At 42.4% G+C, this 144,179-nt stretch overlaps 2 protein-coding genes across 2 annotated transcripts; one reads left to right on the plus strand and one right to left on the minus strand.

Moving 5' to 3' along the window:
- Positions 1 to 9,607: 9,607 nt before the first annotated feature.
- reck (reversion-inducing-cysteine-rich protein with kazal motifs) lies at positions 9,608 to 84,369 on the minus strand. The gene is made up of 21 exons (XM_075452297.1): positions 84,173 to 84,369; positions 63,604 to 63,662; positions 55,727 to 55,801; positions 49,627 to 49,663; positions 48,598 to 48,683; positions 48,392 to 48,439; positions 48,000 to 48,033; positions 47,240 to 47,437; positions 46,403 to 46,667; positions 46,104 to 46,277; positions 38,252 to 38,464; positions 38,011 to 38,147; positions 36,950 to 37,093; positions 36,685 to 36,873; positions 35,033 to 35,158; positions 33,081 to 33,252; positions 26,525 to 26,714; positions 25,264 to 25,474; positions 25,110 to 25,183; positions 19,860 to 20,015; positions 9,608 to 12,250 (listed from the first exon to the last, which is right to left on the minus strand). The coding sequence occupies exons 1-21, from the start codon at positions 84,243 to 84,245 to the stop codon at positions 12,029 to 12,031; spliced, it is 2,883 nt and encodes a 960-aa protein (XP_075308412.1). The 5' UTR covers positions 84,246 to 84,369; the 3' UTR covers positions 9,608 to 12,028.
- A 38,705-nt stretch (positions 84,370 to 123,074) lies between these two features.
- On the plus strand, positions 123,075 to 131,479 carry hccsb (holocytochrome c synthase b). Its single transcript, XM_075452277.1, has 8 exons — positions 123,075 to 123,182; positions 125,855 to 125,973; positions 126,079 to 126,126; positions 126,201 to 126,334; positions 126,889 to 127,037; positions 127,470 to 127,589; positions 127,699 to 127,785; positions 129,212 to 131,479. Exons 2-8 carry the CDS (start codon positions 125,865 to 125,867, stop codon positions 129,408 to 129,410), a joined length of 846 nt encoding a protein of 281 aa, XP_075308392.1. The 5' UTR covers positions 123,075 to 123,182; positions 125,855 to 125,864; the 3' UTR covers positions 129,411 to 131,479.
- The last annotated feature ends 12,700 nt before the right edge of the window (positions 131,480 to 144,179 follow it).

A 144,179-nucleotide genomic window follows, 5' to 3' on the forward strand; every position in this document is an offset into this window, starting at 1 on the left:
GTGATGATTTCATGAGCTTCTTTATTAATAAAATTGTTTCTATTAGAGAGAAGATTGATGGAGTCCTTCCCACTATTATCAGTGATGTATCATCAAGTACAGCAGCTTTAGAAGTATCTTTAGAACCTGATTTGTATTTAGACGGCTTCTGCCCAGTTGATCTCTCTGAACTAACAACAGCAATAGTCTCTTCTAAACTATCAACTTGTGTTTTAGACCCAATCCCAACCAGACTGTTCAAGGAGGTTTTCCCATTAATTGACACTTCAATTCAATTCAATTCATTTTTATTTATATAGCGCCAAATACAACAAATGTCATCTCAAGGCACTTAGATAGTAAGTCCAATTCAAGCCAATTGGAATTCAATTAATTAATAATAATCATAATTCATAAAATAATCCAATTCGTTCATATAGAGCCAATTCAAAAACAATTTCCTAGCTAAGAAAACCAACAGATTGCACTGAAAACTTTTTGTTTTTCGGTCCAATCTCCCGGCCTGAGCGTGCCTGAGGCGACTGTGGAGAGAAACGACTCCCTTTTAACAGGAAGAAACCTCTGGCAGAACCAGACTCAGGAAGGGTGGCCATCCGCCTCGACCAGCTGGGGTTTGAGAAGACAGAAAAAGGGGGGGGGGAAGGGGGCAGGGGGCCACCGCGACGGCGGCACTGTAACACCATTCAAAGGATATCTGTTGGAACAGGGAAACACGAGTTAATGACCACAATAATATCACATATACATAAAGAGAGTAAAGTGAGGAAAGGTGTGTCAGATGAGGCCCCCCAGCAGTCTAGGCCTATAGCAGCTTAACTATGGGATGTTTCAGGATCACCTGAGCCATCCCTAACTATAAGCTTTATCAAAAAGGAAAGTTTTAAGCCTGGTCTTAAAAGTGGAAAGGGTGTCTGCTTCCCGGACATTTACTGGCAGCTTATTCCACAATTGAGGGGCCTGATAACTGAAGGCTCTGCCTCCCATTCTACTTTTAGAAACTCTGGGAACCTCAAGTAAACCTGCAGTTTGGGAACGAAGTGCTCTGTTAGGAAAATATCTTACAATGAGATCTTTAAGATATGATGGAGCTCGGTCATTAAGAGCTTTATATGTGAGGAGAAGAATCTTAAATTCTATTCTGAATTTAACAGGGAGCCAATGAAGAGAAGCTAAAACTGGAGAAATATGATCTCTCCTGTTAGTTCTCATCAAAACTCTGGCTGCAGCATTTTGGATCAACTGAAGGCTTTTCAGAGAATATGTAGGACAGCCCAATAATAAAGAATTACAGTAGTCCAATCTTGAAGTAACAAATGCATGAATTAGTTTTTCTGCATCACTCTGAGACAAGATGTTCCTGATTTTAACAATATTACGAAGGTGAAAGAAGGCAGTCCTAGAAACCTGTTTTATATGCGAGTCAAATGATAAGTTCTGGTCAAAAATAACTCCAAGGTTCCTCACTGTAGAACTAGAAGCCAAGGAAATACCATCTAGAGTAACTATATAGCTAGACAATTTCTCCCTGAAACGCTCAGGTCCAAAGATAACGACTTCAGTTTTGTCTGAATTTAGCAGCAGACAGTTCTGAGTCATCCAGGTCTTTATGTCTTTAAGACATGCTTGTAGTCTGACCAACCTATTGGTTTCATCTGGTTTTATAGATAAGTACAGCTGAGTATCATCAGCATAGCAATGGAAATTTATGCCATGCTGTCTAATAATGTTACCTAATGGAAGCATGTATAAAGTAAAAAGAATCGGTCCAAGCACAGAACCCTGGGGAACTCCATGACTTACTCTGGTGTGTGAGGAAGATTCTTCATTTACAAGAACAAACTGAAATCTATCAGATAAATATGATTTAAACCAGCCTAATGCAGTTCCTTTAATCCCAATAACATGTTCAAGTCTCTGTAGTAAGATACTGTGATCGACCGTAACAAATGCAGCACTGAGATCCAACAGGACAAGCACAGACACAAGTCCGCTATCAGAGGCTAAGAGGAGATCATTGGTAACTTTCACCAGTGCTGTTTCTGTGCTATGATGCACTCCTGACTGAAACTCTTCAAACAAATTATTTCTGTGTAAATGATCACAAAGCTGAGCTGCAACTATTTTTTCAAGAACTTTAGACATAAAAGGGAGATTGGATATAGGTCTATAATGAGCCAACACTTCTGAATCAAGAGTAGGTTTTTTAAGTAAAGGTTTAATTACAGCAACCTTAAAAGTCTGAGGTACATATCCTGTCAACAAAGACAGATTGATCAAATCCAATATGGAAGTGTCAATTAATGGGAAAACCTCCTTGAACAGTCTGGTTGGGATTGGGTCTAAAACACAAGTTGATGGTTTAGAAGAGACTATTGCTGTTGTTAGCTCAGAGAGATCAACTGGGCAGAAGCCGTCTAAATACAAATCAGGTTCTAAAGATACTTCTAAAGCTGCTGTACTTGATGATACATCACTAATAATAGTGGGAAGGACTCCATCAATCTTCTCTCTGATAGAAACAATTTTATTAATAAAGAAGCTCATGAAATCATCACTGCTGAGAGTTAAAGGAATAACTGGCTCAGCAGAGCTCGGACTCTTAGTCAGACTGGCTACAGTGCTGAAAAGAAACCTGGGATTATTCTTATTCTCTTCTATCAATGATGAATAATAAGCAGTTCTAGCTTTACGAAGGGCTTTCTTATACATTGTTAAACTATCTTTCCAGACTAACTGAGACTCTTCTAAATTAGAGGAACGCCACTGTCTCTCCAGCTTTCTTGCAGTCTGCTTTAAAGCACGCAGCTGTGAATTATACCAAGGAGCCAACCTCTTCTGACTGATTACCTTCCTTTTCAGAGGGGCAACATTGTCCAGTGCTGTACGCATTGAAACTATAGTGCTGTCAACAAGAGAGTCAAATGCTGCTGGAGTAAAGTTTATGTAGTCGTCCTCTGTCATATCTGCACATGGCAGTGAAGAAAAGGATGATGGAATTAATTCTTTAAATCTGGTTACAGCATCCTCTGATAGACACCTTCTATATGTAAATTTCTTCTCAGAAACTGTATAGTCAAGTAATGTAAACTCAAAGGTTATCAGAAAATGGTCAGATAAGACAGGGTTATGAGCGAACACTGTTAACTGTTCACTCTCAATGCCATAAGTCAGCACAAGATCAAGGGTGTGATTAAGGCAGTGAGTCGGTCTGTGAACACTCTGAGAAAATCCAATAGAGTCTAATATAGAATTAAAGTTCATATTCAGGCAGTCATTTTCAACATCTACATGAATATTAAAGTCACCCACTACAATGACTTTATCTGTACTCAGCACTAACTGGGATAAAAACTCTGAGAATTCAGACAGAAACTCAGAATAAGGGCCAGGTGGACGATACACAACAACAAACACAAGAGGTTTCTGGGATTTCCACTTTGCGTGGGAAAAACTGAGAATCAGATATTCAAAAGAGCTCAAACTAATCTTGGGTCTGGGACTGATGAGTAACCCTGATCTGAAAATAGCTGCCACTCCTCCTCCTCTGCCTGTGGTTCGAGGAATGTGAACATTTAAACAGTCAGAGGGAGTTGCTTCATTAATGCTAACATGATCCTCCTGCTGTAGCCGGGTTTCTGTAAGACTAAATATATCAATATGATGATCACAAATCAACTCATTCACTAACAGAGACTTCGAAAGGAGAGATCTGATATTCAGCAAACCACATTTAATAGTTTGATGTTTTTGTTCAGTTAAAGTTTTTGTTTTATTAATTTCTTTTTGCACAAAAGGATTTGCTCCTTTTGTGTTAATTGATTGGGTGGGTAGCAGCAGGTGGGAAGCTGCAGAGAAGGGTGTAAGACTACAACTCTGCATCCTGGTCTGAACCCTGGGTTGTTATGTTTTAGGGTGGCAAATAAATTCATCCATATTTCTAGAAATGAGAGCTGCTCCTTCCAAAGTGGGATGGATGCCATCTCTCCTCATCAGACCAGGTTTTCTCCAGAAAGATTGCCAATTATCTCTGTAGCCCACGTTGTTTGCTGGACACCATCTAGACAACCAGCGATTGTAGGACGACATGCGGCTAAACATGTCATCACTGGTCAGATTTGGCAGGGGTCCAGAGAAAACTACGGAGTCCGACATTGTTTTGGCAAAATCACACACCGATGCAACATTAATTTTAGTGACCTCCGATTGGCGTAACCGGGTGTCATTAACGCCGACGTGAATAACTATTTTACCATATTTACGTTTATCCTTAGCCAGCAGTTTTAAATAGGATTCTATGTCGCCCGCTCTGGCCCCTGGAATGCATTTGACTATGGCCGCTGGTGTCTCTAATGCCACGTTTCTGACTATAGAGCTGCCAATTACCAGGGTTTTTTCCTCTGCGGGTGTGTCGCTGAGTGGGGAAAATCTGTTAGAAGCGTGGACAGGTCGATGGTGAACAACGGGCTTGACTTTAGAGCTATGCCTCTTCCTGACAGTCACCCAGCCACAATGTAATCCTGGCTGCTCAGGTTCTGCTAGGGGGAGGCTAATTGAGCTAGCTACGCTAGGTGGCTCCACACTGGCAAAAGGGGCCTGGCTCGCTATCGGTTGATTTTCAACAGTGCAGAGCCGAGCTTCCAATTCAGATAACCTCGCCTCCAAAACTACAAAAAGACTACATTTGTTACATGTACCATTATCGCTAAAGGAGGCAGAGGAGTAACTAAACATCTGACACACGGAGCAGGTGAAAGCAGGAGAAGGAGGAAGAGAACCGGTAGCCATGCTACGCTAGAGAACCAGACACACCGCTAAAAAGTGAGAATAAAGATTAAAGATCTGTAGGAGTGTGTTAGAACAGAACGGTAAGCTATAGAGTTTAACTATGCAAAATTGTGTAAGTTATAGATCGAAATAAAGTGATTATCAGTACTCCAAGCGGAGCAAGAAATTCCACAGTGCACGAGCAAGGTAACAGGAAGTGATGCAACACGTCTTACCGCAAAGCGTCACAGCGTCAGCAAAGCCTCTTCCATATTGGATTTGATCAATCTGTCTTTGTTGACAGGATATGTACCTCAGACTTTTAAGGTTGCTGTAATTAAACCTTTACTTAAAAAACCTACTCTTGATTCAGAAGTGTTAGCTAATTATAGACCTATATCCAATCTCCCTTTTATGTCTAAAGTTCTTGAAAAAAATAGTTGCAGCTCAGCTTTGTGATCACTTACACAGAAATACTCTGTTTGAAGAGTTTCAGTCAGGATTCAGAGTGCATCATAGCACAGAAACTGCACTGGTGAAAATTTCTGCCAAATGCACACGAACATTCTGTATGCTTGGAATGCATTGTAAAGTCAGAAATAAGTCATTTGCACAAAAACCTTAATATTTTAAAAACTATAAAAGTTAGAAACACCAAAAGATATAGCCATCATGTGTCACAGCTCCTGACGAGCTGTAACCACATTCACCTGTTCCTCATCCCATCAATCACCAGCTGCTACACATAAGGGCCGGTTCCATCTGCACATCGTCAGATTGTTGTGAAACCCAATGTGGTAACACCTTCAGGCCTCCCGTAAGCACTTTGATATCGTAACCTTGTCGCTAACCTGTCTGTTCCCCCCTCTCGACCAGTTCTACCCTCTCCTCCAGCCGGTTCATCCCTGCTTGACTCCTACCCCCCTTGGACTCGGATTCCCGGATCTTGGACCTGTCTGCTGCCTGACCCTGTTAACTGGACCACGGCTTCTGGATCTGTTCGCCCGGCTCTGTTCCCCAGTCTGTCCGACCCCGAGCACCCCGAACCTTGCAGTTCTAAAATAAAGACCTTTTCATTTTGAACTTGTCGCTCAGTCCAGTGTCCTTCTGTTCCTGAACCGTGACATCATGTCCAGAAAGAGATTAACATTTTGTGCAAAAATGGTTTAATTTGCTTAAAGTATGTGGAAGTACTTAAACGGGGAAAAAAACGTATGGAATAATAATGAAACAGGAAAACGATAGTGAGAAGAGTCCGACACAACGCCTTTGGCATTGGCACCCATAATAAGCTTTGACTGAACCTTAAGGAGTGTTGTCTTTTCCTATGCAAGAAAATCTATCGTGACTGAAAAAAGAATTAGAAAGAAGCTATTCATTTGTGGTCACATGCTTACCGCAGTGAATAACCGCACAGGGCAATGCATGGGACATCATCTGTATAAAGTGGACCACAAGGCTTTGAAGCTTTGATCATTATTTAATCTCCCAAAGGGTGACTCGAATTGCTCCTGTGATATCTGAATGGACCTATAGGCAAATAAAACCAGTAACATACCAGTAATATCGTGCCCATCCCCGTGAATCTTAGCAGTGTGGACATTAGACATGAGGGTCCTTCTAAGAGTGAAGGACTTCTGAACATATCGGTCATCTTGTTTGCTGCTGTTACGGTGGGACTGCGACTCACAAATGAACATAAATGTACGTTTTAAATAAACCAACAGTGAAATATTAAAGAAAAGCTAATTAGGCACACACATATGAACACTATGTTACACAGTGTCCAGCAGGGGCGATTTTAGGATCTGGTCTCTAGGGGTGCCCAGCCCCCAGTGCTCACAGAGGCACATTATTTCTCACTAATTGAGGCAAACTAGTAGTCTGGGAATTCCCATGCTGCTTTGCGCGCGATTTCATTCACACTGCAAAGACAGCCTGGAAACCACCGCCCTTATTTTGCCTGAGTTAGGGAACCAATCACAGAAGGGGGGGGGGGCAGCAAGACGATGACGACGTCTATGCGCGACACCGAAGCTTGTAGAGTGTTAGTCCAACATGGCAGCGGACACAACGTTACCGTTCGAGCTTAGAACGCAAGTTCACTTTTAAAAAAGAGCAACTTAATGACTGTAAAAGACATGTGGAGGTAGGCTAAGTTAAACTCACCACCATCTGCATTTTATTTCTGTAGGTTAAATGCTGTTATAAACTAAAGCAAAACGTATCAAAGACTTATTCAAAGGATCAATACACATTTAGTTACTAAATTGTGTAGGCCTATAACAGATCAGTGTGTGGATGCAAAACAATTTCCTCCAGCTAAACTCAGACAAAACTGAAATCATTGTCTGTGGCCCACAGAAACAAAGAGAAAGTGTTATCAGTCACCTTGAGACTCTCTCTCTAAAACCTAACTATCAAGTTAGAAATCTCGGGGTAATATTGGATTCAGACCTGAACTTTAACAGCCACATTAAATCTGTAACATCAGGAGCTTTTTACCATTTAAAAAACATTGCCAGAATCAAAGGAATAGTGTCTAAACCAGACTTAGAGAGACTGATCCATGCGTTTGTCTCCAGCAGGTTAGACTGCTGTAACGGCCTGCTCACTGGGCTCTCTAAACAGGCTGTAAGACAGCTGCAGTACATCCAGAACGCTGCTGCTGGAGTCCTGACTAGAACCAGGAAATACGACCACATTAGTCCAGTGCTCAGGTCTCTGCACTGGCTTCCTGTCGCTCAGAGAATAGACTTTAAAACAGCTCTGCTTGTGTACAAGTCTCTTCATGGTCTAGCGCCAAAGTACATGTCTGACATGTTAGAGCCATATGAACCAACTCAGACTCTGAGAACCTCAGGGAGGGGTCTCCTGCTGGTGCCCAGAGTCAGGACTAAACAAGGTGAGGCTGCGTTTCAGTTTCATGCCCCTAAAAATCTGGAACAGTCTTCCAGAAGATGTGAGACAGGCCTCAACTCTGACAATGTTTAAATCCAGGCTGAAAACAGTTCTATTTAGCTGTGCATATGACACCTGAAAGTATTTTATCTGCACTCTTCACTTTTTAATTACTTAATGATTATTTTAATGGGTTTTAAATTTCTTTCTTTTTTAAATTTCTTTCTTTTATTTTTTTTATTCCTTTTTAATGGTTTTATTGCCTTCTTGTGATTTTATGTAGCTGTAAAGCACTTTGAATTGCCCTGTGTATGAATTGTGCTCTATAAATAAAATTGCCTTGCCTTGCCTTGCCTATATCTAACTAGCCAGCTACAGTATCTAACTATCTATATCCAGCCTGTCTAAGCCTTTTAAAAAATCCCCAATTTAATATGTTGATAAATAGGCAAAATTAGAGACCCCCAAAATTAAATGGTCCAGTCCAGAGTCCAGACTAAACATGGAGAAGCAGCATTTAGCTGTTATGCTGCAAACAAGTGGAACAAACTGCCAGTGGAGATTAAACTTTAAATTCATTTGAATTATTTTATTTGTTTCTCTTTATATTCTTTTATGTATTTTTAATGCTTCTTACACTCCCTGCTGCAATGCTTTTATTTTATGTAAAGCACTTTTTTTTTTTATTATTAATATTTTTATTACGTTTTTCAACATGAATACAAACAAACAAAGTAAAATAACATGGCCACGAGAAACAAACAAACAACATGTCTTGTGATGAACTCATACATCAGCATACCGTGAGAGTATCACTGGGAGGATGTGGGAACAAAGTACACACACTCAGTCCTATTACAAATGACAGCGATGTAGCAAATACACGTAGGGCAATAATGAAAATAACAGCCTATTTAGAGAGGAAATACTATTTTAACGAATCAATAAATCATAAAATTAATCATAACTAAACTTATATCCAGTCACATCACCCAAAAACATCAGTTATCCAGTTTTCCTCATTACCATCTATCATCCCTTTTAATACAATGGTTGTAAGCCTTTTACCTACATATTTAAAGAAAGGGGTCCAAATCCTACCAAAGTCATCAATCTTACATTTGTATCTGTACGGCAGGTATTCCATTGGTAGTAAGTCAAATTTAATTTTGTGCCATCCTTTAATTGTAGGTGGGGCATTATCAATCCATTTAAGCAATATATTTTTACGTGCAGCAAATGTGAGAATACTGAACAGTCTTTTGTGATGAGACCCTTTAATATGACGACTAGGCAAGCCAAGAAGCAGAATGTAAAGCACTTTGAATTGTTTGTACATGGAATGTGCTATACAAATAAATTTGATTTGATTTGAAATAGGGAGGGGGGTCGCTAAGCATCTCCCTGAAATGAGTTTTTGGAACTTGGGACGTCTGCATGATCCCACACACTCACGTTCCATTTGAGAGCAGAATTATTTTCTTTATTTTAATGTTATAGCAGAAATCTTTCTCTGTCCTGCAAAATAAGAATATTATGTCTCTGTTTTAACAAAAAGTGACAACACCGACTTTTTGTCAGACATGTAGCATTAGCCTTTTCTTTCCAATCTTTACCGCCACGCCATATGTACCAGTATTTACAGAAGGCAGAATTAAATTCCCAACCAGTAACTGTAGGTCAATGTAAAAAAAGAAAAGAAGATGCTCCATGGTGTGGTTCTGTATGAGGCAGGCTAGCAGTTTCCCCAGATGCTAGACTAGTGTTTAAGCTAGGCTAAAAATATGCTAACTATGTCCAGCTAGCTCCAAGCTCTTCAGGCTACTGCAGAGGATTGTTAATTATCCAGTGAGAGAAAGCGAATAAGTGTACTTTCATAAGTGTACTTACTTCTCAGTTGAGGAATAATTGATCAGGAGCAGATGTTTCTGTAAAGCAGTGCAAGTGAAGTCTCAGTTTCATTTAGTTTTTTGTTGATTTAAGATGAATTTTATTGACCTCATACAAAATCTTGAAATATAATTAAAATCCATTTAAGCTCAAGAGACAATACAAACAATAATAACCATATTCACATTAATAATAATAATAATGATAATAATAATAATACAAATAGTAATAGATGGGAGAAGCTGTGGGGGTTCCCTGCTACAGAGCTGCCTAGCACAGTAATACTGTTAGAGATGGGGACATGTTGTGCTCTACAGGCAGACAGACAAACACACACACAACAGAACAACACACACCGTACTACATTCTGGAATAAAGACACTTCATAATTGTCATCATGCAATAAAGAATAACAATTATTTGTTTAAAAAAAACATGGCACATAGGTGATCAGTATTTAAATTTCATTATTAGATCAATATCAAACATAGACATTTAACAAGTTATTGCTTTTCATTAATACTTCATATAAGACACTATATGCAAGGCATACTGTGGTAAAAAAAATCTTCTCTACCTCAAGTGGACTGGAGGCAGCGATTAAATGATTGTCTTTGTTGTTTAATGGCTTCTTTCTCACATGAACTGAGAGAACACATCCCTTTTAATGCTTTTCAGTACTACTGGCCTCATACAAAAGGACTGATGATCCAGGCTTCACCACGTCCTTAAATCAGAATGGACCTTTCACTTGCTGATGGGAAACGTCTGTGTAGCGCTTTGTTAGAAGTGGTGCTCGTAAAATACCTCATTTCAGTGCCTCATTTACACTCTGAACACGAACTAAGGAAGGCACTAACACATATCACTATATATTATCTGTCTTGCAGATTGTAATCCTGTAAACAAAGGCAGTAAAATACATAAAAAAATATATAAACAATAACACCTACTGAAGAGTGTCCAATCATGGCCATTGTTTAGCTCAATAAAGTAGCACTTTCTAAATTTCAATCATCTAGGTCCGATTATTCATTAAAAGTGGAGATATGTCCATCTTAATTCATCGTGACATTTCCAGGTATTTAGCTCTAACCACTGATCTCACAGACATTCTGACATTTGAGCTTTGGCTGCTAAACAAGACTCCATGAGCAAGCCTTCATGAACTGATACGTTAGTTAGTTGACGTATAACAAATTTTCATCAGGACAAAAGCAAGTTCCCAACTTGAAGGGAAAACATACATTTTTATCCACTATTAAGTGACATAATCTTCACCAAGATGGTTGAAGAGGATAATCTTACCATTGATTCACCATAGATGTGTAAGAATCAGAAAGAATGACCTTGTGCTCATTTTGGAAATCTTATGTTCTAAAGTGAATCACCTTAAATCTCACTCTGCCAAAAATGAAGTTTTAAACCCTTTTCTAACACGTCCTGAGGGATTTTTTTGTTTGTGTAAAAAGACACATCATGAGCAAAACCAACCGTCGCGGTTGGTATTCTTTCATGCACTCAGAGTGTACTTGTGTTAATGCTGCGATAGGAGCACCACATCAGATGAAGTGCTATCACAGCTGCTTTGGCAAAAAAACTTCCATGTCCTCAGGGAAAACCTGATCAAAGTCACAGTTTGACCTGCTTCACTGCACTGCTGCGTGAAACAAAGCAGAACCGGAATGTTTGTCAGTATTTCAAACGTGTGTTAGAGTTTTGATTGGTCCAGATTTGGGGCACTTTGGTGAGTAGTGAGAGCTGACTTTGGACGCTGGATTAATTCCACCGGAACTGGCTCAGTCCACGAGCATGGCACTAACACTGATGAGGTTTGAGGTTCACACCTTTTGGTTCGTATACACCTCACATGTATATCCACCAAACACTGCAGTACAGACTGTGTGTGTTCATGTACAGGAGGCTGAATCACTTAAATGCTAATCTGGCTCAAACTGAACGGAGACATGTTGACGTAGTGACACCAGTTGTGTGTGTCTGTGCAGCAAAGAGAATTCCAAGTAATTTATCACCCACCCGTGCTGCCAATTGAGGATATTTTGCCCTCGTCTGTCTTGGACCTCCTACTGGACACACACATCCACAGCCTGGGCGCCAGACAGAATGAGTCATCAAATTTACATTCCCACTCAAGTTTTCAGAGGAGAGTTTGCTGCTGGCACTGCTCAATAAAAACTGTTGGTATGAAGCCAAATGCTTCTTAAAGGTCAAACACACACATGTACACTCACACACTTCACTGGAGGGGAACCCAGTGAGTAAATCATCACTAATTAATACTGTTCATACAAAAGCTTTCCATAATAATAGCTTTTCCGCCAGCTTGATTGTTTAAAACGCGGGTGATTCAGAGGGAATGATTGTCAACATGGCTGCCTCCTCCGGCTCCATGGCAGCGCAGACACGCTGCCTGGATGGCGCTGAGGAGAACCTGGGTCCGAATAGTAGGCACTTAAAGCTGGTGGAGTCCCGGCACTGCTGAAATCAGGAGAGCCAGCAGGAAGCACAGGCCAGGGGGCAGAGGTGAGGGCAGCGAGCCCCCGGAGGACTGGATGGAGGAAGTTTTGATGTCGGAGGTGAGGAAGGCAGACAGGGGCACATGGGAGACCAAAGTGGGGCTGGCATAGTTGATGAGGGAATCGATTTTCTCAGCCTCCTTACTGCAGGCTTCAATCTGGAAAACACAAGAAGAAAGATCTGAATTTCACTGCAGCACTTCCTCAGTTTCTTTGTCTTTTTTTCAAAATTCGTTTGAGAATTTGAGTTTTAATCAATTCATATTACACATTTGGATCCAAGCAAAATGGTTGGTTACGTGTTTTGGATGCGTCATGCGTCACAAACAGAGCTTTCCAGCACAGATAATCTAATCTAATTAAGGCTTCGGTCCTGTATGTTGCCCACATTTGGCTGCGTGTGATGTAGCCTACCTCCTTTTCAACAGATAACAGGGTTTATTTAGGACGATCGCTCTGCTGTCGTTGCTGGAAGCCATGTTGAACTGACTGACATTCCCATGCATATAGCGCAGTTTGAATGGCTTAATGTGATTGGCTTATGAGTAAATCGTCTCTCACGTTGGATGCGTTCTTATGATTGACTGAAACAAGGAAGATATCTGATTGGTTGCAGATCGTTCCGTGTTAAAAAAAAGACATTTGAGGGTTGACTCAAGTCAGGGGAGTCTCAGAAATCACACACAAATGCAGCGAATTCCACAGATCAGAAACCGTTTGTAAATCAAGTTATATTTGTGTGTGCATCAGAAATACATTTGTGAATCTTATCCTGCACATTTGTGAATCTTATCCTGCACATTTGTGAATCTTATCCTGCACATTTGTGAATCTTATCCTGCGCATTTGTGAATCTTGTCCTGTGCATTTGTGAATCTTATCCTGCGCATTTGTGAATCTTATCCTGCGCATTTGTGAATCTTATCCTGCGCATTTGTGAATCTTATCCTGCGCATTTGTGAATCTTATCCTGCGCATTTGTGAATCTTATCCTGTGCATTTGTGAATCTTATCCTGTGCATTTGTGAAAGATGGATCTGTAGGATTACACTAAAGTTGGCAACTGCATTACAAATGTTCTAAACTTTAGTGCAATCCCACTGATCCATGTTTGCTATTCGTTCTGCACCTGACCCCCCTCCCCTCAAAAAAAATTGTCTGCTGACTAAAAAAAATCATGTTGTTGCACTGATGCACAACTTTGGCTCATGACCGCTCAATAGTGAGTTGGCCAAGAGACATGGAGAGGAGGTAGTCGTATACATTTAAAGGAATGTACTTGGTAATGACCACATTATAATGTAGTTCTTTTTATGACGGCAGCCTGGCACGATAAAGCATATGTGTGCAGTGGAAGCAAAAACTGTGAAGAAGATAAATCACAAAAAAAGGGTTTTAAACTCACCCTCAGTCAACTCTTCTTTTTCAGACAGTCCTCTCTGAGTGTTTGACAGTCCTTCACTTTACTAATAAGCTACCTTTTGTCGTAATTCCTTTAAACTGTACTCAGAATTCGCGGAGAGCAGGCGAAATCCCGCTCTGTGCTTTAGGATGAAGTTTATCGGCTGTGCTTTTGAATTATCATCATCATTATTATTTCTATTTACAAATCAAACTATAAGTGCAAAATGAACAACATTCAGACATGGTTAGGGATATATAAAGTACCTCAGTCCATGTCAGTGTCTGTTAATTAGGAGCTGAGAGGCTGTTGCTAAGTAACAGTCCAAACTAATAGCCTTGCAGAGGAAGCTTGTCTCAACTGCTAAGACTGCTTATTGTTGTGGGTTTTTAAAGGTTTTGATTGAGATTTTGATTTGATACATGTGCTTAAAAACAAAAAAAAAAATCACATGCATTGTTCTCATCTTGAGTGTGATATCGCTTTTATTCAACTGTTCTACAAAGAGCATTTATCAATGAACAGTAACATAGGACATATCCAGATTTTAAGATTGCCACCTTTCATGTAGGTGAAAATCCCCTGCATGAAAGGTACTACCTCCAGTAGGGGTCCTTAGGCAAGATCCCCTTACCCTACCTGCCTCCCTGTAAGTCGCTTTGGATAAAAGTGTCTGCCAAATGCATAAACATAAACATAAGCTGCATTCAGGATCATTATCTCATTATCTATATCTTCGTTCCCATTTTTTTCACTGTTGACAGCATTAATGATAAACTCAGTTCCTCAGGTTTTGGCGCATTATAGTTCTCAAAAGACGCCTGGCAAGAGCAACTGATTGAAATGGGTCTGAATCAACCTTGAGTAGGTAGACAAGATGGCTGGAATGGAATGCTGAAATGCGTTTCTTTTCATTCTGACTGATCAATTTTAATAAAGCTTTTGTTGTCAGACTATTTCAAAAGCTTCACACAATGGCAGCATTCACATACTCTGAGGCGGAAGCCTGCAGAGGCACAATCATTCCTGGCACAATGAAATACTGAGTGTAAACTATGCTACATGACTCCCTTTCTCCCTCTAATATAGCTGACAACATAAAAAAAACAGAGTGCAAATGATGCTTTCAGACAAGGTGAAATTTGAATCATATTCTTTAAGTCAACTCATTGAAACCATCAACTTTTTTTTGTTTTTTGCTATTTGACCCAGCTGTGACCACAATGTTAATACTGGCCTGAGCCCTCAAGTTACATGAGGCATGCAGACACTGTGCTCAGACTACCTGTTAGGTTATAGGTGTGTGTGTGTGTGTGTGGGCGGGGGGTCGGGGGGTGGTAGCACTGAGTGGTATCTGGTGGGCGGGGCTCTTAGGGTATGTTGGCTGCCCGGAGGGCCACGCTCCCAGTTCCACAAGGTTGCCTGCCCCTTAATTTTAAATGCTCACTATTAGAAAATATGGAAGAGCCAGAGGGGCGAGGGGAGGGGTCTTCCCACACCCTTGTTACCTGGTTGCTGCCTGGGGCGGGAGGGGCCAGGAGTAGGAGTTGTCCTGTTGGTTTGGGGTCTGTGGTGGCTGCGCCACAGCCCAGCGGAGTTGGGGGATGGATGCTATTCATTTATTTATTTTTTATTATTATTAGTTTTTTATTTTTGAGTTTTCTTATCTGATTTATGGGGTGACTGGGTCTGGGTCTGGGTCTTGCTGTCCTCTGGCCTGCTTGTGCTGTTCCTGATCGCGGCTTCACCCACCTGTGGGCAGGTCTTGTCTCCCGGGGCGCTTGGCCAGAGGTGGATTGTGGCCCTATACACTTATACACTCATAATTAAGCATGGTTATTATGTGGGACCTGTGTGGGACCATCTATGTGTATTGCATGTTCATGCACACACACACACACTCTATGATTGTTTCTTCCTATTTCTGTTCCTTTCTTTTTCTTTGCTCTCCCTCTTTCCCTGTCCCCTGGTCCGGTTCGGCACTATCACATGTTAAGTATTGTAACAAAAATAAATAAATAAATAAATAAATAAATGAGCAGTTGAAGGGTATCAAGGGGAGCTTTACATTCATAAAGCTTCCCTTGGCATGGGACAGGGAGAACCTCACAGCTGGTCCTCTCATGTTGATCATGTTAAATGGTTTATTCAGAATGCTTCTTACTTCAGCTGTAAGAATACTTTAGAGATAACGTCTTTTCTCTGTGTTTCTGTTGTCGAGTGAAGTGGTGCTGCTCAGGCTTTGAGGAGATTTCGCACTGGATGCTTGTTGGACTGAGCATAAGATTTTTTAAGGTAAAGCTTATCTAACACAACTGATTGAGGGGTTTGGTGATTTATTCATTTCCTTCCTCGGTTCAGGTAAATACGTGCATATTCAAAGTAAACAGAAGAAAATTGAGCTACAAAAGAAAATGGACCAGACTCAGTGAATAATTCCCTAAATTCAACAATTAACCTTCTAATACTGGGTCAGTACCCAGTAAAGAACCTTCTGATCCCTATAATCCCTACATAGATCAGTGAGCAGTGCTGACCAACATGTCACCTGAGGTTCCCATCAGGTGGGAACCTCCTTTCATCGGTGTTTCGTCTAGTTAGGCCCACGACACCTCCAGGAGGCTAGACAGTGATCACTGGCGTCCCAGAGTCACTCCCTTAATGCCAGCCCTCACTGCTCCTCACACCACAACAGCCATATTTTCTTCCACAACCACAAGCTACCCCAGCCTCTCACCAACTGCAAACCTGTCATAGCGGGGCAGGGATGCAAACCCTGGTTCGGGTAGGGGGTAGAAATAGAAGAGGTAAAGATAAGTAGGAATGGGATTCAAACCCTGGTTCGGGTAATGAAAGTATGGAGGGTGCCAGAGGTGGAGGCAGGACACACTAGCAGATTCAGCAGAAAAACTCACCAAACAGTCCTACAATCACTAAAAATGCCAGCAAAAACAAGGCCATTTTTTGTAGCCTGAGATTGACCATTTATGGCCTCTTTTAAATCAGATGTTGGTTTTTCACTGTCCTCTTTGTGTCTTTATTTTTTATTCTCGTTCTTTTCAACCTTCGTCCTTTCACAGCACTGAACTGATTTTGGTGTCGAAATTAAATCAGACTGCGACCAGAAATCAGCCAGAAAACACCTGTATGGAGCACAGCCGTGATTTGGTGTTTTTTAACCCATTCTTCTGGATGCTTTTCAGACATTCTTACTTGAACTAGGACAAACTCGGGCGCATCAACAAGAGCACGTGCATGCTGGTTAGCTGCAGAAAAGAGCCTCCTCCACGTGGAAAGCACCCGTCATTAATACAGTACATCTGTCCTGCTAATATCTGCTGTGAAAAAGTTCAGTTTAATAACTTCTTGAAAGTCAAACCTACTGCCAGTGGAGGTAGTGCATAGGTCAGTGCATTGTTGCTTGTTATTACATTACATTACGGTAATTTTGCAGATGCTTTTATCCAAAGCGACTTACAATAAGTGTGTTCCACATCGGTAGGCAAAAGAACTCACAAGAAATCACAAGTGCATTTCCTTTCAAAACCAAACAACTAAGAGCATAACTAGTGCTAGAGTAAGTGCGGTAAGTTAGGTACCTAAACAAATGGGAAGAGAATTTAGAAAACAAAGACAATTTAGGAAACAAATAAGTGCGTAAGGAGCTAGGACGAAACAGGTGATGTCCTAAGAGGGCGGATCTGGGTAGTGTTTCCTGAAGAGATGGGTTTTCAGCCTGCAGCGAAAGATGGGCAGCGACTCAGATGTCCTGACATCAGTCGGGAGATCGTTCCACCATGTTATCTTGTAATTGCAATGGGAATTCTTTGGGAATACTATTGATTTGTGACATTTCCAAACTAAACCAGTTGTAGGCCAAGTAAATGAGTGAAGAAATGAGTAAATAAAAACTTTGCTAGGTTAAGGACAAAATATCACCTGAAAACCACGAAAAGTACTACATTTCTTCTCCCCCCTGAATGAGTGGAATGAACACCAAAATTAGAAATGCTATCCAAAAAGAAGACTGAAAAGAACACGTTAGTGTTGTTGGTGACTCAGATGGGACATCCCTGACCCGAGTCCTGCCTGAAGTGAATGCCAGAGAAAAGGCTGGTAATAATTTGTATAATCCTTGTCTGCACGGGGATCCTTGCAGGGTTTTTATACCGTTAGTCTCATTCACAAAACTGACTGCTTTTATTGCATGTGCTCCTCCAGCCAGGGATAAGAGAAAACCATGAACTGACAACACTTGGTGAAACTGCGATGGCCTTAGCAAACTCTGCTGGATTTTGCTAAACAAAGGTGAGTTTCTGGCTCAGCTTGCATAGAACATTCATTCATCACTCTCTTCACGAAGGTCCGTGTCTGTGATTCCTAAAAACATGTTCTTTGTGGTTTTTCATTAGCTAGCTCCTCCAGTATGGCAAGCTATTCTGCTTTGTATGATTTTCCATCTGCAAAATTTGTCTGAATCATATGAGATGTATAAACTTTATTTGATACCAACAATGATGCTGTTTGGACAGTGTGTGGAGTGTGTGTGTTTTTACTCTCTCAAGGTTCATGCTGTTTATTCTCATTGGCTCGCAATAGTAAAATAAATAAATAAAAACAACTTAAACTTAAAGATTTCATTCTTCCATGTACCAAAGAGGCTCCAGGGTCCCAGGTTCGATTCCCAGCTGGGGCCTTTCTGTGGGGAGTTTATGTGTTCTCCCTGTGTATTAGTGGGTTGTCTCTGGGTACTCTGACTTCCTCCCACTGTCAAAAAGCATGCATGTTAGGTTAATTGGTCTCTCTCTGGCCATTTGTCTCTGTGTGGCCCTGTGATGGACTGCCCACCTGTTCAGGATGTACCCCGCCTCTCGCCCAATGACAGCTGGGATAGGCTCCAGCCACCCCTGAGACCCTACAGTTGGATTAAGCAGGTATAGGAAATGGATGGATGTACCAAAGATTAGAAGCATAGTTTAAATTTTTTTTAAATGGATGTTAGGTTGATTGGCCCTAAGAGTGAGTGAGTGAGTCTCGTTTGTCTCTGTGATGGACTGCTGACCCAGTGTACCCAGGGTGTACCGTGCCTCCCGCCCAATGACAGCTGGGATAGGCTCCATGCCAAATGCGGCAAACCTCCCTGAACTGAAGCCACGTTGACAGAAAGAACGGTCCAAGATAATGATCCCTTTGAACTTGTTCAAACGAATGGCGGTTCTCCAAACTGCTGAATCATAGAGCGCATTTAGTTTTTCCATTTTGAGTTCATTCAAATGAGTGAGTCATTTTTTATGCATTACTGTATTTTTCAGTTTTTAAAGAAAAAAATCTAAATTTAAAACCTGGGGGGGACAAGATGTTTTATTATGTCCTGATGGGTGAAACTGTGAGAGCGACTTTACCGTTATGTATCAGTTTTAAATAGAAGGTGTTGCGAGTGCCTCTGCATTCAGTCTCTTTGTACCTGCAGAGCTATTAATTACAAAGAAAACAGATAACAAATATTTTGAATGAAAATATAATTTTGCGGCCTCAAAGCCAAAAGCACCAATACGCCAATCGGGTGCCTCGTCTCAGTGCAAGCCACCAGGCGTGAAAAAGCTTCTTATGTCAGTATTTCATGTCCAACGGGGGTCCCAACCGCGTCCCATGAGGCAGCGACCTGCTGTTGCTGCTTTATAAACATATCTGTGGCCACACAAACAGCAGAATATCATGACAACAAACTACTGGCATAATCCCAGTGAGACTCAGTAAAGGAGACAGATGAATCGCCCCCCCCCCCATCACTCCAATCATGAATATTTATGTTCAGAAACATAATTAGCAGAGCTAAACACAGATTTGTTTGCACTCGTGTGTAGAAAGTGTTTGTATACTTGAGTGAGAAAAGAAATCAACTTTATTGGCTTTATTGTCATGTTTAACAAAATGCGTCTCCAATCTTAAAAATGGATAAAAAAAAAGTTTCTTGTGCTCTAATACCAGAAAGAGGGAGTGATCCCACATAATTCCACTGTCACATGATCTCTGATATGGAAACTGTCTTATAATTGTCCAAATCGCCAAGCCTGTGTTGCCTACGATGCCTGCGCTGCTTTAGCCTCTGTTAGATTTGATAGTTTATGGAATGTATTCAGAAACAGCACTCTTTTTCAATAGAATGTGAACTTAAATGCTTCTATGCAACAGAAAAAATGAGCTTTTCACAGCATGACCGTGAACAAAATGTTCACACACACTTAGGATACTAACAACTGAGACGTAACACACTGCAGGGAAGCGCAAAAGTTATAAGAGAACAAAAAAACCCCAAAACGATCCATCTATTTGTGTGGGCTTTTAAAACCACAAGTGTGTGTTACCTGCAATGGTGTCGGCTGGTGGTCCACTGGGACGATGAGGACCACCAGCTGGTGGTCGATACTTAGGTAGCCAAAGACGTCACACTGTGGTACAGAGACATGAAGCCGCAGGATCTGAAGGATGTTGTGGATGGTCACCGGCTGGTTCTTATTCAACTGCACACAGAAGACCACAGACAGGAAGAGTTACATAAATGATGCTGTCTTACTCTCAAGCAAAACTTAAGTGCCATTTGAAAATATCAACTAAGAAGTACTGAATGTCAAGTACGCTGAAAAAAAACAGCCCTTTCATGCTCAAAGTGTCGGCTTTTGTTACACCAAGGTGATGTTTTTTAAACCTAAGAATCAAGAAGTATATTTTACATGCATTCTGAATAAGGCATGCCTCCAGCAACCTCAGTATCAATATGAGCGAGAGACATAGAAGTGAAGCCTCGGATTAACAAGGTCCGCGTCAGGTGTCAGGACGTGCTGATGGTGAGTGGGCTACTGGAACATTCATGGAATAGAGTGAACAATCTCACATTGCTGGAATTCTACTACTCCAGCAATCCCAGTGAGAGGGGATATGTGCAGAGGATGTGGGACCAATGGATACTTCAAAACCCAACATCTAAACTATCTAAGAAACAACTTCTGACCCTGTGTTCTAATGTTCGGAAAAACGGAATCTGCTATCACAATTAGAGATCAATGAGGTACAACAAAGATGCTACGGCAAGGGGGAGCCAGGACGGCAGGTCAGGGGGGGATACATCGTCATCGTCCCCACCCAAGAATGGGTACCAGGCCCCATTGGAAAGCCCCGATAGCCTTAACACAAGGGCAGCTGACCCGGATACTTGGAGCCTGCGTGGCCATTTGCCCAGGCTAAGAGACGACATACCTTCTGAACAACGTACTATACCTACTGGGACCATCACAGAGGTCGATGAGCTGATGTACAACACAGCTGCAGTGATCCTAGAGATGCTTGGCAACAAGATGAACAACACAAAGAACAGTAACGGAGACGAAGGTTGAAGGCCAAGATCAAGGCAGGGAGATTCAGAGCTTCAGAGAGACGCAATGAAGAGGAAATTACCGAAGAAACACAACAAACTCTCCATACCTGAGGCCCTTGAGACGTGTCAATTCAACCCTCATTTTACAGCTGCACATCACTTAAAATTCTTAAAATTATTTTATTTTAATTTGCATTTAAATTGAGTTAGTTTAGAGTTGGAAATGTACACAGAAATATTAAGATCAAAATGAACAGATACCCATTTACAACCAACACAGTATGGACACATCGATGTTATCAGCTACAAAGTAAACTTTTCGTCTTTCCATGGAAATCATAAAAAACAGTACGGCAGACTGAGCCGGACCGAGCATCCACTGAGATGTTAAACCGAAGCACTCATTTCCCCAGACGTTTGGGCTGGAATGCAAATGAGCAGCTCGCATGATCAAAATATTTTTGATGGTAATTATCAAGCTGCAGACGTCTGACTTTTTTTTGCTCAAAGCTCAGAGTTTTTCTGAGGTAACATAACAAGTTTCACTGGAACTCGATAAGGACAGAGCAACAATGAGATTGGTCCCTCGGAATTCTCCATTCTATCAAAACAGGAAGCCTTTACAAACACAAACGGATGTGAAATGTGAAAACAGCTACCAACCAAGCCCAGCTTGTCATTACACGGAAGGAAATGGAAGAAATCAATTTGTTTAGTAAGAGCTTCACAAGTAGCAGGTGGGGTTGGGGCCAGTTTCAGTGCAAGCAGCGCCAGAGCCACTACTGAGAACTATTATATGCTTCTGGGTATATGAAGCTTGGAAGATCCTGGAGGGGTGTCATTCTCTTAAATTAATTATTATAAATAATTATAAATAATTATAATTACAATGAATTGAATTCTAATTGGCTTGAATTGGACTTTATTATTTAAGTGCCTTGAGATGACATTTGTTTTATTCCGCGCAATATAAATAAAAATGAATTGAATTGAATTGAAAAATTAAATTATTGAATGACGTAATCATGCATTGAATCAGTTCATTCAGTTTTACCGGTCTGAGAGCTAAAAGAGCTTTAGCGCATTTTCTAAACGTGCATTTCTAGTTCTGTTTGAATCTTTACACCCAGTGTTAAAACAAATCCAGGCCATGTCATCTATAATCACTTTGGTGTCAGATACTGCTGTTTGGTCGGTATGATAAAGTTGTTGTTGGGTGCTAAGATGCGCTGTCACAAACTGTTCATTACGACCAAAGGCCACATAGGAAGGCACGTGGAATGGACACTGGAATAGGTCGAAGGGTATTTATTTCGGGCACACTGGCTTGACACCTTTTTTCCACAAACTTTGTCCTTCGACACTGATGTTTGCATCTCTTGTGAATTACATTTACACCGTATAACGGTGCAGTGCTTCAGCTGTGGATATTACTGGCTGAAGAATGACACGACATCATTGATTAGCCAGCAGAGTGTTGGAGTTTTCCAAAGTGGTTTTAAGTGGTCTGAGCTGGAGCTTTAAATATACATCTCTGAGCACTTATTTGTATAGTTAATACAAATAAACAATTGATCTGAGTGTCATTAAAGTACCAGACTGATAAGAAGTGTTGGTAAGAGCGGTTAGTACTGCTCACCCGGAACAAAACGGAGCCCACATAATGCCGTCACTGAGGCTGATTTCAGACTGCATGCCGGTGTATATGCAGAAAAAGCAGGTTGTGAGTATTCATGATTTACCATCATAGACAGGTGATCTCTGCAATAAACTGCTCATGCTTCAGTAAAATTGGCTCAGCCTTAGACAAAGTTTCCACCCGCTTTGTTTCTGTTTTCCACTCTTACTGTTCAGCAGGTAACCAAAACTGCTCGCTAGTGTTTGGAGTCGTCCCCTGATGTGGCTTCCATTCTGTCTTTTTCTCATTTGGGGGCATTCGTCACAACTGTAAAGTTTTTGATCGTGACTGAAGTCAATGGAGAAAGACTAAATGAAAGGTAAATCAGGAAGGCGGTATTCCTTCCTTACAGAGTGCTGTGGTTTCTCCTAGCAGGCTGAGCTACTGTGGCCCTTTACTCCAGTAACAGTTCCTCTCTCACATCTTCTGGCTGGAGACCAAGTCAACTCTGCTTGTGTTTGGTATTAAAAAGGCTTAATGCTAAGCCTTCCTATGATGTGCTTATGCAGAGGATTACTTTCAAGTTGACTATCAGCCAAAAAGGACTTTACAGTATGATTAAGCAAATCAGAATTAAATGCGGTGGGAGTTAGCTGCTAGCATGTCAGAATTGAGCACGGGTGGGTATCAGATTGTACTACTGTTTAACGTTGGGGGGGGGCTTACATCTAAAGGGGCTCGGGAAGCATCTGAGAGGACACCAGTTATACAGCGGCTGTAAAGTGAGGGGGTTTGGACATACTGTGCAGCATTCTACTTTTCTGGTTTATCTAATTTAACTACATTTGGGTACCGAGGACCGTGGCTCCCAGCCTTTGGCTCCTCTTTTCTTCTATTATTCTATTGGCTGTCCTCATGTGTGTTGTGTTTGTTCTGTGGTAACATTAATTGCATTTCAATCTGAAGAAATAAACAGTAATGAAGTTTGCCATTTTTGCCTGTGACACTACCTGTTCTTAAAATCCATTAACACTTAAATTTGACTTTTTTTGGGATGGTTAGTATTACTAAAAAAGTAATAAAAAAATCAAATCAAATAAAAATATAATAATAAAATATAATAATAATAAAAATAATAAAATAAATAAAGTTACATTTTGATTATTACAAAGGCATCCTTGCGTCTAACAAAAGCATTGGTGGAAATCTTTAAAAAAAAAAAAAAGAAAGAAGAAAAATGAATATGTAGCTGCTTTTGGTTGGAAAAAAATAAGAAAATCAGATTTCAAACTTGTTAAGAGGCTCTGTTGCATAAAAACCAAAACGCTGCAAGAAAATCCCGAGCCGCAGCTGTCAGATGAATGTACTGCACCGCTTAGAAATTTGGTCAAGAACTACAGAACTGCAATAATTTTGGTTATTTCGAGAAAGGACAAATGGAAGACAGACATAAGACATAAGAGTCATTTTTCTTTCCGGAGCAGATCTTTTGCTGCGGTGAGGTGGCTAAACTACCATCTTCAGTGGATATATCATGAAAACCTGAATCTTGATCGTTGTCATTGACAATAAACTTTGCTGAACACTTCTGAGTTATACTGGAATACCAAATATTTACATTGTACTAAAATACCATCAGTGTTCGGGTATATTTTCACAACTTTAATCACTTTTTGTTTGCCTTCATCTTCAACATGGTATGAAAAATAGTGTTGACTGGGACACTCACAGTCCTGCTTTTACTCTCCTACAGTAAACAGTCTTCTTTTTCTCCTTGTATAAAATGCTGTTCTTCCTTTAGACCAGATTTAGTCATTTACAGTGAGGGTAATGTAGGCTTTTTGGATTTGTAGCCCCCTCAAGTGGAGAGCTCATGCAATTACAGCCTCCAGACACAGAGTACAAACCTACCATTGGTCATGTCACCACCTGCGCTCAAGTATTTAAAACATTACAACAATTTACTGGGCATGTATTGTTGTAATGTTTTAAATACTTAAGCGCAGTTTTTCTAGAGAAGATAATTGCTTTGTATATGGGATTATCGTCCATCGACTCTTTTGGGCTTTCACATGCGCGAGCCTACAACTACCCGGTGAGTTACATGCTGTTTATAAAGTTGTTTTGTAACGTCCCCATGCCAGTAATGTGAGAACCATGCATATGGTTTTGATGGTAAGGCTTGTGACTTTATTGTCGGATGGTTTATAAAGTGGTGTGACGTTTCTGCAGTGTGCAAGTTGTTGTTTTACGTGGAAGGGTTAGCGCTTGCCCCTTAGCCACCACGTATTAGCCTCGCATGACAGGGTGTGCGAACAGCGCGATCTCCACACAGGGAGCGCAGATTTGCACCTGTCTGTGTCCTACTATCAGTATTTGACAACCTCTAGCAATGGAAACGCGCTTCAAATGCCCAGGAGTTCCCCTTTAAGCTCTGGACAAAAATATAGAATAGAACCTTGAGGAATTTACACCCCACCATGTGATACTCTTCCATATACTGTAGTTCAAACATCACCACAACAATGACCTAAGACTAAGTTTTTCTGAATAACACGTGAATAAATCATGAACATTCTGAAGTGGACAGTGTGCAGTAAACACGACAACACGATTCCTTCATACCTTTGAGAAAGTGTTCATCTGCTTTTTGCTCCAGAGGATCTGCAGCATGCTGGCACATATGGGACAGCAGGCCCCTGGAAACGAGTCAGAGGTCACAGTTTAGGCAAGAGTTTCTACAACCTTTATAAATACTGTGTGGCGCTCCTCCACTCACCAGGTGGGGTGATGGGGCGACAGCCTGGTGTTGATACCGGGGGACAGGAAACCGAACTGCACGCCGGTTCAGGAGCCATGTCAGACAAAGACCCGACAGCGCGGCACGAGCCCTCGTAGTCCACGGCCACGCGGTCAGAGAAGGCTTCACACACGGTGTTGTAGGTCTCACCGTTATGGCCGCAAACTTTCTGGGGCTTCCTGCAGGCCTCCTGTGAACAGTTTTGAAATGTATGTGCATTACTCTGAGCCAAAAGCACACTCTTTTTACACACTGTGCTGTACATTCAGTTCCACATATTGCATTTTCCTCCACCAGTTTATGTACAACCGCCCCAGTGACAAAGAAAAAACGGTCATCTAAAATGAAAAGGTGTCGTGCCACTTTGATAACTCTTGCCTGAAATTTAAGTGTAGTACAGATAGCATCTCCTAAAGTAGCATCCATGTGGATTCTGGTTCATTATAACCAGATGAGCAGTGTTACTCGCTTTACTCGTTAGTGGTTTTAATGTTGTGGCTGTGATCAGTATCTGTAGACCTACTTCTACTACTACTTCTTTATTTATAAAGCACTTTAAAACAACAGTAGCTGCGACAAAGTGCTGTACAGACAAAAATCAATAAACATGCAAACTATGGAAAAGACAACAGAAACAATAAAACACGATAAGCAAAAGTCTCAACATGCGTTAAAAGCCAAAGAATAAAAATGTGTCTCAAGATGAGTTTTAAAAGTGGACAATAAAGGGGCACTTCTGATATGTAACGGCAAATCGTTCCATAGTTTGGGAGCTCTGTCTCCTCTAAGCTTTAGTTTAAACCTCGGTACCTCCAGGAGCAGCTGATCAGCTGACCTGAGGCAACGAGCGGGAGAATATGGGTGAAGCAGCTCAGAGAGGTAAGATGGGGCAAGACCATGTAAACTTTAAAAACAAATAAAAAGAATCTTAAAATGAACCCTAAAATGCACGGGCAGGCAGTGGAGAGAAGCTAGGATAGGGGTGATGTGCTCCCTCTTCCCGACTGATGGTAATATCAATGATGAACTACTGACACAAGACAGTTTGTTTTGGACAAGCTCAGACTACCAGTTGACAAAATCCCGATGATTATTGGTCTGTCTATTTTCTGAAGAAAATTAGCCTCTGGGTTGGCTGGAGCACAGAAAAAGGTTGGAACTCTGCTCAGCAATCAGTCGTTGTTAAGATGAAGAAGGCAGTCTCTGAGCCCGGCTGCCTGCACTCTCCCGTGGTACCTACCTGACATTGTCCCGTGTAAGCCAGCGTCTTCCCAGCCTGCTGCAGGTGGCACAGGCTGGGGTGAGTTAGGCCATCGGCATCACAGACCGGCTCCAAGCTGTTCCTGTCGCAGCCTGCCGGCCGGCCGACGCACTTGTGCTGGGGACAGTCTGACGAGTTGCTCAGACACACACGATGCCTCGGGATGCACCTGAACACATACACAGATCAAACATTTTTATGCATTCCATTCGTATGCATATGTATACTCAAGTAGACCAAGTGGGAAAAACAAATCCAGCTTCGCGCTTTGTGTTTAACCAATGAGCTTTGTGTTCACATACCTACAGTAACACCTCATCCTGACTGAAAGCGAGCGAGCGAAACTGACGCGATGCGACCACGAAATTTCGCGAGGGTGTCCTGATATGCAGCGTGACGATTTTGTCGGGAGTGATTCTATTGGTTCAGAAAGTACTCACTTGAAACACCGAGTTCTCTGGCTCCCTTCGGTTCAGATCTTTGTGGTACTTGTGTTTGGGGTCACAAACCACTGGGTGCTGTTCCACGGTAAAGATCAGCTTCTCCTCGTCCATTATTCCCTGAGTGCTGCTGACCTGTTGCTAACTAGCTTGTCAACAGGAAGCAGCGTGTTCATTTCAACCAATAAGAAAGGGACGCCGCCGCGAAATGTCGTCCCAATAGAGACAGCGCGGGCGATTTTATAAGGGGTCGGCGTGATCGCTGGAAGGAGCGACATCGCTCGCGGTATGTCAGGACAGGCTGATTGGAAAGTACGCATTCTGATCACTTTTTATCGCTCGCTCGCTAGCGTTCAGTCAGGGTGAGGTGGAAGACAGACAAAGAAATACTGCAATAAGAGAGCAAAGCAACCGCAGCAAACTTCCTCCTTTCAAACTTCCTCACAAAAAGCTGCTGTGTCACCATTATAACCACCAGGTCTCCAGACCAATCAGGTATTGAGCACATCTGAGTTGGCTGGCCCACTTGCTGCATCTTTATGCTCAGAGTTAAGGAAAGGACTTTAAAATAATGTTCCAATACCTCCACTTATTAGAGTTAGTCTTAAGCCTTTGAACAGAAAGCCAAGAGAGTTTACAGAGAAGTGTGTGTGTGTGTGTGTGTCTGTGTGTGTGTGTGTGTGTGTGTGTTTTAAAGAGGCAAATGTTTTCCAGAGTAAATCACTGAGTGGAAAAATGAACAAAATGGGTGTTGGATCTGATTCATCAGTCCATCGGCCTCGGGTCTGAAGAAGACGAGGTGGACGAGCCTTTCGTGCAGCGGCTCTCCAACAATGGACAGACAATGGACCTGCATGAAGTTTGTTGAAGGGCAGCTGCAAAGCTGGGCATTGAGGGGCCTGAAGCTCTGCAGCTGGAGACCACCCTGTCCTGCTATGAGGGTACGAGGCTCCCGAAAGCAAAATCTTCTACCAGTCAGCTTCTACCCGTCTTCCCGGAGTGCCTGGAGGTAGCGACTCCTGGAGTTACCCCCTCTCCACCGAAAAAAACCCATCCAGTGAGAGTCAGCATTGGACTGGGCCGATATGGAGGGAACAGGTTCCTGTCAAACCTCTTCTGGCATTTCACCTCAACCCGACACAGAAGTCCACTATGACTTCATCAGGTCCCAACGAGACGCTGGTGAGATCCAGGCCTCCAGAGGAGCCATTGCCCTGATGGTCACTGACGAGGGAGCCAGGTGGCTGAATTTATCCAGACTCTCAAAAAGAGAAGACTCGAAACCCGAAAGGTTTATTCGGCCCAGCCGTGGCCACGATGCAGAAACGCTGTGAGGAGAACAAGAGAGAAGGTACAGCACTACAGCTGTGCCTGTTCAGAAAGGTGCCGCCTCCTCCCCCCACTGCACCACATCAAACGTTTGCCCAAGCAATGCCTGCTCCAGCCTAACCCATCCCCAAACGTCGAGGGCGCCAGGAAGAAGAGATTAAGAAATGTTCTGTTCCTCTCTGAGTTGATGAGGACACTTTTCAGGCACCCCGAAAGAGGTGCAGAGGTCGCGCCGGCACCCACGGATCGCAGTCGTATCAAGAGGAGGAAGGTTGGATCTGCAAAGAGCAGTCCTAAGAGCACACACACGAGTGCCAAAAAACACAGTTTCCCTAACTCCAAACTTGCTCAAGTTTTTCTCAGGTGCGCAACCAGGCTCTGAACCGAGAGCCCCGAGTCTGTTTAAACTTTTTTTTTTTTTTTAAAAGTGTCGTGGAACAGTGTTCGAGGCAAGCTTGTCATAAAAGTGGCGGACGGACGGGACAGGGCTGAGTGGCTGCGTATGAGGCCACACGGGGGTGCCATGACCTCACCAGGCCGCCCCTCTTACTGCAACGAGCACGGAGAACGCTGCGGCCGCTAAGCTCACCGTGCGACTGAAGATAGAAGGCCATCTCAGGCTCCTATATATTCTATATATATCCTCCCCGGATCAAGTGGCATGGAATACACAAACGAAACCAACGAAACCGGTAGGATCTTGTAATACTTTCCTTCTGAAGTTGCAACAAAGACGTGACTATCTCTCTATCCAAACCGTAAATCATGCGAAAATCCTCTGGAATCCTCGCGTCAAGCCGACGGGACTTTTGGGAGGGCATCTGAATGTGCGGAGTATAATATCCAAGACTGATGAACTTTATAAACTCTTGTCAGATTCGAATTTGGATTTTTTTAGGACTATCCGAAACCTGGTTAACGCCTAACTCACCAGGCTCTGTTTATGCCGTGCCAGGATATAACATTTATAGACAAGACAGACAAACTGGAAGAGGCGGTGGCCTACTTCTATACATTAAGGACTGCTTTCGAAGCACTCGATATGAGTTGACAGTAAACTTTGAATGCATCGCTGTATCTGTCTCATTGTCAGAAAACATGTCGTTTATAATTTTATGTCTATATCGACCACCGTCATCGAGTAATTCTTTTTATGATGAATTTAAATCACTTGTATCAAACCTTGAACACACTGGAAAGGAATTTATGATACTTGGTGATTTCAATATTAACTGGTCTAGCAAATCAGACAGGAGAAAGCTTAAAGAGATCACCGGCAAACACAATCTCTCCCAGATGGTTAATGGGCCGACTCGAATTACACGGTGTTCTAATAAACAGATTGATCTGATATTTTGTAATCGACCAGAGAGAATCACAACATCATATAACTTCATCACTGGTATTTCAGACCACAATCTCGTGCTGGTGTGTCGAAAACTAACAAAGAAAAGGTTTTTCTACAAACATGAAAATAAAAAGACTTCATACAGAATACCAAAGAAGGATATGCAACTGTTTGAGGAACAATTAAAACTGTTAGATTGGTGTGATTTTAAACATGATGACAGGCCTCTAAATGATAAGTGCACACTCTTCTTAAGCATTATTGGAGGTGTGAAAGATAAATTCATGAAGAAATGTACACATGGGCGTAAAGAATCTAATTTACCATGGTTAAATGAAGAGTTATGGAGCCTAATGAGGAAAAGGGATCATGCACTTAATACTGCCCTAACAAGTAAATTGGACAGTGATTACAGGACATTTAAAGGTCTGAGGAATAAAGTAATAAGCATGCTCCGTAAATCTAAAGTAAACTATTTTATTGGCCTTATTAAGCAGGCAAGAGGTAATGGCCAAAAAATATGGAAACACCTAAATACAATGTCAAGGAAAGAAACAAAAGGAAACCACCTAGTAGAGTTAAACATCAATGGCAATATCTCAAGAGATGACAGTGAAATTGCACTGGCTTTTAACACCTTTTTTAAGGAGTCTGTTGAACAATTAGCAACAACTTTTGGTCATCGGAATGTACTTATCTCCCCACCTAACTACGAACACCCAGTTTTTAATCTCCAAGAAATAAATGAAGAAGAGATAAATAAAATTGTAATTAATCTTAAAGGGTCTAAGGCTCAAGACATATATGGTTTTGACTCCTCCATGTTTAAGAATAATGCACATGCACTCTGCAAACCCATTACACACCTGGTAAATATGTCCATCAATCAGTGTCTGTTTCCTGATGTATGGAAAAAAGCTGTGACTATACCTATTTTTTAAAGCCGGGGAGACTACTGACGTGGCAAACTACAGGCCTATAAGTATACTCCCTATCATCTCCAAGGTGGTTGAGAGGGTTGTCACACAACAACTCATCAACCATCTTAGTCTGTGCCACGTTCCACTGCATGCAATGCAATTTGGGTTCAGGGCAAATCACTCCACAGATACTACTCTTTGCTACTTTGTGGAAGAATTGAAATCTAAGCTAGATAAGGGTGGGGTAGTTGCAGCAATTTTCCTGGATTTGAAAAAAGCCTTTGACACTGTAAACCATAATGTTTTAGTTTCTAAACTGTCATCACATAACATCTCTGCTGACACGATTAAATGGTTTACATCATACCTATCAAGAAGGAAGAATTGCACCAGAATAAATGATGTACTCTCCACTGAAAATACCTGTTCGATAGGGATGCCCCAGGGCTCTATCCTGGGCCCTCTATTGTTCAGTATATATATATAAATGATCTCCCCTTAGTGTGTCCTGATGTTAACATTAAAATGTATGCTGATGACACAGTGTTATATGCACATGCAAAATCTAAACAGCAAGCAGCATACAAACTGAATGGAGCATTGAGTAAAATAGCTGACTGGCTAGATTACTCTTGTCTGACACTGAATACATCAAAAACTGTTTGTATGTACTTCTCTTCACGTAAAAACAAGAGTCAAGAGCCAGACATATTTGTTAAAGGTGAAAGGCTCAATGTAGTAGATGATTTTAAATATTTAGGGGTCATTGTTGACTCTCATTTAACTTTTAAAAAACATATTAAAACGGTAAATGGTCGAGTGAAAAGGAATCTCTTAAATTTTAAGGTAATTAGGAATCAGATGACAACAGAGGCAGCTAAACTTTATTTTCATGCTATGATTTTAACGCATATCTCATATTGCTTAACCACCTGGTCTCAAGCAAATACAACTGCCATGTCACTGATCTACAAATCTTACAAACAGACACTGAAAATCCTGGACAAAAAATCCAAAACTTACCATCACTGTAGTATCATACAGAAGTATGGTTTATTTAGTCTAGACTATTTGATTTCTTTTTCAAACTGCTGTCTATTTTTTTAAATTATAAATGATCTCGCTCCCCCTCCCCTTAACCAATTTGTGAGTCTGTGCAGACCCACAACTAATACAATAGCTTCAAGAGCATCATCTAGAGGGGACTGCATAAGTGGGTTCAGAAAATCCACTTTTGGACAAAGTGCCTTCTCAGTAAAAACATCAGGGCTGTGTAATAGCATCCCTGTTAGTATCAGGGAAAGCACCACACTTAGTACTTTTAAATCAGGTCTTAAGAAGTGGCTAAAAGCAGGGCAGCACTGTGGACATTTTTAGATATTGATTTTGTGTATTTGTGTTTACTTTATCATATATCATGTTTTTGTTTCGTTTATTTTTAAATTGCGTTTGCCTATATGTCATGCAATATACTGTAGGCCTATTCTGCACATAGTCTCACCCAATATTGTGTTTTGTTGTTATATTTTTGTATTATTATTAATTTTAATCTTTTTTTTTTTTTTTTTTTTTTTTTTTTTAACTTAACATCAATTTCTGTCCAGGGACTACAGATGAAAATTAGCCTTGTGGCTATAATCTGGCTCAATTGTATGTTGTGCACTGTTCCTGTTAAATAAACATTAAACTAAACTGTAGTAGGAGGAAGTCCCTCTTCTAAGGAGCAGACGCTACTCCTGTCTGCCAGTCAGGACCGGCGTGACGTAAAGGAGCTTCTTGGGACAGCGCACAGGGGCGTGTCCCATAGTGAGATACCTCACTTTCAGAGAACCGGAGTTCATTTCTGAACCTAAAGTTCTTCCAGCAGCTTGTTATGGGTGCCAATGCCAAAGGCAGGGCACACATATCACCATTGTGTTGGGCTCTTATTTTCCCGTTGTTACCTATGCCAGTTGGACTTTCTACTTGTTGTTTCATGGACAGTCCGTGTCTGGCCCAAGTCTTGGATTTTGGAACTCTACCTGTTTCTCCTCACCCTGTCAGCCATCAAACCTGTAACCGGTTTTGGTTACTTATTGCGCTTTAGAGTAATGTCTCAGCGATTGAACTCTGTCCTTCCAGTAGACCTGTTTCAAATTTAAGTTTGACACAGGACACTTTTTCTAGATGAAACACAGGTCATCTGTATTCTTTTAGATTTTAATTCCTGTCTGACTACAAAAAAAAGCTCCAAAGCAGAAGAGCGTATGGTTGGAATGCGGGGAGGCCGAGGAGCGGAGGCTGGGGGAGATGAAGATCTGTCACTGAAACGGAATCACGAGGCCTGCTCAGCAGAACCAGATGCACCTAAAACAACAACCTGGTCGTCAGTCAAAAAGAAGTGGTGGGAAATAAAGGGAGAGAGGAGAAAGGGACAGATCTCGATAATTCATCCTTTATGTTAATAAATTCCTGCTCTGCGTCAGCATCTGCCGCCCTGATTGTTTTTCTGAACATACCTCTGGTTTCTCGGGCAGGTCTTGTTTGCGCAGGGGTTGCTGAGGTGGCACTGGCCGAAGACGTATTGATTGTCTTTGAATCCCATGCAGCGTGCCACGCAGCCACTGGGATAGGTCCGGCCGTTGGAGGCACACACTGGGATGAAGTGATCCGGACAGTTACAGGGAGGACCTGAGGGGGGGCAGGGGGAGACATGGAGGGGGTAAAAGGTTTGAAAGTGGGAAGGATGCACTTCTTTATTGGCCTGGGCGAAGGGATCACAGAGAACTGTGAACACTGATGTGCAGTCTAACTCGTACGTACTACAGTATGCAAGCAGGTGCATGAATATGGGTCAATAAATACATTTGACTTCATCAATGAGAAGATCAGCTGGCTGGTCAAGTCCATCCAGTAGGTTGCTCGCCTCAGTGTAACAGTGTTCAGACATGCTAATGACCAGTAACCAGTGTTGCTCATCTTACTTTAAAAAAGTAATTAGTTACAGTTAAAAACTACTTCTCCCAAAAAGTAATTGAGTTAGTAACTCAGTTACCTCATTGTAAGAGTAATTAGTTACTCAGCAAAGTAACTGTGACATTATTTTTCATGTTCTATACGCTATTACGTTCTGTAACATCTTTAACATCAAAGATGTTTATATTAACTGATCGAAGAATAAAAACACTATATACAGTATTGTAGAACATTTGATATTTATTTAAACTCAATAGATTGCAGCCTGCCATGTTAGCATGTGTTAATGTGAGGTGCTTCATAATATTCGAGTTGCTCGAGGCAGACGTGGATAAAGTCTTTTTTCCTGTGCGTAGCGCGTATGTTACATACACATTCTTGCCTTTAATTTCAATGAGCGAGAAGTAGTGCCGGTACTTCCAGTTTGAGAACGCTATCTTTGAATTTCCCTGGCTCTTTGCCATTGTCGCTGTCTTGTTGTGTTTGGCAGTCAGAGTATGCAGCGAGATAGCTTGAGCAGGGCATGATCCGGCCACCCAGCCAATCATCATTTGCAATGTGGTCATCATCCCCACCCCTGCACTCTCCAGGCAGCTGATGTGTGGCCAAAACCTTACACCTTGGGCTTCATTCAACCAAATTGTAGTAACGCGCCACTGCACATTCTCAGTAACGGCAACGGCGTTGCAATGATGGGAAAAGTAATTCATTAGATTACTCGTTACTGAAAAAAAATAATGCCGTTAGTAACGCCGTTATACTCTAACGCCGTTATTTCCAACACTGCCAGTAACTGATGCAGTTAGTGAGTAAGTCTTCTCATTTCACATTGCTTGTCGTCGCTCACAAGTTGTGACGTATCATTTGGCAAATAAGTAGCTGGCTTTGACAATGATGTTATTTTTCACTTAAGTTTTGATTTTTTTTACTTTTTCCTGTCCCTGTTTAACACACTGTAGGTCTGCTTGTCTTGGACGTCGTCTGGAAAGCAGACCAGACCGTACACGTTGGTTAAAACAGAACATCAGCACTCATAGTAACTTGATAAGCTTTTTAAAATGAATATAACAAGGACCGCAGCACAGAAGAAGAAGAAGAAGAAGTCTCGGTCCATTTTTCTAATGTCTGGTGGTTAGAATGGAAGACCAGAAGTACTGGCTACAGGGGCATTAGACGATAGCTGTTGAGTTCTCAGATTGTATTGAGAAAAAAAACCTAAAGAGCAGCTCAGTCAGACAACACTTCAGTTTGCCTTTTGGTTTCAGCAATGCTCCTTCTTCATCATTTCTTCATGTTTTGACATACTTTCGATGCTGATTTGTCGTTTCTGGCATGGATACCACAGTTAAGTCATTTCTTTATGATCTATATGAGATGAGGACACACACATACAACTAATGTAGCAATGAAATATTCTCTATTTGACAGCCTTACAGTTGGGAAATCTTTTCTGTGGTTATTTCTAATGGCCAAACAATCAGAGAGAGAGACAGACCAGAGAAGTGCCGATGGTCATCATCGGAGAAGCCGGCGGCGGCGGAGCATTTTCTGGTCGAGCAGATTGTTTCACCAGCGAAGCAGGAACAGGTGTGGCAGTCAGTCCTGAAGGATGTGCCGTGATCTGATGGTAACACACAGCAAGGGAGACTGGTTTAGTTATTCAAATTTCAACACAAACAATTCTGATGTATCTGAGGGCTTTTGTTGGATGCACGAGAGAAAAGAAGCTCAATATCTAATAAAAGGGCGAATTTTTAAACCTCTATCGGGACTATGAAGATGTTTTTCTATCAGTGAGTCTTCATTTGTGATGGAGGAGTGCAGTAATACGCTATGAGGCCCCCCCCCCCCACAAAAAAAAAAAAAACGAAAGAAACCCCGCTGCGCACACGGGCCAGCCCCTGCCCGGCCCGAATCTCACTTGAAAACTTGAGAGCCCTGCGGATAATTTTAATTTTTTAATTCAGTTAATAGAGGTGAAGGTCTGAAGCCCCCGGCATCACCACTTTGAGTCTCTGCCCTCTTCTTTGCCTTCACGTATCTGTCCCGTAGCTTCTTCCACACATTCTTACAGAACTCTCCCTCTTTCCCCAAAGTTCTGCCAATCTCTGTCCACCAGTTTTGGGAGTTTAAGCGGTCCCTGTGCTGTTTCACTGCAATTTCGTACAGGTGCTGTACAAACGCACCTCCTGACTGAGCCTGGTCTCACATTGGTCCATCCGGTTTGTCATTCTCGGCGCAGCCAAGTTACAAAAATCGACTGGTGCACGACTTTTCTCGGCTTTTCTTTTCAAGGCAAGCGCCATGCCTGAAACGTCACTTTGACGTCACGGTCCGCCATCGCCGTGACAGACGCGTCAACTGTAACTCCGGCTTAAGGTGCTTATGACGGATGGAACACGGGCCACTGTCCACCCTGTGCAGATCAAGCAGGTCGAGGAGTTCAAGTACCTCGATTCATTGGTCCAAGAAATGAAAGTGGCATCGACTGCAGAGATCCACAGCAGAATTGGGAAGGCAGCCACAGTATTTGCCTCCCTAATATGGTGCTTGTGGAAAAAGTCCAACATTTCCATGAAGAATCGTATTCGTCTCTACCAAATGTTTATTTCACTCATCCCCCTGTATGGATCAGAAACATGGACCATACTCAAACAGGGTCTGAACAGGCTTGAGGTGTTCCAAATGTCTCACTATTTCAAATCTTCAATTAAACTGTCCGCGAACGGTGTCGACAGCGAGCATACATCAACACACAACTCCAACAGATAAGATTACGTCGTCAGATTTATGTCTGCTGAATGAATGCGGATTGGCTACCGCGTCAGCTGAGCTTTGGTGACAATGATCCACCTGTTGGAGAATACGACCTACTGCACCCAAGAAAAGAAGGGTAAAAGAAATTGAGGTGGACCTGAAGGCCCGCTGACTCGATTCAGACAGTCAAATATCACTGCCCGCAACACGTGGGCATCGAAGTCATGGAAGAAACTTGGCAACAAGCGGCACCCACAGCAACGTGTTGGCTGCGAGGTCGACCTCCTCCACTAATCCTCAGCTACGGACTGAAGATCTTGTTAGAAACAACAACTTTTGTTTTTGTGACTCTCACCTGTAGATCTGAATTGAAAGAAAAAGGTGTCTTACTCTTCCTCTGCCCTTCCACGATGCAGGCCTTGTTGGTGTCCACACAGGGCATCTCAATGCAGTTCTCCAGGCGCCCACTGTGGCCACAGCTGCATACTTCATAGCAACCAGAAGGACCAGCGCGAGTTGGCACTTGAATGCGCGAGTCCTGCTGCACCAGAAAGTCCGAGGCCTCGCCCAGTTTGCAGCCTGAAAGTACACACACGGATCTGAGACTCTGAAGTGAATATTGTAAAGCCGCTGAACAAGCAGTAGCCGGTCCTACCTGGCACGCAGAGATATGGCTGGCAGTTGAATTTATCGAGGCAGCCCTTTCTGTTGACCTGGCATAGGTGGTTGCTGGGACACGGGTTGGGGTTACACGGATGGATGACCTCCTCAATAATGGCGTTACCAAGGGGACTGGGCACTGAGTGTGTTTCAGGTGAGAAGGAAAAATGATTTTGTGCTCCATTACAAAAACCAAACAAACACTAACATAAGCTAACATCTGGCCTTTGGGAAAATGTTTAATCGCCTTTCAGTCCCGCATCAAGTAACTCTGCGGGTATTTATTGGCTCCAGTCGCCATGTCATCAAAGGGAAAACAGAGAATTCTGGTAATGTGTCTTGTGTCAATGCGATAACTAAAGTCAAAGGATGAAACTCAACTTTCACTCATATACTAGAAACTTTTGACTTTTGAGTTCCCTTTCCTTTTGTGCCCATGTCACAGATATAGTGACCAAGCCTAGCTTACTGAGACAAATTGAGACTTATTGGAATAGCACTAGTTTCTCAAGCCTAAAGTCACAATCATGAATCAAATTTTTTTGTCCACAAGCTGTTAAATAAATCACTACAGTAAAAAGACTTTTGCTAAATAATGATGGCTCTGTGAAAAATGGATCATTTCATCCTCTGGGGACCATCGACGTGATGAGAGTCCATCCAGAATTTGAGCTGTTTCTTTACAGAATGAAATAGTGGATTAAATAAAACAGTCCTGTTGCACTTCCTCCTGAAATGCAGATAAAATCAGTTAGACTCCAGCTGGTCACACCGCCAAACCTTTGGATCAGGGCTGCAAAATACTGGGACATCCTGATATTGTACATTGCATTCCTTCTGTAAATGCAGTAAAACAGTTACAGTAAATGTTGACATGACTAGATTTATTACTAAAAATCAGCTTCTGTGATTCCCCACCCTCTAGTGGCCATGAGTTGTCAGAATGTTCCTCAAAGCCCTCACTGGACGGCGGTCGAGTAAAGAATAGTTTCTTCTGAACACTGGGGCACAAATTTCAATAGTCCTTGAGGAGTATGCACAGTACACGTAACTCACTGAGGTATGTGCTAAGGGGGATGCAGCGTTCAGGGTCATCGATAGGCAACAGCAGCTCACAGATCCTCTCAGGAGTTTGTCCTTCATGAAAACGTTTCCTGTCTCCGCACTGGGTCAGGATGTCCACACAGTCAGACCTGAGCACAGGTAAGAGGAAGTGGGAGAACAAATCTGTAAATACTGTAATAATACATGCAAAGGGAACTCTTTAGGAAGCAGGTGATGTGGGTCGTGGACCTACTTGCAGATGACGCTGCCTCTGGACTTGCTGTGGCAGGGTTTGATCTGCAGGGAACAGGCCACAGCCTTCCACATGTCTGGCAGACACTTCCTTATGTCCAGCACGGGGATGTTCCTGAACGGCATCTTGATGGTCCCATTGGACCACAGCTTAATGTCATTCATGGCACCCTGGTCTGACTGAACGTTACAGCTGCGGAACAACTCTGTAGGCCTGTACACACACACGCACACATATTGGAATAAGTTATGGCGAAGGGATGGTTGATTTGAGATTAGACAGTAAGCAGTACACAAAAAAAGAAGCAATACGTGTTCCCCTGTGGAAAAAAGCGATTTATTTTCCCTCTTTGATGTCTGATTGGTGGGTTAGGTCTCAAGTGAGTCAGCTAATTGTTGGTTTACAAATAAGAAAGGCTCTGGGGAGAAGTTCTGGGTGTGGCTCCATCATTCCATTTGCACTTGATGAGTGGCTTCTTTGTTTGTCTTGTGGTAAATGTGTGTAATCCCGGATCTTTAACTTTCGTCAACCCCGCAGTGGTAAACAGTGGTTTTCCTCCTCAACCGCGACTAAATGTGGCAATCAGGTGATACTTGTTAGGAAAAACTCACTAAGATACTTTGCTGTGTTCAGGGCCGTGACGGAGGATGCCAGTTTAATCGGTCTGAGTCCCAGAGGTTTAGCAGAAGAGAACTCAGAGGGAGAAAAGGGGATAACTCATGCATCTCATCTTCTTCCTCTCACTGTGTCAGCAGCCTGTTTAGATTTATTCACACCAAGATATGGTAATGGTAATGTAATTTGTTTTATAATCCGGTGAATACCACATCCACTTTTAATGATGGGAAGATTCCAGCTGCACAACGGACCTGGTTTTCGGTTATATTTTGGCAGGTCAGTCCAGCACTGGACTCTTCTACTTGGAAGCCGAGCTGTTGTAATCGATGTGGTGGGTGTAGCAGCAGCTAGAAAAATGCACAGCCTTCTCTGAAAAAGACCTAATCTGCATGGGAGCACCAGTCGCTCTAAAACCTTTCTACATCCGTCAGCATCGACGGTGCCTTTCCAAATCTGCAAGTTCCCAGTTTCATAGGCACTAATGCACCCCCGTGCCATCTGATATGCAGGCTTTAGAACTGAGCGTGATAACAAGCCCGGTGGCCCCTCTCATCTTTTCCACTTTGCCTCGGCCCATTTTAAAAGAGCTTTGCTCCAGGGAAGACAGCAGCATTTCTGATTCATGTTGATATGTAGCTTCCACGTTGCGTGATGGAGCTTAAACCTGCTTTTACAGTATGTATTTGCAGATGGCACACTGACCTCCTGTGGTCACAGACAGCGTTGTGCCGATGGATGGAGACTAAACCTGCAAAGTATTATTTGCAGTGACTTGCAATACAAGGTCAGCACATTGTAACACCACTTTAGCAAAGAGCACAGCTTGTAAAAACTTTCTGCTTTGTAGGGATTCATTTTGAGACCACGGCTGCTTATTAGTGGAAATTGCCTGACCTTTCCTAGTGATAAATGTGAACAAGCCGTAGGGAGAAGCCAAAAGGTCTGAGACCTTATTAAAACCATCCAGAGGGAGCTCAGAGTAGAGCCGCTGCTGCTCCACATCGAGGTGGTTTAAGCATCTGAATAGGATGCCTCCCTTTTTTTGGGAACCGCCGAGAGGGAGGAGGGACAGACACAGAACACGCTGCAGAGGTTATATATCCCTTCTGGTCTGGGAAAGTTCTCCCCGGAGGAGCTGAAGATAGCAGCTGGGTAGAGGGAAGTCTGGGTTTCCCTCTTGGACCTGTTGTCTCCATGACCTGTTTGTCTGATAACCGAATGTATAACGCTCCTTGATAAAACTTAAATCTCTTAGAATGCTTTCATTCCGCCAAACTATAAAAGAAAAGTAACGTTTCATCTTGCCTTTTAAGATTCAAGTCATTTTCCGCCAACTCACCTCCACAACTCTAAAGAAGCTGCTGTACTGAGTAGTGATGGGATACTCGATTCCTTTTACTGACTCGAGTTTGTAGGAGTCACTCACTAAGTGAATCGGGTTTTTGAGTCACTTGAGTCACTTGAATCAATCACCCAGAGTGTGCGCCACGGAATGTACAAACAAGTTCCAAACCACGTCCCAAATCATTGTGAAAAAGGCTAAAAATCAAGAAGTTTCCAAGGCAAAACATTTATTAGGGACCGAGCAGTGAAACTGCAAGGACCCTATTGTATCTGTACTGTTTCTTATTATTCCGCCGTCTTCCTATTCTTTGCAAAAGGTGCTCGAAAACTCTTGAAATTTTGCCAGCACCACCTGCCAGTCGACGACATGAAAGAATCTAAACTTTATATTTTTGGGAGTCACTCATTGACTCTGTGGCGCCCCCGACGATGCTTAAAAATGGTCCCCACATTGGGCTTAGTTTCACGTGTGACGACAAAATTCGGTACACTCATTCATCATGCCCAGACGCACAAAAAAGTCTAGCTGTCATGGTCCCACGTCCACAGGAAGGCGGCCATTTTGGTTGGAAAGTGCGTTTTGGTACCATTTTTGCCCGATTCCACGCCTTGCATATGATCGAACTTGTCCTACAGATTTAATGCTACAGACTTCAAACTTGGCCAGGTTACTCTTAAGAAATGGGTGGGGAAAATCATTGGGCAACTTTTTCAAAACTCAAAGGGCGTGGCGACGCCTCAAAGTTTGATGACTCGCCATCACTCGCCACAAAAAATGAAGTCGCTTATAACTCCCACATACATTATCCAATCTGCCCCAAACTTCATACGTTCAATGCTGGACCCAGCCTGAACGCGTACATATTATCATAGTGACATCCTCCTATAGCGCCACCTGCTGGTAGTTGGAAACGTCTTTTTTTTCCCACACCTCGCATTTAATCGAACTCCTCCTACAGATTTAATGCTACAAGCTTCAAACTCTGCCAGGTTACTCTTAAGACATGGGGGAAAAAAAAATCATGGAGAAACTTTTTCCAACCTCAAAGGGCGTGGCCAGGCGGTGAAAATCGTGTGATGGCGTTTGTGGTTTGAAAGAAAGCCTTATCATCATCGCAAGGTCATGAAACTTGCCACACACGTCCACCCTGACGACCTTGTATGTATGTATCGTGTATCGTGTGTGGGCGGAGCACAATGGCTCAGTGGCGCCCCCTAGAAATTTTCAAAAACCCCTCCGCATTGGGGTTATTATGTGCTCGTACGTACGCAGAGGGTATCGTGCGTGTGGGCAGAGCTGCGCGACTACGACGTCCAGCGCGTCCAGCGCATGACCCAACGTTCGCACATCTCGGCCCCGCATACAGCTGCTTGCAGCTTTCTAGTTTTTCTTTCTTTCTCTCTAAATAAATTCAAATAACCCAGATAGCCAATAAATTAACATTCAGTGTGAAACAGTGCAAAAATATAATAAAATGTATGAAACTGTGCACAAATAGAACATTTAAATACCCTAAACAATAGTGTAAAATTTATTAATATTCTAACATTCAACACTGCACCATTAGAATAAAATAATTATTTACAGAATGAACGATATAATATAATATATGAGTAATTGAATTCCAATTGGTTTGAATTGGACTTTATTATCTAAGTGCCTTGAGATGACATTTGTTGTATTTGGCGCTATATAAATAAAATGAATTGAATGAATTGAATTGAATTGAATGAACTCCCGCTTCCTTCAAAATAAAGCCGGGAGGGAGAGGGAGCGAGTGAGTCCTGAATCATGAGTCCTGAATCATGAGTCCTGAATCATGAGTCCTGAATCATGAGTCCTGAACTGTGCAGAACAGCGAGTTGGCGAGTTTCTCGGGTAAAGGCCGGCGCACACCTTTACGATTCATGTACGATTTTGTCGGCCCGATGACTTCGCATGGGAATCGTTAAGGTGTGCGGTAGCAGCCGACAAACGATTTTGTCGTTTCGGTCATGTGATAACATTCTGTCAAAAAACTCGTAGGTTCGCAAGTGTGTGCGGTGGACGTGTGAGCGTGTAAAATACGGTCCGAATTGTTATGCCGATCACCCGACAAACGATGCAACGATGACATCGTAAAGGTGTGCGCCGGCCTTAAGGAAGGGGCTCTACGAGCTGGGAGGGAGAGCTGGAGCAGAGCCGTTGCTTCAGCCACGGAGCTAATACAGCAATTAGCTTTATACATTTATGTAATTGCAGTTGTGTGGCATGTCTCCTCTTTACAGCTAGCAGTAGCAGCAGCAGAGTCAGTGAACGAGTTAATGACTCGTAACTCCAGAGTCAGTAAAAAGAATCTCCAGTTTTGAACGATTGACTCACAAATCGCACATCACTTGTACTGAGTAAAAAAAAAAGTCAATAAAAAACAGAATATCATGGTTTGCAAATGTCCTGAGCCAATATTTGATTCACAATAGAAATTCACCTTGAATTTGATGGCAGCAACTCATGTCAAAAAAAGTTGGAAAGATTCAGATCAGATGGAGACACTCTATGTGAAAGGGACGTTATGTGAAAGCGCCCTGAGGCGCCGCTGCATTAAAGACAGGCATCATTGTGTCCTAGAAATCACTGAATGGGCTCAGTCTGTGTGTACCTTGTACAGTCAACGTAAAAGGCATCTAAACCAATGCTTTCCAACAACTGTGACTTTGTGAAAGAGACTATCCCAAAAGAATCACTACATCATTCTGTAATCTGACCACGTGTTGGAACGCAAAAAAAGATTTTCCGGTTTGGAAGAGACTCCATTCCTACATCTGATTGCATCGAGGTCAGAAAGAGACAGAGAGGACAGACTCCTTGGTGAAAAAGATCAAGGAGGCAGAGGTATGCAGTCAGCATGAGGGAGTAATAACAGGCTCACGTTATGTCCCTGCCTTCCTGTGAGGCCACCGGAAAAAGGGTAGGAACCTTGTGGCTGCATTTTGTGTTGCACAAAATATTTCACTCCATCAAATCTTATAGTACGTACAATTTATCTATTTGAGGGAAACTTTTGTGATAAATACTTGATGGCGCCCTGATGCACCACGACATTGGTCCCTGGGTTGATTAACATTTATCATTTGGGTCAACCGGAACCAAAGGGGTTGTCTGAAGACCCCATTTTGAGGGATCCTCTGAGGTAACTAGGCACTCGGTTGGAAAACGGCGAGGGTCATTTATAGCCAGAAAGCTAGGAGCACAAAGAGCAACTTAACAGTCATTTTCATGGAAGCATACTTCATCCCTACAGCACAGATGGACAAAACCTTACTTTTCTAACTGTTTTACTCCAGGTGAGAGGCAGTGTTTGCTGTAGACAGGTCGCCATTCTAAACATTAGTGACTCGATACAATAATAATTTAATGATTATGTCAGTAGGAGAAGGGCTTTCAGGGTTTGGCACGGTGGCTTTTGGGGATTTTTCCAAAATTCAAGTCTCACAAGCTTTAGCGTGTCTCACACCTAGACATGCAGTGAGGAGCCCCACGCCCCCTCACCCGGAAACACCACCTCCGGGCCAGCGTTTGTCTTTCTCGCTGCTCCCGGCAAAACACAGTTCACCGTTTGAACCCCTCAGGGGGGGGAGAGAGCCATCTGAGACTCCCCCCCGCAGTCCATTAGAGAAACCCAAACATCTCTGCGTGAGCAGTTTGGGGAACTTCACGCCCAACAAGGCCTCAGACTGCCATCGTGACCTAAAAGCACCATTCGTCACATTGATTTCTTTCAGGGCAGAAAAGTGAAGAAAAGCAGAAAATTCGCCACAGATTCAAACTCCTAAAAACCTCAGCGTCTGTTATTGTGATGTTGAGTTTGGGAGGGCTTCTATTTGATCTTCATCTGTTACTTGAGACTCCAAATCCGTAATCTGATTGTGTGTCATTTTCTTGGGGGAATTTGAAAGAACGCCGCTCTTTGATTTTCCTTGAACATGCTCAGAGATTGATCTTGCTCTTGCGTCTTATTCAGAGAAGATGTTGAGTGCAAAACAAAGAACTGCTTACGCAGGTAACTGGATTCCAATTCGGAACTTGTTTAATAAATCTCAAACCAGTTTAGAATGATGTTACCTATCTTAGGATTTCCCCTCAGATAACGGCTTTAGTTGGGAGCAGCCGACAAAAACCTGAAAAGACGACTTTTTGGGAAATTCGATCATGATGCCAGAAGAAACTGAAAGTGAAGCCAGCTGGAATTTCAATTCGGTTCAATTCAATTCAACTCAGTTTATTTATATAGCGCCATATCTCAAGGCACTTCAATGATACAGTCCAATTCAAGCCAATTCGAGTCCAATTCGTTGTAATCATAGTTAATCAAATTCAAAATGAGTCCAATTCTTACATACAAAGCCAATTAAAAACAATTTCCTAGCTAAGGAAAACAACAGATTGCACCGAAACTTCTCTTCGGTCCAATCCCCCGTCCCGAGCGTGCATTTCTTGATAAACACGAAGAGAAGATTGAGATTGTGGGAAAGTGAATGACGCGGACTGCAGCAGTATGACTTGGGATGACAATAGAAAGGTATTAGCTAGCTTTTTTACATGGATAAAACTCATTTTTTCTTTCATCTCAAATTTCCACATGGGACAGGTACAACTAAGGTGGCCACAGACCTTTACCCCAACCTGCTCTGCACTGATAGTTGCAAACCAGAGGATGTGGTGGAAATACCAAAAGGACTGCCGCGGCTGATTGAGGTACAATTAACTTCACCATCTCGACGAGGCGACTACAGTAGTTCAACTGATCAGAGTTTTACAGACGATTCTGGACTTGGTGGCTATTCTAAGACCCCAAAACACATATCAATACTGCATGCTGTTGATCTGAACGCTCCTCTGCACAAACTGCAGAGAGTACCACGATTGTGAAGATGCTTGTGTGATCATGTTCATTTAAAACACGGGCACTTCCTATAAACAACACGATTAGTTCAGTTACTTGCTGATTAACATGGAAGAGTAAGAAAAAAAAAATCACTTCAAAAGAATGGAGAACGGGTGACACACAGCATACATATGAATCTCCAGTTTAGGAGAGGGATTGGCACATATAATTACAAATGGTTTGGAAAATGCAAACAAAAAACAAAAAAACAAACAGCGGTTCTTACGCGTAATTTGACTCCTTTTAGTCCAGACCTTAACCCCACTCAAACTCTTTAAGATGCGCTGGAGCAGACTTCGTGCACATCCCAGCATCAATACTAAATCTTGCCCAAAATGTGTACATTTTGCACAGATATAAGCTTAGTGAAAAGAAGCCCGACGGCAAACGTGTGCCCTGAAAGGTAAAGGTTCTCCACAAAAACAGCAGTGTGTGACTTTTTTTTTTTTTTTTGGCCAAGCAGTGCAAATGGAACTTGAAAGGCAGGCCACTCTCATAAGCCTGGTTTCCACTTTGCAGTCCGGTACGGGTCGAGTCGGAACGGTTCGCTTATTTCAGTGTTTCCATTACCACGAACACTTCCACTATCGCGTACCGGTCCCATGGAACCCATTACCATTTTCGTAACCCTTCTGCTTGGGGTGCCTAGCACACAGGACCGGTTCCAGGCTGTGCAGCGGGAGCTCGATGGCGCTGTGCGAAACCAAAATGTTTTCCAGCTGATTGCTGCAAAAATGTCAGAGTGGTTTCAACCGGACCGCTAACCAGTGTCGCATTAAGCTGAAGAAGCTGTTATTTGCTATTTACGCTTCAGCACGCACTCCGCCCACCCCAGAGGGTCCCCTTTGTACAGTGGGAACGCAAAGCTGACCCCAAAGTGACCCGACCCGTACTGACAGTGGAAACGAGGCTATAGATAACCAACCTGCCATGGGTTAAACCTCGGTGAGGCGCAGGAGTCTGACCTGTTGTTGAAGTTGGTGCAGTAGGTGAGGTCCTTGCAGCCCAGCTGGCAGGGCTCTCTGACATCAGCCAGGCAGTTGATGAGCTCTGTCTCCACTGGGTTGTACTCACAGGGCTGATCAAAGTCCTGCCACGTCTGGCTCCCCCAGTGAGTGCTGATCTCCTGACACATGTCCCTGTCACCACACAGAGCAGAGACTGCGTTATGCTCAGGTAGAACACACACGCTTCCTCTCCATTTGTAATTTGCACAGTCTCTACGGTTCTGGCTGATATCATGCATCTGAACGCGGCGCAGTACCTGCATAGCGAGGTGTTGGCCTTGGAGCAGCAGTGAAGCTTGGCACAGTCCATCTTGACGGGATGAGGGGTCTCGTCCTCAGGTGGGGAAGGAGGGTGAGCGCTGCCCAGAAAACACTGCCACATGGGGTCCTGAGGGAGGGGCTGGGAGCCACACTCTCTGATCAGACCATCCATGATCTCGTGCTCTGTAGTCATGGTGCGGAGGATTCGTCGACAGGCAACCTGGCAATGGGTGGCCTCTGCCCGGTCACAGCAGTACAAACCTGGAGGTGAAGGTCACATCAACTCATCGGTGCTGGAAAGTTTGTTTGTCGTGATCAATGTGGTCACTTTGATATGAAAGGACAGAACATTTCCTCATCATCCATCTTAAAACTAGAAGTGCTTCTTAGATTGTATCAGCAGCTCATCGTTTTAGATGAATATAGTTCCAAATATATGACAACTTGCATTTGATGTTCAAGAAGAAGCTTAGATCCATCGTGCTGTCTGTTAGTGAAGTGGTCAAAAAGATGTAAAACCAGTGAAAGAGTAGAGTTTCCTCCCAACACTTAAAAACTTAATCCTTCATGAAAGGGTCCTTACAAATGTGGCTGTCGTAAGCATTTCAATATCAATCAATGATCAAATCAAATCATTGCGCGTAAAAGCAACAAGATCAAACATCTGTCCAGCAAACAGGAAGTATTCATGTCAGTTTGAGTGATTTTTACAGAGAGATTATTACGTGCTGTTCCTTTAATAACAGGGGAAACGATGTGCCTGCTCGTTGACTGTTACGGTCAGCAGCGGTGTTCTACCGTGTGTGTGGAGTGGAAGGTGCAGGTGGACGTACTGTCTATCGGGCTGCGGGGGGGGTAGGACATAGTGAAGTTGTTGACACAGTCGACCACCTTATGGCTGTGACTTTGGCAGTAGTCTTTGACCGCCTTGATCTGGGACTCAGCGGGGGTCGAGTCTGTCCTGAAGATGGCCTCGCAGTACTCCCTGCAGGTGGTGTGACGCCCTGCAAAGCTGCAGCATGACGAACCCACTGGGGGCACACACACACACACATACACACACACACACACACACACACACACACACAAGAGAGACAAACAGATTTGTGAGTAATCAGCTATGGTTAAAAGTGAGAAGACATATTAAAGTGAGAGTGTGTGGGAAATAAAAGGCCCTCTATCAGTATACAGGTAATAATATTTAATTCTTCATGACTGGCCCGTTATGACAGAGTGCTCTGCTGCTTTATGAATTTTGGGATAGTTTATTGATGACTCAGGCCCAATCCCAGTTTCTCCCCGAGGCCAAATCCATCAATTTTGCAGGAATAAGGTGCCATGATAAGAAATCCCCGAGTGAAAAATGAAGTGTAGGGCACAGGAGAGGTAGTGGATGGGACCCAAGCAAAGCTGTGATGACAGCATTCCAGGTAAAGTCACTTTGCCCTGCGGTGTGTGAACGCAGAGACAGAACAAAAACAAGTCCATCTAATAGTCCTATTAGAGGAGAGTGATGTTCCAGTGGGATCTGGGATGCATTAGCTGGCCAGGGAGATGATGACCGATCATCTGTTGCGTGAGTAAAAAACTTACTTTCATTTTTGGTGATGCAGCTGTAGAGGGAGTTCTGGAGAGAGAAGAGAAAGCTGTAGTGACATCGGCCACAGCTGCACAGATAACTCACTGTTTCAGCACATCAGAGGATCAAACCGCCACACGAGGTCAAAGTATCACGTAAACACAGAAACAATACTACAATTTAAATTCAATGTAACAATTTTGTCCAAAGGAAATCATTTTGTATCGTCCAAATACCAATCTGTGACTTTTTTTTAATAATGTTGAGACCGCCTAGGAGCTCCCACCACAGGCTTTGTATGAAGTTATGTCTACTGAAGAATAAGACAGCAGGATCCTTCTTCTTTCTGAAATACATTGCACAGCTGCAGCTTTTAAATGGGTGTTACTTTCACACTTGGACTTACCTCTGTAACTTTTTTACACACTTTAGTTATGTCATTTTTCGATGACGCCTGCGAGGGGGAAACATAGGCGAATTAAAATCAGGAAAATGAACGAGTGCGGTACAGAAAAACAACGCGTAGCTTTCGCTTTCAGACCTTTGCTTTCAGACCAGGTCTACAGTGAAGGTCTGAAAGGGGAAAGCTGGAGGCCGTGTCCAGTGTCTCACCTGTCTGCATTCCCTGCGACACTCTGACGAGATGGCCAGCTCACAGCATCCAAGCCCCACCCAGCCATCTGACTTTTTGGACACTCCTGGAGACACATTTCAACACAAAATATATGCTCCATCTGGGAATCGTCTTTGAGTTCGTTAGTGCACAGAGAGCATTTTGTGAGTGTTAGGGACATATTCGTAAAAAGATGAAGGAACCCATTAATTGAAGCTGACATGTTGAGGAGAAGTATTTATGCCAACAGAGTCAAACGTAAATTCGTAGAAGCTGGCGGAATGCAGTGGACAGGGAATCGATCGTATCTCACAGCTTGACAGGAACTCAGGGAGGCTTTTTCCTTAACAGGTTAAATCTTTGCAGACTCCCGGGGGCTGTCTGGACGCCAGTGTTTTGCAGGTATGAAAGGTAAGAATAACAATGCTCCCCCAAATCTGGAGGCTATTAAGCCTCTGAGAGGCGGATTTTTTTCAAAGCGCAAACAGCAGGATTCAGGCCTTTGATCCGGCGCCTGTTTTCTGCTCAGCTGTTCTGTGCTCAGAGCCAGCTCTCCTTACAGCATTAACAGCTTCACCAGCAGCCAGACACACAGACTGCTGGGTGTCGTGGATCTCTGGAGTCAGAGAATACCCAATCAGATGGAAGTATGTTCAGATAAAAGAGCAGAAACTTTATCAGACTGCGGCGGTTTAGGACTGAGTGTTCAGAAAACAATCTGTAGATTGATCGGTGATGAAAACAATCGTTGGCTGCGAGTTAATGCCAAACAATGAACAACTTGTCCCGTTTCTGGTCAATCTGGTGAAAGTCAGCTCAGTTTTCTGTCCTTGATGTCTCGGGAAAATGTCTGGCCTTTTATTTTTAACATTTGAACAAACAGCTAATTAAACCAGCCTCCCATCTGATGCTGGGAGCGTATAGTGATTTCTAAAGGTCGTCTCTATTAAAACACATATACTTATACTTATAATATGACCACTAGAGGGTACCAAAGTCAGAAATCTTCAAATACATTCTCGCCTTACCGGGAAGTGTAGAGTTGATGCACATCCAAAGTTCATTCTAGAAAACAAAGTAGACAAAAAAAAAAAAGCTTATGTCAGCGGTTAGGTTGACTGAACCCAAACAAACACTCCTGAAGTCTGCCTGCATCTATTTATTCTTGTGCTTGTTCGTTTAGAACTTATGAGACACCTCTTCTCTTGTGGTTCAGTAGGATCTGGCTTTTGCTTTCACCGGGTCAAGTTTATGGGTGTCACGGGGCTTTAAGTACGGAAGCCCAGAGCCGACGTGGTACGTATAAACTTTTTTTTGATGGTTTTCTCGAGATGACAAGATAATTATGTTGTTAACGAGTTAATTTACCGATGGTTTTCGAGGCCACTTTTTCTCCCCAGTCCGCCCCTGTTTATATGTGTTTATATGTATTTCTGGCAAAGGTGTACCCATTTTTACCCCTCTTTCATTGAAAACTGAATAAAATAGCCTTTGAATCAAACATGGAATGTGGAGCGTTTGTGAAAATGCACAAAGCAAATCCCGATGGTGTGACGAGCATTTCGTTATCTCGAGATATCAAGTTATTTATCTCGTTATCTCGAAAAAACGATAACGGCACCTCTCGCGCATTATTCGGTAACCATGGAGACGGCCTGGTCCCCTCAGCTGGTCACTGATGAAGTTGACTATATCAGCAGGATCACTTAGGTGTAAACGCCTATTGAGCTGCAGTCGAGCCAGCCGTCTCCTTAAATGACGCGGGCTGATATGAAAGTTATCTCTACAAGACAAACAAATTACGAACACATAAAACACATCTAAACAGGGGCGGACTGGGGAGAAAAAGTGGCCTCGAAAACCATCGGTAAATTAACTCGTTATCTCGAGAAAACCATAAAAAAAAAGTTTATATGTACCACGTCCGCTCTGGGCTTTCGTATTTAAAGCTGCCGTCGGCAGGTTTTCAAAATTCCGAGTCTAAAGTCGGAAAATTCGAACTGATACAACTTTCAGGTCCCTCCCCCTCTGTGGACGAGGTTGTGCACGTGAGTTCACACCAGTGTGCGCGCACACAAGCTGGGGGCAGACTCACGCTCAGCATGGAAGACGTGGTTGGTGACTGTTCTGCTCAGATAATAGATAAACAATAAACCATAACGTGATTGGTTATAAACAGCCAGGAGTGCTCGATTTTTGCAAGCACGATTACAGGCTTTAGAGGGAGCTACAGAATTCGGGATTTTTCCTAAACAGCCTATTTAATATTCTACTTCCAGAATCCCATGACAGTTCAAGCTAATATGACTAAAAAAAAAGTTGCCGACGGCAGCTTTAAGTCAAAGGGGTTGGCTCACATTCGGTTTGCAAGCGACGAGGTGAAAATGTGTAAAAAAAGATACCCGGCTGCAAGGCGGTTGGGACAGAGGTAACGCAGTGCTAGAAATGAGCTTACGACACATCACAGTGTTATTTTCAGAGAGGTGATGTGAATATTCATCGTGATTCGGTGCAAAAGCAGCATCTATGACAGGCTGAGCCTTTGAATAGGAAAGATAAGAAGAGAATTAAATGTTGCTTAAGTTAGGGTAGGGTACTATACTGGCCTGTCTGCAGTCCTGACCTGTCCCTAATATAGCGGGAGGAGAATTTTGAAAGCTCAAATGTGACAAATGTCGATGTCAAATGTGTCTTTACGTGTCATGAAAAGGAAACAACAGTAGCTTTAGCGCATAGAGCACATTCTGGAGTCCCTATACTGTAACTTATTATATACTGAGGAAGTAAACTGAACTCTATCACTTTGTTCAGGTATGTGATGCTAAAAAGACTATATGTTGTGTCATTGCTTTGATACTTTTTTATCATAAAGCGTTATCCTGACAATTTGTGGGAGAAGAAGCAGTTTCCATTGCTTTTTCCACAATGAGGGACACAAGTTTGGGGGGGGGGACTGAAAACCAACAACGCATTCAGTCGGTTCTTCTGCACTTTAAGACCCTCACATATTTCCAGATGTTCGTCCACAAACCTCCTGCAATTACACCATTAAAAAGAGTGCGCTGATGCAGTGTGGCTCACTGTGGAATAGCTCAATTTTGATGTGTGATTCATGATTTGAATTAATGAGCGAATGGTCACACAGAGCAATATTGTGTCGTGTGCAGACAGTATATATCAGCGGGTTTGGATGCTGCACACATCCCACAGACCTCAGATTGTACTGGCCTCGTTTTTTTTTGCAATCTAAAATCTTTAATACACACACTTGGTGTCGGGGTTAGGGGAATATAATTGTCTGTTTTGCGATGAGAAAGTCTTGGAGCGAGGGGCCAAAGGACAAACTAGATCCAATAATCCTTAGCTTCAAAAGATTTCTCATCCAAAGAAAACTCTTTTCTCTAGCAGTGCAGAGAGCAAACATTGCATTCTTCGGATCAAAACAGTGTTGAAAAGCAGAAAAAAAGTGAATTTGATGAAAGTGGCACGGGTTTGTGGTGAAAGGTCGTGGGATTAATCATCACGAACAAAGTTTCCCGCCTCGCCTGCAGTTACGGGACAGAAACGGTTTGCACATTAAGACATGACATTTTAAAATGTAAATACTACTGTGGTTAATAAAAAAGAAAAGGAATCCCTTCCACGTACTTCTGTTGGTAAAGGACCATGCACTGAGTAAGCCAAACATGTCGGCGTTATCACTCCACCCATGTCTTTTGGCTGAGCCACAAAGGCCGCCGTCAGCAGGCGTCAGCATCATTTATGAGTTGGACTTGGGGAGTAATGGTGTCTCGACATAAAGCATAAACAGGACTGCGAAGAAGCAGGGGCCAATGAGGACAGAACATGAGAAGATGAGAAACACTGAAGTCTGAACAAGGCAAAGCAGAAATCCCTCCTCGCTCCAGAATCAGTGCCTTTGTGTGTCTGCTGGAGTTAATGAGACGCAATCCATGATTGAAGGGGCCTACGGCCCACCACGTGACTCCCGCTTTGTTGTTTTCTTTGTTTTCATACTTTCATGAAAATGACTCACAATGAAGATGAAATACACAGTTATGAGAACTGAGAGACTACATCCTGTTTTAGTTTGAAGGTTTTATGTATTAGGACAACAAAAACAATCGTCTGATCCTGACCAGCTTTCAAAGTTAGATGAATAACAACAGGTGACGAATCATACTGTGTCACTAAGAAGAAGAAAAAAAAGCCCTAAAGACACAAGCAGTGTGTGGAAGTGAATATGTGGAAACAGCTGATTGAGCTTTCCAAAGCCCGATGCCAGGAATAACACCCCAAAAACCAGATGAGTTGAAGAGGAGATGTCTAGGATGCGGGTCAGAAACAAAAAACGAGAAAAAGGAGGAGGAAGTTTAAGGCATTTATTTCCTTCAATGTCACGACACCAATCCATTCCATTGCATGAAAGTTCCTACCTCCTTTGGTAAGACCCCTTTACCCTACCAGTGTAAGTCGCTTTGGATAAAAGCGTCTGCCAAATGCATAAACATTTAACATAACATACCATTCACCGTGAGCTCTAAAAATCTCAATCCCACCCCCCTGCTACTCTTCCACTTTAGTCTCTCTTTAGTTTTTTTTTTTCTTATCAATAATTTATATTGCAGCAATATAATTCCTCCTCTGGGATGAATCAAGCATTTTTTACTTTTCTCAATTTGTTGGTCTGGAGCATTAGGGTGTGGTTAAGCAACGGAGGAAAGACACCAACAATGATCTTAGAGAAGCTATTGTTGCTGCCCATTAGTCTGGGAAGGTCTGTGAGTCCATCCCAAAACTATTAGGTCGATCATTGTACAGTGAGAAAGGTCGGTCACAAGTGGAAAACACTCAAGACAGCTGAGAGTCCTCCTTAGAGCGGACACCCCCGCAAGTTCACTTCAAGATCAGATGAGACGGAAGTGTTTGTTCGTAATGCACGTGTTTGGATAAAACCAAAATAAAGCATATAACCCCATAAAACCTGTCAAGTGCAGTGTTTGTGAAACTGGGTTGTCAACAGAACAATGATCCCAAACACAGCAGCAAATCTACAACAGAATGTCTGAGAAATAGAAAAGAATCAAGCTGGTCCAGCCAGAGCTGTGCATAACCCAATGCTGCAAACCTCAATGAATGTTGTTGTAAATGTGAGGTTGTAATGACCTCATTTTAAGACCTGCTGAGGACCACACTTTCTTTCTTTTTTTTCCCTAAAACCTTTTTGAGAGAAAAAACATGCCATCAGTTTACCTTCAAGTCGGGTGAAGCTTTTTTTTTTTTTTTTAAATAATTACCAAGTACTGAACGAACGCAGTCACCCCGTCAAATGGTCTTTCATAAGCTCTGTATGTTGTTGTGGGCAGTTTCCATGTCCATCACTCGTGGCAGCTGAACATGTGACACTTACTAAACAGCAACCTGAGACCAGGCATCACTCCAAGTGTTACATATGTCTCCATACATAACATTTTGATAGTTGCCATAACGACACAAGTCCAACAGTCTGACACAAAGATCTGAAATCTGCTCTCCCTTCACAGCAAAAATGAGTCTCATTTTTGCAAAAATGAGCAAAAATGAGACTCCGAACATTATGTGCCTGACAAGGCTCCTTCTGTGATGCTGTTGGCATGTTTGAAAAGCTACACGCAAGCTCCATAAGGGTGGTTTTGGGTCCTTTGAAGGTGTATCCTTCTGTAAAGGGATTTCGTCACAGCTTTAACATCACAGTGTGCACGTGTAGATCTGTTTGCATATAGATAGACTGCTTAAAGAGGGCCGAGACAAGCATCAAACATGCCTCTTTGCTTTGTAATTAGCCATGGTGGGAGAAATAACTGAACCAATTTGTGTGTGTGTGTGGTTTAATCCAGGTGCCACAGTACTCTGATTACCATAACCACGAACCATGTTTTCTTGTTTAAGTTGAATGATGGGGTTGTTACTAGATTTGTGCCGACACTGTAAATAATTCTGTTGGTCTTTAAGACAAAAAGCAAAACAAACATGTTCGATATCTCAACGACACATCCGGTTTTTGCAGTCTCAGCTACAGTTTTTAGAAGGTGCAGCACTGGAGCCGTCCATTCATGGCTGACACCCGCTTTATCCTTTCCAGGGTAGCGAGGGGCTGGAGCCTGCCTCAGCTGACACTAGCTGAGAGGTGGAGTTTAAAGGGATAGTTCGCCTCTTTTGACATGAAGCTGTATGACATCCCATATTAGCAATATCATTTATGAACATTGACTTACCCCCTGCTGCGTCCTGTGAGCCGAGTTCCAGCCTCGTTTTGGCGTTAATGAAGGTAGTCCGGCTAGTTGGCTGGGGCTTAAAAAATAAAGCGTTTTGCTTCTCAAAACAATATGCGTTCAAAAGAGTAATACATTTGCATCACAAAATCGTTCATCCAGAAAAAGTCAGACCTCACAATCGCTTGGCGCTATTTTCTCTCTCCCTTCGTATCACTGCGCGCTGTGTAGACCGAAGTGCAGACCGAGCAGTCCCCTGCTTCCGAGCAACAAACACTGTAACAGGTGCGGCTATCGGCAGGTGGCAGCACGCAGTGATACGAATGGAGAGAAAATAGCGCCAAGCGATTGTGAGGTCTGACTTTTTTTGGTGAACGATTTTGTGATGCAAATGTATAACTCATTTGAACGCATATTGTTTTGAGAAGCAAAACGTTTTATTTTTTAAACCCCAGCCAACTACCTTTGTCAACGCCAAAACGAGGCTGGAACTCGGCTCACAGGACGCAGCAGGGGGTAAGAAAATGTTCATAAATGATATTGCTAATATGGGATGTCATACAGCTTCATGTCAAAAGAGGCGAACTATCCCTTTAAGGCTGTCAGTTCATTGCAAGGTCGGACACACAGAGGCAGACAGACAATTCAGAAACACCAGTTAACATGACGTGTATGTCTTCTGACCGTGTGGGAACACACTATCCGTCACTACCTGCTAACTGTAGAACAGTCTTAAACGCAGTCCCAAGACGTGTCAAAGGTTCAGTGTTTTTCTATTCAAACCATTCTCGACATAGATTGTTAAGGCAATCAATCAAATTGGCTGAGACCGGATCAGGTCAGGATGTGATGGGTGCCGTGTAAGAAAGTGACTCACCATCGACTCTGGACAGTAACTGGGTAACCTCTGGAGAAGATGCTTCAGATGTGACTCACTCTTGATGGTGGCGAGCTGTAGGACAAGAGCAAAACATTTTTTTTCTTGTTATCAAACATTCCAAATCCATGAATGTGAGAGTATAAGTGACCTCGAGATAAATGAGGGGAGCGGAAAAAAGCTTTTACGTTAAAGCCTTATAGATTCATTCTGTCAAAGGATTTGCTGGTTGTTGGTGTCTGTGAATTCCAATTAATTGCCAAACAGTATGTAATGGAAAGTGAAGTTAAACTATTCCCCCTTCTTCTTCTACAAAAACAAGAGTGCCAACCTCTCACCCAGGTAAAGAGACGCCCCAGTCCTAAGGGGGATTTTTGTGAATGAACTTCTCCATAAGTAGGACTAGTGTCAAAGATTCTTTGACTAATGTCAAAGAATAAGTCAAAGATTTGACTTATTTGACTTACTTATGCTGCAATATGTACAATACAGTCATACAATAACCGGATTGCACTGCAACTTTTTTCTTTAACTTTTACTATTTTTTATTCTCTTGTATATTATTTAGATATCTTTTTATATTTTTTGTGTATACAAAGCCAAGAGTTCCTGAACTAAATTTCATTATGCCTGCATAGTGACAATAAAGATTCTTGATTCTTGATTCTAGTGGCTCCTAAGATTCAAATGATTGTGAAGATACTGATGAGGGTCTATCCCGATCCCTTTGGTCCCTGAGACGGTAAAAAGCATTTGACTGTTTTCCAGCCCAGGAGGTAAGCTAAGGGAAAGTAATGGATAATATAGTCTATCGCAACATCTCTGAGTTATACTCATTTAAACATTCGAGTTTTTAGGTGAGCGTCGACACGTGCAGCGTGCGAGCAAACGAGGCGAGAGCCTGGGAGAATCCAGCTGCTGCCAATAATCTCTGGCTGAAGTGTGAAGTCAGGAAACCAAAGGAGATTTACAGCTGCTGGCAGGAGCCGTTGTTTTTGTTGATCATCTCTTTTCATCCACAGCTATTAAGACTGCACAGCGATTCCAAAAAGTGTCTTTGATAACTGACAGACGAGGAATACCAAGGATGCTTTATGGTTCATTCTGCCCCGGACTGACCGCCGGCGCTCGTTATCGGTTTGCTTTTGTTCGAAAATAACAATTTAAGATAATTAAAAAAGAATCAACGTGCTGATGTGCGAAACTGGCTGCTCTCCAGTCTAAATGTGTATTGTTTGGTCTGTGCCGTCGAGCTGAGATGCGGAGGAGAGATAAGATGAAGCAGACACAGAGGAAGAGACATGTGGCAATTTGGCAAACACAGAACACGAGGGCAGAGTGCTGTGATTTTCAAAAAAACGGAAACTTTCTTACTGAAGTTACGCTACCAATTTAGTCGTCTTATTACTTCAGTCTTCCTTTAAAGTGACAGCAAACAAGATTTACAACTTCTGTTGTTACAATTTCACTGCATGATTACCACCATCTTATGTATCATGTGTTCGAGTTCTCTTCAAAATCAAACTAATCCAGTTTTCCGTACATATGATGCGAGAACAGCTGATCACCACAGCAAATCGGGATAAAACTGTTGCTGTTGTGCTACAATGTAACAAATACATCGAGGCAACTTAAGACTGTACCACTCTGAAGTTCTCCCGTTGCACTTCCCTGACACTTTGACACAATTTGTGAGAAATGCAAACTGTCCGAGTGTGTTGACAAACCCTGAGACCGCTCTTAGGTTTTTCACATGTATGCACGGCAAGTCAGAGCAACTCGTTGCGTGATGCTGATTTAAGAAAAGGAAATGTAGTCAGGCAGCGAATATCAATCACTGAGGCGAGCTAAAAGGAAAACTGATAAGCATCAGAGCTGCTGGAAGAACTTTAGAAGGTTATTTTTAGGGCTGGGCAACGATTAAACTTTTTAATCTAATTTATCACGTGATTTCCCTGATTAATCACGATTAATTGCATTTGTACGCAAAATCCAAAAATTAATTCAAAAGTAGTGTATAGCTTTTAGCATTTAGTTTTATTTTAAATGTGCTGCCATATGAATGAAAGTGCCATAACATTTGTTGTGCAAACACACTTTTAACATCAGCATCTTTCTGTAGTTTTTATGTAGAAGCCTCGCTCCACTGTCTGTTTCCTTGAATAACTTGCTGCTATCAGTTGTGTGTTTTGCCTTTAAGTGATATTTTAGACTACGCTGAGAAGACAATTCAACTTGGCAGTGTTTACAGATGACTTTGGTTCTGTCGACTCCGCCGTCTGGAAGAACTTTAAAATGAAAATGGCCGAGTAAAAGTTCCGTACCCTTTTCCATGTTTGGTGGCTCTGCAAATTACTTTCTTTTCCTGTTCCACAGCAGACAGCAACAGACTTTTACAAAATAAAAGCCTGTGAGAAACAGACTTTTACAATAATGAAATAAATAATAAAACAAGGGTGATCCATGGGTTGAGCAGGCGCCCCATGTACAAGAGGCTATAGTCCTCGCTGCAGCTGGCCCCGGTTCGAGTCCCGCAATCGGACGACCCTGTGCTGCGTGTTGTTCCCCCTCTTTCTGCCCCCTGCTTCCTGTCTCTCTGAACTGTCTTATCCATTAAAGGCACAAGAGCCCCCCCCCCCAATTTTTTTTTTAATTACATTTTTTTATCTTTTTTTTAAAAAATAAATAAAACCTGCATTAATGCACAATAAAATATTTATCGGCGTTAAATAATGAACGAGTTAATGCAACAATAACGAGTTAACTCGCCCAGCCCTAGTTATTTTGCATTACCTGCAAGAATCCATTAAAATTTGTTATCGCAGACAAAACGAGGACTCTGTACTGAGCTTTTCTCCTGTTTTTCATTTATAATTATTTTCTTCTTTCATTTCACACCTTTGAGCCTGAATATTTTTTTCTGTACACTGCGCAGTTGGTTGTTTGAGACTTTCCATTTTTTAATTTTTCCCCCCATTTTGTCACTCTTGATAACAGTTGAGCTTCTCCAACTGTCCAGTGTCTTTCGGCTCCTCTTCTCCTTTGTTTGTGTAAAAAGGAGAGCAGAAGAATAACAAGATTCATTTTGAGCTTTTCCACTGTGTTCAGACCCAGCAACAGGAGTTAGGTGTTCTGCTTTGCCGGAACAAAAAACGAATCAGAGGAACGCAACACAGACTCAGCTGGCAGATCATAACTTGAGGAGGCCACTAACTCTCACGCTTACTGAACTGAAAGTACAACTCAACACTGAAGAAAGCGACAGTGACTCTCACCAATGCAAATAATGATAAAGAAAAAAACAAACAATAAAAATAACAAGCCGAGACTCTCAGCACTGATGAAAGGTGAATGCTGGTTTTCACAGATGGGATCCAGTCTATGTGAAGCCAGGCACATCAAACACTGCGAACCCAAGACAAAAATGGTTCAGTACAACAGTTTCCAGTTGTGTGCAATCAAGACGAAAGAGCAGGTTTCCATTCCAAGAAAAGTCAAAAACAGCTGGTTCCACAGCAAGATCTGCTCACATGTATGAAAGTTTGTCAAGCTGCGGAACACATTCTGGGGTACTTGGAATAAAATACTCAAGACTCGTAGATTTCTTGGCTTCACTCCCTTTCTGATCATCTTCCTCATCTGTTAGAACATTTCAAAACAACCACAGAAATTTAAGAATCAAGTGACTTTATCAAAACACATTCTTCCACAGCGACGAGCAAACTAAAGGCGAAGAAAGGTCATTTAGACTTCTAGAGACTGGAGACTAAAAGAAGACAAAAGCGTTTGCAGATGGAAATCAACATCAACCAGCATGTAAAGACAGAAATTAATTTTCCTAGAACCAATGCCTAATTTTGAATATAAATGTAAAAAAAAAGAAAAGCAGTAATGACAGGAGGAAGGCGAGCATGCAAAGAAGTTATTCACCGGGACTGAAGGGCAGCTAAAGGGAGACAAATTGGAGGAGATATACGACCAAAACAAAGGAAAAAATAAAGCGAAGTCTCAGGGAAGAGTGAGAGTGTGAAAGAGGGGTACGGAGAACATATTACAATTTCAGACGGTGGGCTGCATTGGTGATATGCATGTGCATCCCTGTTTAAGACAGACAACATCATACAATCATCGCATCATTTTCACCTCAAAGAAGGTTTTGGTCTGTATATCTAACATGTTTTGGACAGATTTGCCGACTTACACTTCGACCCATCTTAAAAGTGAACAACTTTTGCTGTTGTTTAATTCCGCCTTGATATGCAGTCACAGACTGCTCTTGTGAGCTGGTTCCAGGGCTCTTATATACCAAACCAAAGACCGAAAGCAGAAAGCTGCTGTCCCCTGGTGTTACCAGAACCTGTGTAAACTAAACAGCACTTGAATACACTACAAAGATGACTTCCAACAGCCATTCAAGAGCAACATTCAACTGTGCAAGAAGCTGTAACTCACCAGTGAAGGAAGGAGCAGTAGTTTGTAAACCGGAAGATTGAAAATTTAGATCTAAACTGAATAATACCTTATTAATACCAAAAAGGGAAATTTTGCAGCACTTAGAATCACAACATTTATCAGTCATTAGCCATTGTAAAAAAGTCACAGCAAAGAGTTATTGCTATGGGCAGGACTGATGTTCTGTAATGTTTTTTAGTGTAGCAATACATTACTGTGTCTTGTTCGAAAAAGCAACCATTAAAAGAGATGTCCAGCTTATTGGCTCTGCCAAGAGCTTTATCACCCTGATCCACCTCGAAGCAAGTCATCTTATTTATCCCTGGCCAAACATCCCTTATGCTTCTCCCCCTGGAGTTTGTTTTCCATCTATTTTTTTTTTCTGTGCATCTCCTTGGTTTATCTTCTCCTCTTTTTCAATTGTTTTTGTACACGCCGCAGTGACTCCCTGTCTTCCACAACAACTCCCTAACGTCCCTGTCGCTCGCTTCTTCGTGTTCAGCAGCTTTTTCAAGTCACTGGTGATCGAGGGCTTATGCTGTCCTTGTGGGAATGATAAGCCGCCACACAGAAGTTGATGTAGCCTTTCACACACTCACTCATGACACTGATGTGCCTCACAGAGTGCATTCCAGTGTGTTGCCTCAGAGGACCCCTTTACAGTTTCTTCAGCTTCCTCAGACCATCTTTTTTTAAGATCACAGGTTGTCTCTGAACTGTGGATTTTTCAAATGAGAAGCTGTATGCGTCTCTCAACTTTTAAAATTCAAGGTAAACACATGAAACTTCTGCTAAAGAAACAAATGGACCAGTGAATAATTCCCTATACTCCCTATATAGACCAGTGAGCAGTGCTGACCAGAGTCAACCCCCTAATGCCAGCCAACACTGGTCCTCACACCACAACAACCATATTTTTTTCTTTTTTTTTTGTTCCCCCCACTGCCACAAGCTACCTCAGCCTTTCACCAACTGCACACCAGTCACAGCGGGTTGGGGATGCAAACCCTGGTTCGGGTAGGGGGTAGAAATAAAAGAGGTAAAGATAGGTAGGAATGGGATTTAAACCCTGGTTCGGGTAGGGGGTAATGAAAACATAGAGGGTGCCAGAGGTGGAGGCAGGACAAGACACACTAGCAGATTCAGCAGACAAACTCACCTAAACAGTCCTATAATCACTAAAGAAATGCCAGCAAAAACAAAGCCAATACAACTCACTCAAAGCCAACTCATCCAAAATGGCCGCCTGGTTTCAAAAGGCTCACATGGGCCACACCCTCCACATAAATATCTTGAACTTCTTCTAAACTTCTAAATCTAATGCTTTATTCTCTCTGGTGGAACAGACGTGGAGCAAAGAGGGAGATCTCCACGGATCGCATGTTGCGATTGCAAGCTGGGAACAGCTGAGCTGATGACATCAGAGGCAGCTTTTGCAGGAGTGCAGGGTCAGATTAGACTACACTAAAATAACAAAGGTGAATTATCTCAATAAATAATATCAACAGACACTTACAGCAAACAGTTAAATGTCTCAAATACAGATCCTCTCCTTTCCAGTGACATGTCCAGGATTACACCATCTGTTGTTGAAAAGCGCTGACATAGCACTGAAATGCCCACCTTTGCTTAGACACTGTCTGAGCATATTGTCTAAAAGCATTGAAACACATAATACTGCATTCTCGATATTCCTCCTGTGGCTCCGCGTTCTTCCATTTCATTTGCTAGTAATCTCACAGTACCCATGAGGATTAAAGGAAGAGGTGGTTGAAATGTTCTCCCCTTTTTTTTTCTGTCCCACACTTGCCCGATATCCATCGTGTCTCCTTTCAACTTATTATAGATTTTTTTTGGCTTTTGGAAAGCTCAATCAGTTGGTCCCAATTGTAACCAACTGTTGGCATGGTATTTTATCAAATTAGATGCTAAAAAATGTCCGAAGTACAAGAAACAATCATTATGGTCCAGTGACAGTGCATTACATTCCAATATAATATAATTACATAACATGATTGCAATATTCTATAGCTTGAATAATGGCCATCTGTATATCTTGTGAGCATCACATGGCCTTGATATTTTGAAAAGTGTTACTTGTTTTTGAGAAATTAAGAAAAAAGTTATGCAGCGATTGTGCGGCATGTTGAGTTAGCTATTAGCTTTCTGTCATCACTCTGTGTCTCTTCATGTGCATTCATTTGTTAAGCTGAACAGTCAGCTGAACCAACAGACCCCACGCTGAATCAACATGTTCAACTGGCTTAAAAAAACCTCAACAGAATCCGCCGATGCTGACAGCGTGTTATACACTGAGAACACAAAAGAGACAAAAGACATGCACCGACACTTCAAACTTGCCCGACGGCCAATTGTTCGTTTATGGCATAAGGTGTCTCTGACTATGTGTGCGAAATGTTATGCTATTTTTTTTTATTTACTGCAAATCAATTTTCCAACCAATGATACGGTAGTTAGAAGTTCCTCTAGTCATCGACAATCTACATTAATATTCAACTTTATACCAAGACAGAGAGACCGATACCTGTTGGGCCAGGTGCTCGACTGATTGAGACTTTCAAACTTGCTTGCCTTCATTTCCCTTTCACAGTACAAGATGTACCAAACCAAAAGGAAATGACTGAAGCAATTTAAGATCTGTCTTCTGGTTAATTTATTAAAATAAAAAATATTTTGGATAATATTATTTTTAGCCTATATGGGCATATTTGTAATAAGAACCATCGGAGAGCTGCTGATTTTCTAGATAAAACCAGCCACAAGGCAGCTTCATTTTGTGCTAAAATGGTCTTTATGCCTGAGTCTGACATTCACCTCCAGCATCGAAAACAATACAACCAACACACTCTCACACTCAGGACCCCAGCAAGCAGCAATACTCCCATGTCTAATTAAGACCCGACTGTGTACTTCTGCATGTCCTTTATCTTTCTCACTCTACAAAGTTTATGGAGCTCTTTTTTTCACCCTTTTTCTTCTTTTAGAATGTCCTTCCCTTTCTAAGTCTTTTATTGTGTGTCTTTCTTGAAACAGGGACGTCGACTAATAAGAGCAAAATAGGTTTTGTGTCAGGTCCGTCTCAGCAGCGCACCACCTCCCCCCTTTCTCTCCCTCAACCCGGGAGAAGGTTTAAAAGATTTGAGATCTTCACCTTTTTTCCTTCCAGAGATGCACCTCTTTCACATTTCCTCTAGTTTTCTTTCTCTGTACAGAAGGACTTGAGGGTGACATACTTTTATTCTGGGCCTTTTATTCTTTACTTCAAAAGGCCCATAAGACAAAAAAAAAAAAAAAAAAAATTCTGCAGCACCCCTTCAGAAACCTCCATTCATGGGCTAAGTGTAATGGATTGAGTCTTGTTTGTGAGCGTGTGTGCTTGTGTGTGCATGCATATCAGCTCATACCTGGTCACAAGCTTCTTTGCAAGTTGGCAACTGGGCAGCATGTTGGCAACAGGAGGGATCTGTAGACACAGAAGCACCCAGTTAGCAGTGCAATCACTGTTAGAGCATGAACATTCATTTGAATCTGTGTGACTGACACAAAAATATTGATTTGGGTGCAAAAACTGGGTTTCTCCTGAAAGAAAAAAGACATCTAATTTAGGCTTTGAGTTATTTGGTGGGTGGCTGTAATTTTATTCGCTCTGGCCACAAACATTTAGCACTACAGAAAAGCTTGTATGCTGGTATCCTTGTTGGATTGATACAATTTTGGCCTGCATGAACCACTCTCTCTTCCCACAGATGACACCTGGAGGAAGGACCATTCTGTGCACTCAGAGTTACAGGGTACCATTTATACCATCCATATGGATAACAGCTACATGTCTAATGGCTGGTAGGCAGGAGAAGTAACACAGATGGTGGGTGTTGGCTGGCAGCAGAACTCCAAACCACAGCCCTGCCCAGGCTTCCAGTAACTGACTTGGCTCAGTTGGCTGTCAACAAACTGCTCGTGCTTCCTTGTGTGTTGACTTTGTGGTGCCTCAAGACGGTGATGCAAAGCTGGACTCTTCAAGACGAGCAGAGAAAGACAAGGTCTTGTTGAATAGCCTTTTTCGCTCAGGAAGGTTCATACGAAATCAAATGACCTGAAAGCTTCTTAGCAGCGGCTACAATAAGAGCTGTTCAAATAGTCTTTAAACTACGGAAAGGAGCTTCAATGCTCAGGAGAACTGGGCCATCCCTTCTAAAGGAAAAGAAAAAATTATGTCTTGCATTTCCTGGTGGCCACAACTGTCAAACTTAGATTTTTCCTTAGATGAATCACAGTTAGAACGACAGGATTGTTTTCATCCTGTCGTACCAACTGTGATTCATATGGATAAATATGAGGACAGGAGGGTGAGCAGCCTGTGACAGCACTATATTTTTATTTTTTTGTCCAGATTATCTCTGACACTAATGTGATAGATATGTATAATAACCACTGTGTAACACTGCATTAGATGAAGTGTCAAAAAACACTGTTTGTCGAATATTTACCGAACAGCTGCAGTTTCAGTGCGGGTGGAGGGCTTTTCTGCCTCAGTGAAAAAACCTCACCTTGCATTATTATGAAATGAATGTATTTACACGTCACTGTCTGACAATACACTTTTTTTTTCTTTATCAAAGTAAAAGTATGATTTACAGTTCTGGAAAGGGGTGGCAGTCAAGTTTCGGAGACAATTCTGTTTTTTTGCTTGTGTGCATATATGTGTCCACAGCGGGGAGGATGGAGGGTGCGTCCAGGACAAAGGTTGGGACACGCACATGCACATGCACATGCACATGCACACGCATAGCACTACACCACTGCTTCAGACCCACATAATTCCTTCGTGTAAGTGTGATCAAATTCTCATGGCAGCATGGTTGTCTTTTCCTAACCCTTTAGACTACTGCCATCTATCCTTAACCCTATGATGGTGTCCAACGAGGTCAAGAAAAAGAACTTTGTAAAAGACGATTGGAGGCTTTTTTTTGGGGGGGGACTATTTGACTGAACCCGTGCACTCCAGCGTGTGGGGTGGCAGGATATCCATTATCTCTGACACTACAAGCGGATCGCCACACGTCTGGTAAAAGATTCAGCTCTATCAGGCTTCCGGCAGAGAACATATCGTTTGATTTTTCAAACACACAGTGTTTAGATCCAGCCAACACTCAAGGACTTCCTGCCGTTCGGTCTGGAGATACCACAGACTTTGTAAAAAAACGTCTCACATACGCTTAACACCTGGAACGCACACTTGAGCAAAGTCGACGGCAACTGTCTAATTCGGAGCTCTAAAGATAAGGAGCGCCTTTCGTGAGTTACTCCAGATCAGTTTACATTGTTTTAAAACGGTTTACCTCTCGGTCTGAGCAGTATGTTAACTTGTGAGACAGTCAAGAGGCATTTTTTAAACCAGTTGTAAGAAATGAATCAAATTCGATTGTTCTTTTTGATGTAAGTATTAGGGCCAAAGATGTCCCAATCTGGCATGTTGGATCCGATTCTATATGTTATTATTGTTGGGATGTGCTGAAGCATCCGCAGAGAAAAGGTGTATTTATATGTCTAAATATGGTTTTTATCCAACGTGTTACTTACAACACATGTCAAACATTGAAGGAACTTTCCATTTCATTGTGGTCTTTCGATGTCTTTTAAAGTTTTGGACAGCACTTTTAGCCCACCTTGAAGAACATACAGAGATATGTGACACGCGAGCCGTTGAGCTTAAAAAGAATGAAATAAATTGTCCAGCCCACTGCACAGCCGACATCAGAAACTGTTTTGATAGATATGACAGATTATGCGCTCCACTTAAACTTGCTTTCATCTTCTTTACAGCATGTTGATTTAGTGGAGGCAGTCATAAAGTAATGGTATTGTTATGGAGACGTCTATTTAGGTTGAAATGAAATAACCTGAAATTGTTGTCAGTTCAGTTTGAAAGATTATCAGTCAGAGAAGACACTGAGGAGGGGGCCGTAAGGTCTGCGGTGGTCCTGTCCTTATTTGGAGCTTTTTCTCTTCCAGCCCCTCGTACCCACATCAGCCAGCCAGCAGCCTCAGCCTGATCACTTCTGGCAGCCATTATGAAACTTAAAAGAGAAGAGTGTCCACTTGACAGGTCTGATGCCGGCTGATGAAAACCACAACGCGCTCTTATCGGTTTGTTTATTAAAGCATTCAAGTGCGTGTCTGTGAGGCTTCCACTGCTGGGTCTCCTGCTGCCTGACGCCGGCGTTCCTGGATCCCTTCTGTGGGTCTGTTAAATCCATCTTTCTGTCTCTGAGGACAACCAGACTTTCACTGTATGGGTGCACATGGCTGTTTGGCGTCAAGTGAGCCATGTGATGTAAAGAGCATAGAGCAGGCCTCTAATGGGATGTAGTCATGGAGATTATTACAAAGTGAAAGCTATTGCTGTTGTTGAGTAGACGGATTGTCTATTTGTTTCCTTCTCGGCTCATAAAATATCTAAATTAGGCTGATATCGTGTTTCTTTTGATATTTTTAATCTACATTGTGTTATTTTTTGACCTGAAAGAACAAAGAACAAATGGGCCCTCGCTCTGTCCCGACACACACATGCTGAACTTTTTCAAACAATGGCAGGTGACATAATAACTGGAGGGAGGCGGAGGGGAGGGGGTGGTGGAGGCCATTCGGACATGTGCAGTATGAGGCCCCTGGCTGGCTGCTAATGAGCACCGGCCCCATTCTGGCTCAGCATACGCACAGCGGGAACAAGAACTCTCCTGTCAGCCAAACTGCTCCGCTCACAGTGGCTGGAATGAAGGACAGCATGGCCAAAGCGCTTCATTCAGACCAACGCATTAATCAACTGCGCTGCTCATACTATCCAGAGAACCAACCGGGGCATTTACTCATCAGGGAGGAGTGAACCAGATAGGACTTTGCATGTCTCAAACCAATTTTCTACTCGTCGTTTCTAAACGAAGGAGCACCATCCTGCATCAAAGTGATAAAAATCACCAAAAACATCTGTCAAAGGATGGCAGAACTGCCACCTTTTCCACATCTGGGGTGAGTTTGTGAAACCCGAGCAAATCAAGCACCTTTGACAACACAACCTAATCCCACAGATAAGAGATGCATCAGCATGAGGTCTGAGACCTCTCCAGGCAGAACATGTGGCCCATCTGTGGGGGGTTACTGAGTGTGTGTGTGTATGCTGTGAGGGTGGAGGGAATCTAGAGGGAAACAAAACGATGTGGTGGGGGTTAACAACACTGAGAGAGGCTATCACTCACAGGGTGGCAAGGGGAAGAGCCCCACCTGCAAATCCCATTAGCATTGTTGTTGTTTTTCTTCTTTTAAGCTGAGAATGCATTTAAATCTTCAAACCACGATGTTTACATGCATGTTCTCATCTGTGCTAAGTGCACGCGCTCACAAAAGTTCCATATAAATCCAGACCATTTATTCCAACTTTACTGGTTTTCTTCCTCTCGGCTTTGGACTAAAGTGCACAGTGAAATAGAAATGCAGCTGTAAGGTGAAGGGAGCGCTGTAACCGACATGCTGTTCGAAGTGGGTTGATGGATTTGAATCTTAAAATGAATCACAAAGATTAAACCCAATGTGGACAAATGAAACCCTTGAGCATAAATGATTTATCTGTGGTGTGTATTAACAGCCCACTGTAGTCCACAGCAGAAAGCTTTGCTGTTTTCAGCATTGCCAGTCATCAGAGCCACTGCACTTTAAATGGACTGGAAAAAAAAAAAGAAAAGCCAGATTTCAACTAAGACAAACAATCTGGAAATAGCAGCCATGCTCAGAGGCCAGCTGCTGGGACGATAAGTAGAGGAATTTCAGCGCAGCCCCTTCTATTAAAATGTAACATTAGTCTGGGTTTCCTGCCAGCCAGTTTCCTGTGTGTATGTTTGTGTGGAAGGACGGAGCGGGCACAGCACCATAGCTCAGGGCTTATTCGCAAAGTCCAACTGCGGGTTTCAGAAAGCATTTGATTAAGACCCTTTAAGACTAAAAAAGGCGTGTAGTTTCATTCAGTATTTAATACAATTTTAGTAGCAAACACAGAGCAACATATTAATCAAAGCAGAGAAACATTCTTTATTTGGCGGGGTCAGAGAAAAAGCCCCAAACTACAGCAAACGCAGAGTTTTACGCTATCGGGTGTGTTGTTTAATGTGCTTTCTGTGTTTTCCTGCCTTACGGTTTGTTTTTCGGTATACAGTCTCTCAGTACAAGATTTAAAACAACTGTCACGGAGTTGTGTGACGCTGTGGTGGAGAGGACCCAACAGCAGGCTCGGGCTCCAGAGGCAAACAGGCAGAGGACAGTGTTAGACTCTACGAAATAAAACTAAAAGCGCAGGGAGGAATCAGAAGAACACGAGCTCCGAAGTGACTCAACTCGGCATGACCATAAATCTGAATATATGTGTGTGTGCAGCGACTTTATACTTTCTAGAAGCAGGTCAATACATGACATGGACCAAAATGCGTACTTTTATCATTGTTAGGGTAAAGGTCCGTGTAAAGCACTCACTCGTAACATCAAACTCCAGCAGAGATTCTGTTCCATCAGGTGTGAGCTGGACTCCCACCTCAAATGTTCGATTTATACATCGCTGATAATAGAGTAACATTATCAGCGATGTATTATTTATCAAGTAAAGACACTTTGACAAGAGTGTGGGTCAGACTGTAAATTCCTCAGTGCTGACTCAGCCCCGTCGGCGTTAAAAAGAACTCCCAAACATGTCAGCGATGACCACACAGCTTACAACAAGCTCTCAAAGTAGTAAAAGCACAGAACATGGCAGCGGCACTCAGCATCTGAGTGGTCTGCTGCTACAGATGGGCCGCTCTGTGTTTGCTGTGACAGAGGGCATCGTGCCAGAACAACTCCAGACAGAGGAAGACAGTCAGAACCGCTTCGGTTTTGTGAAACTCACAGCAACACTCAACAGCTCAGCCTCCACATTCTGTAGCAGTTTCAGACACTCGATCCCGCTGCCGAGCATGCGAACTGTTACAGGAACGAGGGTTCAGATAAATGGCCAGGTCGAGCTGTATCTATAGCTCATCTCAGCTGTGCATGTAACTGATCCTTTTTCTCAATTACTCAGCATTACTTGGTACTTGTTCCTCTTTATTCCCCCATCGTTGAGCATATGTTGCCCAGCGAGACACTGACAAACCCGTCGGCTGGGGGCCGCCCCTCTACCCCCCTGAGCCACAAGCATCCTGCTGTTGCCTGATTTGATTCCAACAGCGGACGTTTACATTATAAGGAGAAAGGAAGAATAATCAATGCCCTTTTTGCAAAGAGCGGCAGAAAAATGTCTCATTGATGAACAACACTCCATCATGTGGGCGACCAAAATGTTTGGTGTTTGAGCAAATGCAACCTGAAGGGGAAGTTCGTTTTTTTTTTTTTTTAAACCTGGTCCTTATTTTTGGCATAATATACGTTCATCTACTCACCGATAACAGTTTGGTGAAAGTCGGCGTCCTTCGGAAGATATTTAGATCACTCGAGATCCGCGTATATCCATATAACGGGAGAGAACAGGACAGAGACAATACACGCTCTAAATGAGGGATTTTGTGTCTTTATTTCACCAATACTTTAAGACGGATGAATGAATGAACGCGTGCTATTGCACTGTTAGCTCATAGCTGCCGTGCTGTTGTCATTGGGGGCTATAGGGGGGTTTATAAGGAGCTTTCTACACATGCGTCTAGTGCGATGACTTCATCGACGCGCGCCGCTGCAGCTTAAAGTATTGGTGAAATAAAGACAGATAATGCCTTGCTGTATTGTCTCTGCCCTGTTCTCTCCCGTTATATGGATATACGCGGATCTCGAGTGATCTAAATATCTTCCGAAGGACGCCGACTTTCACCAAACTGTTATCGGTGAGTAGATGAACTTATTTTATGCCAGAAATAAGGACCAGGTTTAAAAAAAAAAAAAACTTCTCCTTTAAGCGTCATCGTGCGAGTGTGCAGTCAAACAGCTGCAGAGCAGAGAGGCCTTTCTTTAGTGCCACTGCAGACACTGAGGGGAGAGCTTAACGGATGAAGGCCGGAGGTCACTTCCTGTGTATTGATTAATTGACATTTTCCATATGGAGCTTGGCATTTAAAAAGAAAAAAAACTCCAAAAGTGAAGATGTTTTCCTTTTCCTGCTTTAAAACGTTGTTGTTTGCTTGTTTTTCTGAAAGAAGCAGATAAAATCAGCATTTTCTCAACACGAACACTTTACTGCGCCGACGATTTCGGCTGAAACGAATGGCTTAAAAAAAGGGGCCTTAATAGTAATTAGAAACTCTTGATAAGCTATGTATGAATTGGATTTGTTTTTCATACTACTGATCAGATGTGATAGATTGTCCTGCCTCACGGATCGAATCAGCATGACGGGAGAGAATATTGCGGTGACATTTGGTGACACAATGCTGAAGTAAAGCTTACACTTCCTGATACCGATCCATGAACTTCTGGCAGAATCCTCAGTGCGAGTGAGAAATTTCCAGTGATGAACTCGATAAAAACTGGAGCTCTTTTAATGTCGGATGTCTAGCAGCGATGGTTTAATCAGTCTGTTAATGGGCCTGCATTCAGTCATCCGGACACTTTTTCATTCGTACTTCTGGCGGCTTCATTCAGACTTAGTTTGTTATCTGCTTTAGAAAGTACAAAACTAGGACATTTTTTTAATCTAATTAATCACATGATTTCCCTGATTAATCACGATTAATAGCATTTGTACGCAAAATCCAAAAAATGAATTCGAAAGTAGTGTATAGCCTTTAGCATTTAGTTTAATTTTAAATGTGCTGCCATATGAATGAAAGTGCCATAACATTTGTTGTGCAAACACACTTTTAACATCAGCATTTTTATGTAGTTTTTATGTAGAAGCCTCGCTCCACTGTCTGTTTCCTTGAATGACTTGCTGCTATCAGTTGTGTGTTTTGCCTTTAAGTGATATTTTAGAGTGGAACTACTACGGTGATAAGACAATTCAACTTGGCAGTGTTTACAGATGACTTTGGTTCTGTCGACTCCGCCGTCTGGAAGAACTTTAACATGAAAATGGCCGAGTAAAAGTTCCGTACCCTTCTCCATGTTTGGTGGATCCGCCGTTTACTTTCTTTTCCGGTTCCGCAGACAGCAACAGACTTTTACAAAATAAAAGCCTGTGAGCAACAGACTTTTACAATAAAAGTTAAAATAAATGACAAAACAGGGGTGGTCCGTGGCGTATTGGGTTGAGCAGGCGCCCCATGCACAAGAGGCTATAGTCCTCGCTGCAGCTGGCCCCGGTTCGAATTCTGCATCGGACGACACTGTGCTGCGTGTTGTTCCCCCTCTCTCTGCCCCCTGCTTCCTGTCTCTCTGAACTTTCCCAACCATTAAAGGCACAAAAGCCCAAAAATTTTCAATTTTTAAAAAAAATTGAAAATTTTAATGCGCAATAAAATATTTATCGGCGTTATATAATTAACGAGTTAACGCAATAATAACGAGTTAACTTGCCCAGCCCTATGCAAAACATACATGCTGGCCTTTGAATACACTGTCCTTATAGTCCTTATTTTCTTACATTCATAACTGCTAAATTACTCATTATACTATAGACTCTTAGACATTATAGACTCTGATATCTCAGGTTAACAAGCGTGCTGTTGATGTGTTAAAGACACCACTTTCTATATGCCTGCTGAACAGGTGATGTAAAAAATGACTCTGGCTTTCATAGGGTTTCATTGTACTAACAGTAACATTCACGTCCAACACAACTGTGTTTCCAGCCTCGCCGGCAGAGGCTGCAGCTGCAGCTCGACCAGAAACACATTTGAGTAAATTGAGTTGCTTCTTTTCTGTTTCGCTCATTTAGCTCAGGTTTATGCTTAGTTTATGTTACTGTATGTGTGTGAGTTTTGCTCTCAGATATAATAATAAATCCACAGTTTACATCCCTGCTTCACTTTCCACAGAAGACGTAGCAAAGTTCGGACACTTTTGGGTGATTAATTGCACAAAGTAAGCTCTTCTCAGACATGGAATTCGTGGCATTCCTGTCTTTGTAAAGCAATTAAAGTCAGAGTTTTGTGTCACAGAGATGAGAGACTTTCACGGCCCCATTAAGCTGTCAGATTATCACATGCTCAGAGCGTGTGGCTGTTGTAGCTGGATCAAATTCCAGCAAGAGATGGAGTAAGTTTGGAGCAAAGACGACAACCTTGTTATGCCAACAATGTTCACCAGATGTGACAAAAGGGAAGAAAAAGGAGAATAAAACAATTCATTAGTGATGCTCAGGGTCAGTACACCACTGCTGAGCAAAGAAACACAAACCAAAGCTTTCTAACTCTCTGCAGTCGTCATGCTGAACCAGTCTCTGAAGAGAAATGTGAGAAAAGATGTCTGCCCACAACAAACGACAAGTCGAAGGCCTCTGACACATCTACGGGCCGTAACATCTTCCTGGCTCATTACAAAGTTTGATATTTCTTTCTGTGGCGTGTTCTCTTCCAAACAGAACATTGTGCCGCTCACTGCACCTTTGGGGCACAGACCGTTGAAATGCAGACTGGACGACGGCACAGATGTGGAGTTCTGGTGCTGCATTTCCAGCTGTTTCTCACTATGGCTCAGCTCGCCGAAGACACACAAAAGCAAAGCTTTTAAACTCTCTGCAGCTTCAACGCTGTCTGATGGGAAAAAAAAAACAAAAAAAAACATGTGTAAACAGTAAACAGCAATTTTACCGTCTGTAATATAACCACGAGCTGTGTGTCCTTCAATGCAACATTCCACCTCGGCCGAGGGGTGTGCGGCATTAACAGCGGCGCTTCTGATCTTCCTTGTTCAAAAGATCGCTCACAGGACTGACAGCACAGACTCTGGCACTGAACTCACAACTTCTGTGTTTACTGTCCTGGGCAGATGTTCCCCAGGACGAGCTGTGAGGGCAAACTTCTACAGAGTGCATTTTCCCCCCCAGAAAACTGTGATAAAGAATGTTCTCGACCACCTGTGAGTGTGTTCACACCTGCATTTAGTGTTGTCCACTTGTGCTCAGAGAAGATCCCTGAACTCCTCAAATATGTGTACACCTTTTATTTCGACAACAGTGTGTGTTTGTGTCAATTGTTCATTGTTTTGTGTCCATATTTCCTTCATCACACTATTATTTTGGGCTTTTTATGCCTTTAATGGACAGGACAGTTGGAGAGAGACAGGAAGCAGGGGGCAGAGAGAGGGGGAATGACATGCAGCAAAGGGCCGTCCGGTGCGGGATTCGAACCAGGGCCAACTGCTGCGAGGACCGTAGCCTCTGTACATGGGGCGCCTGCTTAACCCACTACTCCACTGACCATCCCATCACACGGATGTTAAATCTCGCAGATTTCTAGGGGCTCGTGGTCCTTGTCATGCAAATTCAGCCGCGCTTCAGACTCATTGTAGAAGACTATCTAACCAGTTATAGGTGTTTAGGTGATACTCGTGCAATTTATTGTACGTTATAAAGATGATATATTAAACACAAGAAACTTGAAAAAAATTAAATAAAAAAAAAAAAACTGCTCAAGAGACAGGACAAAGGAAAAGGTCCATATAGCTTTTCGGTGTGTATGATCAATCAGAATGAGTGATCAATCATTCCGCAGGCTGACCACGTTCAACATGTGGTGATACACATCAGCCACGCATTCATGAAAGCTCTGTTGCACCTGGATCTCATTACAGTGCGAGCAGATGTCAAACACTGACACACGTACTCACACACATAGTGGACCGAGTGCTGCCCCCTCATTTCATATTCAATTAGAAGAATCAAAGAGGATGTAGACCTGACACTGTATCCTGTGTGTGTAATGGGAAATGACATAATGAGCCACATATGGCCATGTGGAGCAAGGAAAATTAGGAGAGAGGGGAAGGGGGAGGGGTGTGTGTGTGTGTGTGTGTGACAGGCACACACAATGGAAAAACAAACCTTTCCACAACATCTCAGTCTGCTGCGACGAGGACATTTAGTGAATAATGTTAAAATCCTAATCTACCGCCTGTGTGCACATCTCCTTTTTTCAAAAAACACACCATGTAATTAAAGACAATTCGCTATTCTCTATGCTCAAAATCAAAATCCCTGCAGGACTGTTTTCAGCAGGAAGGCTCAGTATTCCATCTATGGGGCATCAAAACTTTCGTAAACGTTATCAGCAAATAACAATCAGCCACATTAGGTCACATTAGGCCACAGTGGCACAACGGCTAAGCTGCGACAGCTTTGCCAGCAGCACAACCACTTAACCAAATCAACTCCTTTATCGTACGGATGAATAGTTTGAACCGACGAGACTCCCACTGCCAACCCTCCAGAAGGAAGCCGGCCGCCCTACCAGCCGAGCCGCAGTCACCCCTTGAACTGAGTGAGCGGAGCATGTGTGGATGGGGAGCAGTTTGTTGCTGGCAAACAGCTGCTACTATGCACAAATAAACTGAGGCTGACAACAAGTCGAGACAGAAAACGTCTGAGCGCTGAATGAAGGGATGGCAGAGGGAAAAGAGAGGCTAAGAAAACAAACAACGACATCCGTCCACTACGTGGAGCGGTCTTGTTCAGACTGCTCCGTGTTGCTCTAACATCAATCAGCGGAGCCTCGAGAGGTTCTGTTAGTTCTTCCACAAACACGCACACCAGCTCTGGCATAGCAAAGTATTTGGCCAGTTATTGTGGTCTGCTTCTAATGTCAAGACTACAGCAGTATTACCACTCCTGCAGACAGAATCACTGCCCACAGATGTGTACTTTAGATTAACGGGACACACTGTACATGTTATTTAACTAAAGGAATAATGGAATCAGATCGCATCTGAAATGCATTTGATCCATTTGTTGGAGGCAGCAGAAAGTCCTCTCCACTTACTATGTTGAACACGGCCAAACCTCCAGCAGATTCCCATTCCGTGGGAAGCTTGGGAGAAAAAAAAATTGGGGACTTGTAGGTGACTTTGAGGGCGTAATTACCCCTTAATTTCTATGCGTCCATCTCTGAAACCATTAGCTGACGCACAACATTCTCTGTGGTTGGAATATGCCTTCTGTGACTCACAGCCCAGCCAAGTCAACAGATATTCAGCTGAGGCATATTAAAATGAAAAGCAAAAGAGAGCTTGATTGCAAATAATTACAGCTTAATTCAATTTCAGCTTGAAGAGCTTCTGGGAAAGCATTGGTTTCTCAACATTCAACTTCATGTGGCGAACACAGACATGCATATATTAAACAGAGCATGATAAGGGGATTAGCAGAAAACCTACAGGAAATGAGCAGAAAATGTAATTATACTCCAACAGTCTTTCATATATCGCTAGTCATTTATAGGAAGTGACTAAAGGCTCAAAACTGAAGCCAGTTTTCAACTACCTGACAAATCAGTTTTCCCAAAGAAATGACATTTCTTTATTTTTCATGACATTTGCTACTAGCAAACCCTTGTTTATGTCTAAAAAGTGTTTCTGACCAAATGCACAAAGATCTGCTGCTAAATATAGAATGTTTTAAGAGTGCGTTCCTTTCTGTCATCCAGCTTTTAAGGCAAAAGGCAGCTTCTTCGAAAACCATCTTGTTATTTTCATTTGTATCTTATCATCTCTTGAATTTCACTTCTGTGCCTGTGCTTACATCATCACCACACATCATGTTAAACTGGCAGAAATTTGAACTACGTTTCGGGACGATCGCTACAACAAAATGCACGTCGATCCTTTTCAGCCACTATCATTTCAGGATTCTGTTCACTGAAATAAACTGCAGACAGTGCTGATACAATATTCACAGATAGCAGCAGCTTCTTCCAACAGGGTAACTGTGTCTCATTTTTAAAAAAAAAACACTGCTCAGGAAAGAGGATGATCTTTCAGGAAGTAAAGATGACAGAGCGTTACGTGTTAACCTGGCTATCAAACTCCCTGGATCACAATGCAATCGAGCATTCCTGGGATTCACCGGCACAAGTCCAATACACAGAGGCCACACCCTGCAAACCACGGGACATAAAGTCTTGGAACCAGACACCACAGGACACCCACAGATGTGTTGGGTCCCTGCACTCCTCAGTCAGAGCTGCCGTGGCTGTGTGAACGCATCCTGCACAACAGAGGAAAGGTGCTGTACATGTTGTGTCTGAGACGGTTGACTACTAAGTGTATTCTAAACATTTCCAGAAGTAGGTTTTTGCCCCATTCTCAATATACCAACAAACTTTTCTCACACAGCCATTTGCTTGGTGTTCCATCCATCCACCCATCTTCTGTAATCCAATTCAGGATCGCAGGGGGACCGGAGCCTATCCCAGCTGCCATTGGGCGAGAGGCGGGGCACACCCTGGAGGGGTCGCCAGTCCATCACAGCACCGTTTGCTTGGTGTTGTTTATGCTAATTAGCCATGTGGTGCAAGCAGCAGTCAGTCTGGTGAACACTGTTGATGCTAAAACATCATTCAGGTAAAGACTGAACAGGAAATATATCAGGAGCTGCGGTCTGCTACGACACAGATGCAGCAAGTCACTGACTGCAAAGCTGCCTCCAAAAGAAAGCGCACCCTCTCTCAACTGTAAGGTTGTATATGAACATAATAAAAACCACGTGGTCCTTACCAGGTCGCAAAATTAGGTAAGCACAAGCTCAGATGGACAGCAACACGCGACAGATTACACTCAGTGGGGTTACATGGCACTGAAAGGATCAGATAATTGGCTAAATTTTTTTTTTTTTTTTTTTTTAGTTATTCAGTCATTTATTATTATTATTATTATTATATAGTATTTTTATTAGAATTGGTATTATTATTGTTGTTGTTAATATACAATCATTGTAAATATTAATAATAATTTTTTGAGCGACTTGACTAATTTGAATTTCCCCCATTGGGGGATGAATAAAGTATTTTTCTATTCTTCTATTCTATTCTAAATTACAATAAGAGCATGAGTTATTAAGTGCATGTAGGCACCTTAATCTGACAAGAAATTGGGTTGAGTTACTCGCGATCGGATTGATTGTTACTCGGTTGAAAGTAAAAAAAAACGTGCTTGTAGACGGTGAAGTACGTGGTCGGAACAGACGATATTACTGTTGTAGTCGCCGTCGGAAAGAAACAAACAACGCGATGGAGAATGCGCCGTTGTGCATCGTGTTTGTGCAACAACCATGCTCATCACAAACGAAATATAGAGGGACGTAGCTTCATCTTGCTCTTCATTCGCCATTTTCTTGAATGCCTGAGTTTGCTGTTGAAGGGGTCAACAGGAAGTGGCTCTATTAGCGACAGTTGAAATGGGTACAGCGCCACCTATCGTACCGGGGTAGGGGTGGGCGATATGGAAAAAATGTTGTATCACGATTTTTTTGCATAAAATCACGATTTCGATTTTTTATCACGATCTTCCATCCAAAAAAAAAAAAAGACCAATTACAGTAGAGTTAAGTCGACATGCTGAACCACAGAAGAGCTAAGGAGTAAAAGAAAGAATTTGGCAATCAACACATTGTAATTCAACTGTAACCCAATTCAAGATGAAAAATAATGATCCAATTAATGACATCTGACACAGTGCGAGTGAAGCAACCGGAAATAGAAAAACGAACCACTGATGACGACTTGACTCCACCTCATGATGCCATTTAGCAACAGATGAGCAACGCTGCATGTTCATTTACTGCAGCCACAGTCACGCACTGCCATCACCAGAGCGCCCTAAAGGAATACTTTTCAACTGTGTAATGTTTGTCACGGCCGCGGTGCATCCCTTTTCTCTTGCACCGTAGTTAGCTTACATGCTAGCGGTTTCCTCATCCAGTGCTGCTGCTGGCCGTGAGTTTCTCCCGTGCGCCGCTATGGATGTGCTGTGGCTGGTGCCGCTGCTGCTGTTCCCATTCCTGATGTGGACCAGCAGCAGTGGGTTAGGGTAGAAGAAAACCCGAACCAATTCCAAATTACAGAGGCGGATTTCCTCTTCTTCACCAGCTCGTCGGCTTGGCTTTCAGCCATGGCTGTCCATGCGTTTTCTAAGTTTTTACAAACACAACATGGAGGCGTGTAAGAAAGTTCGCTATGATTGGTCGGTTAGGTTAAGGACGCCCTACGTCTGCCGCATCGGCGGGAACCAGCATTAAAAAAAAAAATCATTGCGCTGATTGGCAAAGGCGATCTATACGGTTTCTCTAATTTGGTAGATCGCCTGCGATTCTCCACTCTTCCTCGCCAGTCACGATTTTATATCGTCAGATCGCGCACCCCTATATGACATGTATGACATGCTTTGTGCCTCTGATGCGATTCATTCACCGCCATATATCCAAGGATAATTACCCTTGCTCAGCTCCTTCTTATTGTAATTTAGCCAATTATCTGATCCTTTCAGTACCATGTAACCCCACTGAGTATGTCATTATAAGTCCATCGTTGCTGCTTCCATTGGAATTAAGAAGGTGAGAAGCAGCCAGGTGCTGCTGGTCGAATGCATTTAATTAACTGATCATCAGTGTGTTTTTTATAAAGTGTGAGCCCCTTTATAAAAAACAGACGTTTTGTCAGTTTGCTTGGAGCATTCAGGTTTGTGTTGACACAATGCCAGGGAGGAAAGACATCAGCAATGAACTTAGAGAAGCAATTGTTGCTGCCCAGCAATCTAGGAAGGGTTATAAGGCCATTTCCAAACTATTTGGAGTCCATCATTCTACAGAGTAAAAACCATTCAAGTGTGGAACATTTCCCAGACAGCTGTCACACTTCCCAGGAGTGGACGCCCCACCCCAAGGTCTGAGCGTGTAATGCTCAGAGAAACTGCAAAAAAAACCAAAAAAAACAAGAGCTACATGCCAGACGCTACAAGATTTCTGGAACGATGTCGTTTTGGCTGATGATAACTTGGTTATAACGCACAGCAGCACGTTTGGAGAAAACCAAACACAGCACGTCAGCACAAACACCTCATACCAACCGTGGAGGGCTGTGATCTGGGCTTGTTCTGCAGCCACAGGACCCGGGCACCTTGCAGTCATTAGCCGCATTCGCACTGTAGGAACCTTTGGCAGTTCCTATAACCTTTTCAGGAAGGGGGCCGTTTTCTCCCGCATTCGCACATACAGGAACTCGAGACCATCTCCCTCAGTTCCTATAACCATTTTAGCTCCTTCTCCTCAGGTCTTTTCTGGGTTCTATAGGAACACATCTGACGCAGGTGTTTGGTGGTTGGTAGCTACGCCCCATGTCATGTTGTCACGGCTGAAATGTTTCCTCATACGACACAGACACAACCTGCGCGTGTTTAATAAGTTAAACTTAAACGTTGTCTCCTTTGTCTGCAGCGCTCTCCTTCCTTCATGAAACGAAGAAGTATCGGCTGCGCTCGATCCTGACTCTCTCTGCGTGCTCTTCCATTCTCGATGTTAGACGCCCGATGTGATCGTTCATGATTAATATCACCATCATGCAGACCATGAACACGGTGGCCTCCCCGCTCTCCATATTAGCTTCTTTGTGGTGTTTTTTTCTTCTCTCCTTTCTTTTACCGGGTTTTGTTTTGTTGTTGAGTGTGGCACTAAAGTAACGCGTCACTGTCGCAGACAGTTGCGTCCCATCAGTCTCTATCAAGGTCCCGACTCATGTGCGAATGCAAACTGAAACAGTTCCACTGGGGAAGGGCGGTTATTAGAATGAAATTCGAGGAGGACCGTTCTTAGAACTGCTCTGTCCGAATGCGGCTATTGAGTCCACCATGAACTCCTCCGGATACCACAGTATTCCAGGGTCAAATGTGAGGCCATCTGTCCGACAGCTAAAGCTAAAGCTTCATTTTTAAAATGAAGTATTTAAGATGAGATTTTTGTCAATTACTGATATCAGTGTATGCTGTAATACTGACAAACACATGGTAAATGCTGTAAAATAACAAGATGTGTGATTCATCATAAAATCGAATACATTAAAGCAGAGGTCTTCAAAAGGGGGTCCGCGGAGGTACTGCAGGGGGGTCGCAAAATCTTTGGTTGATTAGACGATTTTTAACATTTAAAAAAATATATATTATTATTTTTTTTTTTTTTTTCAAACAGTTTTTTCTCACAAATTGTGTGCAAACGTGTGCCATCCACAGATGGTTTGAGGATTCATTGTCCCATCTACCTGCATGTAGATGGGACATACCTCGGCATTGTGCATACCTTGGTGTTCATGTGGACAACAGACTGGACTGGAGACACAACAGTGAAGCCATCTACAAGAAAGGACAGAGCAGACTGTACTTCTTGAGGAAGCTAAGGTCCTTCAAGGTTTGCAACAAGATGTTGCAGATCTTCTACAAGTCTGTTGTTGAGAGCGTCATTTCCTCTTGCGTCATCTGTTGGGGCAGCAGCATCAGAACCAGGGACCTAAAAAGACTCAACAACCTGATAAAGAAGGCTGGTTCTGTTCTGGGGACGACTGTGGAACCTCTGGAGACAATAATGCAAAGAAAGATTTTGCATAAAATCAAGAGAATTATGGACAACCCTGAACATCCTCTCCATGAGACTGTTATGGGAAAACAGAGTCTCTTCAGTCAAAGGCTTCTTCAGTTTGGATGCAAAACGGACCGCTACAGGAAATCATTCCTGCCCACAGCCATCAGCATCTATAATAACTCCTTGATTTAATTGAGTTACATCAACATTTAATTTTCCTCTGGGATAAATAAAGTATTTTTGAATTGAATTGAATTTGAATTGAATGTTTAAAGTTAAAATCTGTGGATTATTTGAATAGCTCAGTGTTTATAAAAGGCAGTGGCACGGCCACCCTGTACCTTGCACATGTTTAAAATAAAAACATGAATATATTAACCTGTGTATTGTTTGAATAGCTTAGTATTGAATGTACAATAACAGAGTAGCTATGTTTATACACAGCACTAGGCCCCGTTAAATATAAAACACAATTGTATGCCATATAAATAGTAGGGGGGTCCCTGCTCCAACTTTCCATCAGTTTGGGGGTCCCTGGCCTGAAAAACGTTGAAGACCCCTGCATTAAAGAGATCCTACTCGGGATGTTGTTAATACTGGAAAAGTCTGTGGTCACAACAAAGTTGACCAGATGTCCCTCTTGTGATTGTGGGACCAGTTGGCCCTAATTTTTCTCAAAGTCCAAGTTGATTTTAAAAGTTAAGAAACTCGCAGTATGCGATACTTTCAAAGTCAGGATAGAACCTGGTGAGTACCTGGTGCCTGACTGACATGATGAATGCGTCTCCAACCAAATCTGCACACGGAAAGCCTTTCCTGTTGCTCTGAAAATGTCTGTTTACTTGAGCATGAGCCTCAACTCTGAGGAGACTGCTGATGCTGCAGTCGATAGCAAAAGTGCTTTGAACGTGGAGTCTCTGGGGAACACGGTGGGGTCAGCCGTCTAAGTCAAAGCAACGCTGGAACAATCAACGCCGAGCTTCCACCATAAGAATAAACGACTTGCATACCCGTTCCAAAGCAGCTTTGAGAGATCAACGTAAAATAAAATTCACACTCGTCCCTTTTTTTAATTGTTACTTTTTCCTTTTTTCACCACATCAACCTCATCTGTCACGACGGGCTTGAATGATCGTCAAGGCGACGGGTTGATGGTCGAAAACCGAGGACTCAACAGACATTCTACTGAGCAACAGCCAAAGACGTTCAGCTCTGTATGCCACATTTTAATCTTGTGTTCAGTATACTATAATTAGGATTGTGGGACTCAGGGCCATGTCTGCTCGCAGTGGACAAGGAAAGCAAAGAGCTGCGTACACTTCCCTCCCTCCCTGTTCCCCTTTTTGCTTTGTAGACTCAAATTGGTTCCAGATGCATTCTCTCACGGCTAGGCTTCATAACCAAATCGCTACATGAAAGTAACAAAGGAGAGAAGTTTTGCAAATCTCTGAAGAGGACAGAAATGTATGGAATTTCTACACCAAAATGGGGGGGGGGGCTGGAGAAGAGGCCACCAACTCCAAAGGCAGACCCGTTTCATCACTTTTCCACATGGGGTTATTCATCACACCAGTAGTGTTCTGTGAATCTTTTGGGACCCTTTCTTGCTTTTCAAAAACCTCTGGAAGACAATGTGCACTCCAAATGAGGAGCCCAGAGTTGTTCCTTTCATGTTCCGGACAGATGTGTCAGGGAGAAAAAGAAGGAGGAAAAAAAAAGGTCTGTACAAAGTGATATTTATCCCGAGCAAATCCACATCCTGCACCCATGTGCGCTCGAACATCAAAGACCGACCCACCAGCATGATAGACCGGCTTCCAACCCTGCCTGCAGAGCCCCTTTCAGATAAAAGTCTCACTGAGGAAGAAGGCCACAGAACCGTGGGGAGGTGTGATAACGGCAGAAGGTCTCCTGAGAGGACATGTTGCCAAACGGCTCAAAAATGCAACAACAAAGTGCAAAGTAACAACTCCATGTTGACTCAGACAATTAACACGTGAGAGCGAATTCAAGGCCAGTTGCTCCTACAGCACCAGCACACAGTCCCGCCTGACTCACTGATTTAGCAGGTCCTGATAAATTCATTAAGCTTATTCTTCGATTTAATTTCAGCACAAGAGGCTTATTCCATTCAAAACAGCCGGCAGTGCTAATCCCTACTTCGCACTCTTCCTCCCTCTGAAAGCTGTTTAGCACACATTTAAAAGCCACACATGTAAGATATAGGCTAAATATATATAAATATATATTTTTATATATATTTAGTATATATGTATATACATATACATATACATATACATATATATATTTATATGTACAACCCGCCTTTTGGAGAACAGCTTTAATTACAACAACAGTCCATAAGTGGGAGTCTTCTGGAGAAAAATGTCACTAACTACAACTTTGTTATTAACGCGCAACCAATGCCTACATGTTTTAGATATTTTGTCTGAAAAATTATTCACTTTTATTTCAAGAGTTATTCGTTGACTGTATGTTTTTGGTCTAAAAAGCACGAGGCAAAGAAGTGTTAAACTGCTGATAACGTTCATTCGCTTGGTGTCAACTTTACGGTCCCCCTTTTACTTTTTTTTCTCCAGCCCGCTGTGCTTCCTTCCTTCCTTCCTTCCTCTCCCCTTTTCTCAGGCAAAGGGACCGAACAAACACACGCCGTAAACCATAATTTTCAACCGGCAGCCACACACACCAACAGAGACTCCAGTGGGGGGGGAGCATTCGTTGAGTTTCGCCATTTGTCTCTCAAACTTTCAAGAACTTCGACGCTCTTGAAACGCCTCGCGGGATGCTAACTCCAGAAGTCGCGTTCCCCCTGGCGTCATCATGCTAACAACACGTCCCGATAACGGACTAACACAATTATGCTCGCTTTGACATTCGCCAAAAAGGTATTCAGCTACAATACGGCACTGAAATCTTTAGCAAAATGTCGAGATACGTTTTCAGTTTTGCTCTAGTCAAAAGACAAAAATACAATAACATACCCACTTTCCCAAAAAGTTGCTTTTGCCTATTATTAAACGCAATATCTTAATAACTCGAGTCTGTGGTGGGCGGTAGCAATGTTTATGGGTTTATGGGGGGTGGCGGGGGGGGACTGATTCCGAGGCTTTTTAGTAACCCGAATTTAATACAGAACTTTAACGATTTAAAATGCGACTCACTGAATAGCCTGTAGTTCATGTTCACCAGGACGCGATGCAATATCAAACTGGAAGATGTCTGAATTAAGTTTGGCCAAGAGTCCTGCTTATGGGGGCAAATCTATCATGCCAGCGATGCGAGCTGTCACTAAATCACCAAGTTAGTCTCAACCTACAAGTATAGCTTCAAGATTCAGTTATGTACCATTCAGCATTTTGAACTAAATTAAAAGCCGCCACAAACAACACGGACATATGAGAAACAGTTGTGGAGTTAAAAAAAAAGAAAAGAAGAAACCCAGTCAGACTTACCCTGAGCTCGCAGCGGCTGGCAGTAAAAGTTTAAAGCGAGGAGGAAACTTGTTATCTGGAAACACACACGCATCTTATTGAAATCTTAAAGTGCATCGTGAACAAGAAGAGACAGAAAACACTGGTGCAGTGACATGCCGCTCCATGGATCCCCGTTAACTCTCGCTTTGCGTCCACAGCCCCCTGTGTTGCATACGGAGCGCAGAGCGCATGCGCAGATCGGAGCACAGCCCGGTCCCAAAGCAGATGTTCAAACCCATTTCTCCACTGCTTTCCTGACGTGCTGTTGTTTCAGAAATGGTCTAGATGTTGTACTTTAAAGGGGCAACAACTGGCTGGGTGTATCAGGCTGAACTTAGCTTTTCATTTTGTTGTTGTTGTTGTTGTTGTTGTTGAGTTTAATAGCCAATAAGAAAGAATAGGGATATTAGGGTCTCACTTCTCTGTTAGGAAGCAATACAATGTTTCAGTCATACTTTACGTTCTTTTGTTATAGGAAAGGGATTGGTAGATTGTAAATTCGTACTCAGTAGTTTGGCTACTTGAGTGGCATTTGATCACATTTCTTTAAATGGTTTTAAACTGGGCAAGAAAGCTGAAAAGTTCTCGAAAGGCTGCTGCTGTTTCCTCCTCAGGTGTTACCTTGAGTTTCACTCCTGGCAAACAGTCTTCACATGAACGGTAATATCAGAGCCATTTTTCTAACTTTGGAAGACAAAACATTTTTCAAGTGTCGGCAGTAACAGGCATTCTTGTCGAGCAACAACGGTCACTTCAGGTTGAGAGAAAAGGACTGGTATCAACATTTCACCTCGTATATATTGACACCATTTTGCTGACTTAGATCCTGCCTGTTGTGTTTACATGTGTCTTTGTTCATTAATTATAAAACCATTATTATCCCAGATTGCATTCTAAACTTAGGCGCAGCACCTAAGGATTGTTTCACGGCTCCTAAGTTTGATTTAGAAACAAAAAGAAGAAAAAACATGTATAAAAGATGGATGTATTCACTGCCTCTGAGTGCCTGAAAGTAGTGTGCTTGGAACTGTCTTCATACTATCAGTAAATGTGTTGGTAGAAGATGCTGAAAGTCATCACCCACAGGTTTGTGAGCCGCCATAGAGAAGCCTGGAGTTCAGCGGTGGCCATGTCAGTGTTTTAGAGCCAAAAGTGACCGAACGTGGACGATGAGGTGGATATAGAGAGAGATACGTTTCCGTGAGACCTCATTTCTATTGAATTATGGAGTTTTTTTCAGAGCCATCACCAGTTCACTGGTCAGAGTGAATGAGTCTCGCTAATAAGACCATAACGATGAGTGTGAATAATGCATTGACTAAGCATTTGATGACCTAAGTTGACCTTTTGCGAATGTCACTTCTCTTGAGCAGAGATTAGTTTGAAGCCAGTGCTTCCAAAAATGGCTGCATGTCCGGCACCGGTCTTTATAGAGTCAAACCAGAGCACCAGTCAAAACCCATGCAGGAAACCTGAGACAAAGAAGTAGTTCCTTTGAAGCCATTTTATCCTTTTTGGTTTTTCACTCACATTTTGGCCAGCTGTAGCTCAGGAATAGAGTGGTTGGAAGAACGGCAGTTCAGTTCTCGGCTTCCGCCAGAGGTAAAAAATGACTGATTGGCAAACTGTTCACCTCCTGTGGCATTTTCATTTTTCTAATTAATTGTGTCATTGAATTATTGTGCAATTTAAGAAGATGATATTTTTTGATTGAAGATATAATTGGGGATTTTGTGCTGCAGTGGATGTGATTTATTCTACCAGTATTCCCTGATAGCAACCTCTTAGAGAACTAAGCAACTCAAATATTGTGACTTGTGCTTCGGGGAATACTAACGGGTGCATTCAATTATTTCCAAAGGTTTTATGCTTTCGACAATCAATGCACAATTAAGAAAACAATTTTAACTGTAAAGAAAAGCGATTGTTGGTTGCTGCTTCAGAGGCTTCGTGCGTCAGTTGTCATGGCGATACGTGCTGTTTAATGCAAAACTTTGCAACTAACGATTTGCATATGATTTAATACAATAAAGGTCTCCAAAGCAGATTTCCTCTGCGAGACTGGAGATGCAAGTAACACGAGAGAGAAGCAGTTGCACGTCATATTAGACTTCAGATGAACAACGTTCCAAAAACACAGAAAAAATATAACAGTTGTCATAAGAGCTTGAATAAGGGCAACTGTACTTCTTCGTGGATCTTGGAAGACGTTTAACCTCTCCTCTGAAAGGCTTCTTCAGTTCTGAACTCGACGGTTGGCCAGGCAGACAATTCAGATGTGATAATGACTCTAACGACGTGCGCATTGGTCAGTGATACATGCGACTGTAACGACCCTCTCTGCTTATAAGCTGATACTCCCCGTCTAGCTCAGAACTGAAGAAGCCTTTCGGGTGAGAGTTTACACGTCTTCGAGACGTCCAGTTGACCTTATTCGAGCTCTGATGATGAGCATGACCTGGGTGACTGAGAATCTACATCAGCAATATGACAGTTGTTTGCAAAACAAACAGAAAAACTGTTTTTGGAAATAAATGAGATGAGAGAGAGAGAAAGAAAAACCTTTCTTTGTCCCACGGTGGGGAAATTCACATTGTTTCAGCATCAGATACATTATAAGGAAACACTGAACAACTGACCACACCATTCACAGCCAACCCCCAAAATCATGCACACATCTGTGACTACTGAACATGCTTTTGTGATTTTTTTCCCTTTCTATTAGCACCAGTAACACTTTATAACCACCTAATAACACATAACCAAAGTCTAAAATGTGTTCAAAACTTTTTTTACCTCCTATCCTTATTTTTTACAACAACATTTCTAGTAATGTTGTCCAAGTAAACTTTTCAACATAAGAGTATACCCTCAGTTTCGGACAGATTTGGTGATTTTCCAATATACCCATCCAGCGACAGGAAGTGCTGTTTTCCACGGGGGCCTCCCAGTCTGTCCCCTCATTGTCCCTATTAATGCCCGTATCAACAGGGCCAGGCGGCTTTTTGTGCTGCACAGCCGTCAAACACCAGGGAATTCTCTGTCCAGGGAGACACCATCTTTTGTGAGGGATCAAAGGTCGTGAGTGAGGAGTATGTCAGGGGCTGGAGTCAGCACATTGGCCCCATGTGGCTACATCATGCTGTTGACAGGCATGAATAGAGATGGGGGCATAGAGAAAGGGCCCACTGGAAGCAGGGAGGCGAATCAATCATGCGATCACTTAGATGTACTGACGTCCTTTGAGATAGGGAGTCCTTCGAGGAAAAAAAAATGCCACATCGCTATGATATTTTCCATTGACCGCATTAAAGGTACATTTCTATATTATATCATTAAATCCTTATTGATAAACAATATCTTACTACTTCCACTGAATATTAGACAAATCACTGTCAAAATGTTATTTTATGACTAAAAGTAATCATTTCTTTGGTCACAACATTAAACACAAGGGAGACACTGTTTTAGGGAAAGCTTTCAGGAAATTTCATTAAAGTCAGTTGGAACTGTGGTTGTCCATGAAATAACTGTAAAATTTCTCAATTTTACAACAATGCACTCTAAGATTCCCAATCCTGAATGGGAGTCTCTTGGTAAAGTGGTAAACTGTCCGTGACTTTCTCCTGACATATAGCCAGATATATAGTTTTCAAACAGAATGCCACCGCTCTGACACTGCTTTAAGTTTGGATGGTGGAGGACACAACTGATCTTCGTCTGTATCATCACCGTCATTAGCTGCGTTTTAAATCCTGCTCGACTGTTTGGTGGAGCACACTTCACACTTTATAGCCCGAGGTGTACAAGGAGTATTGTGTTTTGGGATGCGAAACAAATAAAAAAGTAAAACACTTACGTTACTAATTACTCTTTAAAGGCAGTGATCCTGCGATCTAATCAATTAGTTTTAAAAGTAAGGTTGAAGAAATGTTACCCATTAACAACAGTGTGAGTGCAATTTTCTGTAATCTGCAGTTTAAATGATTATAGCTTGAAATTCACTAATGACATCAAAGTGACTAATCCCAGTAAGTGGCCATTACTTTAACATTTAGGGGGTTTGCTTCTTAAGTATTGCTAAGTCTGATGGGGGGGGGGGTGGTACGATTAAGAGTTTGGTGTGTCCAAAATTGGAGAAATACAACTGTGGGAGTTGCTTTGCCGTGGAATAAGACTGCATGGGAGGGGAAGGATAAAAGAAAAAAAACATTCAGTATGGTTTCTGGTCATGATACTGAACTAAACTTTGCCAAATTACAGAATATGATCTATTGACAGAAACAGGAAGCGAAGGAATGAAAATTAATGTCCACTTAGAAATTGTATCAATAAAAAACAAAATATATAGAATATAGGCTGGTTGTATTTTCAGCTCATATCTGTCCTTGGTAGCTTTAATTTTTCTTGTATTGGTTTACCGAATAGGCCCGTAGTGTATTAATATGCTTCCATTAGATTTGACTAATTGAACTTCTTTCTTTTTCATACAAAAACTGAAATTAAAAAAAATATATATGAGATGAAAGATCTTCCCTTAATCTATGATAAGTGAATACAATACTCCTGTATAAATCGATGTTATCATGCATTTCCTGCCTTTTTTTGAAAACCAACTGAAATGCTTACAATGGTGTCTGTCCTCTGAGCAGCAGTCTGACAGAATAAAGGCTCTGTTAAAGAGAGTCTCTTGTTTGCAGTCAGACCTACAGAGCAAACCTTGAGGCAAGAGCCTCCATTCATCAGTCGCTGGCCAACTGGCTCCCTGTTTCAGCACAAAGTTTCATTGTCGTGCTCAGTGCAGCTGATGAATCCAGTGTTGTTGTTTTCCATTTGGTCTGCTGCTGTCTCTGCTTATGTTGTTTGATTTCAGTTAGATCGCAAATTTATAGAAATCTGCCTGGGAATAGATGTGTGTGGAATATACGTGGGTGTGAATTAAACCAATACATGAGGCAGATATCAGCCTTTTATGAACGCTTTGATCTGATCCATTCACCGTTGGCCACCTTTGAAATAACAATTAGACTAGGCTTGTTTCAACTAGAATAGATGTTGCCAGTGATGTGTGATGAAACCATTTATTGAAACATGAACGAGGTGTTTGCACGGACACAGAATCCACGGACAGTTAAACTGAGACTGAAGCAGATCCCGTCAGAGCAGAGTGCGGGTGGACATCTGAGTCTGTCCCAACTTGGAGTTCCGAGACGTGTGGTGGTGGGTCCCTGCAAAACAGGTGAGGCAATGAGGAAATATCAATTTTTAAAATAAAAGGAGATGCAATAGAAGGGCTAAATACATGCAGTTACAGGTTGAATTAGATGGAGAGGGAAGCAAGAGAAAAGAGGAAAGGCTGGACTAAGTGGGGGGAGAAGACCAGACTCAGGCTCATGGCTGAACCACAGTCATCTTTCAACGAGCTGAGGATATGCTCCACATGTTCACTTAGGGAGAGAAAAAGCTATTGGCACTATAAAAAAGAGATAGACACAGGCAAAAATGAAATGAAAAGAAAAGAAAAGATCACCCTCTCGGAACACGATGGAGGTTCCATCATGCAGAGGGACTACTTTGCTGCATTTCAGCAACTGATGACTACCTTTTGGATACTATGTTTAATCCAGAGTAAGAAGACTTGAAGAAAAGGTTTCGGCTCTTTTAGGACAACGTCCCACAAAACACACCGAGCAGCACTTCAGAATGTTTATAAAGTAGATTATGGATCGGCCAGCAATGAGTCCTGACTGAAATCTGAAAGATATCCAACTGCAAAACAGGGGTACCAGATAGATGCCAGGGCTTCTACAAAAAAAACAACCCTTGAGCCAAGCTTCCACTGTGTCTCACCTCAAATGTCAGGCGAGGTGTCAAGTGGACTTTTCAAATGTTGCTTTACACACCAAGACAATAACTATGAGGCTCATTTCAATGATATATTTTGAAACGCTTTGTCTTTTTAGTGTTGTCAGCAGGTGGCAGTAAAAGTTACTTTACATATGGCTATAAAAACCGAGTTGTAGTCGTTAAATAATGCCAGAATATGACCAATAAGGCGGGAGGGAAATTTTCAGGAATTACTTTCAATAAAGAACAGTGTGATTTTTCCTTCAGGTTTTATTTTTTTATTTTTGAACTAAAAACATTTTACTGTCTGATAGCTTTCTTTTGTTCGTAACATTCCAAAATAACATTTGACCTTAAAGTGATAGTCCGGAGTAGATTCAACCTGGGGTCATTTGAACTGTGATATCCAGCCAAGTAGCCCACCCGAAGTTTTTTCGATCTTGGCTGAACATCAGCTGAGTTACTGAGTTATCCCGAATAGCTTCGTACAAGGGTTAATGGATCCTGGTCCGTATCTCCAAAATTACCACACTAAAATCACATGCCATGACACCAAACTTCTACAGTAGTACAAATATGGTCTGTACTCACCAAACGATGCATTTGGAAGTTTGAAAATAGTCCAGGAGTTTATTATTATCAACACAAGCCTGATAGCTTCTCTGCAGCTAAAGCTGCGTCGACGTCACTTCCTTGATCTGGGAGCTTCAAAGTAAGATGAGGGTTGATCTACTACTGTAGACAACAAAGTATATGCTATATTCTACATGATTTTTTTTTTTATGAATTTTTATGTTGTAGAGTTGTGAAGTTATTTTATCAATGGAGAAATTGAGCAGCCTTGCTTTGTTGTCTACAGTAGTAGATCAACCCTCATCTTATTTTGAAGCTCCCAGCTCCCTGAAGTGACGACGCAGCTTTAGCTGCAGAGAAGCTATTAGGCTTGTGTTGACAATAATAAACTCCTGGACTATTTTCAAACTTCCAAATGCATCGTTTGGTGAGTACAGACCATATTTGTACTACTGTAGAAGTTTGGTGTCATGGCATGTGATTTTAGTGTGGTAATTTTGGAGATACGGACCAGGATCCATTAACCCTTGTACGAAGCTATTCGGGATAACTCAGTAACTCAGCTGATGTTCAGCCAATATCGAAAAAACTTCGGGTGGGCTACTTGGCTGGATATCACGGTTCAAATGACCCCAGGTTGAATCTACTCCGGAGTATCACTTTAAGTGTACTTGAATACATTGCCTTGAAAAAGCATTCACCAGGCTTGGCGTTTTTTTTTTCTGATTTTCTGGCAGCGCAACTTGTAACTTCAATATGCTTCGAGTCTTCTATGAACCAACACAAAACATCAACATCATTTACAACAAGACGGTGAAGTGGAATTAAGAGGAAAAAAACAGAAACGTTATCTAAAACCTAAAAAGCATCGAATGCATGTGTATTCAGCTCCTTTTGCTTTGAAGTCCTAAATTATTATCTGACAATGCCAATCCCCGTCAGAAGTTCTGGCATAAATATGGCACCATGTGAAACCTGCCAACAAAGGACAGACCGCTGAAACCTATGGACCAGGAAAGAAAGGCATTGAACTGAGATGTACGACTTTAGACTACATACATTATATTCTTGTTTTTTCTTGTTGATGTTGTATTCATCAAATGATGAAGAAAAAAATGAAATCCTTTTTAATTCTGGGTATAACGCAACACACTGAGAAAAACATGTCACATTGGATTAATACTATTTTAAAACACTGTTTTAAGGAAATCCATTGGTGAAGCCGAACTCCCTTTGTCAGTACTACTTGTGATTGGTTAAAACAGAGTCCAATATAGTGACTAGTGAAGGCTTGTCTGAGCTAAAACAGCTGCCATGACACGAGACATGACACGTGACTTGTTCGTATATGAGTTTTTCCACCATGCAGTCAGCAAGATGATTGGAAGAATCAATGTGTATGTGCGTGTTAGACCACCGTGTCATTTTTTTTGTACATGTCCCTCAGGCAGCACTCCATGGCCTTTCACCACCTGTCAGCGTGTGGAAAAACACATGGTTGGACTCTGTCTGAGGTTACAGTGAAGGTGTGAATGAAAACCCTGCATTTCTCAAAGCAAACAACAGCGATCAAGTCCACACTAGCTACTCATGTACTATATGTTTGTACAAGCTTGGTAGTTAACATGACACATGCATACACAAACCTCTATGTTGCCTGCATTGTACCATGTGAGTGTCAGACAGAAAGGCAAAGAAAAAGCGAAGGTGGGGCGAGTGTTTGGCGTCAGCCATGATGGATGGTGAACAGAAACATATGGTTTGCTGCTGTCAGCCGGTAAATCCCTCTTTTATTTTTGAGCTGTTTGCTTGGTCTCCAGGTGCTCAGTCTGACATGGCTTGAGAAACGACCATCACTCACAAAGCTGCTGCAAGTGGAATCAAAGAAAATAGCATGAGCCACCTGTGGTCTGCTGGAGCCTGCGCTGTCAACTGAAACCACTGCGTGTGCTGTTGTTTCTCTTCTCGTATTGTGTTTTCACTGAGAGTAAAGTTTAATGTGGCTGCACCTCTGAAGAAGCTGGTTGAACCCAGTTCCCATTACCTGCAATATCATGGCATGTTTACTCTACACTGCCGTCACAGAACCAGGTTTATTTCCAGTAACTTCTCCTCCCTTTACAGTCCTGTAAGGTAGGACAACATGATGGGAAAAAGTGAAATGGTAAATGGACTGTATTCATATATCACTGATAGATACACACGACTACTGGTACTGTCCTGTCCCGAATATCCACTTTTTCTTTATTTTTATTAGTTTTTTCTTTTTCTTTTGTATCATTATTGTCTTTTTTTTATTATTTTAATCTTGCATATTTTCATGTCTGTAACTTTTTTTCTAGTGTAACACTTGGGGTGTACTTTTCACTTACTATGTTTATTTTTATTTTTCATTTTTTTTCGTATAGACAGCATAAATATGTATGTTGAATAACTTTGATCAATGCTCATTCTCTCAATAAAAAAAGTTTTTTAAAAAAAAGATACACACGACTACTGTAGTCAACTGACGTCAGACTGAACGCCACTAAACACTTTTCCACTGCACTCAATAGCCAGGTTTTAAACTGGAAAAAATTAAACCCAAATACTCTCATAATGACAATAAAACATTAGAGTTACAGTTCATTTTCAGATTGACAAATAATGAAGTTAGGATAAAAGTTCACAGAGAAATTATGTGGTGTGCAAAATTTGGCCCCCAGCCTGATGCCCTTCATTCAGTGCTCATGGGTCCGACCTCACCCATTCTGTAACTTGACCTCGTGGCAGTAGCTGTTTTCAGCAAAAAAAAAAAAAAAAAACGGTCTGTTAAAAACATTTCATGCCAACTGACACTCCAGCTTCATGCAAATGATTTCAACAAGGTAGTAAAGAAAGCGCATCTAAGGAATGCATTTACAGCATTCACAGATCACAGACACACAGAGTACACAGATCAGTAATGACGGTAAAGCAGTTTTGCAGAACACGTCACGCCACAGCACTAATTTACTGTAGCAGCCTCCCCCAGCAAGACAGCAGTGGGCCCTGCAAAAAACACGGCAGAGTCTGAGACGCTCGCAGGGTCTCCAACCTTCACAGATGACCAGTCTGATGGTATCTACAGGAAGCAAGCCCAATCCACACAGACCCCACCTCACAGCCAACAGGTCTCAAAGGATCATTTGCTGACATCCCAGCACCACCCTTCAGGACACCATTAGATGTTCTTTGTCCACACCCTGACTGATCTTTGGACAGAATGAGGACGACCTACTTTTAAGCAGACAGTGTTGTGGCTGATCATTGCATAATCAAATTAGATGTTGTACTTCTGCCATGCAACTCAGCAAGTGGTCTCTGCATCTACATTCCACTTTGTTGACACGGTCAGCCTCTGTTTTTTGTGTCTGATGCTGGTGGAGACTACTGGCGGGGTTGCTAAAGCATTTCAAGGAAGCCTCATTAATCTTCTTTTCTTCAGCTTGTAACTTGCACAACTATTCTCATAGATGAAAATGAATAGAATGTTTCATATTCAAACATTGCCCTCATTATTTCTTTGTTTCCTTTGTAGAATTGTGTGCAGCCCTTACCGTGGGCACGCAGGCAGCTTTTAGGCAACAGTGACAGTGAGTTAACGAGCTGAACAAATAGAGTGAGTTCAAATTCATGTCTGAAATAACAAGTGGTCACAAGTTTAGTTTGCACAAGGTCCGCATCTGTTTCTCAAAATGATTGACACGATTCACATCTTGACACGTAGCCTATTTATATAGTTGGAATTTCTAATGGGGCTATGGTGCACAGGCTTGTTTGTTCATTACATATCCAGCAGACACGATGCAACTTTTCACTCAATAAGAATCAGATGTCTGGGTCCCTCATGGGTGTCATTTCAGTAATCAGTCCTTCACTTCTTCCGTTTTCCATCTCTAAGTTGGGTACTGCAACTTTTCACCGAGGTTTTTGGATCAGCTTTTGAACATTTGGGGAATAAAGTCTCTCTAGTTCTGATTCTAAGCAATCTACTCTACTACTCACAGGAGTGTACTGGCTGCAGGTGCATCTAAATAACTGCACAAACAAACAACTTTTTGTTTTTCCTTATTTCTAACAAGATATTAAGAAAGGTTCTTTTAAGTTAGAAATAGGCTTATTGAGTTTGTGATTGAGAGCGACTGAAAAGGGTTTATTTTCACAGAGAGATTTGTGTCTCTCTGTGTGTGTGTGTGTGTGTGTGTGTGTGTGCATGTGTGCGTGTGTGTGTGTGTGTGTGTGTGTGTGTGGAACGGAGTAAAAGTGAGAGGGCATTTGGTGGGTTGTGTGTCACAGTAAAATGCACCTTGAGGCCACATGTGAAACGAATGCGTTCAGGAACACCACATGAAAAAAAAAGAGAGGAAGAAAGAGGAAAAAAACAACTTTCTCACACACAAACAGGTTAAACTTAAACCACAGACCATAACTACACTTCTGTGGTGACAGGATGCCAATAAATGAGGTTAAACTACGTGACTAAGTCTCATTTAATTTGACATCAGAATAAGTTGAGGTCTACTCACAGATGCTTCAACTTCCTCTTCGTAGGCTTATGAGAGTCTATGGATCAATCTCTGTTTCTTCTCTTTGCTTCCAAAGCATTCCAAAGCAGTATGCTGATTAGCAGTTACATTTGGCTTACACTGGAATGACACTCTTTGATCCAGCATCTCTGAAGTCGTGTTAGCAAGATTACATAAAACCTTTCTGGTCAAATTTCATCAATCTTGGTGCAGTGGTGAAGAATATGCAAAGGAAGAACCCATAGAATAAATAGCCATGTGACTGAGGAAGGAGGAGTTAAAGGGAAACTTGACTGCTGGGGAACAGGGGACCCAGGAGGCCCACCAGGGGCCTGAACAGATTGGGGAACAGGAGCCTGACTTAGCAGAGGTTGGTATAATCCTGTCATTGGCTGTAAGTTTCAGAAGGCATCTTGCTTTGCTTCTGTTATTTTGGGGGGGATTTTCAAAGTCAGCTGTAACCTGACGCAGCCCATTTTGATACACAGAACCAGGTGATAACCCATTTGTCTTTCACTACTTATCATGCACAAACACCACGCAATCAGTACAACAAAGCAGCACAAGAAAAAACATCAAAGAAAAGTCTTCATTGAAGAAATACCCTGTAAAACTAAAGACAGCTGCCATTAAGCAACTTCTAAAGAAGAGAACTCTAGACGCCTCTATGATGAACAACTACAGACCTGTCTCTAATCTCTCTTTTATATCCAAGATTATTGAGAAAGTTGTATTTAACCAGCTCAACGACTTTCTGAATGAAAGTGGAAGTCTTGATAAGTTTCAATCAGGCTTCAGACGTCATCACAGCACTGAAACAGCTCTGGTCAAAGTGTTAAACGACATCAGGTTGAATACTGATTCTGGTAATGTTTCAGTCCTGGTTCTGTTGGACCTCAGCGCTGCGTTTGATACTGTAGATCACAGAATCCTGTTGCACAGGCTGGAAAACTGGGTTGGACTTAACTGGTCCTTAACTGGTTCAGGTCCTACTTAGAAGGCCGGAGTTATTTTGTTACAATTGGCAGTTATGAATCTGAGCGGGTGGCCATGAATTGTGGAGTCCCCCAGGGGTCAATTCTTGGACCTCTTCTGTTTAACTTGTATATGCCCCCTTTGAGTCAGATATTGCAGAACTTTAACATCAATTATCACAGTTATGCAGACGATACACAACTTTATGTGTCTCTGTCACCGGACGACTGCAGCCCAGCAGACGTACTGTGTCAGTGTCTGGAGGAAGTAAACACCTGGATGAGAGAGAATTTTCTACAATTAAATGAAGACAAAACTGAGATCATTCTGTTTGGGAGCAAAGAGAAGAGGGTCAGCGTTGGTAAATATCTTGAGACTCGGGACCTTACAATCACTGACCAAGTTCGTAACCTCGGAGTGTTGATAGACTCAGATCTGACTTTCAGCAGCCACATCAAAGCTGTCAACCAAGGCAGCTTTTTACCATCTGAGAAACATCAACAGAATTAAAGGTTTCCTCTCCCAAAAAGACCAGGAGAAACTCATCCATGCATTCATCTCCAGTAGACTCGATTACTGTAATGCTCTTTTAACTGGACTTCCCAAAAAGAGCATTAAACATCCAGAACGCTGCTGCTAGAGTTTTAACCCGGACTAAGAGATCTGAACACATCACACCAGTTCTAAAATCTTTACACTGGCTTCCAGTCAGTCACAGAATAGATTTTAAAAGCCTGCTGATGGTTTACAAATCCCAGAACAGTTTAGGCCCAAAATACATCTGTGATATGTTCAGAGAATATAAACCCAGCAGAGCTCTTAGATCCAAGGACTCAGGCCAGCTGGTCCAGTCCAGAGTCCAGACTAAACATGGAGAAGCAGCATTTAGCTGTTATGCTGCAAACAAGTGGAACAAACTGCCAGTGGAGATTAAACTTTCACCAAATGTAGACATTTTTAAATCCAGGTTAAAAACATTTATTTTCTCATGTGTCTATGCATGAAATCTGCACGATATCTTTTAATTTATCTAGACTGTTGCTTGTTTTTAAATTCATTTAAATTATTTTATTTGTTTCTCTTTATATTTTTTTATGTATTTTTAATGCTTCTTCCACTCCCTGCTGCAATGCTTTTATTTTATGTAAAGCACTTTGAATTGTTTTGTACATGAAATGTGCTATACAAATAAATTTGATTTGATTTGATAAAAGGATTCTGGCTTCTGGGCCTATCATGCCATCTTTGCATTACACCTGAATACCGAAGTATATGATGTTTCTCTTAAGATTGCATAAAATAAAACCGACATGAGTATCATAACCTCTGTTACTTTCAACCATATACATATGCTCTGCTAGGGGGGCAGTCATTCCTGGTTGGAGGAAAAGTTCACAAGATTGGCACTAGAAATTTCTACTTAACAGTACAAATATGGTACCATTACTTGATGTATCACCTCAGTGAAGTAGCAGATTCAATGAAGTGTCTACATATAAGGTATACAAATGAAACCAACCTTTGGAAACAGGACTGCCTAAAAAAACTGTGTTGTCAAAGCTATGGAACATAGAAGCTGTAGAAGCTATCATAGGTCGCATCAGTCAGCTGCATCAGTCGTCAGAGTACACTACACAGGATAAAACCATCACATTTGAGCTTTTCAGACAGTTGGGATCTCAGCATTTTAAATGGGACATATCATACTAAATAATCATGTCTCCACTTTGTCAAGAGACAACCGGACATCATACCACTGAGACCATCATCTCGCTTCCTTCTTCTCTCGTTTAATCAAAATGTGCGTAAACTATAGCCACTGGCTCAAAATTGTTGTAAATATGAATTAACCACTTCAAATGTTCTGTAGTTGGCTGCAGGAATCCTTTTGAGAAATGGAAGCCTCGGTGGATTACATCTATATTTTGAAAACAACATCCTCACAACAATAGGGAATTCCTGGAAGATGTGGCCAATGTTACTGTTGGCTTTGGTCCTATCCAGAGGCCAGAAAACGTGACACTGATTTGAAACTGATAAAAACGAGCTGTGTGTGTTGTAACTTCAACCTAAACGCAGCTGGGTAAATTGTCAGCATTGCCTAATAGCACACTTTAGAAATATAACGTTTTTGAAATACTATCACCCTTTCGTCGAAACCTGATGTCTGTAACGTAGCATGTAGTCATGAACTCTCCTACATCTGAAGGTATATTGTCATCTCGTTGGTTGTGGTTTAAACATGCACAGTTTATTTGGCATTGAACTGCATGAAGTGGCAAGTATATTCACTTTAAACCAAATCACGGAAAACAAGCCTGATCTGCATTTTCTTTAAAGCAACACTTTGAAGCGGACTTCAAATTCACTTTGCAGCTAGATGGAAACTTCACTTCATTGGTTATGAAGACTTTTGAGAGACTGGTGAAGGAATTTCTGATGAACGAAGTACAGGAGTTGCTTGATCCGATGCAATTCGCTTATCGGCCAACTAGAGGAGTGGAGGATGCTAACACCACTCTAACTTTCTTTACAAGCATCTTGAGGGTAAGAAAACCCATTGACTTTTATTTGCATATTTGTCCTCAGCTTTTAATACAATTCAGCCACTCATCTTATACCATAAATTAGTGTCCTTTTTTAAGCCTGATTTATGGTCGTCTACGAGCGTCTCCGGGAGGCTCTCCGTCCCTCTCCGTCCCTCTCCGTCGCTTGCATTTTTTAAAGAGTTTTCTGTGTGCCGGTCAACATTTGGTCAAAATTATTTGCATTTCTATATCATTTAGCTCCAACTCCAACTAAAGTCTTCTCTTTCAGTTGCCATCGTTCACTTTGAGGGGTGAAACGGAGCCGGAAGGTAAACAATCAACCAACGACTTTCATGATAGACGTCACGAGATTAGGTCGTCTGGCGTAGCGACGCCTACTGATCGGGAGGTGAACTGCCTTGCGTATCTGACATCCTGACGGAGAACTTCGAAAGGTTTAGTGACCACGGAGTCGGATTGACGGATAGCGACAGAGAAGCATACCGAGGCCTTTAGTCTTGATCTTGGAATGGTGAATTGGCTCACAGACTCTTTAATAGGTAGGCCTCAGTCAGTCAGGGTAAATAGTGTCTTATCCCGAAAGAAGATGACTTCTAGAGGTTCACCACAGGGGTGTGTTCTGTCCCCTTTATTGTTTGTTTTATATAAAAATGACTGCAGGAGTCACCACACTGACAGGCCCATCCTGTCGAACCTTGGTCATCCATTGTTGGAGGAATTAATTTCTCTGCCGCCTGGACGGAGATATAAGCTACCTAGGGCACGAACAAATAGGTATAAATTTTCCTTTGTTCCACCGTCGTGCATTGATTGCACGTGGAACTTCCACGTGCGATCAATTCAATCAATTTGCACAATCTTTAAATGCTCTGTTCTTGTGGCATCTTTTATGTCTTTTATACATTTTATACTCGCTGATACTTATTCTCTTACTTCGTTTGGGATTGTTCAAATCAAGTTTGGCTGTGCTGTACTCTGCGACATTGTTCTATGTCACTGTTTGTCTATTTATTGTTGTTGTGTTAGTTGCACTGTCACTGCAAATCAAATTTCCCCTGGAGGGACAACAAAGCTCTGAACTGAACTGAACTGAACAGTGAAGTCCTGACTTCATTGAACCTATACACAGAAGGTGAAATATTTCCAGTTCTTTACTACTGGTAACTGGTAACACCTACAAATGTAAAGTTCAGTTCACATTAATGTTTTACACAGGCGGAGCTAAAACCCATTTTAACCATTACTTTGGATGGCTCCTATTTGAAGCATCCTTTCAGTACTGGGTCGTCTCTAGTTTTGTATTGCTTAATTCCTCAAAGAAACATAAAAATGGGCCTCTGTGAGGTCTGCTCATGTAAGCAGATGGGGGCAATCATTACATTCAAAGCACATGCGACCTCTAGTGGTCAAGGGAGCAACCACATGTGTCCATGATGATGACTTTGAGAAAAGAATGTTTGAGCAGAGTGATGTTACTGCCTAAAGCTAACCATGTAATAAAGGCAACCAGCAAAGTGATCTCCCTGATACTGAAAGTCGCATTGGAAAGACAATTTTAACCCAAACCATGATAGTTCTGTAACCGCGGTGAATTGATGTTATATAAGTTAAAAGTGTTTTAGAAAAGTGGCTTTTGCACATTGCCTATATTTCAGATGTGATGGCTACGAGTCTACGACTATCATTTAGTTACAGGGAATGGTTATTTATTACCAGCCATTTCTTCACAGCAGACATACTGACATAGTTATTTTTGACTTGTCAGGTGTTATGCGTGCTGTTTGAAATAATCGTATTCAGTTTGTATGAGCAACCCCAAAGATCCGTGCACTGTGTAATCGGAACCTTGCACTTCAATGTAATAGAGCCAAGCCGTCATTTCAGTTTGCCTCAGCTGTGGTTATATTTCTATGACACATCAAAATGTCTTCCATAAAAAAAGGTTCGGTTTCACGTCTTCTTTTCTCCTGAATATCTATGGCACTGACATGAAAGGTAGAAGCTGCTCACAAATGTGACTTTCACCCAAAGCAGCTGCCTAAAGCTCAGTTTATAAATGCTGTTGCACTGCTCCCTATAAAAAGCCAGAGGCCTTTATTTATGGCAACGTGCCAATTTATGATGTTGCAGCAAAAGTTTTCCATTAAACACCAGCTGTGACATCATAACAGGTGAGCGACGCCTTAGTCGAAATATAGTAGTGATGCCAGGATGTCCGTTTATGTTGTAATAATCATCAAACAAACATAGTTTCACATATTAAACAGGATATGATGTCGCAGATACTAAACAATCGTAAGTCTGTAAGATGTTCTATTTATCTTGTTTTTTTGGGGGGGGTTTGACCACCAGGCTGGGTACCAGAGAATACCACAGACTCTTGAACGCCATGCAAAATTCAAACCATGTTTTATGTTAACTAAGAACAGACAAACATGTCCACTTTCTTTGTGTGACTTGTCAGTTCACATTTAACTGATCACAGAGAAAAACACAATGAGATCTGTCTCCATTTACAACCTACTTTTTCACATCTTAATTCTGTGTCTGTAATTTTTAAGTTTCACCAGCTTAAGTAGTTTATATCGATAACGGTACATTAATTAAAACTGACATTAACTATAAATGCAATGCACTGACCAAAGAAAGGAAAGATGTGGCTTATACTTTAACACCACTTAAATATATTTTAAGGACATTTGGTTTGGTTCCTCAGTATATGTTGAGAACTGGTTTCCATGGAATCATGCAGCAAAACTTCTAACTTTTTGTAGCCACCTTTCCAAATAGCTATAAAAACCAGATATTAGTTAAACATGTATTTGTTGTGTTGGGACCAACTGGAGGCAGCGGCAACAATTTAGCAAGATAAATGAATCATTAAACTAATATGGCAGCCATCTTATTGCATAAAAACACTGTTTTATTCAGCTTTTTATTCCATCCATCCATCCAGCCATTATCTTCCGCTGCCCAGGGAATCGGGTCGTGGGGGCAGCAGCTTGAGCAAAGAGACCCAGACGTCCTTGTCCCCGGCCACTTCCTCCAGCTCTTCTGGGGGGACCCCGAGGCGTTCCCAGGCCAGCCGAGAAACATAGTCTCTCCAACGTGTCCTGGGTCTTCCCCTGGGGCCTCTTCCCAGTGGGATGGGCCCGGAACACCTCACCGGGGAGGCGTCCAGGAGGCATCCTAACCAGATGCCCGAGCCACCTCATCTGACTCCTCTTGATGCGGAGGAGCAGCGGTTCTACTTCGAGCCCCTCCTGGATGACCGAGCTTCTCACCCTATCTCTAAGGGAGAGCCCAGACACCCTGCGGAGGAAACTCATTTCGGCCACTTGTATTCGCGATCTCGTTCTTTCGGTCACTACCCACAGCTCGTGACCATAGGTGAGGATAGGAACATAGATTGACCGGTAAATCGAGAGCTTCGCCTTCTGGCTCAGCTCCTTCTTCACCACGACGAGCCGGTGCAGAGCCCGCATCACTGCAGACGCCGCACCGATCCGCCTGTCAATCTCCTGCTCCATTCGTCCCTCACTCGTGAACAAGACCCCGAGATACTTGAACTCCTCCACTTGGGGAAGGATCTCATTCCCGACCCGGAAAGAGCATTCCACCCTTTTCCGGCCGAAGACCATGGTCTCAGATTTGGAGGTGCTGATGGTCATCCCAGCCGCTTCACACTCTGCTGCGAACCACTCCAGTGAGAGCTGAAGGTCATGGCCCGACGACGCCAACAGAACCACATCGTCCGCAAAAAGCAGAGACCCGATTCTGAGGTTGCCAAACCGGACCCCCTCAACGCCCTGGCTGCGCCTAGAAATTCTGTCCATAAAAATTATGAACAGAATCGGTGACAAAGGGCAGCCCTAACGGAGTCCAACCCTCACAGGAAACATGTCCGACTTACTGCCGGCAATGCGGACCAAACTCTGACACCGGTCATACAGAGACCGAACAGCCCATATCAAGGAGTCCGGCAGTCCATACTCCCGGAGCACCCCCCACAAGAGTCCCCGAGGGACACGGTCGAGCGCCTTCTCCATGTCCACAAAACACATGTAGACTGGTTGGGCGAACTCCCATGCACCCTCCAGGATCCTGCAGAGGGTATAGAGTTGGTCCACTGTTCCACGGCCAGGACGAAAACCACACTGCACCTCCTGAATCCGAGATTCGACTATCCGGCGGATCCTCCTCTCCAGTACCCCCAAAAAGACCTTACCAGGGAGGCTGAGGAGTGTGATCCCCCTATAGTTGGAACACACCCTCCGGAAACTCCTCCTTACAGGGGATTCCGCCAGCCGTTCCCAACAGACCCTCACAATACGTTTGGGCCTGCCAGGTCTGACCGGCTTCCTCCCCCACCAGCGGAGCCAACTCACCACCAGGTGGTGATCCGTTGACAGCTCCGCCCCTCTCTTCACCCGAGTGTCCAGGACATACGGCCGCAAGTCCGACGATACAACCACAAAGTCGCTCATCGAGCTGCGGCCTAGGGTGTCCTGGTGCCAAGTGAACATGGTGTTCGTTATGGACAGTCCGTGACGAGCAGAGTCCAACAACAAAACAACACTGAAAACACCACTCTGATTCAGATCGGGGGGGGCCGTTCCTCCCAATCACGCCCCTCCAGGTCTCACTGTCATTGCCCATGTGAGCATTGAAGTCCCCCAGCAGGACGAGGGAGTCTCCCGGAGGAGCACTCTTCAGTGCCTCCTCCAGGGACTCCAAAAAGGGTGGGTACTCTGAACTGCTGTTCGTGCATAAGCACAAACAACAGTCAGGACCCGTCCCCCCACCCTAAGGCGGAGGGAGGCTACCCTCTCATCTACCGGGGTAAATCCCAATGTACAGGCGCACAGCCGGGGGGCAATAAGTATGCCCACACCTGCTCTACGCCTCTCACCGCGGGCAACTCCAGAGTGGAAGAGAGTCCAACCCCTCTCGAGGAGGCTGGTTCCGGAGCCCAAGCCATGCGTCGAGGTGAGTCCGACTATATCTAGCCGGAACCGCTCAGCCTCGCGCACCAGCTCAGGCTCCTTCCCCAGCAGAGAGGTGACGTTCCACGTCCCAAGAGCCAGCTTCAGTAGCCGAGGATCAGACCGCCAAGGTCTCTGCCTTCGGCTGCCGCCCAGCTCACACTGCACCCGACCCCCATGGCCCCTCCCACGGGTGGTGAGCCCGTCAGAAGGGGGACCCGTGTAATTTCTTCGGGCTGTGCCCGACCGAGCCCCACGGGCACAGACCCGGCCACCAGGCGCTCGCCGGCGGGTCCCACCCCTGGGCCTGGCTCCAGGGGGAGGCCCCGGTGACCCGCGTCCGGGCAAGGGAACACGGTGTCCATTTTTCTTTATCATCATAGGGGTTTTATGAGCTGTTCTTTGTCTGGTCCCTCATCTAGGATCTGTTTGCCATGGGTGACCCTACCAGGGGCTTAAAGCCCCAGACAACATAGCTCCCAGACTCATTGGGGCATGCAAACCCCCCCACCGCAGTAAGGTGACAGCTCATGGGGAGGGCTTTTTATTCCCATCTTACAATTCTGTGGGTTCAACAATGGCAGAAGGAACCCTAAAATCCACACGATACAGAAAAATTAAAAACACTTTTGAGTGGTTCCAGAAGATCTAAGATATTAGAAGTGTCAGGAAACCTCACGGCATGCAGAACATGATGAACACGGATGAATGTTCTGAGGCCCACATCTGCTGTGTGTGTGTGTGTGTGTGTGTGTGTGTATGGGTGTGTGGTTGGTATGCACGCTTGACAAATCCCTCCCCTCCTCACATATCGTGCCGGACACCAAAACAACAATGCAGACGTGCACACGTTTCCACACATGGCCTTCGTTCAGACTGCAGCCAGTGCTGGGATCAGAGACGGGTCCACAGTTTGTTTTTTTGCGTGTGAGCTTTGGAAGAGAGATGGTAAATCTTACAGTTTGTTGAGAACTTCCACAATGGTTACATCCACACAGCATTACAACCTTTCACACACAACATGTAGAGACGATTTCAAGTATAAATGATGCAGTTTAAAGACAGATTTACTTATGAGTAACTACATGGCCACATTTAGAAGAAACTGTACTCGTTGCTTGCTTTTTAATTTCAAACATATCAAAACTTCACTGTCAAAGTTTAGCCTTTGACAGTAGCCCCTTTCACACTGCGACCCGCTATCTTAGCGGGTCCAAATTGCACCTTCGACCCGCGTCGAGCAATGTGAACGCTTGGCGTGTCAGGGTGACCCGTGTCGCCTGAAGCCGAGTTCAGGGGGAGTTGCCTAGTGGCAGAGCGTCACACGAAACACATAAAATGCTGGGCGTGTACAATGACGTAGGCACAAGCCATGCGTCGGAGGTAGGGTGAAATACACCTGTCTGCATCAAATTTTTCAAACAAACAATGGCGGGACACCTTGAGAACTCATTTTTGCAATGCAGTTCATGGAGATGTTACTTTACGGTGCGTCTTGCTGCGTGGGAAACCGCGCTCTCCCATCTTTCTCGCCAGCCCTTCCAGCAGAGGTCCATCCTTCACCGTCCCCGAAATGTGGCGGAAAATAACGTCCTCTGTTCGGGGGCTGAGGAGCTCGCGGACCTCCTTGTCTCCCCAGTTGGCCATATTAAAAAATGTCTCCAACTTGATGTAGGCTAAAACAGAGTAAAACTTGTCCTCACCTGTCGCTGTTGTTCTGAATCAGCTGTCCATTCTGTCTTTTAAACTCCTCACGTCACGCCCACGTCCGACCCGCGTCGATTGTGTTCACATCAAACTCGGCAAAAAGACTAGGGTCCGACGCGGGTCGAAAGGCGAGTCAAGTTGACGCGGCAGCCCGGGTCGGCAGTGTGAACACAACAGCGGACACGCTAAATTCGCGAATTAAACGAGGGTTATTCGGCAGTGTGAAAGGGGCTAGTGTTTCAATTGAGAGTTTGTTGGTTGTGAATGCTGGGCATTCATCATGAAGCTACAATATACTTTAGGACCAAAGACTAAGGATCATAACAGCATGACCGGTACTAAAGAGATGTAAATTTACCTCAGAAGTGGACACTTTGTCTTAAGCAGTAATCTTGTCGCTTACAACGAGACTCTGTTCATTAGCCACAGGGAGGTGGATTCAATATAAACACAAGAAACTTGTGCTAAAGAAAATAAAAAATAAAATAAAATAAAGGACCAGACTCAGTGAATAATTCCCTACACTCCGTATTATATAGATCAATGAGCAGTGCTGACCAACATATCATTGGGGTCATCAGGTGGGAACCTCCTTGCATCAGGAATGGGATTCAAACCCTGGTTCGGGTAGGGGTAATGAAAATATAGAGGGTGCCAGAGGTGGAGGCAGGACAAGACACACTAGCAGATTCAGCAGACAAACTCACCTAAATAGTCCTATAATCACTAAAATACCAGCAAAAACAAAGCCATACAACTCACTCTCACCAACTGCACACCAGTCACAGCGGGGTGGGGATGCAAACCCTGGTTCGGGTAGGGGAAGAAATAAAAGAGGTAAGAAAAGCAGGACTGGGATTCAAACCCTGGTTCGGGTAGGGGTAATGAAAATATAGAGGGTGCCAGAGGTGGAGGAAGGACAAGACACACTAGCAGATTCAGCAGACAAACTCACCTAAACAATCCTATAAATCACTAACAATGCCAGCAAAAACAAAGCCATACAACTCACTCCAAGCCAACTCACCCAAAATGGCCGCCTGGTTTCAAAAGGATCACATGTGCCAAACCCTCCACTTAAATAGCTTGAACTTCTTCTTTGCTTTTTCAAAAGTCTGTTTACCCTAAGTGCCCCCCCTGCTGGGCCCCCAGTTGCTATTGCATCTTCTAATCCAAATCCACTGGCTGGATTTTACTGCTTTATCTGAAACCTCCTTCACTATTTTTCTCACACTCTGTCCACTTACACCCAGCTCCCTCAACAATGAGACAACAGACTTTGCAACAAATCCTCTACATCCTACTTCCACTGGACAGATTCTAACCTTCCATCCTCGCTGCTCTGCTTCTGCCCCCAACTCCACATATCTAAGCTTTTTCCTTTCATATGCTTCCTCTACTAATTCCTCCCAAGGAACAGTCAGCTCTATGAAATAGACTCTCATTCTACTCCTAGACCACAAGACTATATCAGGCCTTAGATTTGTAGAGGCTATTTCCTGGGGAACAACAAGCTTATTTCCTAAATCTACCTGCATCTCCCAATCACAAGCATCCTCCAAGCTGCCGTGCCTCCTTATCGTCTTTTTAACTTTCTCCCCCTCTTGAACAAACTGAATTGCAACTCTCTGTACCTTGGACCCTCCTAAGTTTACCTGCCTTCGTTTATCTTCAATACCTGCAGCTAAACTTCTTAATACTCTGTCATGTCGCCATGTATACCGGCCTTGTGACAGACTAACCTTACAACCTGACAAAATATGCTTTAGAGTTGCAGTACCTGAACATAACGGGTCTCCATTTACCCAGAGTTTTAGGTTCTGGGGAGTTGGCAATACATCATATGTTGCCCCTATCAAAAATCTAATACTCCTTTCCTCCATACTCCACAGTTCTTTCCAACTAAGTGTAACAGAGTGGTAAGGACCGGAAAAGTTTTAAACTTTAGCTTTCAACGTTCTTCTTGCTTCGAACCAGACAACGCCACCCTGGGATAAGATTGGGAACTACAGCCCAGGGACTGTACAAGAACCCCTTATTTGGCCCCCACACAAGTTCTACTGCATTAAACAGGAAACGTGGATTCCGTAACAAAATGACTTTTTATTAACAATATACACACATAAATATTAAAATAGACACTTTAAAATGTTTCCCAACCACTGCACACACAAATCTGTAGACAGGTAAGGGTCCTCGACACAGGGCAGGTGCACCCGGGAGGGGGGGGAAGTTATACTAAGCCCCCTGTACAGGCCTTGGGTAAGTACACACAAACACGCGTGCTCATGCACACACTAAGTGAAGGTGAATTATGGCACTCACTGCTGGAACACTCACATGAAGGTAACACTGCAATTCACTGCACACCACGTGACCGGACCCACCACCAGGAGCTAAGAGGACCTCCCTCCGTGATTACCTGCACCATTATATGCCAGGACACTCACTTGCACAGACTAATAGTTAGCATTCATACACACATTCACACATTGAACTCGGCCACAGTCGAACACCACTAGCGCAGGTTGAGGCTAGAACTAGCCCCACAATGGGCCGCAACAGCCTCAGAGTGATAACGGGTGACCGGCACCGCGTCACGTGAAGTCGAAGCAATTGCCCGGGTGGGACAAAACAGCAACAATCCCGAGAGAACTTGGAATCAGCAGCTACACCCAGGCGCCTACAAATACAGAGCATAATGTGATGTAACTGGGCCATTGTACTAGTTCTAACGGCGCGATGGAAAGTTGAAATGTTATACTCACGTTCCCAAAGCAGCAGGAGGAGAGGAGGGAGACAATACAGGCCGACGAGCAGAGGGAAATTCATAAACCCCAGCTAAAAAAATAAAACCTCGTTTAGAACCGAGTCAACAGTCAAACACCTAACAGGTGGTTAGCGTCACGAGGGTGGCCTACCTGAGCCAGAAGGAGAGAGGCTCGGAACCCCGGCAGCTGACAGGGCAGCCGACAAACAAATGCTGGCACCGAGCCAGTAGCTACACCTGTACGAGGCGGGGAGCGGCAGCACGCCAAGTTGAGCTTCGCAACAGATTGCAGTGCAAAAAGCAGACCAAAGTGCATGCATGGATGAATGAGGAAAGGCACGTTGACCGTCGGTTCTTCCTCCTTGCTCGCAAAAGCCGGCATCTCAGCTTGAATGATATCAGCTGTGGGATCAGCTGATAGGTCAGCGTGACGTGATGACGCAAAAGCCGGCTTCTCAGCTTAAATGATATCAGCTGTGGGATCGCTGATGGGTCAGTGTGACGTGATGATGCACGTAACATGATGGAAAAGGAGCGTCTATGCCCACCTTGCTACATAAGCTTTTTCTTTTCTACACCTTCCCAATTCACCCACCGTCCCTGCTTAGCCTGAGCCACTGCCTTTGCACCCCTTAACATTTCCTCCTGTCTACGAATCTGCTCAACAACTAGCTTTCTCTTCTCCTTGGGACCTGCTTTACTCCACACTGGTTTGCCTGGGCCAAGCCCCAAGCCTCCCCGGCCTATTTGCACATTACCCACAATCTCTGTATGTCTAAGAGTTGCTTCTGCCTCCTGAGCTGCCAATCTTGGTTTCCATTTCCTCCCCTTGGTTGGGTTTGGAACCACCTTACTAATTACCACATCTTTACTCCCAGCTAACAGGAGCTCTGTCCTAACTTTAGTACATTTAAACTCCTCTACTAGACTAGATACTGGGAGCTGGAGTATGCCTTTCCCATACAGTGCCACAGTACTTAAGCATCTAGGAACACCTAGCCACTTCCTAATATAAAAGCTAACTAATCTTTCCATTTTTTCTACAACAGATAATGGAATCTCATACACAGACAGTGGCCACATCAACCTAGGAAACAATCCAAACTGCAGACACCACAGCTTCAACTTTCCTGGAAGCTCTGATTTATCTATTCTATCCAGTCCCTCAACAACATCTTCACGAAACTGCACTGACTGCTTTCCATCATTCATGTCTGCCTGGTACCACCTGCCTAAACTCTTCACTGCCTTTTCCCTTATTATTGGAATGCTTTCTTCATCTATTTCAAACTTTCTATCACTTAATTTCCCTCTACTTATTGAGATACTTCTAGACTTAGTAGGTTTGATTTTCATCCCAGCCCACTTTAGATTTTTATCAAGTCTCTCAAGTATTCTCTTAATACATGGCACTGTTGTAGTCACTAACGTCATATCATCCATGTATGCTCTAATTGGCGTAAGGCGCATGCCATCCTGACGTCTCTCTCCTCCTACAACCCACTTGGAAGCTCTAATAATTATCTCCATGGCCATTGTAAATGCTAATGGAGAAATTGTACACCCTGCCATAATGCCTATTTCTAGCCTCTGCCAACCTGTTGTGAAACCTGCTGTACTTAGGCACAGTCTAATATCCTGAAAATATGCTCTTACTAAGTTAACCACTACTACAGGCACTCTAAAATACTCAAATGCTTCCCAAATAAGGCTGTGGCACTGAACCAAATGCATTTGCTAGATCTAGAAATATAACATGCAAGTCTTTTTTCTCAATCTTGGCTGTCTGAATCTGATGCCAAATCATGCTAGTGTGCTCTAAACACCCTGCGAAACCTGGTATTCCTGCCTTCTGCACAGTAGTATCTATTAAGCTATTCTTTTCTAAATAACTAGCTAATCTCTGTGCAACCAAACTAAAGAAAATCTTCCCCTCTACATTTAGGAGAGAGATCATCCGGAACTGACTCAGGTCCGAGGACTCTTTCTCCTTTGGAATAAGAACGCCTCCTGCCCTACGCCATGCTCTAGGAATAACCTGTTTCTCTCAAACTATTCTTAATTGCCTCCACAAAAACTTTAGGATATCAGGTGCACTTTTATAAACCCGGTAGGGGACTCCATTTGGCCCTGGGGCCGACGAAGCCTTTGCACGCCTGACTACCTCCTCAACCTCCTTCCACCTAGGTGGTCTAACATCCATGTTATGAGCTATCTCTCCTAATGGTGGCATGTCAGGTGGAAGGCCTACTACTCTACGCTGCTCAAGATCTGAATATGTATTTCTTAGATACTCTTCCACCTCTAACTTTGTTGCCTTAAGCTGCCCTCCCTTTTCCTGGTTAAACAACCCTTTAACAAACTTGAACGGGTCCCTATAAAATGCCGTCCTTACATATTCTTTCTTCTTTATCTTTTTCCTAAGACATTCAGCCCTTCTAAGTATTGCTAGCCTGCCTCTCAGTTCTTCCTGCAAAACATTAATTCCCTCTCTTTCTTCTTCTGTAGCTTTTTTCCACTGCTTTCTTAAATTTCTTCTTTCCTTAACCAATTTCTCCATCTCTTTTTGCCGTCTAGACTTACCTAAATGTACTTTTTCAACCCTCTTTCTATCTTGCACCCCAAATCTCTCTACACCATAGGAATAAATTATATCTCCCATCTTCTCTAGCCTATCGCTTGCATTTCCTCCTAACCTACCCAATATTATTGACAAATCTTTATTGACTGCCTCCCATTCTTTGTAACTATTTGCCCTAGGCCTCTTAACTCTATCTTTCTGCTCCATATTTCTCTCTCTAACTGGCCTGTTCACCTCAGTATCAGCTACATCCCTTCTTAGAACCTCCTCATCCACCTCCATAGCTGTGTTATTGATATCCTTCGGACTGTGGTTTTCTACCTGGACTTCATCCGACTTACTCGATTGACTTCTTAAAAAGTACTGATCGATGCGGCCACACTGCCCTTCTTTTACCACACATCTCTTTCTTCCCTGATGCATTTTAAGGCCTCTTACTGATGTTACTTTCTGCCAGCCACAAGGACAAACCTGAAGCTTACTTCCCTCTAGTGTACCAGTTTTATTTACGCTCTCTTTCCTCTGAGAACTATTCTGGTCAGTTCTAGCCCTAGAGAATAGGCCCGTGCCCCTATCCTTCACTGAGTCGCGTATCCACCTCTTAGTCATGTTCGTTCCAGTGTCAGTTGCCATGTAGTCTGCCTGTGAGTCATCTTCCGCCCCTGCTCTCGCTGACTCTAGGGGTATTCTCCTTAATCTTTCTGTAGCTTATGCTGGTTGTAACAAAGCGGCTAGGCCTCGCTACTGCTACCATGGATTGCTAGCCCATGGCAGCACCTTTGGGGTCTTTGCCTCCTGTCAGCTGTCTTTCCAATCTGTCACATGGTCTTTCCCTTGTTGTCAGCTGCCCTATTCACAACAGTCACTAGCTAGGCTAGATTTGGATTCAATATAAACACAAGAAACTTGTGCTAAAGAAAATAAAAAATAAAATAAAATAAAATAAAGGACCAGACTCAGTGAATAATTCCCTACACTCCGTATTATATAGATCAATGAGCAGTGCTGACCAACATATCATTGGGGTCATCAGGTGGGAACCTCCTTTCATCGGTGTTTCGTCTAGTTGGGCCCACGACACCTCCAGGAGGCTAGACAATGACCACTGGCGTCCCAGAGTCACCCCCCTAATGCCAGCCAACACTGCCCCTCACACCACAACAACCATAATCTACCTCAGCTTCTCACCAACTGCACACCAGTTACAGCGGGGTGGAGATGCAAACCCTGGTTCGGGTAGGGGAAGAAATAAAAGAGGTAAGAAAAGCAGGAATGGGACTCAAACCCTGGTTCGGGTAGGGGTAATGAAAATATAGAGGGTGCCAGAGGTGGAGGCAGGACAAGACACACTAGCAGATTCAGCAGACAAACTCACCTAAATAGTCCTATAATCACTAAAATACCAGCAAATTCCAAATCATGTCTCCACTGCCGACTGCCCATCTTAATCGCAGTCCGTTGCTGGGTTTTTAAAATGTGTTGGAATGGCCCAGTCTAAGCCCAGACCTCAATCTCACTAAGAGTTTGTGGCATAACTTAAAGATTGCTGTAAACCAGCGGAACCATCCCTGGCTTTTCACTCTGACATCTAATTTGCATCATATCTGTTTATTTTTCCAGAGAATTTACAGTTTTTCCAGAAAAAAAAACAAACAAAAACTAGAAAGCTGCAAGCAGCCTTGAGCGGGCCCGAGCCTGTGTGCACGTTGGGGCATGCGCTGGACGTCGTCATCGCGCAGCTCTGCCCACGCGCACAATACCCTCTGCGTACGTACGAGCACATAATAACCCCAATGCAGAGGGGATTTTGAAAATTTCTAGGGGGCACCACTGAGCCAATTTTGCTTCGCCCACACACGATACCCTTTACACGTACGAGGTCGTCAGGGTGGACGTGTGTGCCAAGTTTCATGACTTTGCGATGATGATAAGGCTTTCAAATCACAAACGCCATCACACGATTTTCACCGCCTGGCCACGCCCACACCATTCCGAGTTTGGAAAAGTTTCTCCATGATTTTTTCCCCCCATGTCTTAAAGGATAACTGCGGTATTTTCAACATTAAGCCTCTTTTCTGAGTCGTTTGCAATGTTTTAGAACCCCCCTCACCGCTTTTTTGATGTTTACTGCTGTCTCTGGTATTTGCCTAATTTTGATTCTTCTCAACCTGCTTCAGAATGGCAAGTCATGTGCATGTCCAAAAAGGTCCGTAAAAGCACCATAAACTCACCGGAGTGGTTACTGATGTGCACTGGTAATCCATATCAAATTTCGTTGCGAAAAGTTGTGAAAAGTTACTTGCACATGCGCATGACTTGCCATTCTGAAGCAGGTTGAGATGAATGAAAATTAGGCAAATACCAGAGACAGCAGTAAACATCAAAAAAGCGGTGAGCGGGTTCTAAAACATTGCAGACAACTCAGAAAAGAGGCTTAATGTTGAAAATACCGCAGTTATCCTTTAAGAGTAACCTGGCCAGGTTTGAAGCTTGTAGCATTAAATCTGTAGGAGGAGTTTGATCAAATGCGAAGTGTAGAAAAAAAAAGTTTAGATTCTTTCATGTCGTCGACTTGCAGGTGGTGCTTGCAAAATTTCAAGAGTTTTTGAGTACCTTTTGCAAAGAATAAGAAAGAAAGAAAGAAAGAAAGAAAGAAAGAAAGAAAAAGAAACCTTACAGATACAATAGGGTCCTTGCAGTTTCACTGCTCAATCCCTAAAAACTGACCCCTTTTAGCGTCTTTCCTTATTCTGCACTCCTTTTGCTCGTGTCTTCGATCCCCCATCAGTTATTCACCTCGGGCTCCTCTACACTCATTGGCAGTTTGTCACTTCACCTCAGTTACATGGCAGGCTAGTACTGGTACTGGTATAGTCTGGTACTGGTTTGCTCTGTTGTCTGAATCATTAACACTTTGAGTTCAGTTTGGGGTTGGCAGGCGTTCCTCCACCTCCTGGGTGGCACCTCATAACCTGCCAGTATTTAAGGACCAGCTCCAGCACTCCAGTCTCTGCCAGATTGTCCGCCTCCTTACTGTGGTACTTCACGGTCACTTCACGTTCTCTTGCTTGACTTGCTTGACAGTTTCTTGTGCTAACACTAATGTTCTCCAGTATCTCTCTCCTGTGGTTAAAGAGAGCAAAACCTACCTGTATATACCCGTTTCCATCGAGTTGGTCCACTCCATCTGGAAAAACTTTCTGGAACACTTGCATCAATCTAGAATGAACTATATATCCAGAGTTACCTATACGTCTCTGTAAAGCTTTTGGGAAAGTACCTCCAGCACCTCAAAGATTCTTTCTTATTCCACTCCTCATGGAAAACCATTGCACACCCTTAATACAGAAAAGACTCAGTCTAACTCCTCTCTCCCAGAGAAAACCTTCCCGCAGCCTGACCCGTTTCCTAGAAACATCTACAATTGCTTCAATTACCTTATTCAAGAAGACATGCTTTTAGACCAATACTGTATACAATTCTGAATTTGCCAAAACGACCCCTCACAAGTAAAGGCTCAAGAAGTATTCTGTGTTCCCTGTCATTCTAGGAATCTTCCCAATACTCACCCATTTACTCTGCTCCATCTCAGGATGGGGATCTGGAAGTCTGAAGGGCAACTGATGCCACAGCAAAGATGTTTACAGAACACAAAAATAAAAAAAATACTGTATTTCTAAATTCAATTCAATTCAAATTCAATTCAAAAATACTTTATTTATCCCAGAGGGAAATTAAATGTTGATGTAGCTCAATTAAATCAAGGAGTTATTATAGATGCTGATGGCTGTGGGCAGGAATGATTTCCTGTAGCGGTCCGTTTTGCATCCAAACTGAAGAAGCCTTTGACTGAAGAGACTCTGTTTTCTGATAACAGTCTCATGGAGAGGATGTTCAGGGTTGTCCATAATTCTCTTGATTTTATGCAAAATCCTTCTTTGCATTATTGTCTCCAGAGGTTCCACAGTCGTCCCCAGAACAGAACCAGCCTTCCTTATCAAAACCAAAGCACTTGAAATGCATCACTCCCACGTGTATATACAAGAGACTCAAATTTGCCCTCCCCGCATATTCCCCAAAGTTCCTTCTTTTTATTAAAAATGTTAAACAGAATTTATTTATTCATACAGCTGAATTTCCAGTAAAGCTTCTCTCATTCACATATTTTTCTGTTTCTTTTGTCAGACAGCTAAACACGTCAGAAACTGGGACTGAAAATCAGCCCATTGAGACTAACTCGAGGTCATTTAAAGCATTTCCAGGCTGTCGCTCTGCTCTAAATCAAATCAAATCAAATCAAATCAAATCAAATCAAATTTATTTGTATAGCACATTTCATGTACAAACAATTCAAAGTGCTTTACAGAAAATAAAATTATTGCAGCAGGGAGTGGAAGAAGCCTTAAAAAATCATAAAAAATATAAAGAGAAACAAATAAAATCATTTAAATTAATTTAAAAACAAGCAAAAGTCAACATAAATTAAAAGATAGCGTGCAGATTTCATGCATAGATACATGAGAAAAGAAATGTCTTTAACCTGGATTTAAAAATGTCTCCATTTGGTGAAAGTTTAATCTCCACTGGCAGTTTGTTCCACTTGTTTGCAGCAGAACAGCTAAATGCTGCTTCTCCATGTTTAGTCTGGACTCTGGACTGGACCAGCTGACCTGAGTCCTTGGATCTCAGAGCTCTGCTAGGTTTATATTCTCTGAACATATCACAGATGTATTTTGGGCCTAAACCGTTCTGGGATTTGAAAACCATCAGCAGGCTTTTAAAATCTATTCTGTGACTGACTGGAAGCCAGTGTAAAGATTTTAAAACTGGTGTGATGAGTTCAGATCTCTTAGTCCGGGTTAAAACTCAAGCAGCAGCGTTCTGAATGAGCTGCAGATGTTTAATGCTCTTTTTGGGAAGTCCAGTTAAAAGAGAATTACAGTAATTGAGTCTACTGGAGATGAATGCATGGATGAGTTTCTCCTGGTCTTTTTGGGAGAGGAAACCTTTAATTCTGTTGATGTTTCTGAGATGGTAAAAAGCTGCCTTGGTGACAGCTTTGATGTGGCTGCTGAAAGTCAGATCTGAGTCTATCAACACTCCAAGGATACAAACTTGGTCAGTGATTGTAAGGTCCCGAGTCTCAAGATATTTACCAACGCTGACCCTCTTCTCTTTGCTCCCAAACCGAATGATCTCAGTTTTGTCTTCATTTAATTGTAGAAAATTCTCTCTCATCCAGGTGTTTACTTCCTCCAGACACTGACACAGTACGTCTGCTGGGCTGCAGTCGTCCGGTGACAGAGACACATAAAATTGTGTATTGTCTGCATAACTGTGATAATTGATGTTAAAGTTCTGCAATTTCTGACCCAAAGGGAGCATATACAAGTTAAACAGAAGAGGTCCAAGAATTGACCCCTGGGGGACTCCACAAGTCATGGCCACCCGCTCAGATTCATAGCTGCCAATTGTAACAAAATAACTCCGGCCTTCTAAGTAGGACCTGAACCAGTTAAGGACCGCTCCAGAAAGTCCAACCCAGTTTTCCAGCCTGTGCAACAGGATTCTGTGATCTACAGTATCAAACGCAGCGCTGAGGTCCAACAGAACCAGGACTGAAACATTACCAGAATCAGTATTCAACCTGATGACGTTTAACGACATCAGGTTGAATACTGATTTTAATAAAATCATGATTTTATAAAAGCAGCCTAATCCAACAGCAATCCCATTACAGTAACTAAAATACTGCAGTGAATTCGACTATACATACATATATACAATGATCTCCCAGTCCCACAGAAAACGTTACAAGAAATTTTCCAAGTCCGTGACAGTGCAGCATCACACTTAATTCGGTCAATAACCTAATTTTGCTCACGTGCATCTATAGTGGAACAGTTCCACTGGAGCTGTCACGTGAAAGCGGAGAAAGTGGACCCAAATGCAGACTAAAAGAGAGAAGACCGAGGCTGGCTTATCTAGCGCTTTTACTAGGTCCAAGAATAAAGAGAGGAAAATAAACTACAGGCAATGTCCAACAATGAGTAACAGCAAACCAGGTGTGTAAATACACAGAGGGAGTAATAAGGGGATGGGAAACAGGTGAGTATCATCAATAACTAAACCCAGGTGCAACAGAGAAGAGTGGAAGTAAATTTAACAAAATACACAGGAGGGGAAAGACTCTACAAAATAAAACAGGAAACAAGGAGACTGAAGCTCAATAACCAAAAGGAAACAAAAGCACAAAACATTACAATAGAAACTTAGGGAAAAATACTGAACCTCATATTGACCTTAATGTTTTCATCTGTGTGCAAGTTTGTACGTTTGTGTGTATGATGGGGATATATGCTCAATGTGTAGGTCACTATAACATGCCGGCTGGCGGTGGCCGTTGCAGGAGAATAAAGGACGGCCGTCAACGGCCGCTATGGGGTATACGTTCCCCCGAAATGCAGAAATAGTAACGCATGATGTTTTAGATAAGTAACTTCAATCTGACTTCTAGTTTTGAAATAGTAGTTGCGTTAGACTACTCGTTACTGAAAAAAGTAGTCCGACTACAGTATCACTGGCATCACTGGTAGTAAGGTAGTTTGTATGAGAGAGTGAATCTAACATGTACAATAAAGTACTTTGAGTGGTTAACAAGATTATAAATGTGCTTTAAAAACACAGTCCATAATACCAGTCCGTCTAAATAAGCAGCCATGAGCCAACAACTTCACCCAAATAAGTGTCTGAGATGGCAAAGTGTTCACACCTTCTAATACCCCAACACGGGCCAAAATTCTATTGTTGCAAATTTGACATTACCAAAACAAAAGCAAAGGGACACTGACACCTGCCTCTAAATAGGAATTCAGTTTCCAATGGTAACTACCGTAAAATCCCCCATCAGTTCATCTTTACTACCAGCAATAAACAATACAGACTGTTCATAGAAGGATAAAATGTAGCTAATGAAAAATTACTTTAGCAGCCTGTCTGTTAAATCTGTTCAGCTCTGTAAATCATACATTTAGCCACAGTCTTTACCCTCTGCTTGAAAAACATCTATAAAAACTCACTTCTAAGGCCACAATTACCAGTTTTCTGCTCTCTGTGTGGCTATATTTAACTTGCCACTGTATAAATAGAGGGATGCAGATGGCTGTATGTCTTTGTGGAAACCATTCAAACTCATTACAGCGTGTGGATTGCAGCTTGAACTAAATGCTATTTTTGTGTCCACATGTGTGCGTTTCCATGTCTGTTTTTTATTTTTATTTATTTTAGACTCTTTCTTTGCCTTCCCCTTCAGCTAAATTGTATCACAGACAGCCCCAGCTTACCAAATTAACTTTCTGGATTTTGATGTTTTTGGATCAGCATAAATACAGCTTTGTGACAACAGCTGTGATGCATAACCAATGCATGAAGTCCACGATCAGAGGCAGACATTCGTCTTTGTTTTCCCAGAGTACAATGGAGATGCATATGGAGTTTAATACGAACAGTTTCTTCCCACAAAAAAAGCCTCAAATAATTTTTTTATCGAAATGCTCACCTGAAGGGTCAAACAGTTGGAACCATCACCATCAGGGGTGACCGCTAAAGAAATTTTTGGAAAGAAGGTAGTTTTTTACCTTTCTTTTTAGCATGTGATCACATGACACTTTAGACCGTCTGCAAGAACAACATGCAGGACTAATCTATAAACAGGAGCTGAGATTGTCGACCATCATCACACCTACATCCACCTGCAGCAACCAGGAAAGCTGCTGTTTGGTCTGAACTTCTGTGTTGGGGCCACAGACAGAAGGCCCCTAGCTGCCTCAAAAAGGCCAAGCAATTTAAACGCTGTGAAATGAAATTCTCTCAGCCGACAAAAAGGACGAGTTCAGATCGAGTCTTTGCGTTATTTCAGGGTCTGGAAACAGCTTCATGCCACAAATTAAGTTTTTTCCTCTGTGGTTTGCATGATCCCATTTTAGCTAAATTACAGTTTGAGTGCTGTCAGTGGATGGCTGCCCCGTCAGCTGAGGTTTGTCTGAGGAACTGGGGACAGTGGCAGCAAAGAAACACGAAAAGAGTAGTTATTTCCCAACACTAAAGCTGAAAAGTGACGGAGCAATGTAAGATCTTTTACTTTTTATATGACGAGCAACCTTCTGTTATCAAATATTTCCAGAAACTTAAGACAATCTGTTTTGGATAAATATATAGTGATGGTATCAATCGTTAAAAGCTGTTTTTTTTTATTATTTTATTGCTGGGTCATATTCATTAAGATTTGAGGCTATGAGTTAGTATTTCATTTATTTTTTGTTATATTCGTTTATTCATCCCCCAATGGGGGAAATTCAAATTAGTCAAGTAGCTCAACATTTTTTTAATATTTACAATGATTGTATTAACAACAACAATAATAATACCAATTCTAGTAAAAAACACTAATACCAACTAATAATAATAATAAATGACTAAATAAACAAATAAATAATAATAAAAACAAATCAATCCATCAATTTGAGAAGAACTCAGCAGTCACTGTTAAAAAGCCTTATGGCTGTGGGAACAAAGGACGTACCTTATGTAGGTCAAGATCATTTTAACGTGCGGTTGCAACAAAATGAAGACTAGCAATAATTGATTTGATTATCAGAATTCTATTGGTAGTTATGTAGATATATGATCACATTTTAAAACACGAGAGCTATAGAACTGCATTAACATAAACATGAAAAAGAAGATTAACAGCCAGATTAAACAAATGTTACACAGTTATCACACTTGGCATTTTGTTTATTGAGGAAAATGATCCAATATTTGACATTTCTGTGAATGGCTAAGGCTGTGGAACCCTTTTGGAGAGCCATAGTCTTTCTCTTTGCAGCCCTGTGCACCAGTGCTGTGAAGTCATCCTCTGATATGACCAACCAAACCTGAGACAGGCTTATAATGGCTGAAAAGGTTCCCTGTGACTTTTCTGACTTGCTATTGGAGTGATCTTTGCCGGTCGGGCCATGTTGGTGAAGATAAAGATGCTTTTGAATTTTCTTAATTTTTACTCCGTTTGTCTAACTGTAGTCTGCTGGAGTCTAAATGTTTCAGGTGTTTTTTATTGGCCTCTCTCAGCCTGATGAGCATCAAAGAATTATTTTCGGTATCCTCTGAATCTAGGATCTAACCCTTGTAGAAAAAGACACCTAATCGAATGAGAGGGAAAAAAAACAGTTTCACAAACTTTCAAGCACCTTCTCCTTCTTCTCATGAAAATATGATGGTGAAATGTTAAGATGCATGGCCGATAAATTGTTAAACTGTTTCATACCTGTTTTGTTAGATTACTGTTGATTTCACGAAGGCAAACAATCGCACCATGATTAATCCAGTTAGTTAGTGCCCAGCCTTGTTCTGGGTACTTGGTGTTCAGTTTAAGGTTGTGTTATGCAAAGTAAAAGCACTTCCCTGTTGGGATTAAACATCTCATTTCTTTAATGCTTAACTCTTGCTTGTGCTCACCACGTTGATGTTAGAAGTGGGATGCTGAAGGCAGCCATATTAAAACAATCTTCATCAGATGCTTGTGCACCACGGTGGCGCCTGGCCCAAAAAGAGTTTAGATGGGCTGATGATGAGGAAGCCCCCAAGAGAGGGACCAGCCAGCCTTTCTGGTGAAGCCATTGATCCTCAGTCAGGAGTGTGTGATCACTGCTGGAGGTTCCAGAGCAACACAGCCAGAGACAGCTTACTTACTGCACCAAGGTAAGACAGTGCTGCCTCTCCCTTCCAGCCACTGGCAGCAACCATGTCCTTGCCCCATCACCTGACCCATCACCTGATCTACAAGAGCCAGAGGCCCCCTGTTGGAGGGGAGGGTGATGATGAAGCTGCCTTGTTACAATGGAGAGGAACACCCAGAGACCTACCTCGTGCAGCAGGCCACACAGTTCAATAACTGGACAGCAAGCAAAGCTCTGCAGGTCATTATGGACTTCCAGCCACGGTAGCGACTCAACTGGCAAGCTAGAGAGCTACAGCACTGTTTCAGCCGCTGCACCTATAATGCTGCACAAGAAGGGCTGGCCCTCCAAACCCTTTTTTTTTTTTTAAATGATTTTTTTGGGCTTTTTATGCCTTTATTATACAGGACAGTGAAGAGAGACAGGAAACAGGGGGCAGAGAGAAGGGGAATAACATGCAGCAAAGGGTCGTCCGATGCGGGATTCGAACCGGGGCCAGCTGCACGAGGACTACAGCCTCTGTACATCAAATCAAATCAAATTTATTTGTATAGCACATTTCATGTACAAAACAATTCAAAGTGCTTCACATAAAATAAAAGCATTGCAGCAGGGAGTGGAAGAAGCATTAAAAATACATAAAAGAATATAAAGAGAAACAAATAAAATAATTTAAATGAATTTAAAAACAAGCAACAGTCTAGATAAGTTCAAAGATATCGTGCAGATTTCATGCATAGACACATGAGGAAAGAAATGTTTTTAACCTGGATTTAAAAATGTCTACATGGGGTGTCAGCTGCACCCACTACGCCACAGAGCGCCCGAAGCCCTCCAAACCTTTATCCGGGGCCTCCAACCAGAATGACTCTGAAAACATATCCACCTCTGAGCACCTTTGACTTTGATTGAGATTCCTGAGTGAAGCTTAACATGTCGATCATGTGCTAGGCGCGAGAGAGTTCCCTCCCAGTGTGATACGTGTAGCCCGTCAAGCAGACTATGAGGAGAGTGACAACGAAGAGGTACAGGGTCAAGCCACTGGTGCACCCCTGCAGCAACCATGGCAGGGAGCCAGGCCACATCACACGATAAGTCCAGTTCTCCAGCTGATGTTAAACTAAGACGGGGTGGCCCAATGGGAGAAGTGTCACCCCTGACCATGTCCACCTTGCTCTTCATGTCACAGCTACATAACTTATCCATCTGGGGTGAGCTCATGAACTGTATGTGAGCTGCAACATCAATGGCACCCGATGCAGCGCCCTTGTAGACACAGGTCCACCATGCGTGTGTGTCTGTGTGTGATAAAAGAATGAATAAATAAAGATAAATAATAATAATAATAATAATATTGACAAAGAGATAGAGTGGGTAAAAAAGAATTCTCCCCTGAAACAAAAATGCTCTACTTTTATGCGTCCCTTACTGGTTGAAGCTGTCCTTCGTTTTCTTACATCTTGCAGGGATGGAGTGGAGACTCCTCTTCCCTTCCAACCGCAGACAAGTAGTTCCTCAGCTTTTGAGAGACAATGTCGTCACCTGATGGTGCAGCTAGTAACTGCACCTGGCGTTTGTGAAGATTCTGTACCGATCAGATGTGGAACAGGTGTGCACCAAATGAGTCAAATACAAAATTAAAAAAAGAATTACGTGGCCCAGAAACTGAAAAACAAACCAACATTAATGTTTTTTGGGTTGTTACTTTTTGTGGATTTTACATTTGTGGATAGTCCTCTGTGAGTCACAACTATTCAGGTGAAATAAAAAAAACTTGTGGTGAATGAAGATTTGGTCATTTTGTATGAATTTTCTGAGCTATTTACACTTATATTATGAAATGATCACAAGACATAGATGGCACTTTGCTGCCTTCTACTGGTCAGTCACAATGTTATGTCCTGTCATGTTCATTTTAAAAGTTTAGGGCTGTTGAATTATGGCATTTTGATAACAACAAACTTTTAGATTGATATATGCATTAATAAATAACGAGTATGAGCCAAACACAGGTGTTAAATTCAAGAAATCCATATTTCAATTTTAGTAGTCCCGTTGTTAGTTGCTGGGGACATGTTTAAGATAATCTATGAAATTACTGTAGTAGTAAACAAACCCCACTGACATGTAACCGGCTGAAATACAAAGAGAACCGTAATCCATCGATATGTGTAATGGTGCATCTCTAGGGTGAATTCGAAGAACCTCGGAAGTGGGAATTTTAATTACATAATTTTTGGAGCTCCATACATTATTCCATAAAGTGGAGAAATGAATGTGGCCGTCTCCGGCTTTGCCTTGATGCTTAACTAATGGTGATAAACGCATGCCGACACTTCTGACAATTATGGTATCCCATCGCTGTAGAAAAAACAAGTTAAGTAATATAAGCTTAAAATATTTTTCATACCAGAGAATTGAAAAATAAATGATTTACGTTTACTGTGTATATCCCCCGCTTTTTTTAAAAGTCGTAGCTGGGAAAGTTTACCATAAACTACCAAATAATATTTTTTTATTAATTTTTTTTCTAATGAAGATCTGAAATTCGGAGTTTGCTGTTGCCTTCGAATGCAGCGACGTACTATTGCGTGATGACGTAGGTGATTAGCGTAAAGCACGTGCTTAGTTGCACAACTATCTGGCTGCGTCCAGCACGCTGACATTGGGAAACAAGCCAGACAAAACGAAAGATCGCATCTGAGCTGACATCCACAGGTTAGTTATTTCTCTTGTGTCTTATTTTTTTTCCTGAAACCAAAAGAAGTGCCTTGAGAGATGAATACATGCCTGGATAAGATTGTGTTAAAAGGAAGTTTCTAGAAACTACTCAACACATCCCCTGAAAAGCTAGGTGGCTTGGCTAACGTTTAACAGAGGTAGTTGCGGAAAGTAGCACTAAGCTAATAGGTAGAAAACTTGAACCAGAGACTTCTGTTGCGTTTAATTTTAGTCCTTAAGGTCTGGCACAATCGGAGAATAAACAGTAGACGTGACATCGATACGGGGTTCTGGGGTCAGGCTATGCTAGCGTAGCCAGCTGAAGGTTAGTTTCACTATGGCTTAGTGTTATGTCAGCTTAACGGTCAGCCGTTCTGAATGCTGACTTCCCTTAATGATACATCTGTTTCAAAATAAGTTGACTATCAACATTGTTTTCTTTGCACAAGTCCACATTGCAAATGCTACTATGTTTTTCTTCCAATCGCTCCAGCTACCATTACGTAAGGCACCTTGAAATGCCTGTGCGTGCCCGGCTCTGTAACTGTTATGTGTTATGACGCTAACGGCTATTTCGGATCCCACGTCAACTTAAACCCCAGCCAGAATACCTTTTTTTCTGATAACACTCTTTCACAAACATGTTATCTTGAAGTTGAAATGATAAAAGCGCAAAACACCTTTAATTTCCAGTGTACCCAGTGAAAACTAAAATGTAGAGGAGAGATCTTCTGTGAGTACAGATCTAAAAAATCTGCTTAGTTTAACAGAAATCTAACTACCCCTAAACATCTTTGCAGTTTATTGGATTACATTAGTTGCACCTAAGGATCATTTACGCCCACCTGCGCAAATGCATTTAGAAAAATAGATAAAAAGCAGTAGTACAGTAATCATGTGTTCAGTCACTGTTCGAGCCTCACTTGGTCCTTTGAACTATGGGGGCCAAGTTGATGATGAGGACAAGATGTTGAATCAGCAGGCAAGGAGATCAGTTTCATCCTACAGTTTCTAAGGTAAAAAAATAAGGCAAAGAAGCCAAGCTTTGCAAATTTCATGTTCTGCTGTTGCCCCAACGTCTGTGGGGATAACTCGTCTGGTGGTTCGACCACAAATGTCTGTGAACTGCAGAAAGCGATGCTCTGACCTGCAGTTGGTTTGTACGGCATTGTAAAGGCAGGGATTTTATAATCGTTCTGCAGAGTGAAAATTCAGTTAAGTAAGCTTAAATATATCTGACTGAGTAAATATCTGACTCCTAAGAAAGAACACATCGTTTGTGCAGCTTATTGAAAGCCAAACACTAAAGTCAGCATGCGGTACGACACGTTATTTATTTCATTTTAACAAGATTACTGATGAAAAGAAAAAGACACTACAATTCCTACAAGAATTACAACAGATTTTTCATTTTAAAGGAAGAGATCTGTATATTTAAATAGTCTGTGTTTTTTTTTTTTTTTTTTCAAACTTCAACTTAATGTTTTTTTTTGTCTTGTAAACTAATATTTTAACATTTACTCTCTAAAATAAGTAAGAATAAGAAGTGTCTTACTTTCTTTGCTGTTGTTGGTTTATGACCAAATCACTTGAGTAATGCGCACAAGATTAAAAAAGTTTGCAACTTAGGCCTAAGTTGGTTAACTACTGATGTGGCCATATTATAATGCAAAATTTAAACCTGGAGTAGATGAGAAGAAAAAGGAATGACCGCTGCGCACAGAACGATCTGTGTAGATATCTGCTGTTAAGACACTTTCACAATACAGAAATTAAGGAGGTAATGAAGTTATAGACACGGTTATTGCAGTAAAACTGCCTCTATACTTCTGCAGTGGCTACAATACACTGCATGTTAAACTGCTGTGGGGAAAAAGAGCTAAACCTTGAAATGTCAGAGGGTGACTAGCATTCCGCGTGCAGGACACGGCTGTCTTCAATCCGCTCCAAAAGATGGACAGAATTAAATCCGTTTCTTTATCACAACTCAAATTAAATAGGCTATAAATGTTCGGATACTCAGCAACAGTGCTGGAGGCAACGGGCTCAGGAGAATGCCATTAACGTCTTTTGGTCGTGTGGAAAGCTTAAAACATTTTGGGATAATATAACATTTTAGCATTTAGATCTGGAAAGCGTATTAGGATACAGGATCCCAAAAGAACCCGAGAATAGTGCTACTGGGATCGGCGGTATTCTTTAAAGAGGGGGTCGGTGCATCTCCAGGATTATTACAGTCGCATGTAGGAAAGTCATCATCAGGAACGGGCTTAAGCTCGACCCACCAAGGTCAGATCACTGAGAAAAAAGAGCCACACAAAGCTATGGGTAAAATGGACAACGCCCAAACTAAAAACTGGGTCTACTACATTCTAAAAGAACCGAGGACAGTTTAAGTTTACAGTGTAAAATTCCCCCCTGTTAGACTTATTCTCTGTACTGTTAGGCATGTAAATAAAGAGTTTAGAAAAATAAAGTTCTTCGGTTTACTGTAAAAAGTTGAATAGGAGGGGAAAAAAAAAAATTCTATGGCAAAAACGAACAATAGTTTTAGTTGTTTTCTTCCTCTGAAGCGGCTCAGCTGCTGTGCACGTGATAGGTTGACTTTATTGGAAAGGGGCGTTGGCTTGAGAGATGTCATTTTCTGGATGTCTTATTTGTCTGTTTAGAAAGGGCAGGATGGGAGCCTCCATGTCTACACCTTCTGCTCCGACAGTCAGGGCAGAGGCCATGATGACCGCCCCACCTCAAGGCTGTCCAATGCACCAAGAAGTCCAGCCTGTCAAGGGTATGTAATGCACTATTATAATTATCCTGACATGATGCTGTGTTTAAAATGGGTTGTGTTTAAAACTGTGTCCACATATTGTAATTTGACCGAATCTTCTTCTAGTGTCTCCACCCTCGGAGTGCCCCATGCACCAAGCTCAACCTGTCACAGGTACGCGAGTAATTGTGGAGTATAAGTGCATAAGTATGGTGCAACAAACCTCAATGATCTGCTTTTGTCTCCAGTGGCTCCTCCGTCAGACTTCCCGACGCAGCAAGCACAGGCAGGTCCAGTCCACCAGGACCGGGCCTACGAGTTTGTGGAGTGTCCCATGAAAGCTGCAGCCGGCATGAACAGTGACATTGATCCAGCAAACATGGTATCAGCACCATCTTAGAGAGCAAAGAGGAAGGGTCTGTGATGGGGAAGGGAGTGAGGAACTCGTGTGAATTTAAATGGTTAAAAGAGGTCTTAAAGGCCTCTGTTTTTTATTTAAATCCAAAATAGACAGCTGGCTTCACAAAACAAGCAAAGAGAGAACATTTACATAGTTGATGTGATGAAGACATAGGTGTAGATTTACTATTACAATTGAAAAGAGATTGGTTGCAATATGTTAAAGTTAGCTGTTAGCTCTCTGTCATCTTTGTTGCCTCCCCATTCTGAACTATTAAGAGTGATCTGTTGCACTGACAGCCACGGCAGCAAAGTTGAGCTAGGTGCAAAAAGTTGAGCCGCTCCGAATGTGCCCGACGGCTGACTGTCAGCGTGTTGTATAAAGACTTAGAGCTGTTATTCACACCTGTTTCACACTCCCGGGTTGATGCATTTTTCTGTTGTATTTGAATCTTGTTATTTATTTTTTTTTTTATCATAAATTTTGTCAAATATTCACGGTTGACTGTTTTTTATCTTCTTTCTCTCTGTGTAAAGATGCCCCCCCCTAACCAAATGCCAGCTCCAGATCAGCCCTTTAGTCTGTCCGTCAACAGGGAGGAGTCTACCATTCCTCGTCATGGGACAGAGAGGAACTGGGTTTATCCATCTGAGCAGATGTTCTGGAATGCCATGCTGCGAAAGGGGTCAGTGCACACTGAGCGGATGTCCGGTGTCCTTTAACCTCTAAAGACCAGGAGCTGTGCTGTTCTGAGCTGTTGATGAAATGTCTTCGACATCCTTTAGTAAAAAAAAAAAACAGGATTAAAATACTCCAGCACCTTTCTGAACCACGAAAACACACCTCTGTTCATAGCAGTCTTTTTTAGGGAGTGGAGTGAGCCACTCCACCCCACACCTCAATGCGGTGTCCATCTTTTTGGATTGGTGAACAGATTAGCTCCACCTTGTACATGTAAATGATCTCCTCAAGGTACACCCAATAACCCTTGAAGAGTGTTAGTACCGTATGAGAGTATTACGTACCTACCCTGAAAGCTCACAGGTTTGATGTCAGTAAAAAAACTCGGCGTTGTCACTTACAGATCTCTTACATGAGTGTTTTTTCGTGTGCCCAGGTGGCGCTGGCGTGATGATGACCTCGCTTCTGATGACATGACCAACATCATTAAAATCCACAATAAGAACAATGAGCAGGCCTGGCAGGAGATCCTGAAGTGGGAGGCTTTGCATGCAGGGTAAGTGACACTGACTCATCAAACAAATTGTTCATGAATTTTAGTTGGTCTGCTTTCTTATGGAGATATTGAAAGTTGCTTGAATATTTTGCCTCTGGTTCTCTGGCAGTGAGTGTCCATGTGGGCCTGCATTGAAGCGGTTTGGGGGGAAGGCCAAAGAGTTCTCACCCAGGGCCCGCTTCCGTCACTGGATGGGGTAAGCGGGTTATGCTTTGTCATTACTTTGTGCGTTGGTGTTGAAGGTAGAGGTTAAAAATGTTGTGGGATTCATCAAAAATGAAGGAAAGTGAAAGTATCAACCCCAAAATACCATTAGAGTTTGAAATTATGCAGCTTTTAGATTTGTGAGGTATTCTATTGAGCTCATGACCTAACCAACACCAGCATGTCAGTGTTTGCAAGTTGGAGAATTAGAAGGAATTGAGACGTCTGCTGTGTGTCTGCAGCGTTACATTAGCTGCTGCTAACACAACTCGCTGAGATCTACTACTGGAGGTTGGGGTTGAGTCACAGTGCATCGAATGTGAGCAGCAGCTTTTTAGAAAAAGAAAAGTCCATGGATTAAACAAGACAATGGGCCTCATGCAAGAACATTTTCGTATTTTTATTCTAAATTTCTCTTACTTTTTTTTTGTACGAAGGTCTCGTACGAACACGCCACGTCAGATTCAACAAACGCTCTTATCTTCGGAAAAAGTGTGTAAACGACCTGCGTAAATGATGAATGCCACCCGTGCGTATTTAAGTGCACGTGCACGAGGATGGTAAATTTGCATACTCAACGCCCAAAATTTATCACCATGGGTGATAAACTGATGAGAGTTTTGATGACCACGCCTCACAGAGGACTGGGACACCCCCGATCTGTCTCCAATCTCCCTCTGAAAGGTTCCCGTGGCCAAAAATCCAAGGGTGGTGAGGACCTGGATGTGTGATGGAATTGGGTTTCATCGACGTGTTTTTCTCTGGAGTTGTGGCCCTAACAAGCTGCATATTTGCAGCACCACAGTCCTTGGCAATCTAAATCGCGATGTCAGCCATTCGTCTGTCTCCGCAGGATATCTACAAGGCCTCGGCACACACGCTCTCTCCCAAGAGCCTGACGCACTAAGGCATCCAAAAGTAGCAAGTCAGCCTCTGGTTACACTTCCCATTGACCTTGTTATATACAGAGTCAAATTAACCTTCAATTAGTGCATAATTTAAATAAAAAAGAATAATGTCAGCATAATTATGGGGTATAATGTATATATTTATTAATGTTTGCTTCAAAGTAATTAAATATACAATCCATTAGTCAAGCAAACTTGATTGGAATAACAGCGGACTTTTTTTTACGAAACTCCTACGACAGCTCTGGATCACTCGTAAATTCTGTTCGTACCTGAAAGAAAGCGTAAAATACGAAAACATTGATGAACGCTCAAATTCTCTGAAATCACTCATACGCACGATTTAAGAACAAATCTGTTCGTAGAAACGGTTGTTGCGTGAGGCCCCATGTTTCTACCAGAGTAGCACCAATTTAACTCAGTAGCTGGAAGGTGGTTTGTGCTTAAGTCTCAGTGTTTCAGTGCACAGAGCGGCCTAAACCTTGGTAACTGAATGTCTCTTCTTTGTAGGTATGAGCTTCCATTTGACCGCCACGACTGGATTATTGACCGCTGTGGGAAAGAGGTGCGCTACATCATCGACTACTACGATGGTGAAATCAACAAAGAAAACTACCAGTTCTCCATCCTGGATGTGCGCCCCGCCTTTGACTCTATCGATGCTGTGTGGGACCGCATGAAGGTGACCTGGTGGCGTTGGACCTCTTAAGAATGACAGATATATAGAGATCATAAACTCAAACATACAAGGACTGCAAACTGGTGACACCATGTCGGGTGCTGTGAAAAAAAGTCAGAAAAAGAGGAAAAATTGAACCGATAAACTTTAGCAGAATCTCAGTTATACTGTATGAAACTCTGTGTGCTCATGTAATTTCATGCTTTGCAGTCGACAGCTCTTTGCAGTGCGTCTTAGGTTAGTGTTCGTCTCATCGGTCACATGACTTGTCCTGTGGGACTCAGTTCAGTAAGGCTCGAATGCCAGAACAGCTTTCTTATTAAAAAAAATCTCAACGGTAATCACTTGCTGCTTCTGAAGTATCCTGTTTGTCTCAGAAGGAGTGTCCTCAAGTTTTAAGAAAAGATGCCGGGGATGTCGCAGTGACATAATCATTATTATCAGGGTTAATGGCAGAATCCTAAAAGCACTGATGTCAAAGGATTTAAAGATTGCACTCCAGTCTTTTCATTTTCTTTCTATGTCTAAAGTGGGTTTTGTGGCATTGAGTGGATTAAAATCATCTGTCTGCGATCACCTTGTACATGCAGCTCTTACTGGTTGACTCGGTGAACTGCCAGGACCAGAACTATTGATCCCAGTGTACCACGATCGGGGATTGGAACCAGTTGGATGACAAACGGGGAATTTGTCAGACTGAATAAACCGCAGGTGTCTTGACTGAGACATGTAGCCATTTACAAGGCAAGTGAGACGGATGGTGTTCTGAAAGATTGGGTTGCGTTATGGGAAATGTAGGGCATTGGGATCTTAACGTGTACTTGGAGACTTTATTTTTTTTAAACTTTTTTTCATTGACCAAGAATCATTTTGAAATGGATTTGCAGACCCCTTAAAGTGCAACAGTAAAGACCAATTTACTATTCGTATTCGTGTCAAAAAGGTTTTTAATCGCAGCGACTCGTGTTTAGAACTGTCGCTCCTTCTAACAGGCTTTGAACCCGTTGACCACCTCAACATTGGTCCCTTACCAAAATTCAGAAAATTTCAATCCCACTGGTGGTCATTACATAAAAATTTATTTATTTTTCTCTGGAGGCATAAAGTCAAAGTGTGACCCCTGTACCTGCGGGTTGCATACACTTCCATTTGTGTACTCGCCGAGAATCTTCAGAAACGTTCCAAATCTGTAAGCGGGATGGTTTGTTCGGTCGGCGTCGAGCTGGTTCAGAGTGACGGAACGAATCCAGCGGCAGTTTGAGTTGAACCATTTCAGACGTAATCTTTGCTTGAGCTCACTTCTGTCCAATGCGACGATCCACCCGTCATCTGGCCGTTGTAATGACCTGCTGTGTAAGCTGCATGTTGGCGAGATGGGGCAGACAGCTTTTTATTGGAACTCTGTGGTGGGGGGGGTATTTACAACTTAAAAGGCATCGGGATGGAAGTCGGCTCTGCCGTTGTACCCTGACACTGTTTCAGCTCCACATCTGATGCATGTTTATAAGCTTATTAGGCTATATCATTACACATCCCTAGTGTTAGGTTTCAGTTTCCTCCTCTTCGAACTTTCTGCATGTGCTGATATTCAGTTTTATTTATTTGAATGTGTGATGAAGTGTGCAGCTTCTGTGCACCGACACAGCCTCAATGCTTCTGTTCCCAGAAAACAATCTTGTGTGAAGCGGCTATATCTAACGGGTTTAAGTCGATTAATAAAGCTGGTCCATTTCTGCCTCTGAATAATGTCTTTCCTGGAAACTTGCTTTCTTTAGGTACACTTGAGAAAAGGTGAACGGTGAGCACGTCTGATCCCAGCTGGTGGAAAAGTTTAAGATGCTTTGTAAATGTGTTAATTTGATGCGGATTACCTAAGAATTTCTTCGTGGCTGAGATGAAATCGCATGAATCAAAAGCTTCCCAGGGTCCCTTTTGAGCTTCTGAGGCAGCCTCCTGAAAGGCCTGACCACGTGCTGCCCATTGTGTGAAGACTAAAACAATGTTTCAATCAGTCATCTCTTCACATTGTGTATTTTTGTTGTTTGAATTCTTTTCAAATAAAGGTTTGAATTCAATTAAAAACATCTAAATATCTTGTAGTTGTGGAAATATTTAATCATCGACGAATTGCCTCGCAGATGATGAGCGGCTGCAAGGACCACGACACTTTATTCAGGTCGTCAGTCTCCTAAACACTTCAGCAATTCACATATACTTTATTTATTTCAAAAGGAAATAATAATATTATCACGTATAAATAATTATAAATAATTGACGTGCTATTGTAATGGGTAGACAAACGAAAACTAAAAGCAACAGAAAATCGAAGTACAGAAGACAGGTGTGGCAGAAATCTTTAGAGATTGCCACTGGTGGGCTGGGGTGCTGTTTTTGAATGTTGGCAACAACTTAGCTGGTGATGTCATACACAGCATCAGTAGGTAACACAGGTGAACTCTGCCAACAACTGGCGTGCAGAAATGCTTCGTCCAGGATTACACCGTCTTCTGTTAACGAGCACCGCAATCCTGCCTTCTTCACTGTTAACCTCTCTGGCCCATGAGCAGAGGTTTTAAGAGTTGGTCCCGGTGGGGAAAAAAAAAAAAGGGCCTTCCTGATACTCCTGCTGTGTCCCCATCAGGGCTCCAAGCTCCATTTTAATCTGCTGCTGATCTCACACTTCCCTTGATCATCATGGGAATCATTATTTGACCAGTTCTTGATAAATTATTTAATCCAATTTATTTTGAAAGTATTATTTAAAGTGTAAATGTCTCATATGAGTTCAATATTACAATTTTTTTTTTTAATATAGTGTTTTTTGTTCTTCCATATAAAGTTTAATAACATTTTTTTTGTTAACATCGAGAGATAAAGTAGCATGTAAGACGGGATATTCGCATCAAAATACTCTAATAGCCGCGCGTACGTTGTCAGAGCAGCGCTCATATTTTGAAAACATGTAAACCATAATCTTTCCGGTTGAAAGGACAAATCACCACCAGTCCAATCAGCGACGATTCATGTCGCCCAGGGTACCTACCTTTACCGTTTTGATGTCGTGTTTTCTCTTTTTGCCGTTGTCGTTATCGATGAAGTCATCCCAGTAGACGTGTGTAGAAAGCTCCCATAAGCCCCCCGATAGCCCCAGATAACAACAACACGGCAGCTCTGAACTAACAGTGCAATAGCACGCGTTCATTCATTCATCCGTCTTAAAGTGTTGGTGAAATAAAGACAGATATTGCCTTATTTAGAGGCTGTATTGTCTGTCCTGTTCTCTCCCGTTATATGGATATACGCGGATCTCGAGTGATCTAAATATCTTCCGAAGGACGCCAACTTTCACCAAACTGTTATTTGTGACGAGATGAACCTATTTTATGCTAGTAATAAGGTCCAGGTTTGAAAAATCTGAACTTGCCCTTTAAGAGCTTTATTTGTGAGGAGAGGAATTTGAATATTTTTTTTTTTAATTCAACAGAGAGCCAGAGAAGAAAAAAGCTAAAACTGGACAAATCTGACGTAAGTGTTATGTTATGATGTTACCTGCTAGTTCTCTTCAGATCTCTGGCATTATTATCTGTTTTAACACTGCTTTTAAATTTTTTTTCTTTATTAATTGTTTTAAACGTGTTCATTGTGTTTGTGTTATATGATGCTTGTTCAGCACTTTGGGCAATGATGTGTTGGGTTTTTAAATGTGCTACAGCACTAAACTTGACTCATTATGACCTAAAAAAAATAGGGGTCAAAGGATAATTAATTATCATTAAATTAAATTCAATCTTACTTTATCAAATCCTGAAGGGAGCTTATATTGCTGCAGTATAAATGATTATTTAGTAGCTTGGAATCAAAGCAGACGAGTACACACACAGCTACATGAAATATAAAACACCGTACAAAGAGATATGTTGCGCTTAAACAATGTAAAGCTCGGTGGTCCATGAAGACAATATGCTGAGATATGAACATATCAAATTACAGTAGTGATTTAATTATTCCAGAAATCTGGATTGAAAACTGTGACTTGGTTTTAAGCAGCTTTCAGTCCTCCTCCTGAGGAGTCTAACTGTCTCTCGCTTCTTTATTGTGGGGCCTTTGACCACTGTCCGTACAGTGTGTTATAGTGTTTGCTTTATACGTAAGGACTAGCAGTTTACTGCTCGTCTGAGACTGCTTTCTTCCTTCGGCCCATAACACTTCAAGACCGACTGGACAGGCATCTGGCACTCAGGTCCCATTTGAAACAATGGTTGCTTAGCTGTCTGCTGCTCAGCAAAACATCCTTTGGGGCAGCTGTGAATTGGTTTGTGCGGTACACCTCTGTAAGCTCTCTGTCAGTGTAGAACGCTGTAGCTCGTATCTGTAATAACCTTGTTTTGTTCTCCGTAATGAGTTTTAGAGCAGTTGCCTTTTCTTAGTCATTCTGAGAAATATATCTGGCCTTTTGTTCACGTTTAGTTTGTATATAGTTTCTCAAACTGAAGGCAATGTTGACTAGATGGACCAGAATTTAGTTTAGTTTACTTTGGATTTATATTTCTCCTGGCACATCTTAACAGAAAACTAGTATTGCTTTTGAGTAATTCTAGGTTTACAAGGTTTTGTTCAACAGGGCAGTGCGGATTTTTTCTTCTTTAATTTTACTCAGTAAGATCCAAAGCTCTAGTTTTGTGTCTATACTTGTCATTTATTAATTTGAATAGCACGCTCTGCCCTTAGTCCTCCTCCTTCCTCCACCTTAAGGCCACTTGGTGTTTATTAAGAAATGCTGTTACAAATGCAATCAGGCGTTAAATGAGTGCCACCTGGCATTTCAAAATGACCACTAGGTGTTTCACCAGATGGTGGCACTTATTTAATGGCTAATTGAAACTGTTATTTAAAACCAAGAGGCCATCAATAGAAACAAGGCGGTGTGGCAAAGTAATTGAAATGAGAAACTTTTGGCTTTCCATAAAACACAAAATCTAGCATGAACAATACAACATTCAGATGATACTGAAAACCATGCTACATTACCTTGTCTTAAAACAGCCAGTGGAGAGACAGAAACTGTTGGATTATCTGTACTGTACTTTGAGCCAAAAGCCTCACAATGGCGGTGTGGACCACTTGGAACCCAGAAAAAGAATATTTTTCAGAGGGAAGTGTGCAGCAGTGGCGACATTGTGGTACACCAATTAGATTACTTATTTTTTCCCTTTTTGCAGTGCAGTTTTCAAGCTGGACACAAGAGGGAGGTGTTTCAAAAGAGTTGGAATTGGATCTGACTCGCAGACATTTTAATTATTAGCAATGGGCCAGTTGAAGGAGTTGCTACTGCCAACTGGTCAGTGATAGCTTGGCTCTGTGCTTCACAGGGAAAAGGAAAAAAATGTTTATGTTTTTTGCTCAAATTTTTATGGATTAAATGTGACAAATAAAGGAGGGGCGGATGGAAACGTCTCCCTCAAAGACTACAAAACCCTTCTTTTTACAAGAGACATCACCAAGCTTCCTGCAGCTGTTTTGCAAGAATATACAGACACGTTTCACTGTGCATATATTTCAGATGCCTTTCACCATTTCATATTGAACTATCCAATCAACTAGGACTTTGAGAGTGTTTCCATTAAATTCGAACTTTCAGAAATATTCGTGGGACTCACTGTGATTGCATCCTTGCAGTTGTTTATCTTATTACATGTAAATCACACAAAACTGATGCTGCTCATATCTTGTGAATTCTGAGTTCTGGTGTAACTGAGGCAGGCAGTGAAATCAATTCCATTTATTTATTTTTTTTCTACTGCTGAAGGTACATTGTAACTAGACTGCTTTTGTCCAGAGTATGTCAGTCATCCTGATGGACACAGCTTTTTTCAGCTGCCCTCCTCACAACTTCTGACCGACATATATCTGGTTGTGAGGACAGAGACAGTGAACGGAGCCAGAGTCACAGCACTGAATATCGAATTAATTAAAGCTTCTACATCTGTGCATTCTGTGTCTTGCTTTTATTGCTTTTCAAAAAATAGAAACATAGTAACACTTGAATCTATTCACTGATGCTTCTGTGACCTTTAAATGAAGAAATCCTTCAAAATGAAAAGTGAATGAATTTCAAATCATTTAGCAGGGTGCAGAATTCTTAACTGTTCTTGACTGTTCACCATCTTTTTTTCAGTGCATTTCTACATCAAAGACATTTCTCTCTGTCCTCCAATGCCTTAAGACAACCCTTGAAAATATGAAATGAGCTCCCACTTAATGCTCTCAGTCCACAGTGAACATATGGCTATGGTGAATTTTTGATCACCTCTGGGTCATTCATGTGGGCGGATAGAGCAAGAGCTTCAAGCACAGCGAGTGTGGTGAACACAACATGACTTTTGGTTGCTGAATTTTATTCCCATCTATTAAGGCTCCTGTCAGCGGAGTAGTTAGTCTTTCTGCCTTCTGACTGACTGATTAATTCTTGTCTGTATTATTGTTAAATGTCAGCAGCCTTCGTTAAATATAAAGCGGACTGACACCTGACATCCTTACGATTTATGTTGAAAGGCAACAAGGTGGTTCAACGCCATGTCTCTTTGGCTGTAATTGGACAGTCATATGAAGAAATATGAACAAAATGGATCTGGGATCAATCACATCGCCTTTTTTGTTGGAGTTCTGCCCTTTAAATACATAAATGTGTAAATTCAGCCCGGTGAAACTGTGTATGCTGCCAGAAGTAATGTGCGCATGTTGATTTCCCACGTGTTTCAGGGAGGCCAGGTAGCAGCACAACGCGCAGCAGATGCCCAAACAGCCCCCGGCTATCTGCGTGAAAGTCAGATATTTTATCATATCCTCTCTCAGCAGTTTCCATTTCCATACCAAAGTAGGGCCTTTCTACCTCTCCGTCTGCCACCAGCCACCCACTACCCCACCCATTACCCAGCTCTGTCCACATGTCCACGAGCTATCAGTAATCATCTTGTTAGAGAACACTGCTCTGTCTGAATTGAAAGGCATGCTTACGTACTTATCAGCTTTTCACTGTGTTAACATGTAATCTTTCAGAATTCTGTGTGTGTGTGCGTGTGTGTGTGTGCGTGCGTGGGTGCGTGCGTGTGTGTGTGGTTCAGTGGTTTCAGTTGGTCGTCCAATAACCAGAAGGTTGGCGGTTCGATTCCCACTCTCACCACTCAAAAAAAAAAAAAGAGTGGTGGAACTGATAGCTGGAGGGGTGTCAGTCCACCTCCTTGTTATGGCTGAGGTGACCTTGAGCAAGGCACCGTACCCCCATGCTCCCCGGGCGCTTCATGGCTGCCCACCGCTCCAGGTTGGCATCTGTCTCCGAGTGTGTGACTCTGTGCATGTGTGTGTCAAACAGGTGCCAACCTGGATGGGTTAAAGTGGAGGACAAATTTCGTGTGTATGCATAACAATAAATCTGATCTTAATCTTAATCGGGTGTGTGTGTACATAAAGCCTCACAATGGCGGCGTGGACCACTTGGAGCCCAGAAAAAGAAGATTTTCTCAAGGAATTGTGTTACAGCAGTGTTAATGTGTTACATTGTGGTACACCAATTAGATGACTAGTTACCACTCCCAACACTGACCTTGGAAGTGTTGGTTCCCAAGGTCAGCTCTCAAATGTTTCCGTACAAAAAACAGGAAAAACCTTTGTATTAAGATGATCTAGCCCACATTTTCATCAGTAGAAAACAGTTGCTGTAGTTCCACCAAAAAATTTCTAGACTGTATTTAGTTGTTCAAGCAACGATGTTTGATAATGTGCACGTTGAAATGGAAGTTGGTATGGTTAGCTATGCACTTTATGCGCGTTTTTCCAATCAGAACACTGGTGTCTGCTCAGCAGCCTGCAGAAAGTGTTACAGAAGCAGCGGCCTTACTTCCTAATATTTTGGCTTCTGCAGAGATTATCAGAGCCCTGTCAAATGCAACAGCAGTCTGGCAGCAACTGACCACTACAGCTCCAACTGTGGACACACTGCTCACTAAACATGTCTTTTGAGCTCTGATTGGATAAGCACATCTGCAGATTGCCGAGCAGTCATCAGTATTGTTTTCACTGTCATTAGTGAACATGTGGAACAGTGTGATTCTGCTTGGTCTGATGATTTTTGGATATAAACTCATGCTGAACATTTCAATAATGAAATCCTACAAATTTGTGCTTACTTGACTTTAGCAGGTTAATACTAAATTTACAAGATTTTTGATCAGATTTTGCCAACTGTTCTTCTATCCAGTCCGAAATACCAAAGTGCTAGAGCCTAGCACTTTACAGAGGTAAACTGTCATGCACTCTAAGTGCACATTCTAAGTATTTGAGTATAAATTTGCCAGTCAAGTATCTTTTTTTATTTCAGTTTGGTACGTAGTCTAAGCTCTCAGGGTATTTACTATATTCTCTCTCATACCACAATATTGTGTTCCAAGGATTATTAAGTAATACACATCTCAAATGACTCAAACCATGAAGAAGGGGAGGAGAGTAAAGTGAAATCCATCCATCCATTTTCATCCTCTTATCCGAGGTCGGGTCGCAGAAATCTCACACCCTGAAAAGAGATCCTTTTGAATTGAAGTTTCAGTTTTTCAATTAGGGGAAGAAAATAGAGCTTCTGTGGTGCCTCTTTGTGCTATTTTGTATGCCACAGACATTTTATTAAGACCTCAGAAAACTGTGTCAGCTTGTGAAAAAGGGTAGAAGTCTCCTTTAAGAATGGTTGTGCACATTGTCCTGTCCTCACGATTACCGACATACATCCCAATTTATGTGATCGGGTGAAAATAACTACGTGTATCTTCAGAAATCATGAAAATATGCAGACAGGGAAATGTGTGATGGCATAATCTTGTTTTCTTTCAAAAAGGATGATCCAGTGCAGTGCAGCCAAAGGTAATGATTAGTTCTTACTAGGTCCAGGTAGGAATCATGAATGTAAGGCGAAGACACTGGCTATGGTGCTGTGGATGTGAGTCGGCGGCAGGGCGAGCAGGCAGGTCGGGGAAACAGGAATCCAACAAAGAGTGCAAAGTCCTTAGCATGGGAATCCAGAGTGAGGAGAATAGAAGACAGAAGCGGCACTAAAAAACAACAAGAAGGCAAGGTAAGTGCAACAAAATAACTCTCTATGGAACATAGGAGTCGGCCTCATTACCACTGGTGAAGTGAGACCAACTGGCATAGGCTGGTTGCTCCTGCAGCTCCTTAAGACTGTCATGATGACGATGAACGAGGAACAGGTGTGAAAAAGCAATCCAGATTCTGCTCCGGACTTCCTGGAAACCTGCTCAGCCCCACCTAAGGCCCAGAAACAACAACAACAACAACAGCCAAGAAGGATCGTGACTAGGGATGCACCGATACCGATACTGGTATCGGGCCGATACTATTCTAACACACTCGTACTCGTTAAAGTTAACCGATACCATGAACCGATACCATGAAGACCGCGATCAGAGGGTGTCCAAGTCCTGGGGGGTATTCCTCGAAAGTAGCTAAAGAAAGCCAGGCTATAGCCGGTAAACGTCGCTTGAACTAGCGCCATCTCCCAATTAAGCTTCAAGTCGTTCCTCGAAGAATTTTTAGCTGCATCTCAGTGAGGCTAATCCAATCGAGGCTTACATAGCCTAGCTAAGTGCGAGTGCACGAGGAACGTAAGAAGCCCTGACGAGTGGATGGTGGTAAAACGGAGATCTGAGTGAAAATGAGAGCAAGACATGCGCTGTTATTTTTTTCGGCAGCTGAACAAATAATGCTGATGGAGCTGTGTGAGGATTTTAAAAGTGTCATCACCAGAAATGGTAATACAGCTGCGGTCAATAAAGCGAAGAAACGGCATGGCAAACAACTGCAGACAGACTAAATGCGTAAGTTATGAAAGTTTCATACCATTGTCAATTGTTAGACATTTATTTTACTGTCCTCATGTATTTATGCTCTCCTCTTTGTGTTATAATTTGTTTACATAAAGCATGCTGAATTGTCTCTTTATGAGATGTACAGCACAAATATACTGGCCCTGCTCAGTTTATTAATAACCCAATAATCGACACGCATCATCATACTTTGTGACTATATTATCCTGTGTGTGTGACCCAGATATTATTTTTTCACTGTTACATCTCAACAGGAGCTATCTTAACAGCCAAAAGCATAGCAAGGTAAAGTACAGGAAAATATTTCAGAGTGGTAAGTAGCCTTTGAAGAAATGTGTTTGTCCAATAAATAGAGCACTAAACTAGATATGGAAGAAACTGAAAATAAAAAAGATCAAGCTAGAGATTATGAAACTGGAGAAGGATGTTAGTATAAATTCAGATAAAGGAGAATTTTGTGTTGTGAACTGTATTTGATTCTGTTTTCTCTCCACAGCTTGAGAAACATGTAATAATAATTAAACAATTCAACACAACTTGAACTCAAACTTGTCATTATTGTACGATTCATGCAAAGTATTAGAAATGTGTTTTTTACATTTATATTCACAGTGGGGTGCCATGACCTAAACGTGTGGAAAGTTATAAATCATCTCTGTCCATTTAGCCTTCTTACACTTGCTCTGACTTAAACTGCTACTGTGTCAATGCTAAATTATGAAAAGAAGTTCTAACTCAAAGGTCACAACAATAAGGATCAAAGGAAATATGTGTCCCTGTATAGGTCCCTCACTGTGTCAGGAGAAACTGAGTCCTTTAAGGCACTGGAACCTCCAGGGACTCAGACTTGAGCCTGAAAAGTTGTCCACAAGACAAAATGTATAAAATATGAAGTGTACTATCAAATTTAAGATGGATCTGTCAGAACTCAGCCATGGTGCCTGAGGACTTTAAGCAATGAACCTGTATTTAATTTGGCCAAAGGTAATTTCTATCCGTGCCCTTGTTTTAGCATGTGCATGGCTGAATGCCCTCTCCGCCCTTGTTCCTGGATCAGGATATGGCGTGAGGAGGTACGGCCAGCATGCATAGCCTCTGTCCCCAAGCAGGACACCATTGAACTCTCCTGCAGAATAAGAGAAATGTTGGATGGATATACATAAATCCGGGTTACTAATTTTGAATTTTAGCCGAATGAATAAATAGGCAGCAGGTCTGTGGGCTGCCTGTGGCAGTAGCACGACGATGACGTCAGTAACACCCACTTTACGACAAAAAAATCAAAATTACAATAACCCGGATTTTTTTAAGTAAGCGACGCACCTCCACGTTATCAGTTCTAGTGTAGAGTAATTAATAAATTATAAACAGCATAGTTTGTGCCTGTATGAGCTTGCCCATAGGAAACCGTTTCATGGCCGAATATCTCAAGAGAGCAGCCAGACGCCTCGCGAATATCTTCGGAACAGCTCCAAATGACCAACAACAAGCAGGGGTGAGTAGAACATCATGCTATAATGTGAAATCAAGGGCCCAATGTCAAAAAAACGGTCTTATCCTTTAAGATGACCTCTACACCTGACCTCTCATTAGATTACCAAAATTCTGCCTATGCTACACCTTACTTCAAAAGTACACACCTTCGGGTAAGTAAAATTCTTGCACCTTGTGCAAACCTCTGTGCCAGTGAGGATGCTCGGAAGATCCTAGAATCATGAACTGATCCCGGCCATTTAGCCTCAATGTTTGAAATGAAATGACCTCCATCACAGATCATCTGTATGCACGGAGGATAGGAGTCAATGATGAGGTTTCACAGGGCATAAATGTAACATGACTCAGCATTACTCAAAGGGGTTGATGTGGTATTTTTCAAAATGAGAAATCCAGTTCAGAGTCTATGGACAATTATCCCCAAGTGTACCTGAAAAATTTCGGTTTACATAGTCAGCCTCCACGGGTCCAGCAGGGGCCTGGACAATGTGACAATGTTTAAAGCAATACAATGTAACTTCTCAAAAAGCCCATTATGGAGCTCCCCCTACAAGCTTGGAGGTAATGTACGGTTACACTGTTGTAAATACAACACCCTTTCACTTTCAAGTTTCACGTTTGTTGACGAACCGGCGAGGAGTCAGAAGGTGCAAGCTATGTCGACCGAGAAGGTAAGAGTAATCAAATGTACCTGGGAGCGTGAGAGGGGTCTATTTGTTTTTGCGGTAGGTGTGCCAGAAAGCAAGTCAAAGTACTTCCGCTCAGCTCCCGGGCCGGTCCAGCAAAGTTACATAGCGCAGTTTTTCCAACTCAGACCCCCGAAGGGCATAGGAGACAGGCCAATCGTAATATTAAAACTCATTCTAGCCGCACAATTTTTTTCAAGCTGTTATTTCAAGGTAGAAATGTTACATAGTATCACTTTAAATCAAGACTGAAAGTTCTATTTATCTGTGCATATGACACCTGAAAGTATTTTATCTGCACTCTTCACTTTTAAATTAATTAATTAATGATTTTTTTTTCTTTTGGAATGATTTTATTGCCGCCTTGTGATTTTATGTAGCTGTAAAGCACTTTAAATTGCCTTGTGTACTAATTGTGCTCTACAAATTGCCTTGCCTTGCCTTGGATGCGTACATGGGTACAGTGTAGTGCACCGATAACATTAGGGAAGCCTGAGGGAGATGATGAACTTAATGCAAATACTTCAGCCAGTAGGTTGCTTTACATTATCGGCTACTGTAAATGTGGAGCAGCAGCCTGAAAGGACAGAGGTTGCGGGAGCGCAGAATTCTTGGTGAACATTTCTTTCCGGAGTCTGTTTCAGCCGGTCGGACATTTTTTGAGTTGCAGCTAAGCTAAGCTCCAACTTTAGCCTGCCCGGGACCAGGCTAGTTCAGCAGCATAAATTACCATGGTTACTAGCGGGCGTTCAAATAAGCCATGTTTATGAAACAGAACTCTCGCTAAATTTAGCCAGAAGTAGCGAAATAAGCCAGGCTTTCCGCTAAGCCAGCTTCTAGGAATACCCCCCTGGTGTGCAATATACAACTACACAAAAGTATTTTTATTTTATTTACTATATTAGTACTTTGTATGTACTCATTTCATAATACAGAGAAAAACTAAATTTTTTTTTTTTAAAAACAATAATCCTCAGATATTTCGCTGTTAGCGTAGTTGCGCAGGTGGGAATTATGAGACTGTGACACATCAGAGGCTGAAGGACAACATGAAAACAGAGAAAGAGCGCTTTCTTGTGCGGAGCAAATCATCAACCACCAGTGCAGACTGCCAACAACCCACCACAGAAAGAAAAGAGGAAAAAAAAACTGTCAGTTGACAGTATGTAAGTTACCGTCTTATGGCTTCAGTTGGACCGGGGGTGTCAGCAATCCTCAGCCCGAGTGCGTCCTGTCGGGAGAAGTTAGCTAATGCTAACTTAACTGCTAGTTAGCTAATGCTTCTGCATCGGACTACCCAAGCATCTCCCACCACGCGATTGAGCACCTTCTTCTTTTCCCCACTACCTGCCTGTGTGAGTTGGCGTTCTCTACTGTGGTTAAACATGAAGAACAACAGGAGGTTGTGGCTCTCTGTTGAACAGGACTTGCGAGTGGCTCTCTGCTCAGTGCCACCGAGGATTTAAAAAATCTGCGCGCCCCGACTCACTAATTTGTAAGTAGGCAAAATAATTTACATATATATTACTTTTTTTTTTTGTACTTTACGTTCAACAGACATTACATTTAGCAGACGCTTTTACAAATTAGGATAATTAGGATATGATGACAGACAGACAGTCATCATTGAAGCACAATCGGCCTCCTATAATGCAATCTATGCAGTTTCCAAGTATCGAATCTAGCGAGTGAAATGAAAGAATTCCCGATTTCCATGTCTTTTTTTTCCCCCCAATCTCACTGCCCAGTTTGGAATGTCTCCGGTCCGCGACCCGGTGGTTGGGGACCCCTGGTTTAGGACCATGAACAATGCAGCTTCCTTGCATTGACAGTTTTTAATTTTGTGACCTGTCTAGTTTAAATGACTGTTGCTGCTTTGATGAAGCCTAATTTGATAAAGTTTCAAATTAATTTTTGAAATATTTCGTTAATAAATATTTCATCAGTAATAGTTGTCTTGTCACATTGTATTTGGCATTAGTAAATAATAATGCACATTTACAGATATTACATGATATGAGTGATAACACGTGTTATAAGGGCTATTTTGCACAATAGGTGTGCCTTGAGATTTTTACTTGTCCTTGTTGGTGTGCCTTGGGCACAAAAAGTTTGGGAACCACTGGGCTAGTGAGACCAAAACCTGTCTTCCAATTCATTACATTTTTTTGTGGTAGAAGTATCGGCATCGGTACTTGGTATCGGCAAGTCCTCAGATCCAAGTATGGGTATCGTATCGGTTTGAAAAAAAGTGGTATAGCTGCATCCCTAATCATGACAATAGGCCTCGACTGCTGGGAAACCTCCCATGATGCACCTTTCCTAACTCTCTTTACTCTCCATGTACGTATTATTTTATTTTGGTGTTATGGGCCCTCATTTATCAAACTTGCGTAAGACGAAAAACATGCGTAGGTCGTGTGTACGTTCTTTTCTGCGCAAAGGTTGGCATTTATCAAATCCATCGTGAGCGCAGGAAAGATGAAATCGCCACGACAGGTCTGAGGCCGTGTGCGCACTTTTCCATTTTGACTTGCGGTGAATGCAATAGCATACATAAACAGCAGCGTCACTAGTGCGTGCCTCATGAGTCGCAACAAATCCCTAGGTTAAAATTACAGACTTATCACTTCAAAGAAGGCCCATGTTTTATTTGACTTCAACATAAATATAAACATAAACACAAATTAGATAAATTAAAAAATTAAACAAGTACAACTCCATAATTG

The sequence above is a fragment of the Odontesthes bonariensis genome, chromosome 20 (assembly GCF_027942865.1).
Source record: "Odontesthes bonariensis isolate fOdoBon6 chromosome 20, fOdoBon6.hap1, whole genome shotgun sequence".
In the NCBI taxonomy this organism is placed as follows: Eukaryota; Metazoa; Chordata; class Actinopteri; order Atheriniformes; family Atherinopsidae; genus Odontesthes; species Odontesthes bonariensis.

Excerpts from the sequence above, each read along its gene's own strand:
- reck (XM_075452297.1), bottom strand. The coding sequence starts at position 84,245 with ATGCGTGTGTGTTTCCAGATAACAAGTTTCCTCCTCGCTTTAAACTTT. Across the intron at positions 48,034-48,391 it reads TGTGTAAAAAAGTTACAGAG|AACTCCCTCTACAGCTGCAT; the intron begins GTAAGTCCAAGT and ends TTCTCTCTCCAG. Across the intron at positions 25,475-26,524 it reads CTTACACGGGACAATGTCAG|GAGGCCTGCAGGAAGCCCCA; the intron begins GTAGGTACCACG and ends AACTGTTCACAG.
- hccsb (XM_075452277.1), top strand. The coding sequence starts at position 125,865 with ATGGGAGCCTCCATGTCTACACCTTCTGCTCCGACAGTCAGGGCAGAG. Across the intron at positions 126,127-126,200 it reads CCAAGCTCAACCTGTCACAG|TGGCTCCTCCGTCAGACTTC; the intron begins GTACGCGAGTAA and ends TTTTGTCTCCAG. Across the intron at positions 126,335-126,888 it reads ACATTGATCCAGCAAACATG|ATGCCCCCCCCTAACCAAAT; the intron begins GTATCAGCACCA and ends CTCTGTGTAAAG.